This window comes from Cyprinus carpio, chromosome A9 (assembly GCF_018340385.1).
Source record: "Cyprinus carpio isolate SPL01 chromosome A9, ASM1834038v1, whole genome shotgun sequence".
Taxonomy (NCBI): Eukaryota; Metazoa; Chordata; class Actinopteri; order Cypriniformes; family Cyprinidae; genus Cyprinus; species Cyprinus carpio.
Genome location: NC_056580.1, coordinates 17,396,299 through 17,540,477, shown reverse-complemented (window position 1 = coordinate 17,540,477; position 144,179 = coordinate 17,396,299). Strand labels below are relative to the sequence as shown.

The window sequence follows — 144,179 nt, the reverse complement described above, 5'->3', positions numbered from 1 at the left end:
GTTCCAGCAAACAAAAGCTGCCCTGTCCACTTCATCCCCAGATGTTTTGTATTGATCTCCCTGTGGTTTTGGCAGGGTGGAACGTCTGGGATTGTTGCTCCCCTTTTCTCTTTTTTCTTTGCAGACAGAATTAGAAAACAAAGGAGAAGGAAAAGTCTGCGAGTGTTTTTGGCTCAACGGTGCATGTCTACTGGGCGTAGTGTCACATTTCAGGCAGAAGTGTGGCTGGCCCTGCTCACTTTATCTCACTCTCTCTCTTCCCCTTACCTGATCCCTCCCTACACTCCCTGATTAATAATGCAGAGTGTCTCTTTATCTAATGTTCGGCTGTAGGTGAGTGCTGCGGATGAACAGGTGAGGAGTGTGCCTTCGAGGCTCAGAGACCTGGCTGACGGCCTAATGCTGGGAGGCACGAGGAAGAAATGGACAGCAGAGAGGTCTGACAATCCATATACAGTACATAGACACTATCTACATCTCCAAAGCTGACCAAGGAAACTTTTATTGCACATCTATATATGCGATAATCCAAAATATGCATAAAAATAGGTGGATGGAAACATGTTGTGATCTCAACTCTAACTCTAAACAACTCTGGGTATTTTTGCAAAATAGGCTTACTGGAAAAATATGCCTCTACCTACCTTTGAAAAACTCCAGAAGCATAGGCTACTTATACATACATTCACTGTAGTTTCCAGCTAAAATGAACACTAGTGGCAGTAAAAAACCAACAACGTTTATTCCTTTTTGTACATATTATGATTACACTGGCAGATTATCAACGAATAAAGGCTTATTATGAGTGGTTCCTTGCACAATACTAATATATGTTATAACTTCAAAACAGTTTTACCATAGTACAGGTCCTTCTCAAAAAATTAGCATATTCTGAAAAAGTTCATTATTTTCCATAATGTAATGATAAAAATTAAACTTTCATATATTTTAGATTCATTGCACACCAACTGAAATATTTCAGGTCTTTTATTGTTTTAATACTTATGATTTTGGCATACAGCTCATGAAAACCCAAAATTCCTATCTCAAAAAATTAGCATATCATGAAAAGGTTCTCTAAACGAGCTATTAACCTAATCATCTGAATCAACTAATTAACTCTAAACACCTGCAAAAGATTCCTGAGGCTTTTAAAAACTCCCAGCCTGGTTCATTACTCAAAACCGCAATCATGGGTAAGACTGCCGACCTGACTGCTGTCCAGAAGGCCACCATTGACACCCTCAAGCGAGAGGGTAAGACACAGAAAGAAATTTCTGAACGAATAGGCTGTTCCCAGAGTGCTGTATCAAGGCACCTCAGTGGGAAGTCTGTGGGAAGGAAAAAGTGTGGCAAAAAACGCTGCACAACGAGAAGAGGTGACCGAACCCTGAGGAAGATTGTGGAGAAGGACCGATTCCAGACCTTGGGGGACCTGCGGAAGCAGTGGACTGAGTCTGGAGTAGAAACATCCAGAGCCACCGTGCACAGGCGTGTGCTTTTGAACCAGAAACAGCGGCAGAAGCGCCTGACCTGGGCTACAGAGAAGCAGCACTGGACTGTTGCTCAGTGGTCCAAAGTACTTTTTTCGGATGAAAGCAAATTTTGCATGTCATTCGGAAATCAAGGTGCCAGAGTCTGGAGGAAGACTGGGGAGAAGGAAATGCCAAAATGCCTGAAGTCCAGTGTCAAGTACCCACAGTCAGTGATGGTCTGGGGTGCCATGTCAGCTGCTGGTGTTGGTCCACTGTGTTTTTATCAAGGGCAGGGTCAATGCAGCTAGCTATCAGGAGATTTTGGAGCACTTCATGCTTCCATCTGCTGAAAAGCTTTATGGAGATGAAGATTTCGTTTTTCAGCACGACCTGGCACCTGCTCACAGTGCCAAAACCACTGGTAAATGGTTTACTGACCATGGTATTACTGTGCTCAATTGGCCTGCCAACTCTCCTGACCTGAACCCCATAGAGAATCTGTGGGATATTGTGAAGAGAAAGTTGAGAGACGCAAGACCCAACACTCTGGATGAGCTTAAGGCCGCTATCGAAGCATCCTGGGCCTCCATAACACCTCAGCAGTGCCACAGGCTGATTGCCTCCATGCCACGCCGCATTGAAGCAGTCATTTCTCCAAAAGGATTCCGACCAAGTATTGAGTGCATAACTGAACATAATTATTTGAAGGTTGACTTTTTTTATAAAAAAAACAAATTTTTTTTATTGGTCGGATGAAATATGCTAATTTTTTTGAGATAGGAATTTTGGGTTTTCATGAGCTGTATGCCAAAATCATCAGTATTAAAACAACAAAAGACCTGAAATATTTCAGTTGGTGTGCAATGAATCTAAAATATATGAAAGTTTATTTTTTATCATTACATTATGGAAAATAATTAACTTTTTCACAATATGCTAATTTTTTGAGAAGGACCTGTACATGATTTGTAAATTAATACATTTTGACAATTGCATCAAATAACAAGCTCCATATGTATGGCTTTTATGGCATAATAAACTTGCTTTTTGGCTCACATGATACAGCCATCCACATTGTACTCAGGTAAAATTTTGCCACATTAAAATTCATCTGTTTCAGATAAAACTGAATGATCTTATCGGCACTCACTGGACAATGCACTTTGAAAATGTCTTGAAACATGCAAGAAGCAACATTATATAATTTTGCAGAATTGTCACCATAGGCACATTTTGCCCATTTTCCCTAAGTTTTCTCAGAGAAAGAGAAGACTTAATTGAAAGTTGTTGTTGTTGTTGTTTAGGAGAAACAACTGAGAAAATTAAAACTTTGAAGTCTATTTATTTATTTTTTAAAAATAATTGCTCTTACTCCATTTTAATATGCAGGGACAACTCTAAGTAACTGATATGCTGATTAACCCAAAAATATAATAAAACTGACTCAACCAGTGGTGTGACAGTGTGGCTGTTTGTCTGACCAATGGAATGGCACTTTGGCACTGAATTGTTTAGGTGGACTGTGGCATTTAACCATGGAATGCACAGGGCGTTGGTGAAGTGTTATGAAGAGCACACCCATTGTCTCATTCCATATAAGTTAATAAGTCCCTTTCCATCCTCTGAAATGGCAGTGAAGCACTGAAAGAAACAGCTCAAGTGGAACAGCATGGACCCGAGGTAAATGCACCAGATTTACAGCTGTATATGTGTAGACTCACACCCTCACCCACATCATGTTTCAATAACCCTTCATGGCAGTGCTCTATAAATGGCTGTCAGCTTAACAAACAATCTGCTGCGACACAAAATAGCTATGAAAATGTACATGAGCTACACCAAAACAACACCAAATATCTCTGATAGATATGACTGGAACGATCACAACTGTTCATTCCATGCTCAGTGAATAGGGTTTTCAGACTCATTTAACCCAGCGCTAATATTCAGAGCTAAGTCACTAGGAGAAGCTCGTCATTTCTCTCTCTCTGCATCAATGTGATTTTCTTTATCTGTCAGAGTGCAGCTTGCACATGGAATCTGCCCTGAGTACACGGCTGCTCCAGTGTGGGTGGAGAGTGGGCGAAGGTGCGTGGCATCTGCCACAGTCCACCGCCTGAGGAGAAATAGCAACACTTCACATTCAAACTCACTTCCACTGCAGCCTTTACAATGTTAGGCACTGGATAGATTGAAAGTGAATACCGTGTTTCAATGAATCATTTTCTTTGGCCAGGCTTTACTCTCTACCTTCGACATTTCTTACAGCACACATTCAGAACAGTGAAGAGGAGGTGGAGAATGGATCATAAAAGCTTCCAGCACACTGTTTACACACAGAAAACAGTAGTTTGTTTAGATGAAGTATTATCTTCAGGCATTCAATGATAAATTATTATTTTCAGGTTTGTTTTTGAGCTTTCAAGTGAAATAGCTTTATATATTCTTTATTATATGAAAGCAACATATATAACGTTTTCCGAATCAATTCCAATTTTAATTTTATTTACTGGACCTTAGACATATAAAATACCCCAAAGTTTGCATGATTGAAATAATTGTCAGATAATATTTTTGATGCTCATTTGTGACACATCGAGTAGTGGAATATATACATATATACATACATTATACAATGAAATATGATCACTATAATTTTTTTATTATGAAACAGTATTCAGCTATTTTATTTTGAGTCTAAGAACTTTTTGAAGAAAAAAAAAATGATGAAATGGACACCACTGTTGAAAGTTGAATGGAATTAATTATATGCACTGTTTAGATTTACAAATATGAAACCCAAATCTGAAATCCAGTGACTCCACAGTGAAATTTTTGACTTGGGATACTCCCAAAAGTAACATAAATTGGTGTTTTATTCTCATTCTGGCCCAGGCTTTGGATTCCTCCTGCCAAACCTTTCTCATAAACACACTTCCATTTTGACGTCCAGCCAGTGTCCTATTTCATAATGTCCCCTTCTTCCCAAATGTGTTTCATCAACACCACTGTCACAAACTTACACAAACCACAAGATTCATGTCATCACTTCAGTTTGAAGTGTTGAAGTATCATGACATGGGAGACATTTTGTTATTGCTGTTCTATATTCTAATGTTTATAATAAACACACTAGATTAGAGCTAACTAGTTTTAATATGGTCTTAACAAATTTAATGTGGCAAGCCTTATTTGCTCTCTTTTCCGTAGGTGTAGTTGGTAGTTTTGCTTGCTACATTTTTGGAGTATTGTAGCTTGCTCAACACTGGTCTTGTTTACTTTTTTCATAATACTGAATGTTTTCAGTAAGACAGACTGCACAAATTCTTTATTCTCAGGGGCATTTCTGTTATTGTTAATCAGTCCACTATTCAAGAAGAAATTCATGAATTTGTTTTGATAGTGCTGTCCTGTTCACTGCTTTATGTAAATCATACTGATACCTCAGAGGTCTCATGTTTACATCTAGCAAATCATCAAGAAAAATAAATGCATTCACATTTTGTGGTTAGATTCATAGCTAATTCTAGTTTTCATAAGGTCACGTAAACTCCATAAGAGATGTGTCATTAAATACATTTCACTGAAAATTTATGTTAATTTGTAGTGGATATTCTGTAACAGTTTATGTCTGAATACTAGGTGGCTGGCTAAAACTTTTTCATGAAAATTGGACAGCTGTTACTCTGAAGCTGATTTTATTTCAAAGGCGAGAGTAGAGGAGACTAAACTATGGTCTTCTGACAAACCGTTGTGCTGTCTAGTGTGGATGCTGCTACATAACAGAAATTTATTTTTAAAAATTAAATAAATAAAATTTGGAGAACACTTATTTCCACCCCCCCCCCACCCCCACTGCTGCTGATCATGCACACAATTTCACTCAAAGTGTGCCACTGGATAAATTGACTCCACACTTGTCAAGGCATCAATTATTCAGCGGCTGAGCCTTTCAGCACCGCCATCATGTCCCTCTCATTTGATTTGGAGGACAGGAGAGGCGAACAGTGCTGAGGCGAGTCTGGCAGAGTGCGGCGGAAAGTGGCAGAGACTCCTGTCTGATTGGAGCGCGAGGACCGCCCAAGTATTCATTAAACCCCAAAAAGTACATGCAGGCAAAGAGGACGATAACAAGACCCTTGAGCCGCTCGTACCCAGCTCTCTCACACTTCTGGAAGCCAGTAAATATTCTCCTGCTTTCTCTCTTGCACAAACAGGCATGTCAAATGCAACTAACAAGTCAGCAAAATAGGCGATCCCTGTCCCTGTGGTGAGAACCGGCTACTTTGATTTGTTCTATAATTTGGAGCTCCTGCAAAGGATTAATAGGCCCAGAGTCGTTGTAAAGGGTTGAGACATGGCCTCTGCGTCCAAGACTGACATCATAGACACAAGTTATTGTTCCCATGCAGGCTGCAAAATGAACCTTTTTGCCACACCTAACGACAAGTAAATGGAGACTTTGGCATATGTTTTAAGCGACCATGAATCTGTATTTTGAATAATTTTGGTTCAATGACAATGGAATAATTAACTGTTTTGTTTTGCTTTTTTTCAGTAATGAGTCACTGAGTTGTTTCGCCACTGTGATCGAATGCATTTGGAAGAATGTGTTTCCTACAATACTTTTTCAAAGGGCCATACCACCGCTACTGAATCTACAGCGTGAAACAGTGTAGTCCAATATAGAATGAACGACTCTGTCAGTAGGTTAGTTGTGTTTAGGTTTATACTGTTTTACTTCATTGTTGTATGTTTGTATTTATGTAGCACCGTGGTCCTGTGAGGCACGACATTTCGTTCCACTGTATGTCCCCACATGTAGCAGAATGACAATGAAGCTCAACTTGTCTTGACTTGACTTATGATATGGTTCTTTTTAGTGAATCAAACACACATACAGCAAGACCAGTGTAGTCCAAATCCTGAATAAATTACTCATATGAGCCTATTTATTTTAATGGCAGTTAATTTTAGTATGCACATAGCTTTGTTTAATTGAACTGCACATGTTACAGTGATGGTGAGATTATGATTTGTACAACTGGACGTGAACCATGTAATCTGCTATATTTTAGTCAGCAGGTGTAGTATTATTGTATAGGCCGATATTGTCTTATAGTATTAGGTATTATATTTTATTTATAAGTTTTGGTCATTTTGTTGTGTGATTTTGTCATTTTTATTGGCTTGAGGGGGTAAATATTTATATTTAGAGATTTTATTTTAGTTAGTATTTCAGTTAGAATTTTAACTAAAACTTATTTTAGTGATATTTCAATCATTTGCCAATGTAACACTCAGTTTAACTAACTTTTTTTGTTTGTTTTGTTTAATTTCAGCTTTATTTCACTTGATGAAAATGATTGCTTTTTCGTTAAAGTTAACAGTAACGACACTGAACTGGTGAGTATATTTGTATATTGTTTTATATGTTATACATAGATTTGGTGCTTGGCAAGTGTTACTTGTTACAGGATCCTTGATTTTTCCTTTAGAGTGCCGTGCTGTAACAGATCTTGAAACCCACTATTCCCTGGATTAAAGTGGAGTGAGGTCAGCATGTTGCCTTAACTCAGGCAAGAAAACTCTATGGAGTGTAATATGAATAATGAAGTTGTCCCCTGAGCCACTAATATGACCTCAGGGCTATGGTCCAAACAGTTTTCTCAGTGTTTGGGTGTAGTCGACCCGGGGTATCCTTCAGACCCTGCAGCCACTGGAATGAAAGCTGCCTCACTGCGGTTAGTTAAATAGTTGGACAATGACAGCATGTGGTGGCCATGACTCAAGGCAGTCTGGGTGAGCGATGGAACTACTGAGCTCTGGAGGACAAAGGAGAGAGAATCAGCAAGAAAACACACACTGACCTGGTTTAAATTTGCATAGAAGGATAAGAAGAATTAGATGGTTTCCACTGTCAATGTATGTACGCATTTAAAGGGATAGTTAACCCAAAAATGAAAATTATGTCATTAATTACTTACCTTCATGTCATTCCAAACCTGTAAGATATTCGTTCATCTTCAGAACACAAATTAAAATATTTTTGATGAGATCTGAGAGCTTTGTGACCATCCATAGACAGCAAGGTAACTTCCACGTTGAAGACCAAGAAAGATAGTAAGAACATTGTTAAAATAGTCCATGTGACATCAGTGGTTCAACCATAATTTTACAAAGCTACGAGAATACTTTTTGTGCTCAAAGAAAGCAAAAATAACGACTTTATTCAGCAATTCTTCTCCTGCGAGTTAGCATCTACCGCCATTATCGAGAGTAACACAATGCATGGCCGTAGATTGTAACTCGGGAGAGAAGAATTGTTGAATAAAGTCGTTATTTTTGTTTTTTTGCACACAAAAATTATTATCATAGCTTCATAATATTACAGTTGAACCACTGATGTCACATGGACTATTTTAATGATGCCCCTACTACCTTTCTGGGACTTGACTGTGATAGTTACCTTGCTGTCTATGCAGGGTCAGAATGCTCGCAGATCTCATAAAAAAAAAAAAAAAAACCTGCATCTGTGTTCCGAAGATGAAGAAAGGTCTTATGGGTATGGAACGACATGAGGGTGAGTAATTAATGACAGAATTTTAATTTTGGGTGAACTACTGTATGCCTAGTGGTTTTGCTTGTTGTGTAACATCGTTAGTTATAAAAAATGTATGTCAACAGTAGAGCATTATCTGTGACCAAATATCACTGCATGTATCTCATTTTATCACCGCTGCTCAACTTATCATGTCATTAAATGGGATTATGTGTAACTTGTTATGACCTAATGGTTTATTGTATATAATAATAAGGGTTTGGTTGTATTTAGATAAGCAAATATAGCATGCAAGTGATATCTAACACATCTTCCATACTGTCATCTCTTTAGGTTTCAAAAGTTATGAGAACAGCTGGCAGTCTTAGTTATTTGACTGCCATAATACAGTCTGAAGTCTTTATTGGATTACATAACTCTTCTGGCAACATTTGGAAGCACAAGATTTGGAATAATATTATAAGCTCTCTGATTGGTGAGTAGATCTTAATCCCCGCCTACATTCCACAGTGACTGCTCGCTCTGAGAGCTTCATGTTTTTCTTGGCTAATTACACCACTAGCACATTCCAATATCAATATCACCATACGCTCCACATCAATAAAACACACAATTTCTTTCTTACCTGAATCTGCTCTGCAATTTCCTTTTGCTCCTAACTCTTTCAGTTTTCATGAGTCTCTGCTTTATTTTAGGGGAAGGAATTTCATGGTGGTAGTCGGCAAAACAGTCTGAAAGCAATCTTTTGTTTCAGAGTATCTTAATTTATCAGGAGCAAGAAGTTCGTCAGAGTTTGGAAGACAAAAATCTCTCATATTTTCGAAGTTCTGCCGACATGCAGTGAATGGGATGGGTTTCATAAATCTCAGAGCCAAGTTCCTTTAAGTCCATTGGGGGACCAGGCATCAGCCGTGACTCAGTCTTTCAAGTGTAACTCGAGCCAGGACATCTGCATCGCTGGAGAGGAGGGTACTGAGGCGCTGATTTGGAACACTCAGCGTCAGGAATTTTGGCATGCAGTGATGCCTATCAAGCCACTTTGATTCAGAGATTCTAATTTGTTATTTGTTGCCACAAGATGTTGTTTTTGTGTTACTGATTGTCAGTGGAGCCCCTGGTTTTAAGAGGAGACAAGCAAAAAGCTTTCTGTCATTGTTTTCCTCAGGTGCTTCCATAGCTATGCTAATATTCACATCCAGAGGGAAGCTGTGTGTCTGCTGTCGGAGTTCAGCAACAGATATCATTATTGCAACACCTTGGTAAAAGTTGAGAATTATTACACCACTATGCAATTTATTATTCATTTGTTTTTCTGTCCTGGGCTTTTAAATGACAGTTCATTGGAGAGGTTTTGTGGTCATTTAGACTCTAACCGCAGTTTGTTTACACTCTTAAAATTAAAGGTTCTTTATTGGCATCTGTGGTTCCACATATAACATCCAGGGAACTTTTCATTGCACTAATGATTCTTTGAGGTGGAATAGGTTCAATAATATGCTTTACACTAAGAAAAATTGTTCTTTTATAAACTATTCACTGAAAGACTATTTGGAACCTTTATTTTTAACTGACTTGGAAAACATAATCTCTCTTCAGTTAACTTCACATTTAGCACTGTAGCGAAAATAAAATCTAGGGTGTTGCCAAGGTGTTCTGTGTAGTTGCTATGTAGCTGTTTAGTGGTGCATGTCAAAAGTTTTTTCCCCAGCAGGGTGACCAGTGCATGCATTTCCCCAGCAAAAATGACTATTTCCAGTCTGGTAGTAATGACTACACATTCAACTGATGTGCATTGCATTCCTGTGTACAGTATGTCACTTTGGCGGCTTTCCTTTTACATGAAGGAAAAAAGCTGAATAAAAAGTTTCTTACGACAATTTTTTTTACATAATTTTTACACAGATTTTTGCCCTGATTTACAGTTTGGAGGAGTCTGATTTCACACAAAAAAACACATGGTCAGACTGATAGCTTCAGACTTTAATTACCTCCAGTTGGATGATATCAAATATGTTTGATATTTTGAACCGATATTACAATACTATTTTAGGCACAGTCTGTCATCCATCTAGCAATGAGGCACATGTTTCTGCACACATTTGTTGTGTTTGGAACAAGTTTAAAGCTGTGACAATGTGATCCTCAGTTGTTACGTGTACACTGCAGAGTTTTTTGTAAGCCGGTGAGAGTATGATGGCTAAAATCTGTTCAGATTTTAAAAGTCGTTTAGTGTATTCTCAAGCCTTAACTTGCACCACATGATTTTCTTCAAACTGTTGCTACACCATAGTAGTAGCATCAAAAATGTAATTTTCATGCTAATTCTCTGAAGAAATTTTATACCAATTCTTACTATAACACCCCTTGCAGCATCTTGCTTAGCTAGAAATGCTTGCATTGATTTATTTGCATAAAACAGGCCTAATACTTAAGGTTAGGAGTTTGTTGTTCAACTTCAAACTCTTAAGTATTAGAAATTATAATGCATACTCATTATTTGATACTCTATGTCAAATGTAACAAGAAAACAATGAAGAAATGTATCACGAATAGTTGTCATTTATTTTCTTGAAGGATTTCATTACATGTTATAATAGATCATTCTCTTATAGACTTTCCAACGGAGGCACATGTAGACAGGAAGTGGCAAGCATAATCGCTCACATTTTATTGTGCCTCTCCTTTTTCTGCTAACAGTGCCCGTGTGTGTCTTTGTGTGAAATCTTGTCAGTGTGTGACCTCCCATGTCCTAGAGTCCTGCCATCACACCCCCCAGCTCTCAGCATGTCTATTCCACCCTAGACATGAGCCAGGTTGCCAGAGCTACGCTACTCCCACCCATTAGCTGCAGGAATCCAACATAACCATGGTAACAAGTCTCTCACCCCAGGGGAGATGAGCAACAGAACTGAAAGACTCCATTCAATTTCCACATCCCCAGTCCACTAGGGCTGACAGCCTCTCATCGTTTGTGTTGCAGTGGGCAGGGGTATGTTCTCATTAAAAAAGCCAACACACACTCGCTCTCTCTCTATACACAAGTCCGTGGACACACACTGCCGTACATGCGCTTTGCATTATCTTCACTTTAGACCGCATCCTTTCTTACCATTTGAATGCTTGAATTGCATCTGCCCACTTAGCTTGACAGAAGAAAAGCTGTGTTTTAGGGCTGTGTTTCCACCCTCAGTATTAATTGAGTGTCAGTCTGTACACCTAAAGATGCTGGATCAATACTCTTACTCATTTTTTGCCACCCCTTCCTAATAATTCAGATCTGTGTACATACAAAGAGACCTGTTATGTGGTTTCTGACTCACATTTGTTGTATTATTTCAGTAATCAAACAGAGAGAAATGGAGAAACGGAGAAACGAAAAATGGCTCAGTACCCACACCTGAGGCACACCGGCCTCCTTTGGAAGTATATGCCTGTCTAATCTGTGGTTATTAATCCGTAGTTTATCTTTTTGCAGTTAGTCACCACAATATCTATACATCTACTCCCTCATGTGATGATTGCATTGGAGCACATGCTTCAAATGTACCTCGATGAATCTGCGCTGATGAGATCTAGGAAAGGTTAATGAAGCACAATGGGATATCAGCCCTCCTCCACTAGTGCTGTGAAGAGGCTAAAGGAGTTCTCTATAGGTAGAGTGGGATAGAGCAGTTTCAGGTTCTCTCCAGTGAGCGATGAAGCTGCAGTGCCCACACTGCCTGATTCAAAGCCCAGCCCAGCCCCAGTGCGCAGGGAAACCATGCAGGCTTTCAATTATTAGTCAGGCTGGGGACTGGGGACTGGAGACTAGAAGCAAGAGGTAAGAAACTCTGCTGGCAAAACTCCATATATCAGTTATTCTACTTTTTTAAGGCAAAATAGATGTTAGGGATAGAAAATGTTAAGGCTGGAGAAACATGGACTAGTTCATTTTTTTTTTTTTTTTTTTTTTTTTTTTTTGAGGAGAAACTGTAATGGGCAATGCTTAGATTCTCAATGCTCAGGTTGGTGATTGCTACTCAGATTTGTGTTTCGATTGCACACTGTCAGGTTTGTAAATGTGATTGATGTAGTCTAATAACCAAACAAATGACTCTTTTGAGCTGTTCCTTATAATAAATCATTGAAAGAATCATAAAATCATGAACCATTATTGTTTGAATCAGTCTGACAAATCCCTCTTTGATTTGACAATCTGTCAAGTTATGTAACAAATTCAGAGCGCTCTTAGTCTCATTAATTTTCATATAGAATTTTTTTAAAAATTACAGCAACAGCTAAAAGAGAATGTATTTCAAATATGAGCAAGCATAATGCACACTGCAACTCAAATATAACCAAACAAATTGGGATTCAAACCAATAGCTTGTGAATCGAAATTCAATCAAGAAATGTATAACGACACTCAGCCCAACTTGGAAGGCATTTACACTTGTTCATTTCATGATGCCTAGAGTAGCACCACTTAAAGGGATAGTTCAAGTTTATCCAAAAATGAAAATTAACCCAAAATTTACTCACCCTCAAGGCATCCTAGGTTTATATGACTTTCTTCTTTCAGACAAATCCAATATGAGTTAAATTTAAAAACACCCAGGCTCCTACAAGCTTTATAATGGAAGTGAATGTCCAAATCCAAAAGTGCTCCACACAGATCCAGGGGTGAATAGAGGCCTCCTGAACAATGTTCCCTCTAATTATTTTTTCTTGCTGAGCAAAACTTTTCTCTATTGGGTGGACATTTCAGCAAAAAAATTTGTAACTTTTAACTTTCATTTGCTCTTTGTATTTAACTTGACCCGTGATTAAATGTTCTACATTTTAGGTTACCTGAGAACTTTTTTTTTTTTTTTTTTTTTTTTTTTTTACACAGTATAATACACTTTCATTCAAATGTTTGGGATCAATAATGTTTATTAAAGAAGTTTCTTATGCTCATCAAGGCTGTATCTATTTGATAAATATATGAATATTATTTCACAAAATAATATTGTGAAATATTATTGCAATTTAAAATAAAAGTTTTCTATTTTAATATACTTTAAAATTTAATTTATTCCTATGAAGCAAAGCAATTTTCAGCATTCAGTCTTCAGTTTCACATGATCCTTCACAAATCATTCTAATATGCTGATTTATTTATTAATCAATGTTGGAAATAATTGTGCTGCTTAATATTTTTTTGGGATCTGTAATATTTTTTAAGGATTTTTTGATAAATAAAAAGTTAAAAAGATCAGTGTTTATTCAAAATAGAAATTTTGTGTTACAATATGCACTACAATTCAAAAGTTTATGGTCAGTAATTTTTTTATTATATCCATAAGTATATGCAAAATATTGGGGGGTGGGTACTTTCTGTGATACAAAAGAGACAATTGTACATAAATTTTGTGAATGTGATTGTGTTATTTTATTTGGGGGATGAGTTATATACCTATCTTTCAGATTTTTTTTTTTTTAAATCTCAGAATATGTATTATTTGTGATATTATTTTCTTTTATTATAACTCTAACTCCCGTATTCAATATGCTGTTAATCTTTTTATTATACTTGGCATATTTTTTATTCACAAATGTAAATTTTTGGGTAAGAACCCAATACCGTAAATTTTTCTGTTTTTTTTTTTCTGGATTATAATTCTTAAAATTTGTCTTTGATGGGCATAAAAAACAAACAACAAAAAAAAATCATTCAAAAGTCAAAAATTGCTTTCAGTGTTTGACATTGTATAATATTCCCCCTCTGGCTCATGTAATTTATTTATTTGTTTATTTATTTTACTTTCTTCCTTGTATTATTTTTTAGATATTTTGTCCTTTAGTGTTCTTGATATTGTATAGTTATGTACTTGTTATAAAGAATTTTGGCATTAATAATAAAAAAAAAAAAAAAAGTGACGAATGTGGAAGCACAGAGGAGAGAACAAAACAAAACACCGGTGACGAATTAGAAGTACAATATTAGGATTTCTAAAGAAAAAAAATGATTTCCATTTATGATCATGTGATCTTCGGTTAGTAGATCTTGCGATGATTTTTAAATCAAAGATGGGGTTGATTTCAACTTCCCATACAAATATAAGTAGAGTATGCTAATTAAATTTGTCTTCATTTGAATGCACTACAAAATATTTTTCGTCAGTGATAGAAATATGATTTTTGAGATGGTAGTGTAAGCAAGTTTAGTTTGAAAAAGTTTAATAGTAAATAAGACACAATTAGACAATATTAGACAATAGAAATATCTATGTGCAGCAACTGAAGGAGTGCTGAATGCTGGATGCATGCACAAAGTTGTCAAGGTAACATTTGGTCAGTCATTTCCTTAGCCAAGGGAGTAGGGCATAGAGATGCACATTTCCGTTTGGAATTCACCCCAAAATTCTCACCAGACCTTACGTTACACCTACAGTGGCATGCAAAGGTTGTTCATGAGTCCTTTGTTTGTTCTGAACAGTTAAACTGAGCTCTGTTCTTCAGAAAAAATCCTCCAGGTCCTGCAGATTCTTCAGTTTTCCAGCATCTTTTGCATATTTGAATCCTTTCCAGCAGCGGCTGTATGATTTTGAGATCCATCTTTTCACACTGATGACAATTGAGAGACTCAAACACAATTATTAAAAAAAGGTTCAAACATTCACTGATGCTCCAGAAGGCAACAAGATGCATTAAGGCCCGGGGGGTGCAAACTTTTTGAATTTGAAGATCAGAGTAAATTGTACTTAATTTGTTTTCCGGGAAACATGCAAGTATCTTTTGTTGCTTCAGAAGGGCAGTATAAAATGGAAAATTTTCAACAATATTTCAACAAAATAAGAAACAATTTGACGACATCATCCTGCTCAAAAGTTTTCACCCCTACACATTTCACCCCAATGTGTTTTTCATACAAAAACAAATTGATTCACTTCAGGAGCCTATATTCACCCCCGGAGCCGTGTGGAGCACTTTTTATAATGGATGGATGTGCTTTATAGGACATCTTTTAGACTATTAAAAATAACACCAATTCACTGCCATTATAAAGCTTAGAAGCTTTGACTGGATTCATCTGAAAGAAAGAAGTCATATACACCTAGGATCCCATTTTTGGTGAACTATCCCTTAAATGCCCTACAAATCACCTCTCTCATCCCTCTTATAAATAGTGCTTGATGGCACTGGTTCCTCCTTCAGAAACAGGAAGTAACTGGTCTGGGGTGGAGGCAGTGAGAGAGTGAAATAAAGATAAACAGAGAGAGAGCGAAAGATAGAGCAAGCACATGGGCTCTTAGCCAGATATGCGAAACCTAAGTGAGCCTGACCATTACGCCTTAGTGCTTTCTCTAGAAACCTCATCTGGAAAGTTCAGACCCTAAAGACCCTAAAATTGTGAGAAATTAAGTGTTTGTGTGAGCATGATGAGAGCTGGTGAGTTGTGGTGTAAGGGTGGAGGTGGTTTGTTATTAGTTAGAAGGGTGTGGTGTCAGCGCTACGAGATGTAGGTGGGTTGTGAAATTAACTGAGGGTGCGTCCATGGTTGCACTGCTTCATAATGTTATTTGCTCAGCAGAGCTTGTGCAAGTTTGTCAGCATGATAGTTGCACGTTGTTTTCAAACAGCTGGCCCACTCAAAGGACTTCAAAACATGCTTTTAACACTGCTCCTCCCAAGGCAAAGTTCAACCCAGACATGCGACGTGGGAGACGAGCAACAGTCTATCAGCAGTGGCTGGACCCATGTAGAAGGGAACAGGGCAGAACAACAAATATTTGGCAGCCGTTCACCCATCCAAAGGCACACAAGAGCAGCCCCCAGTCGAATGTTTGCTTTGCTGGTGGAGAGTGTCTCACACTATTTTCACTGAGGTCATCACAGACGTCAGAAGAGTGTGGTTTTGGCTAGTTCTTTTTCTCTCTTTCTTTTTCTGCCCACCACTGAGGATGTATCTATGATGTCAGTGTAGCTTCACTCCCATAACGCCCCTCACTGATAGTCCCCAGAGCTGACCTCTCCCTCAAAAGGTTGTCAGCAGGATTTTTTTTTTTTTTTTTTTTTTTTGCAAAGAATACATGCTGCTTTATAGTTTTTGTCTATGTAAACAATGGGTCTTGATCTGGATTGGTGACAGCATATTTTGATTAAAAAGGGAGTAGAAAGAATATTCCATGTCTGTCTTTTGGGATCAGGTCACATTTGTCATGAAAACTTACTTTAGCCAGAAAATTGATTTTCATTAGGATGAAGTCATGAAAGTTATTGTTGATGTCAGTGTAAATATATATATTTTTATCAAGCCAACATGAATCTCATTTTCTTTTGCTAAAAACATTGAGATTTATGACTGAAAGAATACCTATATTTTTCCCTCCTTATAATCACACCCAGACAGACTCTGCGGAATCACATTTTCTGTGCTGATTTTGGGGGGAAATCTGAGGAATGGATTTAAATATGCTAGTTAAGAGTTAAGAGTAGTAACCATTACTCCAGTCTTCTGTCTCACATGATACTTTAGAAATCATTTTAATATGCTGATTTGGTGCTTGCAAAACATTTCTTCTTTTTTTTCTTTTTTTTTTTTGTGGAAACTATGATACATTTTCATGATTTTTTGATGAATAAAATGTTCAAAACAACAGCATTTTTGTAGGTGTAAATGTCTTTACGGTCACTTTTACGTGAAATTAATCCTTGCTAAATCAAATGAATAATTTCTTTCACTAAAAAAATAAATAAAAATGTGTTGAATGGAGCTGCCTCGCTGTCTCCATCACAAACCTAATTTTCCTAGCATGGAAATTTTTGGAAAAGGGCTTCCCGAAACGTGAAGATCTTGCATTGATTCATTATGTTCACCAGTGCAATTCTCTGGCCTTTTTTTTTTTTTTTTTTAGCAGATAAATGACTGCTATTCATATCATCCCTCTCCTCAAGTCTCTGCACAGGCATCAGTAAAATTATATAAAATATCTCTGGGTTATAGCAGCTCTGTACTGTGAAGGTGAGCTGATCCCGCGACAATAGAGTTGTGATAGAAAAAGAAATGAAGGATTCAGGTGATTATTATTTTGATACAGTTCTCATCAGTTTATTACACTGACATAACAATTTATGTTATTTTCCACAGTAACCTAAAATTGCTCATCCTGTGGCCATTAAAGAGTGAGATTCCGCTACAAAAATAATAAAGAGATGAGAAAAATAGCTAAAAGCAGCATTTTTTGGAGATGTCAAGTCACCTTTCTTTTTATAGCGCTTTAAACAAAACAGATTGTGTCAAAGCAACTGAACAACATTAATTAGGAGAACAGTGTGTCAATAATGCAAAATAACAGTTAAAGGCAGTTCATCATTGAATTCAGTGATGCCATCATGCAGCTCAGCTCAGTTTAAATAGTATCTGTGCAATCATTTGCAATCAAGTCAACGATATTGTTGTAAATGAAGTGTCCCCAACTAAGCAAGCCAGAGGCGACAACGGCAAGGAACCAAAACTCCATCGGTGACAGAATGGAGAAAAAACCTTGGGAGAAACCAGGCTCAGTCGGGGGGCCAGTTCTCCTCTGACCAGACGAAACCAGCAGTTCAATTCCAGGCTGCAGCAAAGTCAGATTGTGCAGAGGACTCAACTGGCTCCTGTGGTCTTGTCCCGGTGGTCGTCTGAGACAAGGTCTTTACAGGGAATCTGTATCTGGGGCTCATCTAGTTGTCCAGGTCTCCGCTGACATTCAGGGCTGTAGAGGTCCTTCTAGGTGCTGATCCACCATCTGGGCTGGATACATACTGGATCCGAGTGACTGCAGTGACCATCTGACCTGGATACAGACTGGATCTTGTGGCTGCGGTGACCTCGGAATAAGAGAGAAACAGACTAATATTAGCGTAGATGCCATTCTTCTAACAATGTAGCAAGTACATCGGATGTTATGGGAAGTCTTCCCGGTTCCGGTTTACCTAATTAATGCAGCCTAAAAATCCTTTAACGGATTTGCATATTAGAAGCATATTAGTGTGCTATGTGTAAGCCAGGTTAAAGAGATGGGTCTTTAATCTAGATTTAAACTGCAAGAGTGTGACTGCCTCCCGAACAATGTTAGGTAGGTTATTCCAGAGTTTAGGCGCTAAATAGGAGAAGGATCTGCTGCCCGCAGTTGACTTTGATATTCAAGGTATTATCAAATTGCCAGAGTTTTGAGAACACAGCAGACATGGAGGACTATAATGTGACAAGAGCTTGTTCAAATACTGAGGTGCTAAACTATTCAGGGCTTTATAAGTAATAAGCAAGATTTTAAAATCTATACGATGTTTGATAGGGAGCCAGTGCAGTGTTGACAGAACCAGGCTAATATGGTCATACTTCCTGGTTCTAGTACGAACTCTTGCTGCTGCATTTTGGACTAGCTGGAGTTTGTTTATTAAGCGTGCAGAACAACCACCTAATAAAGCATTACAATAATATAACCTTGAGGTCATAAACGCATTGATTAACATTTCTGCATTTGACATTGAGAGCATAGGTTGTAATTAAGATATATTTTTGAGATGGAAAAATGCAGTTTTACAAATGCTAGAAACGTGGCTTTCCAAGGAAAGGTTGCTATCAAATAGCACACCTAGGTTCCTAACTGATGACGAAGAATTGACAGAGCAGTCATCAAGTCTTAGACAGTGTTCTAGGTTATTACATGCAGAGTTTTTAGGTCCTATAATTAACACCTCTGTTTTTACAGAATTTAGCTGTAAGAAATTACTCATCATCCACTTTTTTATATCGACTATGCATTCCGTTGTTTTTTTAAATTGGTATATTTCACCGGAACGCAAAAAAATATAGAGCTTAGTATCATCAGCATAACAGTAAAAGCTAACACAGTGTTTCCTGATGATATCTCCCAAGGGTAACAATGTGAAGCATGAAGAGTAACGGCCCTAGTACTGAGCCTTGAGGTACTCCATGCTGCACTTGTGATCGATATGATATCACTTCATTCACTGCTACAGATTGATGGTGGCAATATAAGTATGATTTAAACCATACTAATGCACTTCAATTAATGCCAACAAAGTTTTCTAGTCTATGCAAAAGAATGTTGTGGTCACTAGTGTCGAACGCAGTACTAAGATCCAATAGCACTAATAGAGAGATACAATCACGATCAGATGATGAGAGCAGGTCATTTGTAACTCTAAGGAGAGCAGTCTCAGAACTATGATACGATCTAAATCCTGACTGGAAATCCTCACAGATACCATTTTTCTCTAAGAAGGAATATAATTGTGAGGATACTACCTTTTCTAGTATCTTGGACAGAAAAGGGAGATTTCCCTTCCCCACAAGATGTGATACTTGTGATACCAGCTGGGAGGGGGTATAAGCATTGTGCTATGCTGAGGATGTGCATAGAACCTCCCTCCTCGCTCTCACCGTCCCTCCTGGACCAAACTGTGCTTTGTTCCCCTCCCAAAGGAGAAGGAGATTAATTCAGTGCTGGATCAGGTAAGCCCAGTGATTTTCCCGGGGATGTTGCAGCTGGTCTTTTGGGATTAGCTGCACGCTCTCCCGGCAGCTGGGGGATGAAAGTGGAAGTGTGGCTTGCAAATGGCCTCCAGGCAGGAAAGGAGCCTTGACAGGTACACTAGGATAAACACTGATTGCATTCAAAAAACACATTGTCTGCTGTGATACATATCAAGGAGGGATTCTCTTTGTGTTTGAGCATCTGTCTTCTGCTTTTAAAATGTGCTGTGACTGTAAAATGCCCACACTGATAATCTAATGAGCTGCTACAGATTCTTGACAGATATATAAAATATATACCTAAATAAATGGACAGATGCATATCTATGTGACTATCTGTATGAAGTTTCAATAGCATGTAGTGTCTGTGTGTAGAAGATAGAGTATATGGCAATATTAGAGTCGGTGTAGACTGAATGAGGAAGTGGGGACGAGCCCCTCAGGGATATGGGCAGACTTTACCTCACTCTCAAGGCCAGACTCGGTACACCTGCATCTCGGTAGCGCCGGCCCCCTGCAGCTGTCTGCACACCTCTGTCACTTGGCCTCTGTGTACAATTTCCAAACACAGCACGACCCCCAATCCAAAGCCACCACTCTTATTAGTGTGCATGTTTGAATGTGCAATGTAGACACAAAAACAAAGAGCCTTGATAAATGTGTTTTTTTAAACAAAAATGAAACAAAAGCTGCAGATCTTTTTTTTTTCTTCATATTCTGACACATCCAAGTGTAACACACGTCATGTCAAGCAGGGGACTTTGTTCTACCTTTACGAAAAAATAGCCATGGTTTTTATTAGAGTAAAAGTGTAGTAATGTTTTTGGGTTTTGGTAATGTTTTGATTACCATTTGTATAACCACAGTTTCACTACAAATACCATGGTTAAACTATTGTTAATGTAGCAAAACCATGGTTTGTTTATGGCTATGGTTTAACTACAACAACCATGTTTTTTTTTTGTTTTTTTGTTTTTTATTGTAGTAAAACCATGGTTAATTTTTGTAAGGGTATCCACCATTGTTGGTTGGATTTTGTGTTGTATTCAAAAATGAATGTGAGCTTGCAGTCGATTTTTTAGAGGTGGAGTTTAGGCAGACTAAATGACTGGGGAAGTCTGATATTTTCACTGAATATTGAGTTATGATTGTTTACAATAAGACTAATAACATACATTTACAAAATAGGGTTAATTATCATTTCATACCAAATTTAAGAAGCGCATCATTTTGATTGCTTGGTTAATGTTTATGCATGACTTTTAATATATTTATTTTAATTATTATTTTAACAGACACAAAAGGTCTTTTCACACTGCGCTTAACCATGAGTTATCATCATTGTAAACCCCCGTTGTGACCTAATGGTTAGAGAGTCAGACTTGTAACCCGAAAGTTTGAGGGTTCGAGTCTCAGTACTGGCAGGAAATGTTTGTGGGGGAGTGAATAAACAGTGCTTTCTTCCACCTACAATACCCACAACTGATGTGCCCTGGTCGCCACAGCAAAAATGGCTGCCCACTGTTCCCTGTTCCACTGTTGCTCTGTGTGCACTCAGATGGAATGAATGCAGAGCACTGATTCCAAGTATGGGTTACCATACTTGGCCACATGACACGTCACTTAACTTAAGGGGAAATTGTCAAAAGGTGATGGAAAACACATCAGCTAGTGTTAAGAATGGGTTATTTAATTCTTACCCTTGTAGTCCAAAAAGTCTATATAATATGAGGATGTGCAATGCTAGATATAAAAAGGTCAAGGGCTGCATTAATTCATCCAATCAGTGACACTGTCAATGCACATATGCAAATAAGAACGATAACCCCGCGTTTAGGAGTGTACAATGTGTGAAAGGTCACTCTATGAATACCAGGATTAAATGTTAACCCTGGGTAAATTATGAGCAGTATGAAATGTGAAACAGGATTCCATTTACCTGGGTTTAGAAAGACCCAGGATTAACTATTTCAAGTGTGAGAAGCCATAAAAAGATTAATCTATAGATAGAATTGAAACTGCTATGTTCACATACTCATTAAACAATTATGAGACAATGTTTAAGTCTTCAAATGGATAATGCATCTATTATTAAATGTATCTCATATTTGAAAAATTACTGTGAATGCTGAAATCATTATTCCTGTACATCTACAAATAAGGCAAGCTAATAAATAACCACAATAAAGTAATATACAGGCTCAGAATTTGAAAAGAAAATCTATTTACATAATTTTATAATGCAGGATATTGCCTGGATAATGCAGGATATTTTTAGATATTATTATATTTTAAAGAAGAAAATCAGTAGTGCTTGCCTGCTCAAAAGTCACTGAGGGGTTGTGGGTGTTTGCTATGCCGTTGCTACCTGGTCGCTAGGTTGTTCACAGTGGTTTTTACTATATTGCTGTGTACTTGCTAAATACGTGGCTCAGTCTAACCAGTCTAAAAGATAGATGACAAACTTGTAAGAAGAATTTTATGCAACTGGCCAATAAGTGATTTTTAGTATGTTGCTATTCGGTTGCTAGGCGGTTCTCAGTGGTATTTAGTATATTGCTGTGCAATTGCTAGGAGGTTCTGGATGTGTTTTAGTATGTTGCTATGCAGTTGCTATAGGGTGTTCCGGGTAGTTTTTATCTTGTTGCTGTGTAGTTGCTAAGGTTTTAAGGATAAAGTTTAACACGTTTCTAAGTAGTTGCTTATTGGTCCGAGTCAGTAAAGCCACCAAAAACTCTAGTAGATGGGTTTTTACAAGTATTTTGTAAAATAATTCTTAATACTTCAAGCAACAACACACTTACAGTATTCTTGCATTATCTGCATGATCTGAGGTGTCTGTAGCACAAACCCTTAATACCATATGAGCAATAATGATAGCCTGCCTTTGCTATCTCAACTGAAGTTACCTTCTAAACCAAACTGATCAAAATTCTCATTTGGGTTGGAATTAAGTGTTGTTGTTAATATTAGTGTATAGTAGTATACAATGTGTGTGGAAGCTTACAAGAATGTCCCAGCATTTTAATTTCTCAAGAAACTGAAAAGACCATGCAAAATAGTTGCTTTTCAAAGTGTATATATATATATATATATATATATATATATATATATATATATATATATATATATATATATATATATATATATATATTTCTACAGTTTTTGACTTTTGCCTCAAACCCTTCATCACAAACCATGCAATAAGATTCACCTTATATGGCTGGAGGACACTGATGACTCTTATGAAGTCTAACCTCCGAACACTGCTTGTCAGCTCCAGCTTTTCCTCCCATACTGCTCTGATAACTGACTGCAGAAACACACTTCACTTAAGCTAGAGGGCAGACACTAAGGGATACACAGATATTTTATTATGGAATTTAAAAGTTAGGGAACAGTAATATTGTGAAATATTAATGCAATTAAGAAAAAAAAACAGTTTTCTATTTTAATATACTTAAAAATATAATTTATTCCTGTCATGCAAAGCTGAATTTTCAGCAGCCATTACTCCAGTCTTCAGTGTCACATGATCCTTCAGAAATCATTCTAATATGCTGATTTGATCCTCAGTTATTATCAGTGTTGGAAACTGTTGTTGCCGATGAATAAAAAGTTTAAAAGAACAGCATTTATTCAAAATAGAAATCTTTTCTAACAATAAGTCTTTACTATCACTTTTTATCAATTTAACACATCCTTGCTGAATAAGTGTTAATTTCTTTCAAAAACTTACCCTTATGCATTCTAGATTTGCATGACTAGAATTGTTCTCCCAAGAGGAGTGAAAACATGCCTCAAACAAAGTAGTTTGATAGCTTGTATTTTTTATCACTCTGTCACTCTTTGACATAAGGCCCTTTATTGTGCATCTCTATGAGTGGGAGGATGGATGTGGTATTAAACAAAAAGCTCTGATAAGGTTGTGCAGAGGAAGTGCTCTGTGCGCCAATCCCCTACTGACTTCCATGATCCGTCCAGGCATTTCCCCTCCACAGGAAACGCCCTCACCAGGGAACATATACGGAATGCTGCCTTTTGTTCACAGAGAGAGATAAGCGCTGTGACAATGCTCCAAGTGTGGTATTTTTGCATCCTCTCGCCATCGAAAGGAGGTTTATCGAAACGAAGGGTGGGTAATGCACCGTCTCCATCTCTCAGCTGGTCCTACATCTGGTCCAATGACTCATTGTCTACTCCCTGCAGGAAAATTGGGCTTAACTTCCCGTCTATCTTGTAAGACTACATATCACCACTTTCTGTGCCAAAAATTGCAATTCTTCTGAGTACTGTGGTTGTGAAAGGACTGACGCTCTTTTGCATAAGCATAGACATTTATCAGGCTGAACACAATCAACCCAGACTTTCATTACACTTTAACAGGTCAGCCTAACACTTTTTATGCAAAACCTTTGAAATTTTGAAAACTGAAATCTTTAGGCTTGACATACAAGCAGTCCTTTCTCATTTAAATGTATAATATGTCTTAAAAAACTAATTGGGTAGATTTTATATTCATTTATATATATAAGTTTTTCTTTGATTAATAAAAAGGATTATACACACACACATATATATATATATATATATATATATATATACACACAATACACACACACATATATATATATATATATATATATATATATACACACACACACATAGGTGCCTGAGATACTATATGGTTTTGCACTGTCCCTGTATAAATACTTGTAAAACTTGTAATGATGAAGTATTATTTTAATAAATAGCCCTGTTTGTTCAACATATCAGATGCAATTAAACTAGAAACACACAAAAGGCAGATTTTATACTTTTATACTATATATTAGTAACAGTGGTACTTTGTGATAAATGTAACAGTAAATGAAAAAGTTCTATTATATAAATACATTTTATGTGTGCATAATAATGTTAGTCAATACACAACAAATATATCTTTAGATTATGACTATATGTATGCACAGCAAGACTAGTTAATAAGAAAAACACAATTTACACTCTCCAAAGATGATCCATTTCGAAGAATATCACTGCCGTTGTTAATATTGTTGAAATATATATATATAATGTAAATAAAACGGTTCATTCTTTTAGTGGGAAATTGAGGGCTGAATTGTTGTGCATAAACAGGTACCTGATACAGGGACTAATAATACTTATTACATTATTGTGCGTTATAATTATTCTTGCTCTCCCATACTCTACGAACAGGCAAAACTTCCTTATTTCTCCTCTGAATATGTATTAATAGCAACAGGGCACATGATGGCAACCTTTTAATTCACCACTGACTTTCAAACATCACCTCAGAGAGCAATCAATGTGCAGTCCAGTTGACTTTACTGAACCAAAAAAATCTGCAGGCTGTCTTGTTGTATTACATGTTTGCAATGGCAACATTATAAAAGCATGAAATTTACATCACAAAATTGTTGTGCTGTTACAAATCAATACTGGCCTTGAGATAAAGGAGAAGCAGCCAGCTCTCCATGACTGGAGTCTCAGACCTGCTGTTTAACAGCCGCCGGTAAAGGGAACATCCATAGGGCTCAATTTCAAATTCAAGCATAGTTTGCAGGAGGATCTGTTTACTGGACAGTAAAGAAAATAATGCAAAATGGCTAAAGTATGTCATCATTTTTAAGTCTTACAGGGATTCTGGTGCTCTTGCCATTGTGCGTATTATTTGAGCCTCAAACATTAATGCAAAATGCAGAACACATCTGGGAATAAATATCTAATGTAAACCTGGAAATTAAAACAGAAAACAACATTTGAATCTTTATCATTTTTCTCAGTTGTTAGATGGTGTAAACTGTGGATGATGGTCTATGACTGACATTTTGCAGTGTTACTGGAAGATGTCCATGCATCCCGTAATATTGCAAATAAACCTTCACATAATACACTTGAAATAACTATAGAAGTATTTGATCACCATACATGATTATTCAAGTTTATATTGAGTTTAGTTACATATAAAACTACAAAAATGTGTATTGTGATTGCCATTGTGTTGCTATGATTGCACATTGCAATGTGGCTGCTAAGTGTTCTGGGTGGTTGCTAGGCGTTTGCTCTTGGCTTGTGTCCTTCCTTCAGTGTAGGTTTACAGAATGCTCACCTTGGCAAGAACAACAACTAATAATAATAATAATAATAAACAGAAATTGAGGTACAAAAAGTTGATTTTAATAGATTATAGAGGACTGACAACTCAGCCAAAATCAAAAGAAACAATCAAGACATTGTCAGCACACTGCACACACACTTTCAATGGTGACACTTTTGTTGATTTCAAACAAAAGTGCATCTGAAATAAATGTAGTCCAATAAAACTCAACATCTTCGTGTTGGAGTTATTGAGAAGTAACAGCGGCACGTGACAATGAAAATGTGAGAGTAATGATCAACAAGTTTTGGCACACTGGACAAAGTATGATAAAGAATGACTGATATATCAAACGCACCATCAGATCAAATACAGAAAAGTTGGACAATGTGACCTTGTTCTTGCTCAGTGAATCCTTTCTCCTCTGTCCTTCACACTGCATCACTTGCGTGCAGGATTATTGCTAGAATATACCTCCTCTGAACAGGTGATGTATTTGCAGCCCTTGATTAAACGTGCATACGTTTTCACTCTCTCCAAAGATATGCAATTTTTTTTTTTTTTTGATTTGATTTGCAATGTCACAGAAATGTATTTTTGAAAAAAAGATAAAGAAAATTATCCCAAAAACAAATTTGATCAGACAAATTATTCACGGCACTGGTATCCCCCACAATGTCACCTTTTGCCATATTATGTTCACACAAACATAGAACAGCTCTTGATTACATTTACCAACACTTCCATTAGAGTGAGGCAATGAGGCAAATTCTGATCGGTTTAGTCAAGACAAACATAGACAATTTAAAAACAGACAAACAAAAATTAGTGTTCAAGTAGATATTCCTGCTTTAAATTTACATTCATGTAGTTAGATGAGTGACCAATACAGCGTCATTTCTCTTATGACATATGTACAATCATATTTGGCCACCATCAAGCTGAACAGCTGGTTTAAACCAATGTCTCATCTGTCGGTTTTGTTGCATTAGGCTCTTATGCCTAGGCCAAAATTAACTAAGGTCAAATAAAACCTGTAATCCAAATTTCTGACAAAAAAATAAAAAATAAAAAATAATAGATAAAATATAATGCTTTAGCATTTGATATCTACTGTATACAAATTCTGACAGATTCTCCTCGTAGCAGACTCTTTTGTAAGCCGCTCTCAACGACACAGAGGAATATTTTGAACAAGTCAAGACCCCTGCACTCTCAACACTACAAAAATATTTGCACAGATGTACAAATACAGTTGGTGCAACACAAAACAACAAAAGATAATTTGTAAAGTAAAATCCCCAAAGGATTGAGTGTTTTTTTTATGCGACCATTATACACTGCATTTTAAAGAATGCACACACACATTTTTATAGCATAGTATGCAACACAAGGTTTTTTAGGCACACTTCTTCAATGCACACACAGAATACTGTGCAATATCAGAGAGGGTATTTTGAGGACAAGAGACTCTTCATGTCTTCAGAAAGAGATTCGCTTGAAGTCCATAAGCTCAAACTGGGAAGTCTGGACAGCAGGAGTGTTTGCAAATTGCAGGTGAAATCATCCAGCAGCAGATGGTTTCACTTCCTGCCTGCACTTTAGGTGAAGCACTTTAAGCGAAAGGTCGACATGGTAAACATTTGGTTTCCTCCAAACATCTGATTTGGAGTGCCAGGCAAAAAAAACTTTCACAGTGAGCATAAAGTCACATGTGGACATTAATACAACACGCCTCATGCGTGAAGTAGCTGTGCTGCTCTTTGGAAAGACACTTTTGTATTTTTTTTTAAGTTTTGTCTGTGAGGCTGCATGTCTCTCAATTATGCCATCAAAGGTGAAGCATGATGGGAACACAAAAGAGGAGAAACAGACTAACTCTCTACTGACGTACCTATAATGAAGCATCAGTCAGTAGGATGGTGGCTTTTTGCAGGCAGTTTCTTTGGCTTTCCCGTTGGTGCTGGACTTGAGTTGGGTCATCTCCACTTCAGCCATGGCATCCGATGGTAAACTGCTACGCATGCGCTCAATAGTCTTTTGGTAGGAAGCTTTCTCCTGTTCCAGAGAACGAATCAGGTGCTTCATCTTGCTCTCGCGTGACAGGAGGCTCTCCACGCTGCCCTCCAATGTCTGAATCTTCAAACGAGCCGCCTGTTAATAAAGCCAAACATAAGAATTGATGAAGGAATCTTGTGAAGAAAGTATGCCCAAATTTTTGTCATGTGACTATATACACTACTGTTGAGGTAGTTTGGGGTTAATAACATATTTGAATGTTTTTGAAAAACAGAAAAACAGTAATATTTAGAAATACTATTACAATTTAAAATAACGGTTTTCTATTTGAATATATTTTAAAATGTTATTTATTCCTGTGATGCAAAAGCTGAATTTTCAGCATCATTTCTCCAGTCTTCAGTGTCACATGATCCTTCAGAAAACATTCTAATATGCTCATTTGATGCTCAAGAAACATTTCTTATTATTATCAATGTTGAGCTGCTTAATATTTTGAGGAAACCATAATATTTTCTTTGAGGAATATAAATAAAAAACACATTACACATTATGTAATGTATACAAAATAGATTTTTAATACAAAAACAAAAATATATATATATATATATATATATATATATATATTTGCCAATGGCTCAACTAATAGTATTAGTATTTAGTAATTGTAAGTTTTGCATCCAAATACTATTATGTTAATCTGGAAAATTTGCTAAGGGAGCCAAATATCTTTTCACTCTCCTTTGTATCATGTTTCTAGGAACAGCTTGTTTTTAGCAACAAGTTAGAAATGAGCATGTTGTGACGTTACATATTTAGACTAATGGAGTTTCAAGGATAATTCACTCTCCCACATCCATAAACACTAGCGGGTGATAAATCAAAAAGCTACTATCAATTGAATTTCCATTACTTTCATTTGAAATGTAAGAGACTGAACCAAAAAAACATTTTAATATTCCTCAGTAGTAAACCGAGTAGTGTATCTGTAAAGATCTTAGGTTTCAGGCTGTTTGTCTTTTGTGCTGTGCAGCCCCACACTGCCAATGAAGGCACAAAACACTTTGCTGCTTTTCAAACCACTACTTGTGCTCTTTTGATTGTTATATATCTACCTGCAGTTTCTCTAGTAAGTCCATGTTCTGTTTCTTGAGCTGGACATTGGCTTTCTCCAGTTTATCAAGCCTATCAGAGTCCTCTGATGGTGGAGGAGCGTCTGACAGCTCATCCTGCAGGACGTGGTACTCCACTTCATACGCATGCAGCTGCTTGGAGATATCCATCTCAGTTGCCTGCAAACAATATTTCATATTGATAGTTATTATTGGAGAATATGGTGCTACTGGAGATTCACACACATACCATAGCAAAGTATATCCAAACATAAAAAAATAAAAATAAAAATAAAATTCTAATCGATGAATTTTCGGTTACAAACACTTTACATTTGGAAACACTATTCAATATCAGCATTCACTTTGCAAGCATATTTGCTGTTTATTAGTACTTATAAAGCACATATGAATGCCTTATTCTGCATGAGCATATTCTAGATCCCTTAACCCTCCCCAATACCTAAACGACTACCTTACATGCCATCAATAAGCAGCAAATTAGGAGTTTATTTAGGGAAAAATTAAATGTGTTCCCTAATTTAAAGTGTTGCCGAATTATCTTTTTGTCATCTTGTTCTAGTTCATAGACAAAACAGTATTTTTATTTTTGAAAAGCAAGCTGCACCACCTAGTGGTTAAATAGAGTGCACTCTCGTGTACTACATTCTTCACATGCAACACTGTGTTCTGCCTACTATTAAAAATTGTCTGTGAAACAGTATTCAGTATGCAACAAAAAAAAAGGGTTCAAACAGTAGTATGCTACACTGTTGTCACACAATCTCTTTTTACCATATGCTTACTTTACAGAATAGCATCCAGTCTACATCTCAAAATGAAAAATTTATATTTTTAGTTTAAGTCTAGGAAGAGATATTAAAAACCATAGCTGTCAGTGTTGCTATAGTAACTGTAACTGAAATAAAATAACTGAAATAAAGCTGAAAAATACAATATAAATATTAGATGAACAACCGAAACTGTAAATTAATGTAAATGGAAATTTTAAATGTTCATATGTAATGTAAATAAGCTGAAGTACTTCAACTGAAAAGTAAAACAGTACAAAAAAAAAAATGCTGCAATATTCAGAAATATTATAATAGTATATAAAAAATACTAAATAACACTATGGCTGATATTACTTATAAACTTACTGTATATTAACTGATAGATTGTATGGAATATTTGAATATCTAAAAAAAAATAGTTTGGTCAAACAGACCAAATATTTAAAACTAGCGAGGCCAAAAAAAAAAAAAGGGTGAAAAACAAAGGGTGACAGGATCAGAAACGTACACTTTTCCTTTTACATTCACGTACATTTTATATTAAAATAATATCCTGATAATGAAAATAATTAAATAAATCTTTAAGCAACCCCCCCACCGCCCACCAAGACATGCAACAGAAAAGTTTATTTCATTTTAAATGTACCTTGGTGATTATCTCTTCCATCTGGCTGTGAGTGAGGGTGGGGATGGTGGATTTAAGGTAGTCTACAATACTTTCAAAGCCGTCACACTCCAGTATCTCTCCCTCGTGGCTGCTCAGCAAACACAGGGCCACCTTAAAAATCACCTCTGTGCCTTGGACAAACAGGAGGTCTGGCACACAGCACACATACATGCATAAGAGTCAAAGGCTATGCATTGGCTACTATACTTGATTTATGTGTGAAAAGCATACATTTGAACACACAAGATCATTTCACCACTATCCTCAGGTTCACCCGAGCCCCATCACATACATTCTTTCAGGTCTGCATAAGTTAGTTAGAAAGGAAGTGAAATATACCAAATATACGGGCAACAAAGCCAAGCTGGAACTGAGAGGCGAAGAGAGTGAGAAACCAGGGCGCGGCGTACAGGCTGGGACAGATCTCGTGCTCCTCCAGGTGAGTGTACAGGTTACGGTGATAGTCGTGCAATAGTCGGGACAGCTGGTACATCTGGATCTACAGACAGAGAAAGAAGTAAAAGTCCTCACACTTAGAGGAGTGAACTTTAAACTGGCTCAAATGCGACTGGCTGAGACAGGCTTTCTCTCATGGGATTAAACATTGGCACATCTGATGATGAATAACCACTAACAGCTGAGCAGGAAATAGTGTACAAAGGTGGCGACGGCTGTTCGAATACCACTTGAGCAAATGTTTAAGTCAAGTGTATTAAAAATACTCGCTGTTCTTGTCCTTACAACAAAATTGTTATGTGGAATTTTCTTTCACTAAAAGTACAGCACAAAAACAAACAAACAAAAAAAAATCTTACATTTTCATTTGTTTCGCCAGGCAATAAAAAAGTTGCTTTGAAAGTTAGACTGACACCTAGTGGTGTGGATGTAGCATTGAGCAAAAACATTTTAGTTGACAAGGACACTGTAACAATACCCTATTAACGACCATATTTATTATTAATTTTATAAATTAAAGTGTTCAAAAAAAGAAGCATTACGAGTAGTACTTGGCTGGTCATGTGATCAAAACATGGCGATCCAAGCTTTTTTTAGCCACTATTATGACTAAAATGTACAGAATGTGACTAGAATGTGTTCCTGTGGCTCAGTGGTAGAGCATTGCATTAGCAGCACAAAAAGGTTGTGGGTTCGATTCCCAGGGAACACATGTTAGGTAAAAAATGTTAGCCTGAATGCACTGTAAGTCGCTTTGGATAAAAGCGTCTGCTAAATGCATAAATGTAAATGTTATAAATGAAAGTGTCTGATAAAAGAGGTGTTACCAAGAAAAACGGAGTAGAATTTAGCTGGCCAAATATGCCAATCCAAGCTTTTTAAGTCACTTTGTTTACTGCAATGTACATAATATTAAACTAATGTGCCAAAAGTGCCATTCATTTCATTTGTTCCATCTCGTTAATAATCTAGTTTTTAATGCAAGAAGAAAGTAATTATCTAACATTCAGTCAAACAAATTAAGATACACACTCATTCCATTAATTGTTACAAAAACCAGTCCTGCTACATTTGACAATAGGCATAATTTAGATAATCAAACTTACCAGTTCTGAAAGAAAAACATGAACTTGTGAAAACTGATACTCTTACACACACAACGCACCTGCAGAGAGATCATGTCGGGACGGTACTGCCGGCGAATGCCTAGGTCGTACATGAGGAACTTGAGAGTGTCGAAAGCCTGTTCCTCGCTCATATGCAACAACAGCAAACCGGCCACAAAACTGATCCCCTGGCAGTAGCCCACCTCCGTGTCCAGCAGGGAGTAGGCCTTTAGAAGATTGTACAGAGACAGCTGTCCAGCTCCCAGCTGAGTGCTGAAATACTGGTGTGTTGGGAATGTCCGGCCTAGAAAGGATAGGGACATCACTTCAGTAATGTACTGGGTCAAAAATGTAATCATATACTGATGTTCATGTGAATTAGCAGAATAAACTATAAGTGCTTTGGTTAGATACAGACCGAGGTCGACCAGGATGGCATGTTGCTGTGTCGTGAGCTGTTTGAGGAGATCCTGATAAGACGTTTCAGGGGGCTGCTGCCTCTGCGGCAGACGGTGACGCAAACGATACTGCTGGGAGAGCAGGAGCCACACTTCACCTCGCCGACTTTTGGGGACACCTACAGAGCACACACATACAAACAAACAAAAGCATAAGGAAACTCTAAGGGTTGTTAAGAATACAGAATAGCAAAATTCACATGAAAAAGTATGTATTTCTATATATGTACACACTATTCAAAAGTTTGGGGTCAGAAAGATTCTTTTAAAGATATTAAAGGGATACTCCACCCCAAAATGAAAATTTTGTCATTAATCCCTTAACCCCATCGCTCCAAACCCGTAAAAGCTTTGTTCGTCTTCGGAACACAATTTAAGATATTTTGGATGAAAACCGGGAGGCCTGTGACTGTCCCATAGACTGCCAAGTAAATAACAGTATCAAGGTCCAAAAAAAGGTATGAAATTCATCGTCATAATACTCCATCTGCCATCAGAAGTGCAATCTGGGTTATATGAAGCAACGGGAACACTAATTTGTAAGCGAAGAAAAATAAATAACGACTTTATTCAACAATACCTTGGTCAACAGTCTCCTCTGTGTCTCTCCATATCACCGCATGCTCTTCTGTATCATCAAGATACAAGGATGCGCTGTTTTCTTTCAAATCAAAGCTAAATACACGTAGAAACAGCGCATTCTTGTGGCACTGATAATACAGAAGAGCAGGACGACGACTTTCATACCTTTTATGGAACTTGTTATTTACTTGCCAGTCTATGGGAAAGTCACAGGCCTCCCGGTTTTCATCCAAAATATCTTAAATTGTGTTCCGAAGACGAACAAAGCTTTTACGGGTTTAGAACGACATGGGGGTAAGTGATTCATGACAAAATTTTCATTTTGGGGTGGAGTATCCCTTTAATATGTTTAAATAGCACATTAGGACAATAAATTGATCAAAATTGATTTTAACATTACAAAAAGTTAGTATTACAAATGAATGCCGTCCTTTTGAACTATCTATTCATCAAAGTATCTTGAAAAAAAAAAAATCTTTCCACAAAAACAACTGTTTTCAATGGTTTTTTGAGCACCAGATCAGCATATTCTGAAGCATCATGTGCCATTGAGGAGTGGAGTAATGACTGATGAAAATTCAGCTGCCAAAACAAGAATAAAATAGAAAACAGCTATTTTGAATTGTAATAGTAATTCACATTACTACTGTTTGCTTTGGGGAGCATAAGAGACTTCTTTCAAATTCTTACTGACCCCAAATTTATGAAAAGTAGTGTACATATAGTATATAGACCAAAATCTTAGGGTTTTTTTGATGGAAGTAAAAAGATTAAACAGCTTATACCTTGACAGACCGCACTATGGATCTCTTCTTTCTCCCACTGTACTTTAGTGCGGCAGGGACTGCTCAACTTCCTGTCCCACAGGGCCTGCACCTCTTTTGAGCACTGACACACTTCCTGGTAGTCCAGCTTCATTTTCCGAATGTGCAATTCATCACGGCTGGCTGCAAGGTGAGAAAACCGATAGTCAGGTTTAGCACTCATTTATTCTGAACAACTGACATATTAACGTGTTGTTATTATGTATTACTTTGGATCTAAAAGCATTGAGTGTCAAAATGAAAGGGCATCATGATGTGACCCAAAATGTAAACAGAAAGGAAAAACAATGCTAAATGCTATTTAAATTGTAATTATGTATTCATATCTTTTAATTAAAATTCATTAAAAAGATTCATAATAAAATGTCATTCATCACATTATTTTGAGAATGTTTTATTTATTTTCAGATTTGGTATTGTGTAAAATCTGGGTCCAAAAGCAAAATCTGTTGAGAACCATTAATCAGTATTCAATGTCATGCATGCAATAATTTTGTCAGTTTCTGTTTGTAAAAACAAATAAAAAGTGTCTTTACAGCAATGCATGTACATTGGAAGCTTAACAGGCAAGCATGCATCACTGCAAATAAATGGTTGCATGCTTCTGATAGAGGATCATTCTGGGTTATATGCACCATAAGTCTCCATAGCAACTTTAGACAAGGTTCAGAGGGGATTGAGATATGGCACGGCCTTTTAAAGTAACCTTAACAAAGCATCACAACACATTTTTCACTCTCCAAGTTAAAAGCATACATGAGCATCTTTGCACAGAAGAGAAGAGAAAGACACTCTCTTAGACTCCAGAATTGATGCAACTCTGCAACTAATGGACTCAAAAGGAGAAAATTATATCCTACAAGACAACTGTTATTGATAATCTGAACTTGAGAACATTTAGCTATCTGCCTCATGCTGGTTTGTATACTACATTGTAGCCAAACAATGATATCATGCCCGACAACTGCTTGAAGTGCAGCCCATTCAGGCGAGACGTCAGTGCCGGTGCCGTATATTCTTACCTTCTACTCAGACATGTTTATTCAGTTCGGCCCATCCAAGAGTACACAAAAACAGACAGAAAACACCAAAACGGAAAAAAGGTAGAAAAAGTGACTTGAGTCTCATGTGTGATGCAGTTTGGCCAACAGAGGGCAATATTTCACAAAGCTTTGCTCCTCCAAAACAAAGTTCAAGTAAAACACAATAACACATACCTCTGGTTTTACAGACAAGGCTTCAGCCTAGTCACAGACTATGTAAATCAGAGCTGTGTCAAATGAAAGAAACTTGCACTGACTGATCTTAAAATATATCAGTGCCTTTGTTTTGGCTCAAGATGCACACCAGTAATGTGTTTTCTAAGGCACGTTTATGAAAAATTATTTAAATGTCCTAACTGAACTATGGCTTAATCCTGGCTTAGTCTAAACCCTGATTGTGAAACCAGGCCATAATGTGTTAAAGAGACTGAATCACTGATATTTTTTGAAAGACTAACTATTTTTGAAAGACTAATGCTGATTATGTAGCCTAGAGGTAACAGAACTGAAAGTGCACTCTTAAAGAACGTGAACATCATCCAGACATTCCAAACTATAATTAACTTTGCCCCAGAATGTAAAATAGAGGCAATGACACTTGCCCCTCTAAAAATAAGGCCAGGGCAAAAACAACAGTTTAATCAGAGTGACGGGAGGATACACTCCCTCTTCTGTGACTCCATAATGTCCCACAAATGCTGAATTGCTGCTGCAGGTTTTTACGCAATTGACAGACACATTTATACAGTGAATTCGATTGATTCAAGATTCATTTTTTATATCTTTTTATAACTTAATATATGCATGATCAAACCCATGACACTGCCGTTAGTGCCATGTTTGAGTTACAGGAACTATTTAAAGGGATAGTTCACCTAAAAATGAAATTTTGGTCATTATTTACCCACCCAAACATGACTGACTTTCTTTTATGCAATAAAAAAGTAGATGCTTTGAAGAATCTCCAGTGTGATTTTAGTATTATTTACATACTCAAAATTGCCATGTCTAGATGTGTTTTGGCAGGTTTGATGTCCAAGACACCAAATGTCATTCTATTTCATGTGTTTTGTTATCGAAACCAACACAGCAAGATTATCAGTTAGTATCAACTTAAATTTTGATCCGTTTCTAACACAAACCTATTGCATGCCTTCAGAAAAATAGAATTGTCATCCCAAATGAAGTGCAAATCCAAAATAAAAAAGGAAGGTTAAATTATAAAAGAGGAGAATACAAGTAGAAACACTAACCCTCCAGGCGCTGATTCTCTTTCTCCATGCGGATGAGCAAAATCTGTTGGTGGATGGCTTTCTTCCACAGGGCCCTGTAATCAGCTGGGCTGCGTCGGCCCTTCTCTCCACCAAAGCGCTGTTCTGATGACAAGGGGCTGACCTGAGGGTTTTGATCCCGGTTCAAAGCCCGAGGAGAAAGTGGCAGCAGCTCCCAGCCATCCATGTGGTCTGAAAAACAGCAGATGCAGACCAAAATGTATAAGACTCGTGCTCAAATGGCATGTAAAGAAAATAAAGTGATTTCCCTGACATAAATCTATTGTGATGGTACTATGATATCAATGGCAATAGCACTGTACAGAGTGTCATATTAAATTACCATATTCATATATAAAGATACATACACTGTTTAATAAAGTAATTCAATGTAACATAAAATATACCCCCCCAAAAAAAGATATAATAAGAATAGTTATTATTATTGATTATTATTATAAAATAGAGCTGTCAAATCAATTAATCGTGATTAATCGCATCCAAAATAAAAGTTATTTTTATTATTATTTATACCATGCATTTACTTCTTTATATTATACACCATTGTTACAGATTCAGTTTAAAGGGAGAATTATCTTGAAGTTCTGAAGCTTGCAGAACAATGATTTATCCTGCAATCTTGACTATAAATAGACTGCTGGGAGAACAGGGTGTAATGTTGCACCTGTCTGCTTGTCTGTTTGTGCGCTAGAGCATGTATACCCACCGACGTTTTGCAGAGACGCAGAGGGTTTGTTCATGGGTGACGCCACCCTTAGGAAAATCTTCTGGCGCCAAGAAACTCTGCGTGGAGGCACCAAGGTCAAAGAATCAGTGCTACAGCCTGACAGAGACCTCTTCCTGCCCTCTCCATTACCACTGTAAAAAAACAAAAAACAAGATATGCTTATTAAAATGAGTAGAAATGCAACATTTTTAGGCCATGTACTCTCAAAACAGGTGGCCAAACCTGTTATAAGCTAATAAACAACAGATGTGTGTAACATGTAAATTCAGCAATACATTTAAGCAAAAGCTCATAAGCAATAACAAGCAGTGCATTTACAAGGTCATAATAGATGTTAATTGGTTTCATGCAGAAAGTACATAAAACACAGATAACCTGTTTTAAGGAAAGAGAAATTAGGAAGTGGACAGAATGAGGAATACCTACATAATGCACACAGGAACTTTACACACAAATCATTCTTTAGATCTTTTCACTAACAATCAATACAAAACATTCAGTCAAATTATGCATGAACAAACAAATAAAAATACAAATTTTTCAATGTAATTTATTCGATGTTGAAAACAGTTGTGCTATTTAATATTTTTGAGGAAACCACAACACATGTGTGTGTGTGTATATGTGTGTGTATATATATATATATATATATATATATATATGTGTGTGTGTTTGTGTTTTTTATATTCTTTGTTTCCATTAGACATTAGATTTTTTTAAGGAGTTCCAAGTCCAAGAAGCTAAAATACATGGTCAATATCCAAGTCAGGAATAAGATGTGCCTATAAATCAAATCTGTTTTATCCTGCTACTCTCTATGTTCCTTGTATCTGTCTCTTTGCTTAGTTACCACAACAATACACAAGCAACAGCAAGGACACTTCAGACAGTTAATGAAAGTGTGAAATGGGTTTAAATGTTATGCATAAAACGCTGGCGAGAGAAATGGACCAACCCTGACCACCACACCGACAGGTGTGCTGCACATTCAATAAAAAGAGACAGCTGGTGACATTCAACACACAGAGAGAAGGACCTTCTCTCCAATTTGCAATAAACAGAGCAGGGCCAAGGATGTGACATTTTATCTCCTTTCAAAGCACGCAAAGCATTGGAGCCCACTATGTCAAACAAATGAAGGGCGAATACACAACGAGGAACATCATTTGTCAGTGAGTCCAAGGTGGCTGTTGTTCAGATGAAAGAGCACTCGTCGTTCAAGCCACTAGCACAAAAGCCTGGTCAAACAGTATTGTCCTGTTAAGAGACCCTTGGGAAAGTTTCTATGATCCACGCATGGTTTCACTGTATGTTTTCTATTCTAATACACTCGCCCTTGACAACCACTGATATGAATTCCATTCACTGGAGGAGCTTTAAGTGTCAGATAGAGGTTGCAAATGTAAATCCAAGTTTTTAGCACAAAAAATGGCTAACCATGAAAAAAAGTGAAATATGTTATATGACCCCATTAACTGGCTTTAGAACATAAAATGTATTTAAAAGAGCAGTTTACCCAAAGAATTCGGTCATGAGGGTGAGTAAATGGTTCATCACACGATTCACTTTTGGGTGAACTATCCCTTTAATGACAACAACATCAAACCTGTGTTGTTGAAACGTTCAGTATATGTGGGTATGTGTTAATGTCGCTTATTGATGTCAGACATCCAAATATTTCTGAATGAACCATTGTTGCAGTTTAGCTTTAATTAAATTTCTTGTTGAAAACACCATCATAAAACTGGTTTGAAGGTTTTAGCTGGTTTAAGATGGTCTCCTATTGCTTAGTGCACCTTTAACTGAAAATCTGACATATCTATTCTGAACTATTTGAAAACTATTTACAAAAAAGAAGAAAAAAAATCAGATGAGTCAGATTAACTAAAGACCTCTATTCAAACCAACCTGGAAACACTATTTAAAAATGAATTCTGAATTGTCAATAAACACAATAGAGTATAGATTAGTAGAAATTTCTGCGACAGTTGTTTATTGAGATATACAGGTGCATCTCAATAAATTAGAATATCTATTACAGATTATTTCAGTAATTCACCTCAAATTGTGAAACTCATGTATTAAATAAATTCAATGCACACAGACTGAAGAAGTTTAAGTCTTTGGTTCTTTTAACTGTGATGATTTTGGCTCACATTTAACAAACCTGCAAAGGTTTCCTGAGCCTTCAAAATTATCTCTCAGTTTGGTTCAATTTGCTACACAATCATGGGGAAGACTACTGATCTGACAGTTGTCCAGAAGACAATCATCACAAGGTAAGCCACAAACATTCATTGACAAAGAAGCTGCTGTTCACAGAGTGCTGTATCCAAGCATGTTAACAGAAAGTTGAGTGGAAGGAAAAAGTATGGAAGAAAAAGATGCACAACCAACCAAGAGAACCGCAGTCTTATGAGGAATGTCAAGCAAAATCGATTCAAGAATGGACTGAGGTTGGGGTCAAGGCATCAAGAGCCACCACACACAGATGTGTCAAGGAATTTGGCTACAGTTGTCGTATTCCTCTTGTTAAGACACTCCTCAACCACAGACAACGTCAGAGACATCTTTCCTGGGCTAAGGAGAAGAAGAACTGGACTGTTGCCCAGTGGTCCAAAGTCCTCTTTTCAGATGAGAGCAAGTTTTGCATTTCATTTGAAAACCAAGGTCCTATTCTGAAGGAAGGGTGGAGAAGCTCATAGCCCAAGTTGCTTGAAGTCAAGTGTTAAGTTTCCACCGTCTGTGATGATCTGGGGTGCAATGTCATCTGCTGGTGTTGGTCCATTGTGTTTTTTGTAAACCACAGTCACTGCACACGTTTACCAAGAAATTTTGGAGGACTTCATGCTTCCTTCTGCTGACCAGCTTTTTTGAAGATGCTGATTTCATTTTCCAGCAGGATTTGGCACCTGCCCACACTACCAAAAGCACCAAAAGTTGGTTAAATGACCATGGTGTTGGTGTGCTTGACTGGCCAGCAAACTCAACAGACCTGAACCCCACAGAGAATCTACCAAGTATTGAGTACATGTACAGTAAATGAACTTACTTTCCAGAAGGCAAACAATTCACTAAAAATGTTTTTTTTTTTTTTGTATTGGTCTTATGAAGTATTCTAATTTGTTGAGATAGTGAATTGGTTTTTTTTGTTAAATGTGAGCCAAAAACATTACAATTAAAAGAACCAAAGACTTAAACTACTTCAGTCTGTGTGCATTGAATTTATTTAATACACAAGTTTCACAATTTGAGTTGAATTACTGAAATAAATGAACTTTTCCATGACATTCTAATTTACTGAGATGCACCTGTAGATGGTAAATGCTTTTGTTTACCATTAGTTAGTAAAGACACCAACATGCAAATGAGGTTTAGCATCCCTCTTGTCCAGTGGACAATGACAAATTCCAACAATTTCGACAGGAAGAGAGTAAGTTAAAGAAGTGGTTCTTCCTGACTGATGACGAAGTGACTGAAGGCTGAAGGGTTAAGAAACAGACAGGTGCAGAGAAGACGGCCACCATCAGCTCGAACCTCAGGCACCCCCGGGGGGAAACGAACACCGAACGGTCCGAAACTGATGCTCCCTCTCACCTCTTAAGACTCTCGCTGTCCGACAGGGAGGCCAGTGAGCCAAGGGAGCCCTGGTAAAAGGTTTTCAGGAAAGTGGGGGTGTGGAAGGAGGATGAGAGACTGAAGTAGGACTCGCTCTCAGAGACACTGCGTACTCTCGAGAAACCAACGGTGCTGAGGGAGCCGAAACATAAAAGGCCCACAACAAATACATTACTTTACAGAGGTCTAAACACTGCCATGAAACCACAATCTAGAACACATGAGTGCTTCTGAGCAGATGAAACATTCCTTCAAGTGAGCATAACAAATTCAAGCTTTGCCTGGGAACTGGAGATTCTTTTAAGGTTACTTTTTTAGTTAAAAAAAAAAAAAAAAAAAAAAAAAAAGGTCACAATTCTGACATAACTATTAAACAATCTTTAGCAGACCGCAAAATTATTATCCAATTTAATTTAAAAATTTTATAGTTTTTTTAAATTAAAAAAATAAGAATATATATATTTTTATATCAGCCATGTATTGGTTATTGGCATTTAAATAAAGATTATAATCAGTTTATCAGTATCGACCTGGTTTAAAATTATTTCAGTATTGACCTGCATCAGTGAATATTTCTTTTAATATTACTTTAATTTTTTAAAGAGATGAAAAAAAAAATTCTAACTCATTTTCTTTAATTTTAATAAAAAAAGAAATAGTATACAAAACACAAACTATAAAATTAGGGGCTCTCATTATTATTTTATCAATATAGCACTTTTTTTTATTATTATTAAATTAATACATCCAAACAAAATAAAAACAAATTACCAATTCAGGCCCCCTGACCTACATGTAAATTCCTTAATAATATTCCAACACAATAATAAAATGTCTTCAGTTGGGGGAATTTCTCAGTAAATGCTGACACTGGTTGAATTAACTGCCATGTAATATAATTAAGTTGAATAAAATATTTTAAACATTTGACAGACTTTATTATCCCATTAAAAATGCTGATTTACAAAAAAAATAAAAAATACATATCACAAAAATGTTAAACAATAAGACATTTAGGCATCAAATCTTCTAGTTTAAGTGATTTTCTAAATGATCTGAATTAGTGCTAAATCCAATAATACACACCAAAATGTCACATGCTCTCTCCATGTAAGAATTCATGCTAAAATCAGTCACTTGCATCAGTTTATATGTATTGTTGACCCATATCTATCATTTTTGCAATTATACAAGCTGTTATCAGCATGTCAGTACATTTCTGCAACATTCTGTACATCGTATGACTGCTGAAAAACAGATGGAAAGATATACGACTATCACATGAGAACAAACAGGAAGTGATGCGTTACCTGCTCTGCAGCAGCTCTGTGACCAAAGACTGCTGTCGGTGCAGCGGAGCCTTACAGGCCTGGGAGGAAACCTCAGTGAAGGAGATCTTTTTTTTGATGGGCGGGTGGCTGAAGGTGTGCGCCCGGCGACGGAACTGTGGCGCATCTGGGTCCTCCTCAAGGTAACTTGGTGGAGTTCCAGGTGGGGAATCACCAGGGGAGTCGCCCTGCTGGGTGAACAGAGGATGAACCAGATCAGTGTTGAGATGGACCCCACACCCTGACGTACAACGATACTGTATTCAAAATATATGCTGGACAAACTTTGAAATCCTCAAATTTTGAAATCCACTTTGGAAGCTCAGCTTATCCAAGAGTCAAACCTCAAATTCAACTACTTGCCAGACAGAAACAAGCAATCTACTGAGATATGCATGTATAACCTTCAAGTTTCAGACTAAGCAAAACAAGTGACTTGACGTCAGCTTTATCAAACTACTGATTCTCGACTCACCCAGCATTTTCCCTCTCCCCGTCCAACCTGAGTCTCGGTTTGCTTCCCCAGGCAGAAGTGGCTGTGTTGGTGGTAGCGTGACTGCACACACTATTGTATGTTAATAGTCTGTGTCACAGAGCCACATCAGACACACATGAGCTGTTGGAGGTGGACCGCAGCACTATAGGAAGGGTCTCTCTTCCTCACTCTGTTTCCTTTCCCAGCGTTATGGCGGTTCCTGAACCCATGCTCTCCTGTGAGTCAGTACACAGCACGGACAGGAAACCAGCAACGGCTGCACAATGCTCTCTCTCCTTCCACTTGCACATATCACTAACCCTGTCCACTTCCTTCAGCTGCCTACAGCTAAATTTGGGAAAAACAAATGATCCAAACAACATACTAGTTCTCTTGGCAGGGTAATACAAAGGTTGAAAAAATATGTTATATAAATTTGGAACCAGCTGGTTAAAAGTAATTGTACATATGGCTCAGAAAAAAAAGTTAGTACTGAGGAAAAAGTAATAATCTATTTTTTTATGATTGATCATTGTTTTTGAGTACCAGCATTTTTCAACTGGGGTTTGCACACAATTTGACGAATGAATTTTTAATAATTAAAATAGACATTACTATTGTTTGGGATTAAGTTTCAAGCAATATTTAGCCAATTAAATATTTTAGAGCAGAGCACAACGAGATGAATGAATATTCACTACATAAATTTAATAATCTTCATACATAAACTTCCCTGATATTTCCAGGTTTTCCATTACCTTAGAAACCCTATATTTATTCTATTTATGTTGATTATTATTTAATTATGATTACTTTCCCCAATCACTTCCTTTAGTTTATTTTTTATTTTTTGTAATCTTATTAATACTGGTATTTTTCAATTATTATTTTATTTCATTTTACAAAAATGGTTTAAAGGGATAGTTTACCCAAAAATGAAAATTGTCATAATTCACCTTCATGTTGTTTCAAAACTGTATGACTTTTTTCTGTTAAAAACAAACTAAGAAATTATTAACAATACATATAAAAAAAAAAATATACTGACCATTGACTTCCATTGTACGGAGAAAAAAAATACATTTACTCAAAATATCTTTTTTTTAGGAGAAAGTAAGTCATTTGGACAAAATGGGAATGAGAAAATGATGACAGAGGTTTCATTTTTAAGTGAACTATCCTTTTAAATCAATAATTTATTATTGCTTTAGATTCACTATATGATTATAATTCTCAGAACTGATTCACAGTACATATAGAAGGTAGAAGAGAGCCATGGACAAGGAGTTGCTGGATTGTAACATGTTATTAAGAGCTGAAGTTGAAGCATGAGAGAAGGCAGTGCAGTGCAATTTGGCAGTGCCTCTGAGGCCATGTGAGGACCCTGTGGGAAGGAAGAGCTGACTGATTTATTTTCCATGGAGACGTGTCCAGAGACTCGAGCTTACCATCACACACAGCTCACATTTCACACCCCACCGAGACAGCGAGGTGGACAGGGTCAAAACAAGTCACCCCCAATAAGCAAGATCTCCTATCCAGATTCAATTCTATTACTCAAGCTGATGCTGAAAAGTGTATCATAATGCAGTGTATCATAACACAGCATTGGTATTATTTTCGGCATGCGGTGGTAATTGACACCACAGAGACATGCTTGCTGGCAGGGGAAGAACAGAGACGTGATTCTTGGCAGGGAGATAACAAGAGCTGGGGTTAAAATGACAGATCCTGGGTTTCACGTGTTGTGTAATACTCACGCGGTCAAAACTTCCCATGCTGCCAAGACGCATTCGCATACGGTTGGCCCCCTAGAAAAAAAAAATTATAAAAAAAAAAAAAAAAAAAGTTAACAGCAAAATTAAAATCTAAAAACATCAGCAACCTGCTTGAATGTCAGGACTGACATTTACATATGAATAAAATAAAGATTCTTTCATCATTTAATCAACATGTCATCCATCATTCATATGTATTATATCTTTCATGGAACACAAAAGAAGATATTTTAAAAAATTAAACGCTACTCTTTTCCATGTAGCAACATCAAATAGTGACCATCGAAAAAAAAAAAAACACGGGACGTGATGTTAAACTGTCCATTGTGCCAATGGATGGTATGCACATGAGGTTTGCCTTGATGTTAAGAGTGGCGTGGGAGCTGTACCTCAGATATGGGAAAGATGTAAATTTGGGACACATCATCAGTAGTATGCCTTTGAATCATGGGGTGTTTCGGCCTTTCAATACTAAACACCCTCATCAAAGGTGGCCAGCAACAGGGTGATCAAACCTGAGCTTGTGTCCCATGCCCAATCATGAAAATTGCCTAGTTGTTTAAATGGCGCAGCCCACGGGACTATGCAAGGCAGGAGGCGTCCTCTTCCCTGAGTCAAGCCTAGAGCTGACCGCATACCTTGTTCACCCTCTTCATGGAGGGTTGTGACCTGGGTTCTAAAGTGGGTTTATAGAGTGGGGGGGATTAGTGAGTGGGTCATGTTGATGCTCTTTGAGCCCAACAAGGGTCCTTCCTTTTAATCCATATCCACTGGCTGCTTCTTTCGGCCGCTTCAGAGACTGATTTAATTGTCTGTCGCAGAGCCTGTCCATGGATGCCAAGGTCTTTCAGCAGTCTGATGGTAGAAGAAGCCACAAAACCTCTGCATCCCACTTCAACCGGATAGACTTTCGCTTTCCACCCTCGTTGTTGAGCGTCTGCTGCCAGTTCTATATAGCGCAGTTTCTTGCGCTCATAGGCCTCATTCGTTGAATTCTCCCATGGGACTGTAAGCTCTATGATATAAACAGTCTTCAATGAAGGGGACCAGAGAACCAAGTCTGGTCTGAGGGTGTTGGTGACTGCAATCTCAGTTGGAAAGATTAGTTGCTGGCCAATATCAACTAGCATCTTCCAGTCCCGGGCCATGGCCAGCTGTCCAGCTTCTGTTTTGGTAGGGGGATGTTTGGGCTTTTTTCTGCCCCTCTCGGATGAAGGTTGGGGCCGTGATGGAATCGATCGCTCTCAGGGGCAGGGAGTTAGTGGTATTCCTCTTGCTCTCAAGAGCTGCTGCCAGACTCTTGAGGACCTGGTTGTGTCTCCAGGTGTAACGACCTTGTGTGAGGCAGGTCTTACAACCGGCCAAGATGTGCTTAAGAGTCGCTGGAGTTGGGCAGAGGGCACAAGTAGGGTCCTCGCCATACCACTGGTTGAGGTTTTTTGGAGATGGGAGCACATCATAGGTGGCTCTGATGATGAAGCTGATGTTGCTTGCCTCCATTTCCCAGAGCTCCCTCCAGCTAAGCTTTCTCCTCTCCAGACCTTCCCACCTCATCCATTGTCCCTGTCTAACAAGAGAGACAGCCTTTGCGCTTCTTTCCGTCTCCTCCTGACGACGAACCTCCTCGACCACCATTTTCCTCCTTTCTGATGTTGAGGCCTTACGCCAAGTTGGCTTACTTGCCGTAAGGCCAAAGCCCTCCTCTTCCCAACTGGACATGCCCTACAATGTCACTGTGCTTCAGGGCTGAGGTAGCTTGCTGCACCGCGTCAGATGGTGTCCATTTTCCGTCCGGTTACCAGGGGTGGAACGGCATTGCTGATGGTCTGGTCTCTGGAGTCCTTCAAAGTCATCTGGAGTCTCACTTTAGAACACTTGTACTCTTCGGTGAGGCTTGTGATAGGCAGTTCAAGGACCCCTTTGCCATAGAGGCTGATGTTAGTCAGACAGCGTGGGACGCCGAGCCATTTCTTGATGTATGAAGTCATGGTTCGCTCCATCTTCTCCACCGTTGTTATTGGGAGCTCATAAACAGTGAGTGGCCACATTACCCGAGGGAGAAGTCCAAATTGCAGGCACCAGAGCTTGAGCTTCCCTGGCAGTAGGGTACTGTTGATGTCTTCCAGACTATTGGTAATGTCCTGCCTTACTTGCTGCACTTGGTCTTTGTCTCCGAGGCTTGCGTTGTACAGAAATCCATACAGGTTTGGAGCAACGTGAATTTAATTTTTAGATAAACTGTTCCTTTAACTGAACACACACACACACACACACACACACACACACACCCCTAATGGAAAATTCAGGCTTAGCTGATCTTTATCCTTACACATAGATATTGTTTTGTGAGTAAATGCAGCAGATGGTTGATTCCTTGTAATACTGTACACAAACAAATGTATTATTCAGTAGAGGGCTGGGGTAAACGGGTCAATTCACATACATACACCACGAAGACATAGATGGACAACACACACATACCCGTGAGAAGATGTTCTCCAGGGAGCTTGTCAGAGAACTCCGGGCTTTGTTCTTCAACGCGTCCAGTTTATTGCGGCCTGCACTGGAGTTATCAGAGGTCATGCCGCTGCCAGAAGCATTCTGCTGTCACACAAAGGAAAAAAGGGAGTGAGTAAGAGTGCATGAATGTGCCATACAACTAGACAGTTTTCTGAGAGATCTGTGAAAACCGTGTTCTGCACTTGGTGACATTTCACTCAATAGATTATAAAATAATGGAAGAAAGAACCCCAGGCATCAGGGATAAATCACCTCCTGTCTAAAACAATACTCTACCACAGAAACACAGCAGAGATTAAAGCACAGATTAAGTGCATTGATATATTTTTTTAAAGTTTAATACTTTCATACATACATGTATTATTTACTTGAAACAGTAAAAACAATAATGCTTAAAATAACTGTTTTCTATTTCAATATATAATAAAATGTAATTTGTTCCAGCGATGGCAAAGCTGAATTTTCAGCAGCCATAACTCCAGTCTTCAGTGTCACATGATCCTTCAGAAATCATTCTAATATGCAGATTTGGTGCTCAAGAAACATTTCTTATTATTATCAAAGTTGAAAACAGCTGTGTTATTTATTTTTTTATTTGGAAACTGTGATACATTTCTTTCGCAATTTGTTGATGAACAGAGAGTTCAAAAGAAAAAAAAAAAAATTTGAAATAAAAATCTTTTGCAACATTATAAATGTGTTTACTATCACACTTGATCAATATACACACATTATTTCACATTAATATGCATGCTAATATTATTCAATACACAAACAATAGCCACAAGCTAAGTGGTATTAAAGGAAAAGAAAAGTTATAATGTGCACTGATAAATCATTCACAATAAGACCTAGAATTTGATTTCATTTCTTTAAAAGCAGTTAGACAGTTGATTTTTTTGCAGAGGCAAAGTACTCTTGAGAGTGTACCATATCACACACTCAGAAGGGCAGCTGCATTCATGCAGGAGCTGTGTTCTAATCTATAGCTGTTCAGATGACACTTACAATCTGTCTTATCCAATTAGAGGGAGGTCACAGTTTCATGACTCTGCAAGGCAGCGTGGGTGGGCAAAGCAAGTGGTGCATTTGTGTTGTTTGTGTAGTTATGCTACCTGTGGGACCTCTCCAATATGAACATGAGACTTCTGCTTAGTCTCGCACAGCTGTCGGAGGTGAAGAATCACAAGCTCGTTTTCTTCATGATCGGATGCAGGCTTAATTTTCTAAAGCATGAGAAAATACATTCTAAATATGCAATAAAAGAAATGAAATTGATGTATAGTAACTTTGTCTGCAAAATTTCTCTGTGTGCCTACCTGCACCCGCTCGAATATGTTGACCTGCTCGTTGTCACTCAGTTCGGACAGGTACTTCTGAATGGCTAGTTTTGCCCTGGGAGGATACAAGCCTGGGGGATTGAGAGAGAAACATGTACTAAATAATGTACTAAAAATGGGACGAGGACTTTGACTGAGTTGATGGAAGCTGGTGGCTGTACCTTCTATTCTCTCACAGAGCTTGTGCAAGTCATGCATTGGACAAGCTTCACACAGTTTGATTTGGTTCTTGGAGCTCTGCAGAGCTGCTGCTGTGGTAAAAGCTTGTTTCAGGGTGAGCATTACTTCATCCACCTGTGTGCAGACAAAAGAAAAAAAAGTGAAATACATTGTCAGTAAAAAATATCTTAATTCAACAAGTCAAAATGTATACAGTGATATAGACTTGAAACATAGACAATGAAAATCTAATCGCCAATCATACGAGATTAATTATTCAATAACAAAACATGTTATTTGATTTTGTGAAGTTCTCAATTGTCATTTTGAAATAAGACAATCTTTCTGTACATGTGTGCAAAAACATAGGTCTAATTCTATTCAACTTCTGGATAGAATTCAGTTAGCAGAGAAATCAGCATACTAAAGGCAATGTCCACAAGACAGGCAACAGAGAGTCACTGTTTCCATTGTAGGATAAATAATTGATCAGTGTGGTGACAACAGGTTCTGCAAGCAAGTCAGGACTCACCAGAGACTCACTAGCACACTGGAACACGTAACACACATACTGGGCTGGGCCAGACTCCACCACATCCCGACAAATAAAGCCAAAGTGATCTGTCTGTTTAACACCCTGCGGACACAAAAAACAACATCAATAAAAGATAAATATATAGAGCTGCAAGTCACAATGCAACACAACAACATAGAGCAGCATAATTATTCACTTAATAAAACAAATGCTTCTGACTCTGAAATCTGATTGGATGAAACATGTCCGAAATTGTGACTGCACATCAGTTAAATTTTATATTAATGTACCAAGTTGCTACACTGCTTGGCAAACGTAAACAGCTTAGATTTAGTCTAATAAACTACACTACTTGGTGCAAGAATTGTTTAATGTGATTAGTATTGATAATACACAAAAATGTTATTTACTGAACTTTGGCGTTGTACAACAATGACCCCAATAAGCATTTAAAGATGTGTTTTACAGTAATTTTACCAAGTAAAAATGCCTTTAAACATCTCTTAACTATGGCAGATTAACATAAGACAAGTATAAGTAAATTTGTGAAAACAAATCTTGTACAAAACCTCATTTCAGTAGCTTGGTACTTGTTATGAATAGCATTGTGTGATAACATATGGTGACATTAAATATGAGAGGGAGAAAGAGATTATCTCTAAAACCAAACAAACCTAATCCTTACACACACACAGACCTGTGAACAGGACGAGATGTCCTTAAAATTCTTCTCCAGAACCACAGATTTAGTGTCAGGGCTGATGAGATTCACTTCAAACCTCCCAACCTGCACAAAAGAGCCATTTGAGAGCATACTTTGCTTATTGAGAAAGAAGCAGCAGAAAAAAAAAGAAAATAAATATCAAGCTAAATGTCTGATAACTGATAACCCAGCACATTTTTTGAGAGCAGTATTTGCATTGTTTAAAAACCTGTGACTGTTTGACTGTAATGCATGCTAATTAGCAAGATTTAGCATTTTGCCTCTCAATGAGCAGACATTTGCATGCACAGGGCTGATTTAAAGGTTAAAGGGACAGTTCACCCAAAGCAAAAATAAAATAAAAGTCAGTGGGGTCCAAAGATCTACATCAACCCTGAACTGACACACTGCTAATAGAATCACCACTGACAAAATTTTTGGTTTACCATTTTTATTTTTTGTCTATTTAAATTTAAAATGGCTCTTCCCGTGCCCTGAAATAAGCATTTGCATTCTTTCCTGTCAAACGCTAAGTCAGAGTATTCTAGTACCTAGTGTGAATCCGAACTGAAGCATTCATAGGACACAACACACAGTAAAAATAGTTTATTCTTAGCCTCAATGGTGAGTGAAATTGTCATTGGCTAATGGTAGACATTATTTAGTAACCTAGAAAGATATTTAGTTGCACATGTGAGTGATTTACTCGCAATGTAGAGGATTGTCTATTAACTTTTAACTGCATGGACAAAAACAGTTGAATATTGATTGGTTGGCATTTTAAAGCCATGCCAGCTTCCTTGACTATTTTCATGTCAAGTACCAAACTGAAATACTGTAAAATAGCAATTTAAAAACCTATATAAGTTTTTTAAAGTTTTCTTTGGGTAAAAATTGCCTCTGTTAAAAAATTCTTTGAAAAACAGTTGAAAGGGTTATTAATATCTTTTGCATTCCAACATGATTAAATGATGAAAGAATTTTTTTTTCATTTTTGAGGCACCTGTCAAAGATCATTAAATCACATGCTAAAAGTAAGCGTGTATCTGTGTGTAGTACCTGGAACAGCATTGTGCGATTCTTGTCAGCATCAGAAGGCTGCACATTATTGGGCTCGCTAGCGTGTCTTCTACGAGTCGACCCCTTGCCTGCCTCTCTGGGCCTTTTCTGCAAGCCACCTGCCAAACTATTACAGCGCGTACGAATCTCCTGCTGCTCCCCAAAATCTGAGTCCTCCAAGATACATTCAGGAAAGACGCCTAGTAGGCTGCCTGTACTGGAGGAGCTAGTCAGGTCCAGATTCCCATTGCCCTTCTCAGGCAGCTCTTCCTCAATCAAGTTGGGCTCGAGCTTGTCGACTTTGCAGAGGGAGGAGCTTAGAGGGTCGTCACCCATAATGAACTCCACGTGGGCCTCGGTGGAGCTGCGCTGGCCATTGAGAAGCCGCAGACGCTTACGCTCAATCTCGTGCTGGCGGAATTTGTCAATGCAGTCATCGATCAGAGTGGAAGGGGCTTTCTTGTGGTTGACTGTCACTTTTCCACAATAAAGCACTTCAAATTTTTGGGAGTTGTAAAAAGACTCATCACTGTCTTGCCTGGGCTTGCTTTCCTCCTTAAGAGCAGCATTGGACACCTGTCTAATGCTGCTAATAACCTCAGGCACCTGGGGAACAGTGTAAGACATTAGATCAACAATAAAAATACGAAATCAACACACTGAAAGGCAAACAAAGGACAAAACATCCATAAAAAGGCTCAGTTGTAATGTTAAACTTTTGCAGGGAGACATGCAGGTTGCATAACTAACTAAGTTCAGCCCCTGAGGAACAATTTAGGAGTCAGTTATACATAGACCAAGGCAGACTGACAATATCAGAAAAAAAAAAAAAAAAATTAAGAACCTGGGTGTGCATTAAAGAAGCCAAATGGATATAAATCTATCAGACAGACCTCCTTTCTGGTATTTGATACCCCTGTCGATCATTTAGAATGAAACCTGAAGCTAGGAGAAGCAGATCTCTGTTTTTGAACATCAGTATGAATCTTTTGAAACTAGGTGCAAGGGCATAGGTTTGGTTTAAACAGTGTTTGAGACTTTTTCAAACCATAAAGAGAGTGCAAAAAAACAGGACGGACCTGAAGTTATAAACAGAACCAGAATTTCAAAGACTTGAGGCTGGAAAAAGTAACCATCCAGAAAACCCTATAAACTATATATATATATATATATATATATATATATATATATATATATATATATATATATATATATATATATATATATATATATATATATATATATATATATATATATATATATATATATATATATATATATAAAAAACACCATTTTTGGAAAACTTAAGATTCTAATTTGCTGTTCTGATGTGGCTCCTCAATGAAAGGCACAGAACATTAAAGAAATTGTGATTTACAGCAGTTTGGGTTCAGAACTCAAGCTGCTTTTAGATAATTCCCATAAAACAACCCCTGCACAGTCACAAGCTAGACAGAATCCTTTGAAACACTTAACTGAACTTAATACAGGAAATAAAATACTTAATTTTACTATTTTAAACATGATATTAATTAAATCAATCATATTCATTAACCCACAAACTTTATCAATAGAACCATTTCCATACATTACACACTAAACTCTAAACTCATAGCCATGTCCCTATTGTCCAAACTCAAATCCACATTAATGCATTTGGATAAAAACTGGTCTTTTAAATCTTTTTTACCTTCAGATATACCACAAAAAATACTACATTCACTAACAAATATTCCTTTGCTTGCTTCTGAAAAGTTCTGCCATGTCTCTTCGGCTCAAGTTTGTACAAGCTTATGGCAATGTTAAATAAAACTGATTTATCAGCAAGACATGTCTTGATGAGAGAATATAAAAATGAGTCTGGAGACAGAATTGGGCCTAGTGCCAGCAAGACTCAGGGGTGAAAGGAAATGAAGTTTCCCAGACTTCAAACAGACACTAGGCCCACTCAGACTAGACTGGAAGAGCATGCTTGGCTGGCCTGATCTACATGATTACATAAGCCTGGTTTAAGATTCAACATAATATAGACTCTACATAAACTGAAAACAAGTAGAGATTTATGATGCTTTAAAAAAAATCTGCTAAAGCAAAAAAAAAAAAAGTATCAGTCCAACGAAGGTGACATTTCCTTCTAAGTAAGACACGCCAAGCTCTGAGACAAATTAGCATGTTGCAAAGTGCACACAGAGCACAAAGCAGTAGGCGCCATACCAAGGTCACATGGATTACTTGTTCAAGGCAGTAATAGAGAGTAAGCCAAACATAAATGCACGCTGTTCAAACTGGTCTATCTTTACAAAGATAAACACAGGTATGTTTGACTTAAATTTGCTGAAACCTCTGAAAACTTTCACATTAGAGGCAAACATCTGCATCAGACTTTTGACTTTTTGCTTTCCTCACTGGCATAAAACTACCCTATAAATCATCTTTTCTATGGGATTTCAGGTACAACAAACACCTAACCCACCATTTTACATTTCAGCACATAACCCTTTATTTAAGATGTGGCTTGTTGAGAAGAGGTCTGCTGTTACTTTTCAAAGCAATCAGACTTACAACTTTCACCTATAGCTGACCATAAAGAGAGTGCAAAAAAACAGGAGGGTCCTGAAGTTATAAACAGAACCAGAATTTCAAGAGACTTGAGGCTGGATAAAGTAACCGTCCAGAAAACCCTAAACCACATTACAGTCAACTCAGAATGCCTTAGCAACTTTATAGAAACACACTGGCAACCACCCAGAACAGAGAAGTGTCTCGCTGCAGACCACAAGATCCAGGGGGCATGGTTGAATCTAGATCCAACCACTCCAACCTTACATTTACCTAAACCTACCATTCTCCGCCCCTAGATGTGGATCCAACCACGCCCCCTGGATCATTTGGTCTTCAGTGAACCCTACTTGCCAGAACAGGCCAGCATTGTAGCAGCAAGTTCTGCATGGGCAGGCAGCACTTTTCTTTACGTTGCAATTGGTTTTATGAAATTATTGCAGGATCTTCGCAAGCAAGTGTGGAGTAAAAATAAAGACACCCCAGAAACTTGCTGTCCACTGCATGTCTCTCAGTAAATATGGCTCATTTTAATGCAAACATTTAATTAAAACTCCCAAGGCTAACTTGTGGAAAATCACAGTGCAGCTGGGAGAAACGGCTCCTTGAGATCATGAGGAAAAGCTAACAATCATTCAAGCAATTATCTTTTGCAAATGGCCTGCCTGTGTAAGCAGCTCAAAGGGTGTGGCTGCTTGTTTTCAACTGACAAATGATTTATTTCCCAGCAACACTCAAAAAGTTCTACCTAGTTTAACCAGCCTGAATAATCTGCAAAATGGAGATTTTTTTTGTATCTGATAGCAAAAAGGCAATGCATTCTAGTGCTGTTTTTAGGGCACAAGCCCAGTGTACAAGTAAAAAAGAAAAGTAAAAAATAGAGAATAAAGCATTTGTCACATTTGCAGGAAACTTCAGTGACCTCACCAGAAATCAACGACAGTGTTATAAACCCCTAAATGGTCTGAATTATTTAATTGCAAGATGATGCTAGAACCCCATTTAGTCTAATTAATTATTTGCACTGAAACAAATATGCAAGGATGAAAGTAACAGAGTGTGAATTACAAAACCAATAGAAAAATCCAATAGAAAACCAATAGAAAAATCTGTGTCATTGTATTACATGACAGAAAATCAAACGCAAGACATATTTAGAAAAACTTGGTTCACTTTTCTTAGCAGTATTTCACTTTTTAACCAACTGGTGTCAAGGGCTTTTAGTGATTAGATTATTGATTATTGTTTAATCAACACTGTCATTAAATAGCACTGTGTATTTGTCCCATATGTATGATTATTGCTTAATTTGTGTTATATGCAACTGCACTATCTTTGGCTGGATTTGGCAAATATCCAATGTCCACTTAATTGTTACTTTGTAATGAGTATTTGTTGTATTTGGTGTACCTTGTAAAGTGTCCTTGAGCCTGGGAAATTCGCTATATATAAATGAAACATTATTTTTATTATTCATATCTACCATAGAATTTAAAACAAGCTGCTGTTGTGAAGCATTCTGATGTTTACAGATAAATGCCACTAGGGTTTATATGATGTAACCAAATGCAATGACATTCATATATTTTTAAGTGCAGATAATTGTTCAAACACGTGTATGACACAGACACTTGAAACCAGCTGAGGAACGTTAAACCTTTGATTTATGCATCAAAGCTGCAAGATGATTATTAATAGTTTAAACTGATTAGTTTACATGTTCTCTTTTAACACCAAGAACTGTGATGAGAATTTCCTGCGTTTTATTAAAAACAGATGAAATTCAAATACACTGATTAGTGCAACTGACCTCATATTTCACGAGGTTATTACCATTTTTGCTTTTGTGATTTAAAGAATGTGGAAAATTTCACAAATGTGCTGCTGTGACCTTACTCCTCCTCAGACAGGTTTGGTTATGAAATACTTCAGGGCCCATGGCCAATACACCCCCCCCCCCCCCCCCCCCCCCCCCCCCCCCCCCCCCCCCCCACCATAAAAAAAAACAAAAAAACAAAAATAGTACAAAAAAACAATTCAAACTGGGATGGGACATTCAAAAACTCAAATCAATGGTTACGTCCTGTACTGGACAAAGACTGGCATGACATCAGTCATTCTAATTATTTTTACCAGGAAGACCAACTACAAGGTATTCAGGCCAGTTGGATAAAGTGGGACACTGTACTATATTCTGAAACTCTGACTTGTAGGAATAAGTGGGTTATATCCTGTGCAACAATGATTTTAATTCATACTTTGATAATCGCTCCAAACTGCAAAGTAAACAGCCCCATCTTAAAATGCATAAACAATGAACTAACTGCATCTGAGGGACCCCAGGCATTTTTTCTTGCCCACAGAATAAACAATGCTTAATCACAGATAATGTTTTCCTTTCAGTTCTATCAGTAAAATGAGGCCAGTCATCTGTGTACATATCATTATGAAACATACCCTTACTTTGTTGCCCTTACACTGGGTGGGATATTCCATGCTGAAAGTGGAGTTATAAATAAGGGACCAGTGGGTTCCCCCACAGCATTAAAAGTTTAACTATATTACTCCACAGGCATCTGGAAAGGATTGATCAGGCTACATTAGGAGCAAGAGATATTTATATAGTGAAGTGCCAGCCAAGTCAGTCTCTGAACACTGGACAGACTAGTGGACGGTAACACTTCAAAATGAGCCAGCAGCCATCTTAAGACGTGAGCTAAGACACATTCCTCATGGACCATCTAGCACGTGTTGCTATCCAGCCAGTTTTTCTTGCAAAGCACACAACGGTGATGTATTTTGCCTCTGGAGCTCAACATGCACTCACGGGACGCCGAAACTTTCCCTTCTTTACATTCACTTCTAAGCACTTTTACCTCTGAGAACGTAAAACAATAGTACAAATAGCATAAATAATGTGGCAAGTGCAAAGAAAGGGATTACTTTTCAACTAAAATTCACAGAGCAACAAAAATATATGCTTGTAAATGTGCTAGAAAAAAAATGCATAGCAAATCATTACACATATGTGTTTAAATCCATGTTTCACTCAGAGCAACAAAGTGTATTGAACAGGCGTCTCAAATATAGCTCAGCAGCAGACTCACATTAGGTTTACATTACAAGTAATCTCTAATCAATACCATGGAATAGAGAACTCAAATGTAAGTGTAGTGCATCATGGTTATTATTGTTGTTTCAAGGCTGTATGAGAACAAGCAGAGGAATGGGGGATTTCAATATTCTAAGTGTGTATTGTCTAGCTGATCTGATTAATCCTTCCTCTGCATTTGCCAGGAGAGATCTGACCCATCTTTACATGCTCTGTAAATCTAATTCCTCTGGTGCAACAGTGCCCTAAATACTGGCATTTATCCAACTGACAAAGACCTGTCAATCATACAGCAGAGTCAGACTAAAGCTCAGGGTGGCATTGTGAAAGTTTGGTGCATGGTGCATAAAGCATGGTGCATTAGAATAGCAGGTGGTGGTTTAAAGGAATGAAGACAGCTTTTTTCCCCTAATCTGTGTGTGTGTGTGTGTGTGACCCTGGACCACAAAACCAGTCTTAAGTCACTGGGGTATATTTGTAGCAATAGTTAAAAATACATTGTATGGGTCAAAGTTCTTGATTTTTCTTTCCATGAAGATATTTTGTAAATTTCTTACTGTATATATATTAAAACTTAATTTCTGATTAGAAATATGCATTGCTAAGAACTTCATTTGGACAACATTAAAGGCGATTTTCTCAATATTTTGATTTTTGCACCCGCAGATTCCAGATAATGAAATAATTGTATCTCGGCCAAATATTGTCTAATCCTTACAAACCATACATCAATGGAAAGCTTATTTTAATTTCGAAAAATTTACCCTATGGTTTTGTGGTCCAGGGTCACACACACACATACATATACACACACACATATACATATATATATATATATATATATATATATATATGTATATATGTATGTATGTATGTATGTATGTATATATATATATATATATGTATGTATATGTATATATATATATGTATGTATGTATATGTATGTATATATATATATATATATATACACATACACACACATATATATATACATACACACACACACATATACATATATATACACACACACACACCATGTGTCATACTGCTATTTTGTCTATGTACACGTGACCCTCTAAAAATTAAATACTTGAACAAAACAATGAATGTAATTTGCTGCTTAACTTGGTCATGGTGCAGGGTACGTACGTACAGACAGACAGACAGACAGACAGACAGATAGATAATTTACTATTAAGTCCAAAGGTGTACATATCGTTAACAAATTACATTTTTAAAATGCGGTCATTAAACAATAAACAAAATATTTAAGAATATATAAACATTTAAGCTTCATAAGTGTTAATATCGGTGAAAAAAAGTAACGTCAATGTCCCACCTATTTATAGACCGGATACCGATAACCAGTTCACCTCTAATCCAACTCCAGAAAAGTTTATAACTGTGTTTTTGATTGAACAGTTGAATGAGTGGCCGTAGGCTACATACCTGGTTTGGATCACATGCTTTGAACACATGGCATGCCATCTCAGACTCTGGGTTATCGGGCTGACTTCTGATAAGGTAGGCAAAATAAGACAGGTCATGGCTATTGTGGATAAACCTGGATATAAACTGTGCTTTGTGCTCGAATATGAACACGGACGGGTTGCTGCTGTTCGCGGGCACGCAGCGGATCATAGTGGGCGAGAGATACAGCTGAACTTCTCTGGCCTGTCCGGGACCGGACTCGTTCTTCTCACTTTTCCTCCGGATCTCCGCCACCAGCCAGGGCAGCATGGGCAGCGTGGTCCGTCTGTCCAGAGACGACCAGCCCATGTACCAAAGAGCAAACCTCTTGTCTGCCTTTTGATTACTGTTATTATTCCCTTTGCCATCCTGTCCCTCCATCTCTCCAAGAGCCCCGGGACAAAGACTTTAGTTGCTTTATGCAACAACTCAGTGCCTTTATATCACTAAATGCCTAAATAAATACATGCACGGGTCAGTTATGTGTGAAAGCAGCTGGAAACATCTCCTGGCGCGTTAACGGTACATGGATCACTCAAAAGGCTTTTTTAGTCAGAAGTGCCCAAGGATCGTGTGTCCTGGAGAGCTTAAGTACAATAATAATGGCTTTTAAGATGTAGCGAGGATTTTAGCTTTTATTCCAAGGTCAGCTCACTGTTTAAAGATAAAACAATCCATTCAAAGGGTCTGAGGGCTCGAATAATCCATATATGAAGTTGGAGGATTCGCGTGAGTGTATCAATACCCAACTGCTTGAAGGAAGCACGTTTTATTCCTGCAGATTTCTCGAGTCCCAGCGCTTCGGATTGTGGACGCCGCAGCGGACAGACGCCTCCTGTGTGAAGTTGCAGATCAGCTGGGGTCTTTTAAAGTCGTTGCACATCACTTCTCAGTCGTTATTGAGTCATTTTACGACGTTAGAGAACAGAGAGTGCTGTTGTTCCAGGAGGAGTGGCCGCAGCAGCCATAGAAGAGGCGTTCATTTGAGTGTGTGCGCGTGTGTGGATCTCTGGCTCCCCTGTCTTCAGGAAACACACGTCACTGGCCTGACTGAGGAAAGCAAGTCAACTCTATTTATGCTTAGGGTATGTTAATTTTTTAACGCTTTAGAGTTAGTTTTTACACTTTTTACTCCAGTGAATATAATAATTTTGAAAGTCAACTTCTTTATATGCTACAAAAAGCTATTATACACCGTTTATTGCCCATGGGCTGACTTTTTCAGCAACAGCAAACATGTAAACAGTAACACACATCAAACAATTATTTTGGCCAAGAAATATTGTTATTAATATATAAAAGTTATGCGTTTGACGATTAACAAAAAAAAAAAGATAATACTCAATGGCGCCCTCTGCTGTCTCTCAAAGCTGTAATGGATTTTGATGGAAAACGACATTTCGAATCAAATACTGTCTAACATACTGCATAGTATGTATTGTACAATGTAAACTGTAAACCCTTAATTTCAAAGACATGCAAAAAAAAAAAAAAAAAAAAAAGATCGTGCGCACAATTTACTAATTCGTTCTCTCGATTTATAAATCGTGTACACGATTTAGCAAGTCGAGGGAACGAATTAGTAAATCGTGAGGACAATTTAGCAAATAGTAAATCGTGGGCACGATTTAGCCTACTTTTTTCCTGCATGCCACGCGGGGTTCCGTAAGAAGTACACAACCTGGATGCGGCTATCACGAGCTCTCATTTAAAGAGACATTTTTTTTTTTTCAAGCGGTAAATGTCATGTGATCAATTACTGTTACAGAAAACCTGACAGCAAACAAAGAAAAACATTTAACACATTATTTAACGCACCTAGGAGCTATTTTAAATAATGATTTTATTGTAGTTTTTATTTAACCTGAAAATAAAACTACTTGTAATGACCACTAGTGGACCACTTTCTTTTACTCATATAAAGATCTACCAGCAGAAGCAGCCAGCCACAGTGACTTCTGGATTTAAATCTAGTTTATTAGTCAAACTGGATGACAAGCAAGTTGCTTTGTGGGATACAGCATACTGCACACATTATACATACTATATTGTATACTGCAGAAACATCTTCCGTCATTTGAATCTCTATAACCATTATTTTATTAAATATGTTAATTCAAGTTAATACCTTTTATTAAATATAACAACTGACAAATGTGATTTTCTTTTTAATTATGAGATATCCAATTCAGAAATTCAGGCCAACTGAGTACCTGCATAATAATTTGCATAATTGTTATGTATGTTTTAATGAAAGGATAAGCTGTTGAATTAAATTAAAATGAAATGCCTTTTTTAATGAGTTCTCTCATGTTACTATTGTTGTTTTTGTGTGTTTAGCAAGTCCCCAGCTTAAAACAAGATGCTTAATAAGAAGCTCCACTCCCAGAAATAGATGAACATGAGATACATGTAAATGTAACCCGTCAGAGACCTCCTGCAGCCCATCATCACATACAGCCTGTAGAGTTTCTTTCTAGGCACAGGTTTCAGGCATTCAGTATTCAGCACCCTTGGATTATTTCTTTCTTTCGCTGCTGTGTTACAAAGTCAAATTCAAATATATGTAAATGGGATCTTTCAGCCAAAACAAAAAAAACAGCAGATCAGCCCTGCAGTGAAGAAGTCAACAAAGCTGCTAAAATTAGATTTTTTAAAAATCAAAAAGGCAGAAGTCAGACACTTCAAAAATCAGGTCGTCTTACCGAATTTTGGACAAAACCAAATCCAACATCAACCCTACTGTTAAGCATTGTGATCAAGTGCCTCACATTCATATTTTTATTAAAGAAACTGGGTTTTCCACTCATGTTCTTGAGCATCTCATACGTGTTATTTGTTCTTTGATAGTGGAAAAGTGAAAAAACAGTTAGAGGTGTAACAGGGGCAAGATTCATGGTTCCTAAAGGCACTGATGACAAAAATGAAAATCGGTAATAATGACATTTTCTTACAATACCAGTATTTATTATGATAAAATTAAGAATTTTAACCTTGAAGATACTGTAACATTAGAACAAAAATAAAAGGTTGGTGCAAAATTCAACAAATTTACGTTGTCAAACTGTTGAATACTGTATTTAAATGTAAATAATTGGTCATAAAAGTCTAAATGGTTCACAATCAATGCTATAAAAATCACATGAAGAAAAATATTAAACAGTCTCTAAAACAGAGGCCATTTCCTTGAACTGCCTGTAGAAGTTCTGAAGGACAAAATAACAGAAAGAGAATGATTAATTGAAACGTTCAGACACTTCAGACAGTTGAATTAAATTAGGAAAATGCATACTTCCATACCTGAAACTGCTGAACTGTCATCTCAAAGGATTTATATGACATCTCCCCTGATGTGTCTGCGATTTTCATCAGAACAGAGATGAACGGGGAGTTGAGGGATCGGCAAGTATCTGAGCTCACTGCCATACCAAGCTTCCACTGGATATCTACAAGCTAAGAGTGAAGAAGCTTTGATATCAACAACCTGACAGAGAACAGTGGTTGAGCTACGTTTATACTGTAAACAAGAATCATGTGACACACACCTGTCCAATAGTAGCCATTGTCAGGACCTCCTGATGTACATGCAGAAGAGCAGCATGCTCAGTCCAAAGCTGGTGCACCAACTGTAGGGTTGGTTTGGACCAATTACTGCTGCATTCAGTCAGTTTACTGACCAATACATCTGCACTGAGATTGCTCTTTGCAGCTAACCTGTTTAAATAAACATTTATCATAAATTGAAACACAACAAACACATATCAAACAAGACAAATCGACACTTTCCACAGATGTGTATGCAATGGGTGTTTTAAATAAGCCTTTTTAATTCACAAACATTTGCATCAATGACATTTTATCCTCAAAAAGATAACACTGTACCTAAAATAGTATGACATCAGTCTTATAATATCTTGAACAGTTTTCTGATCAAGGTTTATCCCAGCTCTTTGAAATTTCTGTGTTAGGAAAATGTAAGCATTTAAAAGACATAAAAAGCAGGTACATGCATGTTTACGTCACAGTATATTTACAGGGATTTCATTTTGTTAACGTACATCACAGGATTCAATCAAATCTACTGCTCCATTCTGATCCTGAAGATGAACCAGGATTGACTGAAGCTGGAAAATGAAAAGACGAGTATCAGAAAAGTCATGGACCTTGACACTGTTATTTACTTGGCAGTCTATGGGACAGTCTCAAGCCTCCAGGTTTTCATCCAAAATATCTTAAATTGTGCGCCGAAGACGAACTGAGCTTTTATGGGTGTGGAACGACATGGGGGTAAGTGATTAATGACAAAATTTTCACTTTGGGGTGGAGTATCCCTTTATTAAAAATAGGACATTCAGTAAATAACTACTATGATAATATGTCAAAATGATATGTGACGTGTTGCATTTTTCTCAGTACAAACTCGTAATGTTTTTCTTCACATTGCACATGACCACACCATGTAATGAAACATCTTACCGTTTCTGCAAACAAGTCTATGGGGAGCTTTTCGATTTTTTCGACCACACCTGCAATAAATATTGTATCATACAATAAGAACTGTATAATTTATTAATGCTAGGTCATATCCATGTATTATGTTCTGTGCAGAAAAGCACCCAGTATACTGCATATGATTTATATGAAATATATAATAACATCTGCATATAAGGTTAATTTCGACTTGCACAGAACAGAACTTAACACACATTGCTGCTTTGCTCTTTATATTTGCGCGAAAATAGTAACAGATCCTACTCACCAGTTGACAGATCCAATCCTAACATCTTCGACAACTATAGCAATATTTACTATAAGCCTACTGCATTCAGCCACCATATGTTAAAAGCGAGTCTGCTTTAAAGCATCGATCAATTACCTTAGTCCAGTACTGTTTATAATATCTACTTCTGTAAAAGCAGTTCCAGACCGGAAGTGATAGATCTCATTGAGATTTCCTTTAAAAATAATAGTACGACAGTCTATGGTTGATACTAGTAGCTACCATCTGTCGGTGTTATGAAGAAATAATTAAGAAAAAAAATTAAAAGGAATAACTGAACAAAATAATTGTACAAAAAATGTTATCCAAGGTGCATCGTGCATATCCAAAGTGCATTCTCAATAAATCAATTTATAAGTTTTAATGTGACAATCAGAAATCCAGCTAATGCAGTCTCATAAAATGCCAAAAACTCTAAAATGCTTTCTTTGTTTGGCATCTTCAATACTCATGAGTTAAACTTAATCGTTGTCATCAAAACTTAATCATTGTCATCAATTAAAAAAAAAAAATCCTATATTGATTAGTCATAAATATAAAGTTACTCCATTTTTACCTGATATGTGCTTTTTCATTAAAAAAAAAGACAAAATGTCCTTTAAAAAATAACTGAAAGACTAGTATATCATTAAACAAACAATACATTACATAAATGCAAATATAATTATTATGTTATAATCACACTGTTGATATTATGTCAAATTATTAATAACCATTCAATATATGTAATGTTTGAGCTCTTATTTTGAAAGATCCTCTTCGCCAGTCCTCCCGGGAGTCGGAGTCACGCCTCTGAAGGTTTGGTTCGTCGCGGGTTTGTTCATATCAACGATGGCTGTGCAAACGGAGAGAGGAATCCCGCTCAGTGCGGTATGAATGTTTAATATATTTCTTTTGCTGACATGTGTAATTAACGCGTGCTAGTAGACACCATGCTAATAAACCATGCTAATGATAATAGATATATTGAAAGGTTCTTTTCATAACAGCTTCTCGCACTGTTAGCGTGTCATTGACAGGCTGACGAAATATGTCATCTTAAATAAAGTATGTGTTCGCTTTAAACAATGAACAACATATGCAAAGAACAACATATATTTTCACAATGTGTGGAAAACAGTATGCGATCGTTTAATTTCGTGATCATGCGTCTGTTTAGCTGTGACGTATGTGTTCGTCGTCCTATCAGAAAGGCTAAAAACTCGGATATTACTTTTAGTTTCGTTTCTGCTTGAGGAGCTTGAATCCAGTTATGTTTTCGTTCCACTTTAAAGATGCGACGCGCGCTTGTTTTTAAACGTTGTGCGCTAATAGTCCATCGCACCTTTGTAACTCTTACATAATGTAAATATTATACTTTTAAATAGATAAAATAATAAGCTATTCTTCAAATTTTCTGTTGAAGTAGTCCAGTGTTCTGGGTAAATTATTCTTACGTTCTGTATATATTCTTCTTTATGTTGTGAAAAAAAAATAATAATTACACACCCTTGAAAATAAACATTAAAACACAGACCTTGTTAAGAGCATGGGCGTCGCTAGGCCTTTTTTAGGGGTGCTATAACTCAGCCCCCCTAAAATTTTGCGATAAGCTCCATAAACTGTACACGAATCCACTCTAAATTTCATATTGAAACGGCGGCGGACTTTGATTGTTATAATAATCTGCATCTGTGCAGTTCTTTGTCATAAATTCAGTTTACAAAATATCCTGGGGGAGCAATAATCGGTTCCCCATCTACTGTAGCCTAAGTTTTCACTGGTTCACCCCCATCACACCACAACTGTTTCCTCCACCGAAAATGAAGCACATATGAACGCACACTTTATAAAACGATCATGTTGCCATTTTCATTTGAAAATGTAACTTTCAATATAATACATTCCAGTGACTGTGGCAAAGAGGTTTGCATACTTGAGCTAAGGAAAGAGGGTTGTACTAGAAATGCAAACAGTAAAATGTTGTGTCTGTACAGTAAACAGGTTGTGTGTGAGAGATCATGAAGACTTGAATTTAACTTATTCAGTACTCAAATGTTATACCTATCTATGCAATACAGTGGAATACTGCTAAGTTAAGTATACGACCCCTATTAAGCGAACATTTCTCATTTATACACACACACACACACACACACACACACACACACACACACACACACACACACACACACATATATATATATATATATATATATATATATGTGTGTGTGTGTGACCCTGGACCACAAAAACATTCTTAAGTGTCAATTATTAGAAATTATATAAATTCGCTAATTAATAAGCTTTCCATCGATGTATGGTTTATTAGGATCGGACAATATTTGGCCGAGATACAACTATTTTAAAATCTGCAATATGAGGGTGCAAAAAAATCAAAATACTGAGAAAATTGCCTTTGAAGTTGTCCAAATGAATTTTTAACCATGCATATCACTTATTAAAAATTAGGTTTTGATATATTTACGATAGGAAATTTACAAAATATCTTCATGGAACACGATCTTTACTTAATATCCTAATGATTTTTGGCATAAAAGAAAAATCTATAATTTTGACCCCTACAATGTTTTTTTGGCTATTGCTAAAAATAAACCCCAGCGACTTAAGACTGGTTTTGTGGTTTTTTAAATATATATATTTTCTTATTATTGTTATTATAATTATTATTAGGCTATTATTATTATACCCTCACTAGGGGCTGATCCCCCCTAAAATGAAAATCCTAGAATCGCCCCTGGTTAAGAGCCTGGTCCACTTTAGAAATGTGGCCTCTCATAAAAGGTGTATGCATCATCAGAAAAAATGTTCTCTATAGAAAAAATAAAAAGTAAAAGTTTTTGCTTCTCTAGTGCTACTGTCTATTATGTTGCTTTAAAAAAAATGCTTTGAACAAGTCTCTTCAAAATGTTATATGATTTTTTTTTTATGAAGTGTTTTAATTAAGGAAATATCCTGATTAAATAAATACCCTCATAAAATGTATAATAACTAATGAAATAAAACTTAGGCTCTTTTAAAACTTAAAACTAAATAATTTTAAATTAAGCCAAAATGTGGAACAAACAAATAATGCCTGTTACATTCAAACCTGCAAACTGATAATATGAAGAAAAAATTATATGTAAGTGAGATGACCAGATCCACAGCTTTATAAAACAATGCATCGTTTAAAAATATATATATATTTTTGGGGTTTTACTTATACATTTTCCTGTGTCTTTGATCCTTTTATAGCTTAATCCAAAGTTCCTTCACACCAACTCCACCAGCCACACCTGGCCCTTCGGTGCTATTGCAGAGCTGATAGGTGAGCGAACACTTCTGATATCACTTAATGTGATAATATGTGTTTAGCTGTTTGGGACAATGGATGTTTGCCCTCAAGTGTTAGATTACTATGGGCTTGTAACCTAGTTTCCCCACGTAAAACATATCCCTGTCTATATTTCCAGTGCCTGATGACATTTAGTACTGTGTGTAATAAATTATGTGAATAATTTTATTGCATCCCATGTATTGCTCAAAGACAGCTAGCCAGGGACAAGTAAGCAAATAAAAGATTAATTATGTTGCATTAGTGTTTAGGGCTATCTCAGTAGAGATCCACTTAAACTCCGATAAATATGTGTAATCTGATAATATTTTAAATGTATATTTTTTGCCTTAGACAATGCTTACGACCCAGATGTGAGTGCCAAACAGTTTTGGATTGATAAGACAACAATCAAAAGTCAAGACTGTCTAACTTTCATGGATAATGGAGCAGGAATGGATTACGATAAGATGTACAAAATGCTCAGGTGGATAAGAACAATAAGTTGACAAACATACATTTGGGTTACATGATCCCCTAATAAATCATTCTAATATGCTGATTTGGTACTCAAGAAACCTTTCTTATTTTAATTGTTGCTTGTTAATTAAGTGTGGATTCGTTGATGAACAGAAAGTTTGAAGAACAAAATTTATATAAAAAAAGAATGCTTTTAAAACATTATAAATGTGTTTTGTGAATATATATACAAACTGTTGTTCAGTAACATAAGTCTCTTTACTTTACTTTTAAGTCTCTTGCTGCATTTATTTGATAAAAAATACAGTAAAACCCATAATATTGGAAAATAATATTATAATTCCTTCAGAAATCATTCTCATTATCAGTTTTGCTGCATATTATTTTTGTGGGAGGGAATACATTTTTCAGGATTCTTTGATAAAAAGAAAGTTAAAAAAGAACTGCATTTATTTGAAATAGAATTTATAGACTTTATTTTATTTTTTGGTCATAGTAAAGTCTTTACTGTCACTTTTGATCAATTTAGGGCATCCTTTCTGAATAAAAGTATTAATTTATTTTGAAAACATTTTAATATATAATAGATTGTGTTCCTCTCCCTCTCAGTTTTGGCTTCAGTGATAAGAAGACTATAAAAGGCCATGTCCCTGTGGGCCTCTACGGCAATGGATTTAAGTCTGGTTCCATGCGCTTAGGAAAAGACACTATTGTGTTTTCCAAGAATGGAGAGTCCATGTGTGTGGGCCTTCTGTCCCAGACCTATCTTCAGGAGATACATGCAGAGAATGTCATTGTACCTATTGTCTCATTTAAACGCGTCGGACAGTCATATATCCTTACCTTCCAAATAAGCAAAGACAAGAGACCTAAATGGATGGACTACTAATATTTGGCATGATATAAAGAGATGAAGAGGGTATTAGAGAGATGATATTACATATATTAGGAGGTCAGTGACCGATGTCTCTTATAGTCGTGTGTGTTTCGGGAATAAGTTGTATTAGTTGTTTTTAGGTAAACCTTTCACCTTATATTTATGTTCTCAAATTGATGTCATTATCCTTGACCTTTCCTCTCACTCCGACCCGAGTCACAACACGCAACAAGTCTTCAAGATATCCTGCAGTACTCTCTGTTCCAGACCGAGGAAGAGCTGCTCTGTGAGCTCAATGCCATCAATGCCATCAATGCATACTCTGACACTGAGTCCACCGGAACACGAATCATCATCTGGAACCTCCGCAAGTGAGTGTGAAAAGATCATGATAATGTAGTTTAGAGCAGTGTTTGGTACTGCTAGTGCCATACTCTTGAGCTTCCAGGCCCAGGAATGTTTTTATTTATTGTTTTTCTGCTACAGAACATCCACAGATAAATCTGAGTTTGTCTTTGAAACGGGCTGCAACGACATCCAGATTCCATCTGAAGTATATGAGAGTGAAAAAAAGAAATACAAGCAGCCGTCTCATGTATTTCTGTCAAGCCCAGAGAGCGACTTCTCTCTGCGGGTGAGTAATTCATCCTCCTATGATGAGAAGGTCTAACACAATACAGTCTACAGAATGTATTTTCAGATAACACTTCATTATGCATTACAGTTTAAAGAACATAACAGTAATATGAGTCTATGCATGTTACCTTTTTGTAGGCGTACTGTAGCATCCTATACTTGAAGCCCAGAATGCAGATTATCATTTGTGGACAGAAAGTGAAAACCCAGCTGATCTCTAAAAGCCTGGAGCACATTGTCAAGAATAAATACAAACCCACCTTTCTAAATGTATCCACACAATCACAAAGGAGCAAGCTGTTATTTCCTGTTTCCCAAAGAAAACCTTATACATTGTGATAACTATTGGAAATGTTGTTATTGGAAATTTACGTTTAAAAAAGGTGTTAAGTTATAAAGAAAGACAGAAGAATTCGTTTTTTGAACATGAAAGAATTTGACATAAACCCAAGGTGTTAGTTATATGAATTTATGGTTCAAAATTCTATAATTAAAAAAACACCCAATGACACAATCAGATAATTAAACTAATTTTCCAGCAGAATACAGGCCTAAATTGGCTAACCAACTCAATGAATACATACATAGTGAGATTTCCTTGAGTCTTTTCTTCTCAGAGAAAAAGCATTCCTATCACATTTGGCTACAACACCAAGAGCAAAGAACATTACGGAGTCATGATGTACCATAAAAACAGGCTCATCAAAGCCTATGAACGTGTTGGATGTCAAAACAAGGTTATTATTTCAATTTGTAAACTTTCTTTAATGTAAGAAATGTTTTCTAGTTTATTACTTTTACTATTTAGAGTATCTGAATGCAATTTCAATCTTGATTTTGCATTAGGGAAATGAAAAAGGAGTGGGAGTCATTGCAGTGATAGAGTGCAACTTCCTCAAGCCAACACACAACAAGCAGGACTTTGACTACACAGAAGACTACAGGTGAGTGTGATACTGTACGGGTGGATTGTAACGTAAGTGTAGAATATTGTAAGTTTAAGTTTAGAATGATTGTTTTCTGTTAGTACAGGGGTGCCGAACTCAGCTCCTGGAGGGCCACTGCCATGCAGAGTATAGTTCAAACCCTAATTAAACACACCTGATCCAGCTAATTTTGTGTTGTGTTCGAATGTGCCCCCTATGCCTACTGGACACCACTACAGATGACTGTCCCTTCAAATAGCGCCGTATTTAAATGTATAGGGGTTGATTTCAAACACAGCCTAAGTCTTTAGGAGTGCTAGAAACCAAGGCAGGTGTGTTGGAGTTGGTTGGTGCTACAGTCTGCAGTGGCCCTCCAGAAGCTGAGTTTGACTCGTTTGTTAGTGTATGTATATACTGTCCAGACCATATACATACACGTTAACTGTATAACAAGTACATTACATGTTAAATGCTAACTGTATTACAATAATTTGCATTTAAATAGTTTTGTCTTATTATGAATATTTTATTTTGTGAGAACATTTGCTATTCATCAGCGTTGATTTTTAATGAGGCAGGCAGGGTTACAAACAATTCAGGTAATTACAAGAATTGCCCGAACCCTTGTTAAGTTCTGTTCTCATACTGGACTAACTAAATGAACAAGCTTTTCTGTTTGATTTAGTAATAACTCATTTTACAAGTTTTCAGGAGCAAAATTTGTTTTCTAACACAGGAAATCAATAATATACCAGTCTAAGCTGTTCCTTTTTGTTCACGCAGGAGAACTATGAACGCTTTGGGGGAGAAACTGGAGGAGTATTGGAATGCGATCCGCCTTAAGAAAGGATCAAACACTACATTACCTATCCCGTTAGTATACACTTACATACACCTTCAAAACATTCCATTGCCAGTTTATTCATCACATTTCCATATATAACCCTTGTTCCTTGCTTAACGTAAAGGAAGTGTCCTGATCAGAACTGGGTTCAGTGTGATGAAATGAAATGTCAAAAATGGAGGAAACTTCCAGATGGCATCGACGTGAATAAGCTCCCTGAAAAATGGTTCTGTCGGTATAATCCAGACCCCATGTTCAGGTTTGTTTAATCAGACTTTTCATTGTATAGCTTTTAAAATGTTTAACTTCTAGCAGGATTCTCTGCTTATCGAATTGAAATAATATTGGAAATATTAAAATAATAATAGTACAAAGAAATTCGGTGCACTTGAGCAACAATTCATCAGAAGACATAAATATTACATTAAATAACAGTGATACAAATAAGTCACCTTTTGATGAAATTTGCCGTTCTGAATCTTAAATGTATCACGTTACATGATTTACATCACGTTACATTTTATTGTGAGGTAGTCTGTCCAGTTTTACTATACTATCCTTACATTTCCCTTATAAGTCAAAGTCAAAGTCTGCTAAAGTCAAAGTCTGCTTTATTCAATTCCAATGTACAGCACATACATACAGGGAATTGAAATAGCGTTACTCTCAGACCCTTGGTGCATACAGATAACACTAACAGTAGAACATAAAATACAGATAGATACAGATTAAATATAAAATAAAACTATACAAATAAGGTCATGTAAAAAAAAAAAAGATAAGTAAGCAGCACAAGGCACATGGCAGATAGAGTGCAAACCAGTGAAGTAAGCAAACAGTGCAGATATAATGATTGTAGTGCAAAAGAGCTTATTCAGTCTGATTAAAGTGGCAAAAAGCTCAGAGAGCAGTTCTTTATTTAAAGAAGAGGTAGTTGAATGAGGTCAGTTCAGTGTTGAATGAGGTAGAGAGCAGACCAATACTTCACAAAGTGACTGGTGCAGGACACAGTGTGTTAGTGGGAGGGGGGAAAAGAGGGGAGGGGTGCAGAGTCTGGGTTATTAGAGGATCAGACTTCAGTGGTGCATGGGGCAAAAGAGGGGAGGGGTGCAGAGTCGGGGCAAGGTCAGGAGGGAGTTAAGCTTCCTGACAGCCTGATGAATGAAGCTGTCCTTCAGTCTGCTGGTCCTGGCCTGGAGACTCCACAGTCTCCTCCCTGATGGCAGCAGACTAAAGATGATGTGAGTCGGGTGGGTGGGATCACCTGCAATGCAGAAGGCTTTGCGCGTGAGATGGGTTCCATAAATGTCCTTGAGGGAGGGGAGAGAGACACCAACGATCTTCTCAGCTGCTCTCACTATACGTTAAAGTGACTTGCGGCAGGACCAAGCGGCAACCTCCCGCTCTCTCTCGTGAAGCCAACAAAGAAGTGACTAAAACTGCAATTCATTGACTGTCCGCTTGAGGCTGGCTGCAAAAGGGAGTCAGTCCCATAGACTCCCCATGTTAAAATGCCCAACTTTACAGCAGAAAAAAACATGTTTACAGCCTGGTTCAAAAAATTATTTTGGTCTATATAGCTAATGTTGCCCTTCATGACAACTGCAAAATTAATGAATTTTTTTTATTACTCATCTGTTTAAATTATATTAAGCCTTAAAGTTCTGCATAATTAAGGGCGTGGCCACTTGAGTGACAGCTGGATTGCCGCTGCTGACACTGCCGTCTAGCTAGGTGGGCGTGGCTTCAGCAACCAGCTCCCCCCTTTTTGCCCATTTTCGATTATCCGGGAGAGTTGCACGGTGACGCGCTGCCAAGATGGCGACGGCCCACTCTGCACACTTTGAGCTTCAGAAACGCTCTTCAGGAGTCTACAGGTGACGTCACGGACACCACGTCCATGTTTTTATACAGTCTATGGGCAGGACGCGTTGCAGGTGCCATACCACACAGTGATGCAACTAGTCAGGATGCTCTCGATGTTTCCTCTGTAGAAGGTGCACAAGATGGGGGCCGGGGCTCTGGCTCTTGCGGAGGAAGTAGAGACGCTGCTGTGCTTTCTTGGCCAGTGCTGCGGTGTTGTCATTCCAGGAGAGGTCCTCTGTGATGTGCACACCTAGGAACTTGGTGCTGCTTACTCTCTCCACAGTTGCACCATTGACGGTCAGAGGAACATGTTGAGTGTGCACTCTCCTTCGTCTTCTCCACATTCAAAGAGAAATTGTTGTCACTGCACCACCCGGCCAGGCGGCTCACCTCGCTCCTGTAGTTTGTCTCATCTCTGTTGCTAATGAGACCCACCATAGTTGTGTCATCCGCAAACTTAATGAAGAGGTTGGAGTTGTATAAGCAGTTATATCGAAGACTTTTGAAAGGTTATGAAAATAACTTCTATCTAATAACATGCTTTACAATTTAAAAGTTTGTAATAAATTGCAAGAAATTAATTGAACTTTTTTAATTGTGGTGGATGCATTAAATTAATCTCTCACAGAGTCCCCGCAGTCCTTACAAAGTTTATAAAGATTTGGTGAAGATTCATGCTATGCTTTCTATCACACTTTCCATTGGTGTTGCATTCTAAGGAACTACTCAAAGCAAATTGACACCTAATCCATCCATATTACTGTTTTCTAACCATTTACCTGATTAGTCTTTAAATTATGTAATAGTGTTTGATTAGTAGATTAACTAGTATTAACTACTAAAATAATGTATTACCGTTTTATGTAAAATTGACTTAATATACAGTCGTGGCCAAAAGTTTTAAGAATTACATAAATATTATTTTTCAAAAAGTTTGCTGCTAAACTGCTTTTAGATCTTTGTTTCAGTTGTTTCTGTGATGTACTGAAATATAATTACAAGCACTTCATACGTTTCAAAGGCTTTTATCGACAATTACATGACATTTATGCAAAGAGTCAGTATTTGCAGTGTTGGCCCTTCTTTTTCAGGACCTCAGCAATTCGACTGGGCATGCTCTCAATCAACTTCTGGGCCAAATCCTGACTGATAGCAACCCATTCTTTCATAATAACTTCTTGGAGTTTGTCAGAATTAGTGCGTTTTTGTTTGTCCACCCGCCTCTTGAGGATTGACCACAAGTTCTCAATGGGATTAAGATCTGGGGAGTTTCCAGGCCATGGACCCAAAATTTCAACATTCTGGTCCCCGAGCCACTTAGTTATCACTTTTGCCTTATGGCACGGTGCTACATCGTGCTGGAAAATGCATTGTTCTTCACCAAACTGTTGTTGGATTGTTGGAAGAAGTTGCTGTTGGAGGGTGTTTTGGTACCATTCTTTATTCATGGCTGTGTTTTTGGGCAGAATTGTGAGTGAGCCCACTCCCTTGGATGAGAAGCAACCCCACACATGAATGGTGTTAGGATGCTTTACTGTTGGCATGACACAGGACTGATGGTAGCACTCACCTTTTCTTCTCCGGACAAGCCTTTTTCCAGATGCCCCAAACAATCGGAAAGGGGCTTCATCGGAGAATATGACTTTGCCCCAGTCCTCAGCAGTCCATTCACTATACTTTCTGCAGAAGATTCAATTCAATTCAATTCAATTCAAGCTTATTTGTATAGCGCTTTTTATGATACAAATGATTGCAAAGCAACTTTACAGAAAATTAAGTTTCTACAATATTTAGTAGTAGCTTATCAGTGGTGACTGTCAGTTTATGTGTATACGGCAAAAATGTACAGAAAAATCAATAAAAGACGTAAACAAACAGACGATTAACACTATTAACAGCAATTATGCAATCAAACTTATGGACTGCAGAAATTTATGGGAGGAGAGTGTAAAAATGAATCACGCAATGTAATTTACTAACGTTTGCACTCGTCAAATTACTGGTATTTGCGCCATTAACGCTCCAAAAAAGCATGTCTTAAAGCAGACACTAATTTGAGCTGCTCTCGGTGGATTGTGGTGGTCATTATGGAAATGATCTGGCTGCGTCTGAGTTCTTTAATTTGCGCATTGTCAGTAAATCACCCGCAGAAATTTCCGCTCTCATTAGCGTTTTTTTGGAATTGCGCTCTCATGCTAATTTGCCCTGTTTAGTAGATCATAATGTAGGCCCATAATGTGTGTGAAAACACAGAAATGAATTTCAATGCATTTGAGCAATGTATCATTTGTCTAAACATGCAGTGAAGATTAGATATCAGTGATATTTATCAACAAATGTAATTTGTGTGTGCACATGTAAATCTCTAAACATGTCCTAGCTCAAACAGCTGTTCTTTCTACATCCAGGCGATGTGAACAAGAAGAAGAAGCTGAAGATTCTGAAGATGAATCTACAGACTGCCTGAAAAATTACAAACAGCAGTGAGTGAAAAAATGTGTTACAACTATTTATTTATTTTGTTATCTGACTATGAATGAATAGACTAATTCTATAACCTAAGATATTAATAAGATAAGCCAGTGATTTGTTAAAAAATGGATCTGATATACCAGGTGTCCAAAGGTGATATAGTCTGACACTGATGTGCTTTATGTTGCCACAGTAAGAGAAACCTCAAAAAACAGCAGGAACAGAGAAGAACTCAGGTAATACTGGATTTCTCTATCCTGTGGTGGTGTTTGTTGCTTTCTTATCTTTCCCGTTTTTATTATTATTATTATTATTATTAATTTAATTGGGGATTCATTGTAATTTAATTGGGGATTAGATTGAAGAAATCAGGCTTACAGGCATGAACAGCAGAGAAATGCACCACTTCTTCAAAGTTGTGCGTCAATTCTATCAAAAAGTATGTTTTTTTGTTTGTTTTTTTTTTTTTTTTTTAGTTAAGTAATTACTAATTCACTGAATATATTTAAGTCTTGGCCTTCCTTTTTGTTTCCATAGGCCCCTTCCTCACCCAGATCACCTACATCGATGAGCCCTTTTAATTCAATGCCCCATTCACAGTCTGGTGAGGCTAAATTTTGTGTGCATTTGTTTTTGATACAGAACCTAGATTATTCTATAAACATTTTGTGTTTCAACAGCTTCTAGCCCCTCGGACAGCATGCCAGTGATTTCAAATATCATGTCCCTCTCCACTCCTAAAAGGTATATCATTCTCATTCTTTCTTTCTCTCTTTTTACGCATGTACTTTATTTCTATTCATACTCTCTTTATTCTGGTTTTGCAACATCATTTTGAAACCAAGCTAAACTTTATTGTTTTACAGAACAAAAAGAAGTCTAGGATTATCCCAGAGCCAAAATGTAAAAAGAGCAAGAACATTACATGACTACTGTAGCAACACTCCAGATAGTCCATCAACATCCACAGCTACATCAGATGCCATAAACTCACCTTTGGGGACTGTGAACTATAATGGAAATAAAGTTGATGAAAACAGTGTAGAGAGCAGTGACAATGATGACATTGTTATTGATGAAACCCACAGCACGCCAAGACCCAAAGCCTTTGACCTTTCTAATGTGAAGACAGAAGAAAAGACCAGTGATGATGCACCAGGATTACATATGGAGAGCAGTGATCACGCTTCCATGGAAAATGAAACTGAAGACACCGGAAAGGAAACAATGGAAGCATCAACTTCCAGTGGCCAAACAAACATAACAACCCAAACAGAACGTCTGACTGTAAAGGCAGAGGAAGACCACCAGATAAGAAATGAAGAAGGTGAGATCAAGAAAGAAGAGATTGAGAATGATGCAAGAAGGATGGAACAGAGCACTAATGAGGTAGAAAGCAGGATAAGTAACAATACAGAAATAATCAAAGGCCCCATGGAGGTTGAGAAATGTAGTAGCGTAGAAGCCTTTAGACCAAATCTCATGAAACTAGAGGAGATACCTAAGGAGAATAAGATCAGTTTTGAACAACATGCAAAGTCAGATGTAGAACACCAGGAAGGTATGACACCAACAACTTCCAAGACCTCACTTTTTTCTAACATAGACATAGACCTTATGCCAAGCCATGAAGCACAGAAGCAACAGGATAACCTGCTAGATCTCCTGGAGGCCACAGCCCGGGAGAGAGATGAATTGAGAGAGCTAGTTCAGGAGAAAGAAATCAAACTCTTGAAACTCACCATGGAAAAGCACTGCAGCCATCAGAGCATCCAAACAGATCCATCAGAGGAACAAAACTATAAGACTCTTTACTTACAGGCCACCCAGTGCATCGAAGAGCTTAGGCAAGAAAGGGATGAGCTAAAAAGGAAACAGGAGGTGTTGCAAATCAAAGCTGAAAAAGAGGCACAGGATGAGGTGTGTCGTGACCGGTTGAAAGCTAAGGATGGGGAACACTCATCAACAACGAGCATTTGTGAAAATATAGAAGATGAAATGGCTCTTCAGGTGGACCTTCTCCTAAGAGAGATGGACAAGCGCAATACCGAATGCAATGAACTGAGAAGTAAGGTGAGAACCTGATATTTTTCGACTCTCTAAATTCTTGTAACTAGTAAGAAATGACAGGAGTCCCTGCTGAAAAGACCAGCATGAATTTCCAGCCAGCTTTAGTACAGGTTTGATGCTGTCCAAGGTGAGTTGGAAAAAAAAAAATTATTTCATTTACTCACCCTCATGATGTTCCATATCTGTATGATTTCTACAGTACCAGTAGTACCAACTCAAATCTGTACCCGCTCGAAGTCACCCGTTTTCAAATGCTCCTGTGTTTCTGTGTGCGCGCTCTGGTTTCAAATTACAGAACCAAAAGTTTCTATGTACAATGTGTTTTTGCAGCGTTGAGAATTGTAGCCAATCACAGGCATCTCTGTGAAAAGCAATGGCCAATCAGAGGTGTTGTTTACTGTAGGTTAGTCAAAATCCACTCTGAACTTATTTTTGTTTTTACAAGTTTACGGCGTTCTACACACTCACAGATCTTCCTATTATGAGAAAACAAAAGTATACACACTGTAAAATTTTAACCTATTAAATCAGTCATATGTACAGACTCAATGGCAGCCTTACAAAGTTTAAAAAGCGTTTTTTTAAGTTAGAGAAGATCTAATCATAGAAATTAGACATACGCTATTAAACATTAGAAACCTTTGAATTGAAGTTCAGTTTTTTTGGGTTCCAGCACATATTGGCATCAAAGGTAAGCAAAAAGAAGCACTGGAAAAAGAACAGGTAGAAATTAATATTTCAATGGAGAAAGGAAAGGCTAAAGCTAAGATTAAATGTGAAATAATGCAAATATGGCAAAAAGAATGGGAGTCTGAGTCTAAAGCTAAATTCTATCACACAAACCAAGTTAATGTAGGAGGAAAAAGGATAACAATGGCAAACAAGAAGAAGTGGTATATTCAAGATTGAGTGGACTAAATACTGGACTAAATGACACATTGCAGATAGTAGGGAAGAGTAATGGATTATGCACAAGATGTCAAACTAAGGAAGATGTATTAAATATGCATTAAATACCTTGAATACAGACAGAAATGGCAGGAAATGAGGGATGGAAAGAAATAGACTCAAAGATTCCTTTATATTCCTTAAAAATTCTGATTTTTATTTTGTTTTGTTTTTTCTGATTAAGTAAAGTTTCTACCAAGTTCCTCTACATACATTCCTGTACAGTAGATGGCGGTATGCAATAATTTCAGTTGCAAATGCCAGATAAAAAGAAGAACATGAGGAGCTTTTGCGTGAGTGAGTTCGGTCAGTTGCGCTACAAGGGAAGCGCCCTTTGCTCGGTTTCTCTACCTCAGTGGTCTCCAAACTCGGTCCTGGAGGGCCGGTGTCCTGCAGAGTTTAGCTCCAACCCTAATCAAACACACCTGAACCAGCTAATCAAGGTCTTATCAGGCATACTAGAAACTTCCCGGCATGTGTGTTGAGGCAAGTTGGAGCTAAACTCAGCAGCACACCAGCCCTCCAGGACCAAGTCTGGTGACCCCTGCTCTAACTAATCCATTCACAATTTAAAGGAAATTTTTTGTTTGACCAAATGTCCAAATATGCTGTTTCATGAATGACAAATGTGAGTGTAAAAAATTTGATTTACGCGAGTAAATTCGCTAAATTGATCTGCGAGTCATTGCTATGATTGACAGATGAATGGCAACTGATAAAAAGAAAAACCCCACACACATTATATTCACATCAAAAAACTTTGTTTTCCACCACCAATAATTCCACAACATTTTTCATGTCATCTTCATGAATTAAAAGCTAATTCATAAGTGAATTTTACTGCACAACTGTAGAGATGTAAAGGAGGGGACGTCTTTGTCACCTTTTTCACCCAAGATCAGTTTGCATCCTTGTTCGAAATACATCAAGATATTTTTAATGAAATCTGATAGATTTCTTCGTTCATTGAAAGTCACTTCCACCAAAACTTTGACACTTCAAAATGTTAATGCAAGAACAAACCTGATTGGTTCTTGCACATTAAGTGTGTGTTAAGCAAATATATGTTTACCATATTTGATTTTCTCTATGAATGTGCATTGATAAATGTTTTTATGTGCATATAAGCCTAAAGTGAATCTGTTCATCATATAAAGTGATTGTGTCTCATCAAAAGACATTGATTCAACTGCTCAATTCTACAATCTCTTAATGAACATTTGGAAACATCAAAATTTTAATTGCATGGAGGGACAGAAATCTCTTAGATTTCATTTAAAAAAGAAAAATGTTTTGTACTTTGAATATGAACAAATGTCTAAAGATTTTGAAATTACATGAGGGTGAGTAAATAATGACAGATATTTCATTTTTGGATGAACTAACCGTTATACTAGTGAAGCTGACTGACCATGAAAGCCTTGCTGGTTAAGATGTAACAGTCTCCTGGTCCACAAAAGCTGGATTTTTCTGCCATTATTTGATCGGGCAGGATTGAATTGTTTTTCTTTTTTCCTTTCTTTCATTCTTTACCCCCCACAAACTGTATACTCAAAGTTGGACAGCTTGGAGCAAGAGAAATCTCAATTTAAACAGTTGCAGAAGGAAGTAGAAGAGCTAAGGAAACAGAAAGTGGAGTGGAGCAATGCAAGAGAGCAAGAGACTCTGAAGGACAGTAACACCAGTTCAGAACCAACATGCAGCGCAAACCTTGTGAATGGGATCAAAATAGAAGGAGAGAGCAATGAAAGACCTGTGGAGGGAGAGAATGCAGTGACACCGGCCAAGTAAGAGCCTTGTTGACTTGTTTCAGAGGTTTTCAGTGTTATGTGGCATTTCTGTACATGCTCACTAGGAGTCACATTTTGATGCACATATATAAACCTGCTCTCTCTCACTTCTGTCATCAGGTTAAGGGGGCTGAGGTACAACATTGCCCGTTTATTGGTCACTTATGTTCCTGCCCTGGACCTGGACCAAGTGAATTATGACTGTGAGGTCATAGATGAGATTTTAAATCAGGTCATACAGGATATGTACCCCACTGAGACCACAATTACTTAAAGCCAGTTGCCAAAGTGTTCAGCCTAGGTTAATGTTTTGTGCATGGAGACAAATTGTTCAAATGTTATTTCACTCTGAAAATATTAATCATACTATTAAATTGTTAAGTTTTATTTACATGTTTTTCCTGATTAACAGTCGAAGTTGTTTGGGCAAGTTTTACAATCTTTTATACATTCTTGTTTTTGTTTTGTTTGTTTTCGTTATTGGAATAGAAATAAGTTGTTTCAAGAATAAAGTTTGATCTTTCTGTCACAAAGACTTAAGCCTATAAAGCTTACAAATGTTGTGCCATTTCATGCTAGGTTTCTGTAATTTTTCTGATATGCAATTGTGTGTATTTCTGATACACAATATTTGGTATACACAGTTATGAGTGGATAACAGCAGTAGGAGGTGCTACTCAAATTGTGTACCGCCACTTCTGTGTATAATATTGTACATAGCACTGTTTTGGAAAAATAGTAATTAATAATTTTATATTTGTTTGATTAAACATTGTTCTTTCTGTCTTTCTTGTTCACATGAGATATTTATCACCAACATGGGGAAATTGTTACAACATTTAAAAAAAAAATCATCTTCTACTTAACTCTGTTCCAAACACACACACACACACACACACACACACACATATACAGTACAGACCAAAAGTTTGGAAACATTACTATTTTTAATGTTTTTGAAAGAAGTTTCTTCTGCTCATTAAGCCTGCATTTATTTGATCAAAAATACAGACAGAAAAAAAAATAATATTGTGATATATTATTACAATTTAGAATAATTGTTTTTAAATGTATTATACTTTAAATTATCATTTATCTCTGTGATGCAAAGCTGAATTTTTAGGATCATTATCACATGATCCTTTAGAAATCATTCTAATATGATGATTCATTATCAAAGTTGGAAACAGTTCTGCTGCTTAATATTTTTTCAGAACATGTGATACTTTTTTAGGATACTTTGATGAATAAAAAGTAAAAAAAAAAAAAAAGCTATGTTTTTAAAATATAATTATTTTCTAATAACAATATACACTACTGGTCAGTAATTTGGAGTCAGTAATTTTTTTTTCTTTATTTTTTTTAATAAAATCAATACTTTTATTCAGCAAGGATGTGTTAAATTGATAAAAAATTAAAGAAAATAAAATATAATAATATAAAAAATATTATTATAATTTTTTATTTTATTTTGAATAAATGCAGTTCTTTTTAACCTTTTATTCATCAAATATATTAGACAGCAGAACTGTTTCCAACACTCATAATAAATCAGAATATTAGAATGATTTCTAAATGATCATGTGATAGACTGGATGTTACATGTGACACTGAAGGCTGGAGTAATGATGCTGAAAATTCAGCTTTGCATCACAGGAATAAAAATTTTTTTTTTAAGTATATTCAAATAGAAAACTACTGTTTTAAGTTGTAATAATATTTCACAATATTACTGTTTTTTCTGTATTTTTGATCAAATAAATGCAGGCTTGATGAGCAGAAGAAACTTCTTTCAAAAACATTAAAAATAGTAATGTTTCCAAACTTTTGGTCTGTACTGTATATATATATATATATATATTAGGGCTGTCAAATGATTAATCACGATTAATCACATCCAAAATAAAAGTTTTGTTTACATAATATATGTGTGTATACTGTGTATATTTATTATGTATATATAAATACACACACATGCATGTATATATTTAAGAAGAATATGCTTATGTTTATATATTAAATATATTTATATATAATATAAAATATAAGAATATAAATATATAAATGTATATACATGTAATATATTTTCTAAATATATAATTTATGTGTGTGTATTTATATATACATAATAAATATACCCTGTACACATACATATATTATGTAAACAAAACTTTTATTTTGGATGTGATTAATCTTGATTAATCATTTGACAGCCCTAATATATATATATATATATATATATATATATATATATAATATGTATATATATATAATGTATAAGTTGCCAAATACCTTTAAAAATATGTAACATAAGGGTGTTTATTTTATTGTTATTTTACAAATAACACAATAATAATAGACAAAATTAAAATGTCACAGTCCAACGTCGGATTTTTGGTGTAGGATCTGGCAACCCTCGACACCGGAAGTGCTCATTCTCCGAAAGCTGCGCGGGAAAGGCTTGTGTTTGGGTGAAAGCGGGAGAGATACACGGAGCAACTGTGTTAAACAATTGTTACGACTTTTGCAACTTTAGTTGTCGAGGTAACTGGTGAGTTTTGAATTATTTGCACTGTCACTTCTTCATCTGTTATTGGTAAACATTACGTGCTGTTATGTTCATTTTCATCAAGAACTGTTGTGTTAGGTGAGTTGGTCCGTGTTACGCTGTAATATTCGTTTATTATCCAAGGTGATAGTTCTTTGTTCTGCATTAATGCTACTGTTTCACGGTTTACAAGAACGTTTATTAGTAGTTTTTAATAGTTTGTCTTTATGTCCATGAATTATGTAATTTTAAGCTAAAAATGTGTGGGGTTCGTGGCGTTTACTAGCATTGCTTTCAACTCCACCGTTTGTTAATACATCAGTGTTTTACTTTTGTGAAGTTTTTAAAGGATTTCCTCTTTTGACAGTTTTAGTTTGTCTTTTTCTCATGTTTTTTTTTCTCTTATATTCCTCTTGCCTTTATTTTTATGCATGATCAGAATATCTGTATCTCTTTATATCCTTGTCCATCAGGTGTCAGGATGAAGGTGGTAACTTGTGAGATTGCCTGGCATAATAAGGAGCCGGTGTACAGTATGGACTTCCAGCAGAGTGGTGATGGAAAGACACAGCGCCTCGCTACAGCTGGGGTGGACACCACAGTACGGGTAAGAGAGAGCCTCTGCCTTCACTTTATACAATATAGGTGTCTCTTAAGTTAACACTACCACAGATTGTAAGATGAGAGCTGTTTGTCTTTCAGATGTGGCGTGTGGATAAAGGGCCTGATGGGAAGGCGGTTGTTGAGTTTTTGTCTAACTTGGCACGACACACTAAAGCAGTGAACGTAGTGCGGTTCTCACCCACCGCTGAGGTTTTGGCTTCTGGAGGGGATGGTGAGTTTAAAGTCTGATCATTACCTGGGTCAGTAGGTTGAAATTGCTTCTAGCGCCTTTAAATGGTTTAATTAAATGTCCGTTTCTCAGATGCTGCAATCTTGCTTTGGAAACTGAATGACAATAAGGAGCCTGAACAAACCCCGATTTTTCAGGAGAATGAAGATGATCAGCTCAATAAAGAGAGCTGGAGTGTGGTCAAAACACTGAGGTCTGATTTTAGCTTCTTTCTTTTTTTTTTCCCCTTTTTTCTTAAAATGTCTTTTACTTTAAAAATGCATGAAATCAAAAATCATATTATCTGTTTTATAAATGAATGTTATTATTCTTGTGCACAATGCATCCATTCTAAGTTTTTTTTTTTTTTTTTTGGAGATTTGTAATTTTCAGTCAAGATGTTATAAATCAGTCTTCTGTCTGTTGATATATGCTGGATTTTTTTCAGTTATTTAAACCCAACCATTTTCTTACAATCAAATGCAAGCTCACATTCAAATGATCTCCCTTCATCCAATCAGCAACCAGTGCATAAAACCAAGTCCCCATCCTTTTTTTTTTTTTTTTTTTTTAATAAACCATTTCAATTGGACGTATATAAGAATATGTGTGTGTGTGTGTGTATATGTATGTGTATATATATATATATATATATATATATATATATATATATATATATATATATATATATATATATATATATATATATATGCTACTTCCATTTAATTGCAACTTTAAATTATTTATTTTTGAAACATATCTTGGAAACTCATATTGTTGTCTGTGTTTGTTAGGGGACATATTGAGGATGTATATGATATCTCATGGACCAGCGATGGGAACTTCATGGTTTCGGGCTCTGTGGACAACACTGCCATCATGTGGGATGTAAACAAGGGTATGAAACCTGAAGCAAGACTATGGAATTGCATGCATATTTTAGCTTTTGTGAAAGTGATATGTGTTCTAAATCATGACGGTGAATAGTTTTTTAGTAAGCAGAACTTTATGAAATGTTTTGTGGTTATTGAATTCAGTGTCTGGTTTGTTTGCAGGTCAAAAGATGTGCATTTTTAATGATCATAAGAGTTACGTGCAAGGAGTAGCATGGGACCCACTTGGACAGTACATCAGCACATTAAGCTGTGACAGGTTAGTATGTTGATTTTAATGGCTTAAATTCATGCCATTACAGATTATCATAGACAAGAGTCGTATAATGAGAATTTTAGTGTAAACTTTGTTTACATGGTTTTGTATACTGACAGCATGTAAAATCTGTGTGTCTTAGGGTTATGCGTGTGTACAATGCTCACAACAGGAAAAAAGCTCACAGTGTGAGTAAGATGACCTCAGCTGCCGCTGCAGATGGAGAGGTGAGTGTCACTGGTATCTTCAGCTGACCTTTATTTTACAATAAAGCTGATATTTATTAAAGGAGTCCTATTATGCTTTTTCACGTTTTGAATTTTAGTCAGTGTGGAGTGTGTATGTTTGGGCATAAAGATCTACAAAGTTACAAATCTCAAAGTCCTCTCCAAAGGGAGAAAAATCCCTTTTCAAGAACTACAACAAATGGCTCGTTTAGACTAGAGCGCTGTTTTCCAGGTTTTGTGATGTCACAAAGTGGCCAATTAGAATATCATTAAAATAATTTCCGCCTGCGGAAATTTGAGTGGTTGAGAGGTGGGGAGGGGCGAGGTCGTGGTAATAACACTTGGTTGAGTGCATCAGACAGACGAAGAAGTGCTGCTGTAGCGTCAAGTTTACGCAAGTTATTACACATACACCTGAATAATTATTTATGTAAATATGTATGTTACAGTTATGAAAACGTTTTTATAATAAACTGCTGACAGTACAATACTGGACAATGATGTAATCTATAGAATTTACACTTCAATTATGAGACTACAGTGTTTCCCATACATTGAGTGCGGGTGTTTTTATATCACTGTATTTCTGAAGGAAACCGACTGTCTTCAGAAAATTGGATGTCATTTTCATTTCATCTTGCATGTAATGTCTGATAAAGCGGCATTTGTGAGCAGAGCGCTGCGTTATCAGGGAAACCTCGATCTCTGCCATTTGCATGTATATTCCACCACAAAATTAAATCTGTGGGAAACACTGGACTATGGTATAAATAAATTCAACTGTATAACTGTTTCACTGCAATTCATGTTATAATGTTAGAATTAAAGAACAATAAACATAATACACGTGCACTTATCTGTACATAATAAATGCAGTTATTTTTAAGCGGGTGTTGACATCCTATCTAAAACGTGATTTAGCCAAAAAAAAAACAATAACGTTTCCACTCTAATATGTCTTGCAATATCCGTGCGTGCAAAGGTTCTGCGCAATCCTCTTGTTCAATATTCTTGGGGTCTGAATCCTGCTCAAATTGATATGGCAATATTGACGCCATCCTTAACTAAACTGGAGCAGCCGGAACTTGCTGCTTTGACAAGGGGCGGGGTAGTACTGAAACACCGTCTAAGCTGTTCACCATTCACAACGCACTGGGATGGCTAACCAATCACAACAGATTTTGTTTTATGGAAGGCGGTCCTTCATCAAACCTGGAACTAATCGAGCTGTTTTGGCCAGGCTGGGGAGAAAAGTATTGCAATAATGTAAATTATGTGAAAAATGTGTTTTTTAAACCACCAAGCATGAGAGCATGTTCAAGTACACCTCAAAACAAAATCAAGACTTTGTAAAAGAGCATAATAGGACCACGTTAAGAGATTGTCCACATCAGACAATAACAGGTTTTATTTTTTTTTTATTGTTGTGATTTACTCACTTTTGTGCAGGTGAAGAACTACAGAATGTTCCATGATGACAGCATGAGATCTTTCTTCAGACGTCTTACATTCACGCCTGATGGGTCATTCCTCCTTGCACCAGGTGCAATTGTTTTTTGTTTTGTTTTTTTTTAACTTTTACATGTGTCTGTGTGTATACTCAATATGTTTATGTAATGTATGGGTGAGTAGTTATAACACTTTTAAATATGCTTTGTTAGCACTATTCAACATATTTATGGTGTGTATTTTTGGCCTGGTGTCCATGTACATTCCTTCTGTAGTAAATATGGAATCTATTTATTTACTCACTCATTTCTTTTATTTTCAGCCGGTTGTGTCGAGGCTGGAGAGAATGTCACAAACACAACATACGTATTCTCCAGAAAAAGCTTTAAGAGGTTTGTGTTTTATTGGGTGGCTTTTATTTCCCTCTAAAACTTGATCTTTGTTTGTCTGTTCACTTGTAAAGCTATGCATTAATCACATATACACCCTTCAAATGACAAATGATTGGAGTCAATATGTTAAATATTTTTTACTTGAGGGGGAAGCATATTTTAACTCAGCAAGTAAGCTCTAAATTTATTAAAAGTGGCAGTAAAGACCTTTACCTTAGAAAAGATTTCAAGTTCAAATAAATGCTTGTGTTTTGAACATTATTATTCATTAGTGAGTCCTGAAAACATGTACCATGTTCAAATAGAAAATAGTTATTTAAAATTGAAATAATATCTCACAATATTGTGTTTTATTTAAATAGATGCATCCTTGCTGAACATAAGATTTCAAAAACATTTACAAAATCTTACAGAACCATAAAATGTTGTCTCGTGTATTTTTGGTAAATGAAAATGGTTTTCAATACCCAGCCCGACTGGGGACACCATCATGTCTTGACACAGTCTTGATTTGTGTTACCACGGTTAGTGTTTGACGTGTGTTTGTGTGTCAGGCCCATTGCTCATCTGCCGTGTCCATCTAAAGCGACACTGGCTGTGCGCTGCAGCCCAGTGTACTATGAGCTGAGGACAAAAACAGCTGAAGGTACGCACAATACCCTTCCCAAACTGTTGTTCTACTTATGTCAAATGCATGCAGTGGAAAGACAGTACTGTCCTTTTATGTTTCACAGGTGGTTCACTGAAGCCAGTGTCAAACACGTTTAATTTGCCATATCGGCTGGTGTTCGCGGTTGCATCTGAAGACTCAATCTTCTTTTATGACACACAACAGGCGCTGCCATTTGGATACGTGTCCAACATCCACTACCACACACTGAGTGATCTCAGCTGGTAAGTTGCACAGACTTGTTGGTGTTTTGGGCCTTTGTTGTTTTTACATGACTTAAGTTGTGCTTGTTCTAAATGGTGATAGCAGGAGGAAGATGCTTCAATCCACAAAATGTGTCCCAATCTAGGTGCATGTGGTAGCCTGAAATGACCAGGTATATTTGGAGTTACAAAAATGTGAAAATAATCAGATTCTTTAGAAATGCTTTGTTCATAATCCTGTAAGTAATAAAAAGTGTAATTTTATAAAATGTTATATTTTTATACGTCAATTTTATTTTGAAATCTCGTTATGAAAAAAACTGCTGTTCACATACACATTGGCCACAATTAATGGCACACTTTTATTCAATACTTTTCAACTTCATTTCGCCAAGATAACAACTCTGAGTCTTCTCCTATAATGTCTGATGAGTTTGGAGAATAACTGACGAGATCAGAGACCACTCCTCCATATAGAATCGCTGAAATGGCCTTTTCATGGTCATAGTGTACCTTTTTACAAAGTCTTGATTTGTTTTTGGGGGTGTACTAGAATAGGTTTTCATGCTTGATTGTTCCAAAAACGCGTCTTTCTGTCTTATAAAGGCCTAACAAAGGGGTTTTGGAACTGGGGTGGAAAAAAAACAATGGTTTCATCACGTTATTAAAGCAGCTCTTTTTTTTTTCTACTTTATCCTCTCTTGTGCAGCTCAACCAGGCCTTGTCTTTTTTTGTGTGTGTTCTGTGGGGAGAAATTATTTAAATGAGTGACATTTTGGCTTCACAATATCTGGAAGAAGCACACTGTAGTCTAAACGACCCTTTTTGTTGTTGTTCTTAAAGTCTTTTGTTAAAGAGAATATCTCCCTTTAGAGTGGGAGTTGAGTAACATTTCAGATATTTTTTTATTAAACAGCAACAATACACATTTCTGAAGGTGAAAAGATGAGAAAGCATAACAGGACCCCTTTAATTTTTCCCCCTTTTTGTTTTTGATGTTTGTTTTGAATCATTGTCCTCATGGAAAATCCAAACAAGGCTCATTATAAGATTTCTAGCAGTCAGTCACGTTTTTTTTTTTTTTTTTTTTTTTTTTTTAATCTGTTTGATAAAATCCATGATGCCATGCATCTGAACAAGATGTCCAGGACATCCAGCAGAAAAATAGTTTACAGCATTGAAGATACAGCAGTATATTTAATTGTACACATGGGCTTCTTTTTATCTCTGTGTGCATCTAACCCATTTTGAGTGTTTGCTGGCAAAACCCAAATTTTTTTAGTTTCATCTGACCATAAAACCCAGCCCAGTTAGAAGTTCCATTAGTGTCTGGCAACTAAATATTCTGGAGTTTGTTTTTGGATAAGAGCAGAGGATTTTTTTTTAAACCCTCCCAAATAACTTGTGGTGATGTAGGTGGTGTTTGATTTATTTATTTACTGTAGGCTTTTTGACCCCTAGACTCAACTGCACATCAGCCTGATTTGTTTTACTTCCTGGCCATTGTTTTTCTTTATTGGGAAACTCATAATTTATATGTAGCCAATGCAACCAAACCCTGCCATTTCTTGTGAGTCACAGATGAGTACAGAATAGGGCTGTGCGATATGGACAAAAAAAAACATATCGCGATTTCTTTGATCAATTTTGCGATTTCGATCTTAAACATGATTTTGATACACACAGACATGCTTTACAGTCATAAATGCATTCAGTATGAATTTGAAACATATCTCCAAAAGAAAACCAATTAGAGCTTTATCAAAACGTTGTAACATGTCTCTAGAACAGACATAATCAAAATAATCACTAAGTAAAGATGTGACAAAATGTAAATAAATAAATCCCGTGTCCAGGGATTTTATTTTTTTTTTTATTTTTTTTTCATGCATTGGTCATAGAGCTCATTGTAGCGGTGCCTCAGGTGTTGAAATATATTTGCTGCGCCAGGTTCACACGTACTCCGTCTGCAGTGTGTAGGCTACACAGTATGTGTTTACGGTGCAGAAGCAGCAACGAGAGCGCGTTATTGTAACGCGAAAGCATGTTAATATAATGCATGAGCGCGAATCTCTCCGCTCGCACGCGAATTTCCTTTACTCTGGCACAAAACCAGACGTACGTGCTCAGATACACGCTGCTCTCACCCGGAAAGAGTGCGCGCACTTAAAACCTGTCTCTCCTCTCGTTCAAACTGTGTTAAGTCCACTCACAAATCTCTCTATGCTCATGTGCTAGATATTAATTATTTTCACACCTTCTCTGTTCACATCTTTTACCACGTGCAGTGTGAACGCTCTGATCCATTAACATGGGCTTGGAAAAAAAACAGAGTGTGTGAACCTGGCGTTACGTAGGCATATGCCCAGTCTGTTCTGTTCTCGCACTCCATTTAGGCACGCTGCATTCTGACTGGTTCAGATAGCATACTGCAGGAGGTCATGCTATAAAGTGATTTAGAAATCGTGGATGCTCAAATCGTGATTTTATGATGATTTCAATTAATCGCACAGCCCTAGTACAGAATATGTTCTTTTATCTTTTGAGATGGTCTTTTATCTGTGATGAAATACATGGCAGTTGACCAGCCAGTGTTATTATTCAAGTTATAGAAAATGCAGACATCAAGAGTCTAGAGTAATTTTGAGATTAACTATTATTGACTAACACATTTGCTGTTATGGATGTTGTTCCACAGGTCTCGTGATGGCTCCTTCTTAGCAGTGTCATCTACTGACGGCTACTGTTCCTTCGTGTCGTTTGAGGAAGGGGAGCTGGGCACTCCATTGAAAGAGCGACCTCCACTGGAGATGGTGACTCCATCCTCTACTAATGAGAAGAAAGGCAAGAGACCCTCAGCTAACGGCAGGACTGCTTCCCCAGTCCCTCGCCAGGCCAACACACCTTCTGCACAGGAAAAGGAGAAAGAGGGATCTGCTGGCCCCGCATCCTCCAAGACCCCCAGTGTATCTGGTCCAGAAGAGAAACGCACACCTCAAGCACTGAAAACCAAACCTCAGCCTAGAAGGATCACACTCAATACCCTGGAGGGCTGGGGCAAACCCAGCACCCCCAAATCACCGGCAGCTGCCCCCAGTACAGCCCCCAACACACCCAAATCGGCTCCATCCACCCCTGGAACCAGCAGAGGACCCCTTACACCTCTTACAGCCCCTAGCACTCCCCTGGGACCCCTCAACTCCAAAAATACCACAACTCCAAAAGGACCAACTCCTCGGTAGGGTAGCACATCTGTGGTATGATGTGATGTAACATTGTTTTTTTTAACCATATGCTCACATTCACTTTGAAGGTTATTAAGATTTTTTTGTTGTTGTTTAAAGGATGCATTAAATGGATTAAAAGTGACATTGAAGACATTTATAATGTTTCAAAATATTTCTGTTTCAAATTTTCTTTTGAATTTTCTGTTTAAAGAATCATGAAAGAATGTTTCAGTTTCCACAAAAATAATAAGCAGTAAAAGTGTTCAAAATTGATAAGACAAAATGTGTCTTGATCACCAAATCAGCATATTAGAATGATTTCTGAAGGATCATGTGACACACGGAAGACTGGAGTAATGGCTGCTGAAAATTCAGCTATGCCAACACAGGAATAAATTACATTTTCAAATACATTAAAATAGAAAAGAGATCATATTTCACAATATTACTGTTTTTACTGCATTATTTACTGAAAAAAAAAAATTCAATCTTGGTGAGCATAAGACTTTTTTTCAGACTTAACTTTTTCGGACCCAAACTTTTGAACAGTAGTGTTTCTGACAACGAATTTGTGTCAGTAATTTTACAATTTCAACAGAATTTCTCAGTTTCTTGATCTGACTGTCGTGGCAACCCATGTATGTATCCCTGAAATTATATAGATTTAGTGTCACAGCCTAATCCATGACCTGAGCAGTAAAGATGATGTGCACAATAGATCAAGTATGTACTTGTTTTCTTTCAGACGAATTTCACTGACTCCGGTTGTCTCCAAATCCCCCACTTTTGTCACACCATCTTCCACAGAGAAAGCCAAACATGGTTAGTAGACCCATGCTTTTGCTTTTTATGTAAGTTTGGAATTTTTTTTTTTTTTTTTAAGCTGCTGTTTTTCAGTGTTTGCTTAAATATTCATTATTTTTTCTTTCTTTCAAAAAAGCATTAGTTTTTCCATCTCATTTTGAGTTGCCTAAAATACTATTTTGTATTTAACCTTATTTGTTCATATTTTGCCGTCATTACTTTGGTAGCTTTTTGTGTAAGAAGCATGTAAATTAATTGTTGTTGTTTGTATATTTGTGTGCACGGTCTTGACGGTCATTTACAAATATTTGTTCATCACAGAGAGACCATCTCCCCCCAGCGACCCAGCATGCAAACCTCCTGAATCCAAAAGGTCCAAGACTGATGTTACCAGTGGTTCTGCCCAGACCAGTGAGCACAAAGTGGACACCGAACCCAGCGTCAAACCCCAGGAACCATAAACACTGAATGTGGTTCTTTGTCCCTCTTTATTAGTGCACTCATAAACCAATAACTGAAATATGATCCCATGGACATATGGAGTTACATACTACGTTTCTGAAACTCATCTTCGCTTTCATTTTCAATGTTTGTTAATTTTCTATTTGAAGAGAAGAAAATACATGTAATTATTCTTCATAACCATCTACTTCCTCGTGACTGAAATTCCTTTTTTGTTCTTATGGACAGAAATATTTTACTATTGTATCATCTGTTTGAATTTTCTTCATAAAGATTCTTAAGAATGGGGAGGTTATTTGAAGTCAAAAGAAAAAACTGTATACAATGGATTGCAATGTGTTGTAAAGATTTGCTTGAACATTTTGCAAGATTCTTTTAAAAAAAAGCGCTAAAAGACTTGGTTTTTGTTGCATTGAGATTGATTGAGATGGAGTTGTATAGCATATTGTCAGTCAAGATTTATATTATGTTGTAGGAAGTTGTGTTATTGTACAACTTGTATTTTATTGTCTTTTACAGTAACAAGCTCTGTGTTAAGTGAATTATGTGAACTTGAATTCACCATCACAAATGCAAACAAACTAATCCTAAATCCTAAATTAGCAGAACTCAAAAAAAGAGAAAGAGATTAAGTATTTAGTAGGACTTTAAATTTTGATTTAAATTTGATTTAGTATGGAGCCCCCAAAAGTTCAAATTTATTAATGTTTTTTTTTTTGGCCACCAGCTGCTATACATACTATAGTGCATCTTTTCCACATGGACTGCACCAGTTTTCCACCAAGGCAATTGCAAGTTTTTGAACATGGGAGGGCACAAGATTATATGTGGTTTGACATTGCAAGGATGATCAGCTGTTTTAGGCATCTTGTTATGGACATTGCAGTTTTTTTGCTCTGTCCACACCTGCAGTCGTCATGTTCTCCTTACAGCAGAAGTATGGCATGTTCAGCTGGTGCAAGTGCAATAATTGTTTGTGGTCCATTGAACAAGCATGTAAAACCTTGTTTAAACCGTTTCCAATAATGTTCTGTAAAGCTTTAGATTTTACAAAATTATTTTAAAAATACAGAATCCTTTATATACACACTGATCACCCAACAACAATAAAACCACCTGCCTAATCAGGTCTGATGCATCGAGGCATGGGCTGCGTTCAGCCCCGACAAAACGTTGCAAAACGTTTTTTAAACGGAAACGGTGGCGTGTTGAACACCCTGTTGTGATGACGCAAGCGTTGCAACTATGGCAGCTGAGAAGGCCATTCTCTGTGTTCTTTTTGAAGAATTTTCGGAGCCTGATGATATTGATATAAATATTTGTTTAATACTGCAAAGTACCCTCGATGTTACAGTCACTGCCCTTGCCGTCCAGAATGAAAGAGAACATCCCAATCGAGTGAAGGGATTTGTGGAAACTGTGGTCCCTAATTATTGTGATCCAACATTTGCCTCGCATTTCAGGATGAAAAGACAAACATTTCAGGTGAAGGATAATCCACTTCTTACCTCCGAGACTGTGTTATGATCTATATGACCTTATTATTTTTATTGTGAGTAGGCTATCATTATTGACGATCACTGTTGTACTATACTTTTGTGATATTTACCATTATATAATCAGATGAGTATAAAAAAAAGTTTATGAAAGTGTCACTCCACAATACATTATCAAAAATATATAAAAATGTATAGTATGTTTGTTACATTAATCAGTGTCTAGCACACCTTCCTAAGGAACGAAAATAGACCAGAAGACATTGCAATTACAAATAAATATTTAGACAGACTTAAAGAAGTTCTAGATCTATACTTGTGCTCTTATTATTTAAGTTATTTTGCCTTTAATGTAAATAAACATGTGCAAACAATATACTTGCTCTTGTGAATTTATTTTGTTGTTAATTACATTTATTTACAAATTCCTATATAGCAGTAGGTGCATCAGTGTGTATACAACAGACATAGCAAGATTTGTGTCAGCTTATTTACAGCATCATAGCGATGTAGAAATCTCTACTATAAATATTGCACATACTTTTCTACAGGCTCTCTGTGAGAAAGTTGGTCCTCTCCTGATAAATGTAACCTTGGACACCCCCAAAAAATTGCTGTGCTCCATTTGGTTGTTGGCAAACCAAGAGAGCTTCAGGGGTGTTGCAGACCAGTTTGACATGTCAAAAGGAACCCTTCATTATATCTTTTCTGACATTTGCAAGGTCCTTTGTACACTAAGAAATGAATACATTCGATGGCCCAGAGAGGAGGAGTCTGCAAGCCTGGCAAATGGCTTTCAGGATAAAACTGGCTTCCCTGGAGTCATTGGAGCAATCGATGGCACACACATTCCCATCCCAGCACCCACACTCCACAGAAACAGTTACATTAACAGAAAGGGACATGCAAGTATTCAACTCCAAGCAGTGTGTACATCACAGATGATGTTCCTGGATGTGTACACTGGTTGGCCAGGGTCTGTGCATGATGCTAGGGTATTTCGGAACCGCCCATTATATGGCCATCTCCAGGATCCAATGAGAAGTGACTACCACCTGCTTGGAGACTCTGCATACCCGCTCAGCACATCTCTCATTACACCATACAGAGATAATGGGCACTTATCAAGAAGGCAAAATTTTTTTTAACACACTCCACAGCTCAACCAGAGTTGTGATTGAAAGGGCATTTGGCCTTCTAAAGGGGAAATGGAGACGTCTGAAGTACTTGCCCATGGAAGACCTTGAAAAAGTACCAGTAGTTATCACAGCTGCATGTGTTCTGCACAATTTCCTCTTGAGGGAGGAAGGCCACCAAATGGAGGATTGTGAAGAGGTGGATGGAAACGATGACAATGACTGTCAAGAAGGACACCCTAAAAATACTTAAGGTCAAAGAAAAAAGGGATGATATTGCTTCATTTTTGGTGGAGGGTGATTAAAGTTTCTGTTTAATGTTTTTGTGTTCACCTAAGTTTTCAGAGGTTTTTGTTTCATAAAAGAATGGAAATAAAATATTGAATAATAAAAAAATAAAAAAATAAAAAATCATTAAGGTGAGGTGATTGTTTAATGGCATGATGTACAGTATACTGAAGGAAACAAAATAGAACCTAAATATCAGCAGAATATGGCAAAAGGAGAAAACACAAGTTTCTATTTCTCCTTCAAAGCAGAAACAAATTCTTTTAAGATGTTGTTACGTTCACTTGCCACTTCCACTGCTTGCTTTTGCAGGGCCATGAGCTCTGACATCTGCCTCCTCTGCTCAGTGACATACTGCTCAAACCACTCAGGTGCTTCAGACTTGTGCTTTCTCTTTTTGCCATGTTCTGCTGATGGCTTAGGTCCTGAAGTTGATGGTCCCGAAGTTGATGGTCCTGAAGAAGATCGTCCTGAAGTTGATGAAGATCCTGAGTGGAAAGAAATATTAAACTTGGTGGCCTAAAAATGGCAATGATCAAGGCAGCAAACATCACTTTCCTCCAAATACATTTTGCAGTTCTACTGTAAGTTAGAATCATGTGCCAACAAAGCTACATTAAACATCCAGTTAACCCATCTTCTAATTAACCGAGTCACATAATCGACATCTGTCAAATAAAGCTGTTAGTAACACTAATAAGTTATACAGTAAAAGTAGATGACAACATTGGAGCTACTTTGTATCCAACGTGAATGCAATTGTGAGTCCATTATATGACATCACTGGGTGATTGAATTAAAACTTACAAATAAGATCCAATAATGTATACGATTTTTATAAAAGCATGAATATAACATGCACTCAACTCATCTGATGTGCTAATTCATGTTGATGAAAAAAAAAAAAAAAAAACTGACAGAAAAGATTATCACCAGCAAAAGATGACACGATCAAGACTGGTTCCACACTAGGATCATCAGCCAGGAGGTCCTCCATTGATGAGGAAAAAGACCCAGCTGCTGGCACCACTCCCAGTCTTCTTCTTACTGTCCACTATTGTTTTGTATCTAATAATAGAAACCCAGAAATAGCAAATGTCTTCAAGTGGCCCTACTCCCAAAATTATGCAAATGCCAGTATCAAAACAAACCTGTGTTTTAACTGCCTGAACTTATTGTCACATGCCTCTGCTCCAAAGTCATATCCTTTTGCCAGCATTTGTGCAGCTACCTTTTTCCACACTTCTACTTTCTTTAATACAGGAGATTGAAAGTCTTCAGCCATTTGCTTTGTCAGAGAAATTAGAAGCAATGTTGCATTGTGCGTCCATGGCTTAGTATCTATAGCACACATTTAAATAGATAAGTCACAGAAAATATATAAACGGAAAAATTGTGCTAGGAATGAACAATGTACCTTTATGCATTAGTTGGGGGTTTGACACTGGTACCCACTTTGGAACACAGACAGGTGATGGTCCAGCAACCGACAAATTAAGTGGTGCAGTAGTCTGAGACAAATTAAGTGGTGCAGTAGTCGGAGACAAATTAAGTGGTGCAGTAGTCTGAGACAAATTAAGTGGTGCAGTAGTCGGAGACAAATTAAGTGGTGCAGGAGCCAACATCTGTGGTGCAGGAGCCAACTTCTGTGGTGCAGGAGCCAACTTCTGTGGTGCAGGAGCTGGGGGCAAATGCAGTGGTGCAGCGGGAATGTGTAGGCCTAGTGGAAGTTGACTAGGTCCATTTGATGCACTAGCCTGTTCCAAAGGGATTGCTGAAACAAATGAAAGCACATATCTTACCAAATTCTGACTGAAAACACATCTATTTTATCTCCTGGTAGCTAATCAATTCTAATTTAAATTATTTTATTTCTAGTTCTTAATTTTTAAATACCTTGTATTAATTATCATTCTCATTTTTTGTAAAGCACTTCATTACCACTGTGTATGAAATTTGGTATATAAATAAACTTGCCTTGCAATGAAGTGAAAAATATAAACAACTACATCATCATGGTGATATGCTATATTTTACTATAAAACTCTTACGGCAAACATGTCTTCTAATGTCTTCAATTGTTGCATATACCGAGCTGCAGCGGACACATTTGTAAACTACTTTACTAGGACCCATTGTGCGAGGTGTCTCTTTAATACCGCGTGGTTTATATACATGCTGCCGCTGATTGGGCCGACATTTCTGACACACCCACCAAACAAGAGAAAACGCATCTCAAACCCGTTGCACACCGTTGCACACCGTTTCCAGGAAACGTGTCGTTCAACCCGGATAACGTAGCAAAACGTTGCGCACCGGTGTGAGCTTGAACGTGCCCATGGACTCCACAAGACCTCTGAACATGTCCTGGGGTGTCTGGCACTAAGACATTAGCAGCAGATCCTTTAAGTCCTACAAGTTGCGAGGTGGTGCCTGCATGGATAGAATTTGTTGGTCCAGCACACCCTATAGAGCAGATGTGGCCAGCGTCAGTCCTGGAGAGCAACAGTCCTGCAGAGTTTTGTTCAAAACTTGATAAAAACTCACCTTCCTGCTAGTAACCCTTAGACCTTGATTAGCTTGTTCAGGTGTGTTTGATTAGGGTTGGAGCTGAGGTCTGCAGGACTGTGGCTCTCCAGGACCGACGTTGGCCACCCCTGCTAAAGATGCTAAATCGGATTGAGATCTAAGGTTTTTGGAAGCCAAGCCTTGAAAACTTTGATATGTTCCTCAAACCATTCCTGAACAATTTATGCAGTGTGATGTGCATTTTCCTAATGAAAGATGCCACTGCCATCATGGAGCACCATTGCTATGAAGGGGAGTACGTGGTCTACAACGATGTTTAGGTAGGTATTATTTGTCAAAGTTACATCCACATGAATGCCAGGAATCAAGGTTTCTGAGCAGAAAATTGCCCAGAGCATAACACTTCCTCCGCCAGCCTGCTGTCTTCTCATAGTGCATTTTGCTGCCATCTCCTCCCGAGGTAAACGATACACATGCACCCAGCCATCCATCTGATCTAAAAGAAAACATCATTCATCAGACTAGACGATCTTCTTTCTTTGCTCCATGGTCCAGTTCTGACACTCACATGCACACTGCAGGCACTTTCAGTGGTGGTAGCGGTGACATCTTTTATCATGGCCAGCATAAAGTTGTTCAGCAATTTGAACTACAGTATACCTCATCTGTATGTTTGGACAAGACGGGCTAGTCTTCGCTCCCCACATGCATCAAAGAGCCCATGACCCTGACGCCTTTTCACCTGCTGGTAGGTTCTAACTACTACATACCAGAAACAACCCACAATAGTTGGCGTTTTGGACCCAGTCATGGACTCTCAGTTTGGACTCTCTCTTTTTAAAGATATTTCACCATAGTAAATGGATTTATTTTAATTTTCTTTGTTACATACTACATAAGAAATCAAAATCAAATACAGTAACCACAGTTAACACCATCTCCCAAGATGTAATATGCACTTGCAAATATTTAAGGGAAAAAGGAAGTTTCAGCATATCATGCAGGTTGAATAATGCAAGAGTTTTGTGTAAGGGAACATTTACATTTAGTCATTTTGCAGACGCTTTTATCCAAAGGGACTTACAATTGGGGGATACATAAAGCAATTCTTCTTAAAGAGGCAAACAGACAGGAAGTGCTTGTAATACCAAGTTTTAGGCATTGTTCAAATAAGTACAAGCTACAAAAGAGAAGGAATACAAAAAGAGAAAGACCTTTTTTTATTTTCTTTAATGATGAAGTCAAGTAGCTTCGAAAGAGATGAGTTTTCAGCTGTTGCTTGAAAATTGTCAGGGATTGATCATTCTGGATAGGGGTGGGTAGATCATTCCACCAGCCAGGAATGGTGAACGAGAATGTTCTGGAAAGTGATTTTGAGCCTCTCTGTGATGGTACCACGAGGCGTCGCTCACTAGTGGATCTCAGACTTCTGGAGGGGATGTAGATTCGTAGTAGTGAGTGGAAGTAGGGTGCTGAGCCTGTGGCTGTTCTATATGTAAGCACCAATGTCTTGAACTTGATGCAAGACGCAGCCGGTAGCCAGTGCAAAGAGATTAAGAGATGTGTAACATGGGCTCTTTTGGGCTCGTTGAAGATCATTTGTGCCAATGCATTCAGAATCATTTGAAGAGGGTTGTTTGTGCTTGATGGAAGTCCAGCCAGAAGAGCATTGCAGTAGTCCAGCCAAGAAATGACAAGGGCCTGGACAAGAAGTTGTGCATTATGCTCCATTAGAAAGGGCCTGATCTTTCTGATGTTGTGCAATGTAAACCTGCAAGATCGAGCAGTCTTTGCAATGTGGTCTTTAAAGGTCAGCTGGTCATCAAAGGTTACACCAAGATTTCTGACCGAAGTTGATGGGGTAATTGTAGAAGAACCTAGCTGGATGGTGAAATCATGCTGTAGAGTTGGAGTGGCAGGGAAGACAAGAAGCATAGTCTTTGCCAGGTTGAGCTGTAGGTGATATTCTTTCATCCATGCCGAGATGTCCCCCAGGCAGCCTGAGATCCATGCAGCTACCGTTGGATCATCTGGTTGAAATGAAAGATAGAGCTGTGTGTCATCAGCATAGCAATGGTAAGGAGAAGCCATGTGCCTGTATGATGGGACCTAGAGATGTCGTGTATATGGAGAAGAGAAGAACTGATCCCTGAGGAACCCCAGTGACCAGTTGATTTGCTTTGGATACCTCCCCTCCCCAAGCCACCCTGAAAGACCTACCAGTGAGATAGGATTCAAACCATAGAAGTGGAATCCTTGTGATGCGAGGGCAGACAGGATGATCTGATGATTGACAGTGTCAAAAGCAGCAGATAGTTTCAGAAGAATAAGAACTGATGATTTGGAATCAGCTATTGCAATCTGCAGGGCTTATACGACTGACAGTAGTGCAGTCTCAGTGGAATGGCCACTCCTGAAACCTGACTGATTAGCGTCCAGCTTGTTGTTCTGTGAAAGAAACAATGATACCTGGTTGAAAACAACTCTTTTGAGGGTTTTCGCTACAAATGGAAGGAGAGAGACAGGTCTGTAGCTATCTGTAAGTGAAATGTTTAATGTAGGTTTTTTGAGCAGTGGGGTTACTCGAGCCTGCTTGAATGCAGTGAGGAAGGTGCCTGTGAGGAGAGATGTGTTGATGTGTGTGAGTGCTGGTAAAAGTGTAGGAGAGATTGCTTGGAGAAGGTGTGAAGGGATTGGGTCTCGTGAGCATGATGTAGGATGGCTGGAGAGGAGAAGTAGTGATACTTCTGCCTCAGTGAGGGGACAAAAGGAGAAGATGGAGGTTTTAGCAGTGGGTGTGGTTGACTTGAAGTACTGTGTTTGGGGGGCTGAGAATTGACTACTGATTGTTCTAGTTTTGTCTGTGAAAAATGTGGCAAAATCATCAGCTGTTATAGAAGTGGTGGGAGGTGGTGGAGGGGGACAGAGAAGAGAATTGAAGGGAAAGGATCCGTGACTTCATGGAAATAATTTGTCATCTCATTTGACAGTTCTGTTGCAGTAAAGTAAATATGGACTTGTTTCTTTGTTTACCAGTGTCAATTACATATATGCACCACTGAAGATGTCATTAAAATAACCGTATAACCATCAGACAAACAAACACAGGCAATATACAATAACAGTCTAGTGTCTAGTGTGCTGTTTCACATGCCTAATAAAGAAACATGAATGAAAATTAGGGGTGGATTCAGTCAACAAAACCACATTGGTTTCCTCTCAAATAATTCCAGATTGTGTTGTTTTTTTAATAAAAGGTACACAGTTCAGCACTGCGTTAAAAAAATACAAGTTTATTTGAGCATTTTCCTCTTCATTAATTTGGCGAAATATACGAAAATGACAATAGATTTGAACAACCATGCATACATTGCACAATGCATTAATAAATAATAACCTTAACTGTGACAATCTATCGACACATTAATCGTGCAGACAAACACGAGAATGTGAAGCTTCATATGTCTTATGAGGGGACAAAATGAAAACGAGTCGAAGCGAAACAATATTTTCGCACTGTTGTCCTTTTTCATATTGATAAACTTGACACTAAGTAAGGTAACGCTGACGTCAACAACCTATCTTCATGTAGGGAAAAAGTAGGGAAAACAGCAAGGTGAGTGACAGCTTCAAGGGCCAATGGCGTTGTCCGCAGTAGCTGTTCTTTAATCATTCGACCAATAGGTATCGAGGAAGGGAGGGGCTGAGGCAATTGGGCGACGAGGCGAAGTTAGGTTGACGAATGGAAACCAACAGAGGACTACGAGTTAAAAATTGGATTATTTGATCATCTGACTGGCTTTAACGTTACATGAATGGACTTGGAGCACGTTAAAGGGAACCCACGGATGATACTGTTGATTTTGGAGCCCGCCATTTCGTTTCGATGTGCTTCGGGGAGACCCCCGCGTATTGCACACATAGGTGGCGCGACAGATTAGCTGCGGCGTGCTGAGACCGAGTTCAAGAATCACAAGTTGCACGCGCGAGAGGAAGATTCTTCCGCGCGACTCTTACTGCTGGCCGCCGAGAAATTTGGATGCTCGGATCTCCTATTATGACGTTGTTGACTCAAGCGCAGTTACATCTGATGAAAGAGGCCCTAAAGTACCTGGCGAAATAATAATTTCATATTAATGGATGGCAGCCACTGCATGTTTGACAAGAGTGAGAGGATTCAAGACATTTGTCACTCGATTGATTTCTGTGTGATTGTGTGTAACGTTAGTTCAGTTCTCAGGACAACCAGGCTATTGAAAAACTTAGCGTCTATGCTTCCGGTTTTTTTTATTTTTTTGGTCATAATTTGAATTATTAACAGTGGTCGGGATTGACATGGCATTTGATGGTGGAAGTTGCACCACTGTCTTGAACTCAGTATCTCATAGAGTTGCTGTCCTTCACGTTTGAGAGGATGTGATGAAAATATCCGGCACACCTTGAGCACCAAAGATGATGGACTTTGTTGTAAAATACTTAAGCTAGTAGTCGAGATCATCTTCAAATGGATGTTTGAGACCTGTCTTATTTATTCATAATATTATTAATTACGTTTACTACTTGCATAACCGTATTGAGGATTTGCTGTGCATGTCCTTTGAATGTTCAACCGATGCTAAAACTTCTCTCAGAGCATCTCTGATTTCAGAAACGTCTCAATGTCGGCGGATGAAGCAAAGTTAAAAAGTTCTGCTTTTAACACATAGGAGGAACTATTATAAGCAATCTGCACTGAAAGTAGAAGTGTCTTAAGAAAGAAATCTGTTTAAAAAAAAAAAAATGACAAGTGAATGCACCTACAGTGCTCAGTATGACACTGATGACACCTTTCGCACTTCTAAACTCTCTGCGGACGAGCAGCGTGAACGCGCGGGGTACGTGAACGGCGGCTGCGCGCCCGTCGCGTCTTCTAACTTCTTCGAGGTCATCGGCGGCTCTCTTTACCGCAGAAAGTTGGAGAAGGGTTTCGTCCAGTACCGGGAGGTGCTGGCAGAAGATAAGCGACTCCAGTCCGTAGCCACCTTCCACGAGAAAGGACCCGGCAAGTCGCACCACACCCTGGAGGACACATACAGACTGGTGGCCGAGCACTATTGGTGGGAAGGTTCGTCATTTTGTCTTATAATATTATTGTTTGTTATTTATTTTTTACAACCGATAAATTGTTTAAATGTCTGTTTTGATTTAGTTTTAGATATGAACTTAGTTCACAGAATGAATATTTACGATAATATGAGTTATAATGTTACCAGTAATTATTTATAACATTTATATTTGAGCTTAATATAAGCATTTATGTATTTCTGAGATGGACGTGACTATTTGCGATGCAACAAAGTTTATGCAAACGAGCAGTGCGTCAACAGTGAGAGTGCAGACAGTGGTCTACCACCTGACAGTTAAAATCCGGCGCCAGAGACCTTTAGCTTCTTAAATGTTGTCAGTATGTGAACGGGGCATTACGCTTCAAATGGTATGTGATTCTAAACTGACAGTGAATGAACAGGTAGGGGACTCTTCATTACTAAAACTGTGGTAAACTTGGAAGTTGATCGTGTTCTATTTATATGTTTGTCCTGCTGACTGATGCTAATATGTCAGTCACAAAGGCGTGTCATTTTCTGTTTATCCAATGTTATAAAGTGGCACAGAGATGACATACAATTTCACACGTGACTTACAAGCACAAGAAACAATGTATCAAGCACTCAAAAGGTCACATTGTTGAGAAAATGTTGCAGCTCACAGAAAACAAGACATGCCCTAATTGTCAGTGTCTCTGATGTAGCTTTTTCCCCTCACAGAACCTCTGATCTGAGAGGTTGAGGTGCATTAGAGTTGCCTTGTCTAGAGATGACTATTATGCAGCAGCATCTTTATGGAGTATTTTAAGGTGGCACAAATCTCCCTCAGGGAGATCTCCAGACTTCTTATGATGTTTATAATACTTAAACTGCTTTTGCAATGTCAGATATTCATTTAGTTATGCTTTGTATTAGATGATAGCTTTGTGATTGAGCGTCTGGGCTGTTAACTGAAAGGTTGTTGGTTTGATTTGAAGATGAAGCGATTGATCACTTAAGACACTTAACCTTGGGTTATTCCAGGAGCACTGAACCTGTTATTTGTGTACTAAAAGCTTTGGCTAAATGCCTACTTGCTGAATTACTGAGAGGACGTCATTGATCGAGAGGTAAAATACACTGGCCAAAATAATCCTCAGAACTGCCTAATGGTTCAGATTATTGTTTGAGCTCCAGATTTATAGCTATATGCTAACTAAACTTGTAGATTCCTGACAGTAATGATTCCTGACCGTTGAGTATTCAGCTCAGTGTACAATGTGTTTATTTAAAGGACTGTCCCTCTGGAATAATGATCTGTCACCTGACCAGTCATAAAAGTTCATGGATTATACCTTCTGGGGTTCAAACCCACAAACTTTCATTTAGATTTTTAACCTCTAATGGCGCTTTTCCACTGCGTGGTACGTCTCGGCTCAGTACGGCTCAGTACGGCTGCAGGGGCTGGCGCTCTCCCTCGTGGTCTTTCTCACCATCTCCGCTGTTTTCTTGGTAAAAACTACATGGTGTGAAAAAAGAAATTCAAAGCAGTTTAACATAAGGCTGCAACATAGCAACGTGAAAAAAATGAAGGGGTATGACTGCTTTTTAGAGGCATTGTATGTATGTGTGTGTATATATATATATATATATATTAGTCATGAGACGATTTTAATTGAGACACTTAAGTTTTCATTTTTTTAAATGTATTTTTATCATTGATTGTTTTTTTGTTGTTGTTGTTTTTTTTCCTGAAGGATGACTCATTCTTCCTCAAATCTGACGAAGATTTTGTACTTTGCTTTATCAACCACTTCTGTGCAGAACACCTCATAATCTTTTTTTTTTTTTTTTCAAATACAAAAGTGAACATTTCTGCTGGAGAACTATCTGCCCACGCAGCTTTGTGTAGGGATTTAATTTGGTGCTCATCTGCTTGTTGGTATGTAGTATGCATCATCAATTTTTTATAAAAAAGAAGAAAAAAAAATCCATTTCAATTTCTGTTACCACACCATTCAGTGGCAGTCCTGGTGTCTCTCAAAAAATGTTTTCATGCTGTGAAAGAAGAAAGTATGGTCAAAATATTTGGTGTGTAATGTTACAATTATTGCCTCAAACTTGAAGAGCATTTACAGTACATGACATACATGATCTTTTCTAACATTGAATGCTTTCTATAAATATTATAAATATATTACTAAGTTTTTTCATTATAAAATAACAGTAAAAAATTGTTTGCAACAAAAATTACACATGGTTTTGCAACAAATAAAAAAGGTTATTACAGTTAAAATATTTTGCTACACTCACCATAGTTTAAGCATGCTGTTTGTAGTAAAAACCGTAGTTATACAAATTGTAATAATAAAAAAAAAAAAACATTTCATTTCTCGGTGATCCGACATTTGTCAATTTTAATTTAAATATTATACTTAATTTAACTGCCCAATTTCAATTCATCACTTTATTCATTTGCATGCATGAAATGAATGTAAAATAACCTGCCAAAATTTACATAACCTCAAAGCCGCAAGCATCATAATTTAAGATGAATAAATTTATGTTGTTTATTTGTTGTATGGCTTCTGCCATTAGTCGTTGCTTGCCATCATTCAAGGCAAGGGAGGCAGAGTCTCTTTAAAGAAAAAAACTGGATGAGAAAGTTATAGATATTACAAAAATAAACAAAATGTGACATTAAAAAGTGTACAAGTATTTAGTTTTTATAAAGTAACTGTCCAACAGCGACACCCTCTGGTAAAGGTAAAATAACAGCTGAACATCAGTTGACAAATAAAATATATTGTTTGCATTGTTACTGCCTTTTGTTATTATTTTGGAAGAAATGTAAAAATACTAATTTGATGAGATTTATTTGTTTTGATAAACAGAATGTTACATAGTGTAAAAATACAAAATATAATTGTTTTTAGCCTTTTTTTATGTAATGTTTATTTAACCAGGGAAATGTGACAAAAGTAAGGTTATAAGGATATACACAGTGTCGTTTTTACAGAGCAACAGCAGAAACGAGCGAGAATGACCGTGGCAGCTGGCAGAAACAACTAGTTTGCAACCTGCCACTGCCAGGATTTGCGCTTGCTCTCTCTCCAGTACGGTACGGCACGGCATGTTTTGTGTTTCCACTGCAGTTTAGGATCGCTTTAGAGTGGGTGGGATTACTCACATGTTGTTATAGTTGCACCGCCTCTACTGCCACGACTCCTAAAAAAACTTTTTCATTCCGCGTCGCCCCGTCAAGCTCGCGCTGGATCCGCTCCTCTGCTATCAACAAAAGGAACATCTGTACTTCTGCAAAAGACAAGGGTGCGCTCATTCAAAACAGTTGTGTTGGCTGTGCTAATTTAAATCAAGCGGTTCTTTTGTGTTTGTGTTGCAAGTTCAGTGACACAGATAGTGAAGATTCTCTCCGGCCAATCAGTGATCAGCAGAGTTTACACGTCACGTCAACCAAAGTGAACCATACCGAGCCGTACCGTGGAAAATTGCCATAAGCTACACCGCTCCACAGTCCTCTGAGAACGGTTAGCAGGATGACATATCTGTTGCTTCATTCTCTCATTGGTAAACCAGGACTTGTTGTGATGGGTGTAATAAAAGTAATATGAGCTTTTGGTGTGCCGTCATGTTTTCCCTGAATTGCATCATGAGAGAATTTTCAATACATCTTATTGAGGTGTTTTGTCTGTGCCACAAAAGAGTTTACTAAATGAACTTGTTAGAAACTAGAAGAACAAGTACTTATAATATGGATAATATGCCACAGTCTAATTCAAGATTGTTGTAGATAAAATTAGGGGATCAGAATTGCTGATGACTCATTGATTTTGTTAGGTCATTTATCAATGTATTTGTCAATGTCAAGTTTATTTTTAGAGCACTTTAATAAAACAACTCAGCGTTGACTCATATGATATGAGGATCATGTTTGTTAATCAGTTTTCAATCCATTCATTCTGATTTGTTTATTTGAAAATATTTGTTTATTTTATTTTATTCTGTTTCACTTGGAAATAGAATGCTGCTTAAAGCATGTTGCATTTTGAGTCATTTTAGAGTCAGTCATGTATTGTGTGAATTTTTTTTTGTTTTTTTTTATAAAATAATCCCAAATTTGCTATATAAAATTACAGGTGCATCTCAGTAAATTAGAATGTTGTGGAAAAGTTTATTTATTTCAGTAATTCAACTCAAACTGAGAAAGTTGTGTATTAAATAAATTCAATGCACAGACTGAAGTAGTTTAAGTCTTTGGTTCTTTTAATTGTGATGATTTTGGCTCACATTTAACAAAAAACACCAATTCACAATCTCAACAAATTAGAATATGGTGACATGTCAATCAGCTAATCAACTCAAAACACCTGCAAAGGTTTCCTGAGCCTTCAAAATGGTCTCTCAGTTTGGTTCACTAGGCTACACAATCATGGGGAAGACTGCTGATCTGACAGTTGTCCAGAAGACAATCATTGACACCCTTCACAAGGAGGGTTAGCTACAAACATTCATTGCCAAAGAAGCTGGCTGTTCACAGAGTGCTGTATCCAAGCATGTTAACAGAAAGTTGAGTGGAAGGAAAAAGTGTGGAAGAAAAAGATGCACAACCAACCGAGAGAAACGCAGCCTTATGAGGATTGTCGGGCAAAATCGATTCAAGAATTTGAGTGAACTTCACAAGGAATGGACTGAGGCTGGGGTCAAGGCATCAAGAACCACCACACACAGACGTGTCAAGGAATTTGGCTACAGTTGTCCTATTCCTCTTGTTAAGCCACTCCTGAACCACAGACAACGTCAGAGGCCTCTTGTCTGGGCTAAGGAGAAGAAGAACTGGACTGTTGCCCAGTGGTCCAAAGTCCTCTTTTCAGATGAGAGCAAGCTTTGTATTTCATTTGGAAACCAAGGTCCTAGAGTCTGGAGGAAGAGTGGAGAAGCTCATAGCCCAAGTTGCTTGAAGTCAAGTGTTAAGTTTCCACCGTCTGTGATGATTTGGGGTGCAATGTCATCTGCTGGTGCTGGTCCATTGTGTTTTTTTGAAAACCAAAGTCACTGCACCCGTTTAACAAGAAATTTTGGAGCACTTCATGCTTCCTTCTGCTGACCAGCTTTTTGAAGATGCTGATTTCATTTTCCAGCAGGATTTGGGACCTGCCCACACTGCCAAAAGCACCAAAAGTTAAATGACCATGGTGTTGGTGTGCTTGACTGGCCAGCAAACTCACCAGACCTGAACCCCATAGAGAATGTGTGGGGTATTGTCAAGAGGAAAATGAGAAACAAGAGACCAAAATATGCAGCTGAGCTGAAGGCCACTGTCAAAGAAACCTGGGCTGTCAAAGAAAACTGATCACCTCCATGCCACGCCGAATTAAAGCAGTAATTAAAGCAAAAGAAGCCCTTACCAAGTATTGAGTACATGTACAGTAAATGTACATACTTTCCAGAAGGCCAACAATTCACTAAAAATGTTTTTCTTTTTATTGGTCTTATGAAGTATTCTAATTTGTTGAGAGAGTGAATTGGTGGATTTTTGTTAAATATGAGTCAAAATCATCACAATTAAAAGAACCAAAGACTTAAACTACTTCAGTCTGTGTGCATTGAATTTATTTAATACAAGAGTTTCACAATTTGAGTTGAATTACTGAAATAAATGAACTTTTCCATGACATTCTAATTTGAGATGCACCTGTAAGCAAAAATAATTGGCAAGTTTCTCACTCAACTGGAGTATTGAATAGTGTCGTACTAAGAGATGAGCACGATCAAGCTCTCTGTTTAAAACTGTACCGTTATTTCCATTTCCAAACAAAAAATTCCCTTGCTGCAAAACAAGATTCTTGTGTTGGCTGTCATCTGCATAGTTTGCTGACTTAATTGATGTAGTCCGTAATGTGAAAGTGAAAGAGAATGGGGATGCCCACACAGAAGTTACACACAGAACTGATCTACTTGTGGAATTAGGAGTGGTCTGAGAGCACTGACACTCTTTTTTGCATAGACAAATCATTTTCTGTATTAATTTTGTTCTGTTCTTCCTTTTAGGAATGTATTTTCAGGTCAGAGACTATGTCTTTGGCTGTGAGGAATGTCAACGGAGTCAGTCTGAGAGATCAGCAGTAAGATTGGCTTTGCAAACATATTTATCCACATCTCAGTCAGGATTGCTTGTTTGTTTTGAATTTATCTCTTACTTTCACTTTGTCTCTGTCTCCAGTGTTCTGATGTCGGGCTTATCTCCAGGATTGTGGAATCGCATAGTCAACAAGTCTTAAGTAAGCTCAATAGCCAACGGGAAGCAGGGCTCTTCTGTGATATCACATTGAAAACTGGTGGTGGCCAGTCTTTCGTCGCCCACAAAGCAGTCCTTGCAGCGGTGAGCGAGTACTTCCAGGAGTTATTTACTGAAATGGACTCAGCCACTGATCCCCAGTCACATGTTGATCTCACAGGTATGGAGCATTTCTATATTCAAGATAAACCAGTTTCAAAATCAGTGTTTGTTCACACTTGTAAATTTAAAAAGGCCGTTATTGAAATTGTTGAGTATATTTTAATCATTAAGGTAATCTTCTCTAATGTTGCTTTTAAAATTTTTTTTTTTTTTTTTTTTTTTTTAAGTTTAATTGTTAAAGGATTTCCACTGTCATGGGCAACCTAGAATATTAAGAAATATTAAAATGTATATTACAGTTGTGATTTTTCATGACTGGAGTCATAAAAAAATACATTATAAGACTAAACCTGCCACATTTGTGTTCCAGCAGATCCTCAACCTTTAGACTCTGACACAGCACATTTATATCTTGTATTTTATCCTTCAGGCCAGGGCATTAATCCGTTATTGTTTATGGTTTCTCACATAGGTTTCAGTGAGCAGAGCTTGCTTGCTTTACTAGAGTTCTCTTACACTTCTACCCTCAATCTGAATTTGGACATCTTGACAGAGGTTTGTGCCATGGCTCGCCATCTACGCATGTGGCCTGCCCTTGAGGCTTGCTCTGCTATTAAAAGGGAGCGAGAGACTTGTCAGTTACGTTCCAGAATGCACAGTTCTCCTGGAGAACCAAAGAATTCAATGCATGGACCTTTCAGGAAAGACCACTCCTCAACTTCAGGAGGGAAAGTGGGACTCAGGAGGAGGAGAGAGGATGAGGAAGGAGAAGGTTCTGGGTCTTCCTGGAACATTCAAGCACAGCACAGAGAGCACATTGTTGATAAAGTCGCAGAGGAATCTGAAACAGAAACCTCAAATCCTCATTTGCAATGCCAAGTTCAGTCCAGTTCTCAGGTGGAGGAAACCGGCTTTCCGTGCAGCCCAAATCGCAGAATGAAGCTCATGGACTTCAAATCTCCATCCTGCAAGAAAAAATCATCCTCCCGCCCCACATCTTCAATCATCTCAACATCTCCTTGCACCTCTACTCGTTCTTCCTCTCCATCACACCGTCTGCTTCGTTCCTCACCTGGCGCTGCACTTGCTTTGCGCAGACTCCTGCCCAAAATCAACCTTTCTACCAAGAGAAAGAGGAAGTCCTCTTCCTACCGGTCATATAAGCCCCAGTGTGAATTCTCAGTGACTCCGTCCAAATCTCAGGCAACTTCTTTAACCCATGGTACCTCAGTAAAGGTAAAGGAGGAGGATGTAGAGGAGGAGGTATGTAAAACAGTCCCTCAGGATGAGGTGCACAGCCCTCGTGCTCAGGAGAAATACCGTCTTCTTAGCTTCCTTGGCTTGCAGAGGAAATCCCTAGTGCCCGGTCCAGAGCAACTGTCTGGCTGGGGGCAGAAAAAACGACTTAGGAAGTTAAAAGTCAGCGATTATTCACTCACAGCACGACGTAAACCTCGTGCACAAGACATCCCATTGAGTTTCGGAACCAGCTTAGGAGTGCTTGCCACTGTTAATCCTACTCTATCCCTCTGTGACATGAGCAGAATGGACTTGCTGAACAGACCGGTGAAAGTAGAACCTTGGAACCAAGAAAGGTCCAAAAGGAAAAGACATGATCCTGCAGTGCAAACTGTGCAGCCAATTGCAAGAGCTACACGTAGCAGGTCATTGCTGCAGACAGACTCCAGTGCAGCCAATCGACCGCTCAGACGCCACCACAGAAATCAAGATAAAGCACCTTCCCAACCTGCACGAAGAGGTAGAGTACCTGCACATAATGCCTCTTCCCCTTCAAAAAGCCCTATGCTCCGGATAAAGCAGGAATCTTCGGACAGTGCCATCCTGCAACCTATTCACCGTCGCAATACTGGCTACAACCCCCAGGGAACTTCTCCTAAAGCACCAGGACGTAGGGGTCGCCCACCAGCAGATCGCACAGTAAGGGTAGCCACAACAAAGTTGCAGCACACGAAGCGGCACAAACCTGGGCGCCCCCCATTAGACAAACCTAAGAGCTCAAAACAAATAAAAAGCACAACAAAATGCAACCATGCTACAGGGATGCCACGAGCAAAGCACAGCAGAACTGAAAGAGGAACACAGGTGAAGGAGAACAGAAAGATTAAGGAACATGGGAATAGAAAAGACAGTCCTGAAGTTCATTATGCCATCGTGAACTGGGATACTTCCAACCATCAGCAGCTTCACAGCCATCCCCTTTACAAAACGATAAAGGAAGAACCAGCTGAGCCCTTGCCCCTAACCCAGCCATTCCCAACCAGTGACTCCTTGGACCTGGGCAAGCGTCAGAGCAAACCACCCGTCAAACTGTTGGATCAAGGCTTCCTTTTTGGCTTCTGTCGGCCACCAAGTGGCATTAAACGGGAGGAGGAAAGTGTGGACATCTACCTGACTCGGTCAGTCTCTCATGGAAGTAGTTCCAATTGCGATTCATCACCTGGCATGGTGAGAAGAGATCGGGTTAGGGCCAGGATTCTGCCAGACCGGACGGGTCTAAATGGGCCTCACTGGGCCGGACTTGGCAACAGGCACTCACCTTTTTCCCAAAGGAAATCTATTCAAATAAAGACTGAAAGGGATGAAACAAGAGTGTCCCAAGGGTCACAGGTTAGCAGAGTCCCTAGACACCCCCAGGGCAGCAAGAGGAGCTGTAAAATCAAGAAGGAACCTACAAAGACAAAGGTGAAACTTTTTTTTTGATGTTTATTCTTATGACAAAAGCATGTTACATAACTGTTTTGTAAACTATTATGCAGTCTGGTTTAGGGAAGTAGGACTCGAATGTCAATCGTTGAAAAGAATGATATTAAATTTAAACTAGTAATAAACACAAAATGTCACTTAAAAAAAAATAATATATATATATATATATATATATATATATATATATATATATATCTCTTTTTTTTTTTTTTTTTTTGTCTTTGCAGAATGTAAATAAGCTGCTTCCTCTGAGAAGTACCCGTTCCGTCCTACTGGAAACCATCCGACAGGCACGTCTGAAACAGCAGAAGGGTCCTCACGGTCAGGCCTCCAGTGGAGCACATGCTTGCCTGCAGTGCAGAGCCTCCTACAGGGACTGTGATGCCCTCATTATGCACCGGATCAGGCACACTGAAGGCAAACACTGGCCCTGCCCGGTATGCATCATATCTCCTGAGGTCCTGGAGGTGCTCCCCTTCCCAACAATGTGCCTGTCTGCTGAACAAAGCTTATTGTCAGGGGGCACATAAGTGGTACGCGGGTGTGCATGCACGACTTAAATAAAAAAAATTCAACGTGTAAATATGTTCAGACCATTCATTTGCGTACTGACATTGTCGACATCTGTTAATGCACAATCATGGTTTTAAATCGACTAACTGTAATACTGTATAAGATTTCCACTCAAACCAAAAGCATAAATCTAGGCTATGCGCTGTAAAATAACTATATACTGTAAAATAAATATTTTTATTTTATACTCAATTTATTTTAGTAGTATTACACTGATAATTTTGTTTATTTTATTTATTAAAATACAAAATAAATGAGTGCAATAATACTATTATCACTATTAATAATTATATATATATATATATATATATATATATATATATATATACATACATACATACATACAAGTTATTTGAGTCACTATGTAGCAATACCAATCAAATCTCCTGGTGCTCTCATGAGAACCAGACCAAAAAACTTATGTGCACCCCTGCTTATCATCCTTACTGCAAAAAAAAAGCTGCGACCTAGTGGTTTGCGCATGTCAAGCATATTGATAGAGCAGAGTGGGTATGAATCCGCCTCGCAGAATTTCTCAAACCCATTTCTCCTTGCTCACTCCATCATTTCAGTCTACTCTCTGCTTGATAAAAGTGGCAAAAGACCAAGAAAAGCTCTGACTTCTATATCTGGCTTTCATATTTAATTCTCTCTCTTGCAGTTATGCAGCAAAACTTTCTTCAGACAGAGAAATGTGAGGAATCACATAAGGACACATAATCCCAAGATCTACAAATGCCGCCAGTGCATTGCTGCTCACTGAGGTCAGTCTGTGATCCAGAGATTGTCTCAGTATTTCTGTAGGTTTTTGAATTTCCATGAGAATTTAGATTTTTTTGTCTTTAATTTTAGGTAAAAAGCCACAGGCTTAAATGAAGAGGAGCAAAGCTTTGTTTCTTTAAATATTAAGCATGTAAATACCAAGAATCTGTGATGTATGACAATGAGGTTCAATATATGTAAATAATGTTATGATGGTTTAAATAGTCTTTTCCTCACAATAATTGTTGTTGTTATTTAAGTAACTAAGCTGAAGTTGCTTTGCAATTAATACAGATGTGTTGAACCAGAACTTGAACCCATGGTGTATTTCTCAGGGGGGGCGGAGCCTGATGGTCAAGGTGATATATGTATAATGAGAATTGTGTAGAATGTTTTAAATTTGTTACTACTAATGTAATTACTACAGTTGTTATTACTATTGTTATTACTTTTTATAAATGGCATAGTCTCGAGTGCACTTAATGTTTGCTTTGTTTTGAAACCTAAGAAAGATGCGATGGACTGGGATGTACTTGAATGATTGTTGGAGTGGAGCCAGTGGACTGCCCTAAATGTGTGGTTGTCTGGCAGTGTTTTAGAAAACATTACAGAAATTAGTCAGGAATTTTAAAATGAAAGTTTGTTAACTGGGTTAGATTATTCTAAAAATCACAAAATGGTTATTCTGGTATGTACCATTTTGTGAAAACATTTGTTTGACTACAGCTTTTCAAAATGAGACAGTGACTGTCTCTTTTAAATAAGGGAATCCCGAAATGTCTAATGTGATTCCCCCCCCCCCCCCCCCCCCCCTTGATAATTCCTTGTCTGACTTTTTATGCATATCCTTCTTTAACATACAATGCAATGGACTTATATGAAGAAGTTTTAAATGTTGAGGTGTTTTGTCTGAAAACACAAGTTTAAAATGTAGAATGACTAAATAGCCATATAAATAAATTTTGAATTTTAAAATTTACACTTTGCTTCACGTCTATCTGTGTACTTTGGTATTTTGGCTTGTTACACTATCAAACATTGTTAAAATGTTTCAGCAAAATCTGTAGCAGTTTTAGATGTCTGATACTCTGAAATGAAGGCACCTAATAAAGATATTCCACACTAACCCCCATTTGACTAGTTGTGCACATATTCACATGCATTCAAATGCAAAATTCAAATGCTTGCTTGCTTAATATTCTGAAAATCTGTAAAATAACTTGTTTACAGATGTAACAAATTGCAAAATGTTTATTTGCAGTGTACAATGAGTCATTAACAGTTAAAAACCATTAAAAAAAATCCTGAGCCTGAACTTTTTTCCAGGGCTTGAGGGTTGCGGGGGCGGGCACATACACAGGGTTATTTGGCAGACAAAAAAAGAATATGATTTTCCTCTAAACTAACTAGTAACGTATTTGCCATTGCCATTAGCCCTTGACAGGCTCAAACTACAGATTATGGTGAGATATTTGAAACGGCAATAACAAGAAAGGTTAATCACTACAATATGGTGCAAACACACGTAACATTTAGGATGCTTTTGATATCAAGTTTTGCTGGTTAGCTTTGTTCTTGAGGGTAAGAGATGACCTACAATCTAAAACATGAAATTTCTGAGATTGTTTTGTTCAAAAGAAATAATGGTAAATTAAATACTAGGAAATGAATATAAAATAGGAAATATACAAAGACAGTTTACTACAGAAAACTACAGTTCAGTTCAAACAACAACGAAAACATTAAAATGGTCCAAGAACTGGTAACTTAAACATGGTTCGTACAGAAAATGCTAAATAAAATTCCAGGACTTTCAAGGACTTACACAACTTTTTTGGTTTTCAATGACTAAAATCAGATCTCACTTATTAATCAATATTGTTATTATCTTTCAAATTCTAATAAATAAACTAGTAAAACAAAATGGTACAAATAAAGTGCAGCAAATGCAAAGAATGCAATGACTGTGGCAACTTTAACATTTGAAAGGATACTATGGCAAAGTTAAAGCTTTCCTTATTCAAACTGATTTTTTTTTTTCATGACAATATTATTGACCTGAAGAATGATAGTTATGTCATAGACTTGGAAAATTATGAGCTTTATCACGCTCATAGACACTAGGGGTGTGACAATACACTTAGCTCACAAGGCGAGACAAAATGCAGATACTTGGTTCACTAGAACGAAACAATGTTTTAAAACTTTAAGAAATTTTCAAATGACAAAATATTTGTCTTTTAATCACAAAAAGTAAAACAATGCAGTTATATTTTGAAACGTTTTAACTAATCTAGTGCTTAACTAATGATTATTTTGCTAATCAAGTAATCTGATTACTTTGAGAAATCTGATATTTTTTAGTAATACAAATAGAACTGGCTTTAATATGACTGTATTTATATATATATATATATATATATATATATATATATATATATATATATATATATATATATATAGAAAGTAACGATGAGGCAAAAATAATTGGCCACAAATAAAGTATCAAAACCAAGTACGTGGTTTTATTGAACAACACTGTTATATACACAATATAATATGCCTATATTTCACAATATTACATATTACTGCTTCTCTGTATTTCTGATCAATGCAGCCTTGGTTAGCCGAGAGAATTCTTCCAAAAAACATTAAAAAATCATACTGACCCCAAACATTTGAGCTACATATAGCATTTTAAGCATTTAACACCCTGATTCCTGTGTGTGTGTTACTTGGCCAATGTAGGACACTGCCATTTCATGTCAAAAACCCCCAAAACCATCAGACATTTCATCAGTGTGTTGTCATGCACAGAGTACAGGAACAACTTTCTATATCAACACAAACAGCAACTCTAAAAGACTTGTTTTCAGTTGGACTTTTACACACATCATCTCTGAGCCTGGCCACTGTGGGGCAGCACCTCTCAAGTTTTGCAAATGTAATTTACTGTCTGGAGAGCAGAGGTGAGAGGTGCACAGTGGTCTGACAAGTTATGTGGACACTTTAGTTTAATTTTTAAAAATGGATTGTACAAGCATATTTTAACCAAAACATTTGAAGAAGTCAGGTTTTAAATGACAAAACAATAGATATGTTGCTCAAAAAGAAGACACCTGTCTGGTTTAGAGGTTGTGCCTTGGATTTTATTCTCTATGTTGATAATCTGTGGAAATAGTCTGATAGTCTGTGGAAAAGCGGCCCCACGTATACCTGTAAATTCTGCCTGAGGTTAAACAAAAGTACAAATATCTTTACAGAGGCCTGAAACCATAATCAACTGTATAAATTCTCTTCTCAAGACTCTTTTGCAGGATTCACTGGCTCCTCATCTCTTACTGGGCTCATAAATGTGACATATCATATCTACTGCTCTCTGCTCCACGAAACTCCTCCAGTTCTCCTGAGCAGTAGGAAGCGGTAGGCCGTGAGTCTAGGATCAATATTATAACAACACTGTATTTGATAAACAAGGCCAACTCAGATATATCTGTAGAATGTATCGAGCACTTTACCTCTCTGGCCACCACGTCATCTCTAATGAGGATGTAGTCGAGAGTTTATGAGGATCAACCCCCAAGGCTCTCTGGATGCTCTGTAGATCTGCAGCAATGTCAGGAAGCGTGGGCGAATCTCCCCAACGATGGCTACATTTAATGGACAAAAATCAAACACATGGTGTTAAATCAAGTATAAGCCATTATTGGGCACTTGCACTACCATTCAAAAGTATGGGACTGGTCTAATGATTTCTGATATTAAAGTATATTATTAGAATATTGTTTAAGCAGGAAAGAATAATATGTCAAAACCTCAATTAAAAAAAAAGACAAAAAAATACAAAAAGAAAAATGATTAAATATTTAGGAACATTTACGAGTTGATAAATCTCCTTCTTAAATTTGAATATTTTTTTTAACTACTACTACTACTATTTTCCAACTAACTTTCCATTGTGAACTACATTTCTGTATGAATGGTTCTCTATAAAATGTTTGTTATCATCATTATTATCAAAGTAGCAAGTTTTTCATCAAAGCAGGTTTTACCCAATGAGCTGCTTGAGCAGCTTGCATCTGTTATAGTTGGGATAGAGGATTTCGTTCTCTGCCTTATCGGTGAGGATGGACACAACACCTTAGAGTGGGAGAAAATCAAACACAGAAAAGCAAACACAGACTGTGTTATGCTCATCTCATCCATTACTCAACAAAATCACACAAAGAAGTGTAGCTGAGCTGCCACCTTACCTGCTTGTTCCTGTTGGAACTGTCCTGCCACCAAACACTTAGCCGACTCAATGGTGTGGACAATGTTGGTAGAGCGAATGCTGTAAATCAATGGCAGAAATTCCACCTTACTAACTCAGATCAATTAAACAAAACAAAACAAAAAAAACATTCATGTAATACAACTGTTGATTGTTAGTTCATGTTAGCTCAGTTCCATTAAATAACATTAACAGATATAACCTTTGATTTTAATAACGTATTAGTAAATGTTGAAATGAACATTAACTAAGATTAATAAATGCTTTAGAAATATTTTTTGTTGTTAGTTCATATTAATGTAGTATTTAACTAATGGTAATAAATGGAAATTTATTGTAAAGATTTTTCTCCTCAGTAAGATAGTTTAGGGTGGCATTCTTGTTTGTAGCACACATGGTGTAGAACAACATATTTAAATAAAGAACCATCAACAGCACTCACTAAACTTCTTTAGGACTGAAAGAAGGTGTGAGGAAGGGCTCTTCCTGTATGTATTTCTTTCGTAACCTCACTCCAAGATCGTACAGCTATTGCATGCCCGGTGTGGTCAGCTGACCTGGATAAGTTCCACCCTATGGAAGCAGAAGACATTCTTTTTCTTAATATGGCAGCCTGGCACAATTTTCATTTAAACACAGTGTAGTATGTTTACGTCACGTCTGGTATGGAACTGCCATTTACCATGCCATGAAAAATGTCACTATATGGCCCAACCTATGTGGACACCTAAACAACATGCCATACAGTGTATGTCTGTTGAGCATTTTCAGAGAAAGATTTTCATTATTTGTTAGAATATGGTTGCAGGGATTTGCTACCATTCAGACCCAACAGCATCACTGAGTGATGGGATTTTAGCTGCAATCCCAAAGCTGTTCAGTTGTGTTCAAATCTGTGCTTTGTTGCAGGTCAATCAAGATCTTCTATACCAGACTTAATAAACCACCTTCGTTTTTTGACCTCGCTTTGTGCACAGGCACATTGCCAAACTGTTCCCATCAAATCTCTAGAATGTTAATGTTTGGAGTAACATTAAAGGAATAGTTCACCTAAAAATAAAAATTTACTCACCCTCAGGCCATCCAAGAAGTAAATGAGTTTGTTTCTTCACTTGAAAATTTGGAGAAATTTTGCATAACCATCAGAATTCAAACAGCTGATAAAAACATGACAATAATTCCCAAGTAATCCACATCCACATGATTGTTTGTAAGAAACAAATCCATCAAGATGTTTTAACCTCAAACTTTAGAAGAATTTCATAACTTAACTTTAGAAGTCATCTTGTCTGAATCAGGAGAGAAATATGCATAGTTCAAGCACTGTTTATAAGCAAAAGTATTCCAAAACAGTTCTAAACAACTATGACAGTGGATTTAGATTTTTTTATCAGCTGTTTGGACCCTCGTTCTGATGGCACCCATCAACTGCAGAGGATCCATTAGTGAGTAAAATTCGCTACTTCTCTCCAATTATGCTCTGATGAAGAAACAAACTCATCTACATATTGGACGGCCTGAGGGTGAGCTCATTTTCAGCAAATGTACATTTTTGGGTGAACTATTTCTTTACTATTTGTGTGGACAAGAATCACAAAACCTGCTAATTAAATTGGTTACGGTCCATTTTAAACCAAATTTGCCTTTCAGTAGGCAAAACACTAGCTGAGCCCTTTCTAACACTGTGTGTAAAAAACTCAAAAGTAACAATTTTTATATTATATTATTTTATTTTTTTCATAATTTAAACACTTATTATCAAACCATTATATTCATTTAGTAATATAAATATATCTTAGCGTAGGCTATATCTTTAGAGTTTTATAATTCATTATCTTCTTGTAGATCCACCAGTTTTAGGGTTTGGTCTAAAGAGCAGAAGGGCTTATTGAAAAATGCAAATTAATTTTTTGCCAGCAGGTGGCGGTTTTCGCCAGAATTCTCGTCACAGTCCTTGATGATTAAAATAGATAATGCCTGCCACCCACTACAATAAGTCCTGTTTCTTCTCTGAATTCAGGAGAAAGTGTAAGGAGACGACTTTGAGATTCAATAGGCTTTCCTTCCTTTAAACACTGGTACTCAGAGGGGAAACTTTGTTGCTGGGCTTGTCTTAAAAGAAGGGTTTGAACGACTGAAAGGTCACAAGAGTCAAGACTATGGTTTCACAATTACTCAGTTGCGGCAGACTTTAACTCTGACCATGACTGGAAACAGGAAGGGTCTTGGAGTACAAGACCTTCCAATTGTGTTAACCCACAAAAAAAGTGATTTTCGGAGCTCAGGATCAGGACTAGCAGATCTGGACACTAGATTTTGAGGCCACTGATGTGGAGGAAATATCTAAAACAATGGACCTTGTCTCCATCTAAGATTAGGTTTGGCCAGCTCAACAAGTGTTTTGCCTTTAGTAATGTCATCTGCTGGATTCTGTGCAGAAGGAATATATCTCCAAGAAGAGAGATCAGTGAATTCCAAGATTTCAAGTCAAGTCAAGTCAAGTCTGCTTTATTGTCAATTCTTCCACATGTACAGCACAGACATACAGAGAATTCAAATTGCGTTACTCTTAGACCCATGGTGCATACAGATAACACTAACAGTGGAGCCTAAAAATCCAGATAGATACAGATTAAATATAAAATATATTTGGTGAAACATAGATTTTATGTCACCACAAATGGCTACTGAATACTGGCGAAATCTGAGTAATGAGTAAGGAGGGACCTAATTGTGGTCCAGGAAGGAGCTGGTTGTTTAGTGATGTATCTTTAAATTGATAGGAACAGTTGAAGACTATTTGTGGTTTCCTGTTATGTTCAACAAAATGATGAGGGATATACCATGATTCCTTGGATGAGTCATGAAGTGGTTCCACTTTGGAAATATAACCAGACTTCTCCAACTTGGCAATTTCTTGGCCATAGACAGCAGCAGATTCAGGATTTCTTTGGAGGCAGTGCTCAAAACATCTTAGGGAGGACATAACTACATTTGGTGAGGCTCGTAACTGAACAGCAAAAGCAGCACACAATAAAGAAGTGGCATATCTTTACACACCATAAACATCGACTCTTTTCGTCTTGGAGGCTAACAAGTCCATAGCTTCATGGTCCTGCTTGGACCTAGTAATGACTTTCTCATTTCTGAAAGGAAGAATGTCCAATTGCCATAATTTCTCTACATCATGGCAAAGATCCTCAAGTGGATTAGTGATGGTGAAAAGACACTGCATCTCATCAGTGTTAGGAATTGGAATTGGGCCTTGAAGTATCCAACCCAACTTAGTATGGATTGCAGCTGGAGATTTAGGAGGTCCGAAATACACCTGATCAATTGGGTTTATCGGGTGTGGATAGTCTAGCCCAATAAGGAAAAGTGGTTGAATGTTAGAGAATGCTGGAAGTGGTAAATCTTGAAGATGTCTAAAACCTCTCTTTAGAGTCTCAATAGGATATGTTTGTTCGGCCAGTCCCGATCTGGCAGCAGAAAAGGCCTTGGAAATGGTATACTTCCTTTCTGGATTGGCAGTTGAGGATATTTCAAAAGTTAAAAGGGGAGCCTTCTAGGGCAATAGTATCCTGGCATATGGTTCTAACAATTAGGGACTCGACTTCCCCATTGAGACCCAGTGGGGAATGCTTGAGGTAGCAACATAGTACATTCTGATCCATCATCAAGAATGGCATACGTTTGCAGGGATCGACCTTCAAGTGAAAGTGAAAGTGACGTGACATTCAGCCAAGTATGGTGACCCATACTCAGAATTCGTGCTCTGCATTTAACCCATCCGAAGTGCACACACACAGAGCAGTGAACACACACACACACTGTGAACACACACCCGGAGCAGTGGGCAGCCATTTTTATGCTGCGGCGCCCGGGGAGCAGTTGGGGGTTCGATGCCTTGCTCAAGGGCACCTAAGTCATGGTATTGAAGGTGGAGAGAGAACTGTACATGCACTCCCCCCACCCACAATTCCTGCCGGCCCGAGACTCGAACTCACAACCCTTCGATTGGGAGTCCGACTCTCTAACCATTAGGCCACGACTTCCCTTCATGATGGAGAAGTACTTCAACAACTTTCGGGAGCACCTTACCGGAACCTCCAAGTTGACTAAGATAGAATGTACCATTATCCTGATCATGACAGTTAACCCAATGAACGATACCAAGATGTCGGCCTTTACACTGTGGACAGGGTTTTTTCAAGTCACAGTCAACACCTAGATGGTTGAGCCCACATCTCCAACATATTTTGTTCTTTCTAATCCACTCATCCTTTTTGTTGTCTTCTAAAGCTCTGAAAGAAGGACACAAGCCAATGAAGTGCTGTCTACTGGAATAATATTCACACGAATACTTGGAACTCTGCTCTTGATCTCTCAGATGATGGGGTTGCTTATTCATAGATCTTGATACAACAGAATTACCATTAGCTCTGTACAAGACTGTTCGAGTGTTAGAGTGGATCTTCGATTGAGGCTTACTCTGGAGTGGTTTTGGAGGGTTCAGTAACTTGATCAGCCATTGCTTGACATTTTAGCCTTTTCTTGGAGCCAGGCAGAAAAGTTACTCAGATCATAGCTTTGACAACGTAAGATAGCACGGGCATAACGGGCAAAGTTGGCCACATATTCTGTGGGCAACTTACTAAGCAGTTGTTGTACATGAGAAGCACAGGTTAGTTCAGATTTTGCTTGATCTTGGCCCAAAGATTGGAGCATGCCAACCAAAGCTCAAACTTTTAGTGCAAAACTACTAAATGCTCTGCTGTTACCTGGTCTCACCTTGGGAAGAACTAGAATGGCTTTGATTCCCCTCAAAACTAGCTGATGGGGTTGCCCATATGTCTGCTGTAGTGCAAAAAGAGCCATGCTTTATGGTCTAGGATCATTAGCATAAGCTAGAGCTAGATTGCGAGCTGGAGGGAATTTTAAATGATCCAACAAGATATGGTATTTGTAATGTTCTGACTCATGAGGTGACAACAAATTTGTCAGAGCTAACTGCAACGTTGCAAACTTGAGGATCATCATTCACCAAAAAAATGAAAAGAAGGTCCCTGAACATGAGAAATAGGATCGGAAATGGCATATTGTGAACTATAATATGGCTGGGAATATAAGTGAGAGTGAAGAAGTGGAATTGCAGCTGCTTGGGTAGTGGGAACAATTGGTTGATTGAATGGAGTAGGTTGTTGTAAAACAAGATTCGCTGAGTGACCTACAGAATGTGGCTGCATATGATAACCGACATTAGGTGAGGATACATGAGGAATCGGCTAAGTCTGAGAAGGTAACTGTGCTGATGTAATGTGTGAGGATGACTGAGTATGAACTACAAAGGAGGAGAAAGAGTTATTTAGCTAAAAATTAACCGGGCTGTAGTGAACCAACTGGTTGCACCAACACCTGTGATGCTTGTATTTGAGAGGAATGGGTATTAACGGAGTCAGAAACTGCTGTAACTACAGGAGATTGGGTCATAGTACCTGATTGTAGTTGTGATGTATCAGGTGTATGTGTATGTTGAGGTGGACTATGTAACAATGAAGAAGGTGGGGGAGGCAGAGAACTAGGCCTACTTGATGAAAGTGGTGATGGAACAGTTGATGAATTACCTTGCTTGCATGTAGATTTCTGTTCAGCTTTCTTACTACATGCACACAATTCTTGAACAATAGGTTGTTTAGCAACCGCATTATCATCATCATCAGAATGATCATGTTCACATTGAGCAGATGAGCAAGCAGCAGGTATTAAGGAACATGGATTTCCATTATCAGTTTGTTGATGATGACTTATGAATAATGTTGGTGAGGGAGGAGGAGCATGTTCTTGTACCAAATAGTTTGCAAAACTGGCAGGAGGCCTTCTCATTCTTACACTATGCCGGACTGGATGTCTTGCATAGTAATCCAATCCACCAAAGCTCCAGCTCGAAGGACCATATGCTGAATATGAGATATAAATTAAATATCCAAAGTTAATTAAATTGTAGAAACTTGGTGGCGTGTCTGATTAAAACACTGGAAAAACACCAGTCCTTTGAAGGATTGAAGAAGCATAAATCTTTAGCAATTCACATGACATGAAGTTCACAAATTCACATAGAGCAGGACTACTAGGTTGGACATGATGAACAGGATGCACAGGATAAACAGGACGCACAGGATAAACAGGATGTTTTTAAGTCATTAACGCATCCTCAGGGAAGGACTCAAAGGACATGGCTGGGTGTCCATTCAAACACCCACACCTCACCAATGCAAAAGGGACAAAGGAAGGACGTAAGGTCTATTTATAGACCTTAACCAGGGGAATATGGGTAATGTAGTGCACCATATATGGAAATGTAGTTTACTAGGAATTGCGGGAGATGTGATACAAAGAAAATATAAGAAAAATTAGAAAAAAGAAATTGAGTCAAATTTACAAATTATTATAATGAATTTATGACTGAACAATGGCTTGTTAGATACAGAGAGACCATAAGCTAATTGAATAGAATATCTTTGTCATTGTACAAGTAACGTTACAATAAGATTTATTTTGTAACTTCCAAATTGATAGTAAAGCTTAAGAATACATATGATTAAAAATGGCAATATAAAATTATCTTTTAAAAAAAAGTTTGCAGCAGTATTGAAATAGTGCAAATAGCTCAAATGTGCAATGCAGCATTAAAACCTTAACAGTACAAACAGAAAACATAATATAATAAAACGGTAGGGGTGAATTTATTATTCCATGAACCTTTGAGGTTAATGTATTTACTGGGCTACTTTTAGTTACAGCAGTTATCACTGTGTTGTTATGAAGTCAGTTGTGCAGACAATTTTGGAGGCAGAGACAGATTGTGGGGGGCACTAATAGGGAAAAACTTAAACTGCTGGAATAAAGAGTTTTAAAGTGTTAGTGATGGAAAACTTGCAGGTCAATGGGCATCAGTGTTTAAGGTTGGTAAACACTTGTACACGGACGCATATAATACTACCCGGCTGACGTTGGCATGTCTTATTCAGGTGTCAGAGTTGTGGAGAATTGAAGGAAGAAACCTCAAAGACAGTGCCAGAAGGATGCTGGACAGGTAAAGTCTACAAAACGTGTAACATTAATCAAACATTGTGATGTCAATAATACTCAATAAGTTACAACACAAATAAGAAATGTAAAAAATAATTCCTTTACAGGTCATTTTGAAATGTCAAACTTTGTCCACAATTGTTAACCACCTCAATCTGTATTATTATTATTTTAGGGTTTTAAAAAAATTCCCTCATGTCCAAATTCAACATGAAGGGGGGTGGTCCGCTGCAGAAAGAGGCATTTGAAAAGACTGCACTGTTCTCAGTCATTAGAGGTATGTGTATAAAGTCCAAGATACACTGCACGATTTTCGGCTGTCCCAGACAAAAGATTAGCATCCTGAAACAATCGTGGCAATTTCTGTGATCGTGGCTCCTAATCGGTGGTCCTATGTCATACAGTGAGGGAGGTTCAAAGATGGCCGTTGTCACAGGCTTGCAACCAAAGATAAGCCTACGATAATTTTCTGGCAGTGTTAGAAATTCAGCATGTTCATCGCACAGTGTATTTGCAGTCACGACCCACGTTTACTGACCAACCAGTAAAAATGCAACATGAAATCAGCACGACATGGCGCTAAAACATAAAACTGCTTGCCTCAAGCTCTTATTTCTTCCACTTTCGCCGCTCCCACTTTTTTTCAGCACACATAAAAACTACAACTGTCAAAGTGTGATTCATCATGCTCTTTTTGTTTACCACTAGCGCATGCTAATGATGTTTTATTCTTCTATATAAACGTGCGTCGAAGCCTACAGGTCAATAGGTGTCATCATCATACAGTCTACATGCATGTCGTACCCAAGTTTAGTAGATTCATGTCACACAGTGTGACCAGCAATGATCTTATAGGATTGCTAAAATCATGCAGTGTGTAGAAGGCTTAAAACACACAACATTTACCAGAGAGCTTCTCTCTTTTTTAACACACTTGGTGATACACTATATATCTCATTTTTGTTTTTAGTAGGCATCCAAGCAAAAGAGAATGACTCCCTGTCACAATTAGTGTAATTAAAGTACAAAATTATGTCAAAAAAGCTTTTCTTGTGCTTTTTTTTTGTCTTTTTCTTCTTATTTGGCAGATGCGGTGATAACCAACTTCCCTGCAGCAACATAGTTGGACTTGAATAACGCAGTTGGGAAGCATTTTAAACAAGAAATAAAACCAATAATTAATAATTTCCTTTAAGTTCACTTTTGGTTGTTTTATTTGTTAAAATAAGTTAACCAACAAAAGAGTTAATCTTTTTTTTTAATGTTGTCATTCATCTGTAATGTTTTAATATTAAGTGTGATAGCATGCTCTTGATTTTTTTTAATATCTTAAGTTATCTTCATTTTTTTTTATTTTCATAATTTTATTATCTTAAGTTGTTAAAAATTCCTGATTTTTTATATTAATATTTGTATTTAAGTGTATTTTATTTATACAATTTAATTTTGTAATTAATTCTCTTGCAATCTGGGTTATATGAAGTGATGGGAACACTTTTTGTAAGCGAAGAAAACAAAAATAATGACTTTATTCAACAATTCATTAATAAAACATCAGTTCAAAAGCTGGCACTGAGGTATTGGCCAAATACAACTGTTACTGTTATTTATTTTTAATGATATGTGCACTAGGATAAAAGTGACAGTTGTTAAAACTCCAGCTTTATTTTTTCACTCCTTGTAGATATATTGCAACTTCCATGCACTATTAGAGAATCAGCGAACAAGTGAGCGATTTCTGGCACTCATTTCTACCACTCATTAAAGCTCCACTATATTATACATTGTAATGTAGCCTATGAATGTGTAATAATACTGGCTTGTAATTTTATAACGTGCAGAAAAAAGAAAAAGAAAAATGTTTTATTACTGCTGGGATATTTTTATTGTGTGCTGTAAACAGATCAGAGGAAACGAGACACCATGCGACTGCAGACAAATGTGAGAAATGAAGTGAAATATAGATCAGATGTCATTAACTGTGAAAGAAAGATTACCTAGACCAACTCTAATCTCATCATATTGTTTTTAATTGTAAAAACTACATACACTAATGCAAGATTAAATATTACATTTAAAGAAACAGAGATGACCACATCAAAAGACTAAACAACGTTTTGAAAGGTAACACAGTGACAGTAAATCATTTTCCTGAATACTGGTACACTCTGACAGATAATTTAATTGAAATTTTATGACATTAGCTGACAATTGAATAATTCACATGACAAACATATAGCAGACATCAGTGAAAATGCTTTGATAAATACAAACCCTGCTTTCCATTAATAAAACTTATTGTTTTCAGACTATTAATGCAATCGTGCATGTTATATCAAAAGATCAATATTTTATTATAAGCTGTTTGCTCTTGCCATCTTTTCTTTTTGATCTACTCTTTCAAGGCACTTTCAATAGGCATACAAAAGGTTTTTTTTTTTTTTTCAATAGGCCTATTTATTTATTTGTTTATTTTTTGCCTTAATGCCAAAATGGCAAAAATGATTTGAGACTTCCTCTGTTTTTATATCTCATTTAAGTATAGCCTCACTTCTGTAGCCAGTAACTCTTGTGTCTTAATAATTCACACGTTTGCATTCCTGGTGAATTGATCATAATATTAGGAATATCTTAAGTCACCTCATAGAATTAAATGCTATTTATTTCACATAAACTTTTCTGTAGTCATTTATTGCTAATAAATTTCATAAATTTTAGTAAAATCATCACACATAAAGCATGGTGTGTTTTTTTCTTTCTTTTTTTATTTTTTATTTACAATGTTTTTTTTTCTTTTTCTTTCTTTTTTTTTGCAATGATCTTTATTAAGATATGTTTAAGTGCTTTATTGCTTTTTGACTCAAATAAAGTGTTTGATTGGAGTGTTTTGAATTACAGAACACAAAAACCTAAATCAAAACTATTTTTCTTAAAATATTAACTTTATCAGTGTGCAAAACTATCCAGTACTATCTTGTAAATGCCACAAAGTTATTTCAGTAGTCCTTTTATCTTCCATTCATCCATCCATTCATCTATATATTAACACCCTTTTATTCAGGATTAACTGATCCAGCCTATTAAAATTTACATTCACTTACAACAACAGTTTCAATGAAACCAGATTGATACAGATTCTCTGTCTTACACACTCCCATTATCCTCTGATTCATGGTATTATTTAAGCCTTTCTTATCCCAAAGAAATGAAATATCCCATCTCATAGTACCAACACACAAGTATTTTCATACACTCACAAGCATCCACACCCCTCGCATCCATATCTCACATCTTAAGGCTAGTTCACACTCCCAGCTTCTCTTTTTCCGGGTGGTCCTTTAATCCAACCTACACGGCCAGATCACTTGGTCTGTCTCGGTTACTACTAGTACCACTGGTCTTGCTTAGCCGGCGCTTGTCTCTGAAGTAGCCTGGTTGGGGGGATGGCGTGGAGGGGGCGCTGTGTGTCATATCACCCAGGACTCGAGTCTCAGGACTCTCGTAGCTCATCTGCAGGAAGTCTACGGCCGGCTCCAGATCATCGTGGCTGTGGTGATGCCGCTCAGTGGCCATGTTGACAGAGTTCTGCTGGTGTGCCAGGCGGTTGGTGAAGGGCTGGCAGGTTTGGTGGATGTGATGAAGGTGATGGTGATGCAGATGTGGGGCTGATGTTGGACCTTGGCTTGACGCTAGGCACTGGTTGAAATCTGGGGGTGGGGTGCATGTTTGGGAGGGATGTGGATGTGCCGTTTCATGCAGTTCCATTGGAATACTCGTCTTGCCGGTTTGGGCTACAGAAACAGCTTTAACGGTTTTGCTTTTGACATCAGTGGCATGTTTGTTGGCGTATTTTCGAAGGCATTGCTTGCACTGTTTCCATCCAAGGTGGTACAGTTCTAGCACACTGAGGAACAGTGAAACAGCTGCCACTGCCAGCATAAAAACAATGAAAACATTTTTCTCAGTTGGACGGGACATGTAACAATTCACACGGTTGGGACAAGGTGACATGTTACAAGGATACAGAGCATTCAGGAAGATTCCATACATCATGTACTGGATAACAATGAAGGTCACTTCCATGACCAAGCGGATCACAATACTCAGGACGTACGTCTGCAGCAGTGCCCCCTTAAGGCGGATATTTGTCTTTGGAACTTTTAATTTCTCTTTCTGTTCCAAATACTCCTTCTCTCCTTTGCCCTCCTCACCCTTCTCCTCTTGCTCCTTCCGTTTCCGTTTCTCCTCCATGCGGACAGTGTGCATGGCATGGCCCATGTAGATGAGGGATGGTGTTGATACGAAGACGATCTGCAGCACCCAGTAGCGGATATGGGCAATGGGGAAAGCTCGGTCATAACAGACGTTGGTGCAACCGGGCTGTAGTGTGTCACACATGAAGTCAGACTGCTCATCGCCCCATGATGACTCTGCAGCCGTGCCCAGCACCAGGATACGGAAGATGAACAGCACGGTCAACCAAACCTTCCCCACTATTGTGGAGTGCTCCTGCACCTCCTCCAGAAAATTACCCAAGAGACTCCAGTCCCCCATCACTCGACGCCAACACTATCAATGCAGAGAGAGCAAAAAAGAAAAAAAGGAGATTGGCATTGAGATCATTTTTCAATACCAATGAAATAGCAATGCAAATACCAATGAAAAAGTTTTATGAAAAACTGTTTATTCCCTCTAGGAAATGTATTTATTTATTTGTCTTTGTTAAAAAAAGGTTTATACATGGTTATATTGTTCATATATTTGTTATTCAATAAATAATAATAAAAAAGTATCTCTCTACATAACCAATCACCGTGAGAGGTAACCATCCAAGCCAATCCGTTTTTAGAATAATTGTAGCAGTTGCAATAATTTAGTCTGTAGATGGCGCTGCTCTGTTGGTGTATGCCATTGATAAGTCTTGTGTAGTTGACTGGAGAGATTACAATACGGCAGGGGTGTCCTGTCCTCTTCAGATGCCTTCTCCAAATACCCACACTTGCGGTCTTGGCCACTTGAGAGCGCGTGCGCGCGACAGGAAGTAAGTGCGTAAGACTGTCCCAGATCTTAAAAATGCCAAAGCGCAGTGCCCTTAACGGAGCGGTATTCAAGGCTTAGTGTGTCCCATCATGCATCATGTTGTGGAAATAAATCGTGAGACTTTTTGCAGAGATCTTGTGAGAGGTCACGGAAACCTTTCCAATGTATGTGAAATATTAATAATAATTAGATATTACATATAATTTGGTAGAAAAACTGTGTTTTTACGTTTTATTGGTGCAAAGATGAGTAGTGGATATATTTATTTTGTACAACATTTGCAACTGATTTTTATCACTTAATAAGAAGCACCACAAATTAAAATTATGTCATGTTATAGGAACATAAATTTAGAAGTTGATTTTAAAATTCAAAGTATTTAAAATTAAAATGAAAAATAAAGCTATGTAAACACTTGCATTTTTACAAAAAGTTTGACATGCTCACTTCATGCTCACTTGAACACTTAGGCCAAATACAGGAAATACGTCATATAAGTAGTGTGGGTATTTGGACAAGGGGACAGTTTAGCTCCAACCCTAATGAAACACACCTGAACCAGCTAATCAAGGTCTTATTAGGCATACAAAAACTTCCAGGCAGGTGTGTTGAGGCAACTCTGGCGGCCACGGCCCTCCAGGACTGAGTTTGGACACCCCTGCAATATGGCAGTCAAGATTTTTTTTAATATATCAAAGGGATTTTATTTGTGTACTTGTGCATCAGTAAGTAGATCAAAATAATGCAATGCAAAGGTGATTTTTAGTGGATGTAAGTGAAATCATTTCACCGTGTGCTTACATAGGTGTCCTACAGCAAAGTTACCCGCTCTGGGTTGTCACATTAACTGTGAACATGGTCCACTAAAGTTTGACAAAAAAGTGTCCAAATGCGTTTTTGTCTTTCTTTTGAATGATATTGTTATCTATTGTTTTATCATTCAAAACAAATTGAAAAACTTATTTTTGTGAAAAATGTGCTTGTGCTGTCAAATACAAAGACACTGCATCTGAAAAGACTGACAGTTTTCTTGTGATCCACTTCACTTTTTCAGAGGATTCACATGCTGTGAGTCATGATACTGTATATTGTATATTTACAGTAGGGCCTGAGAGGGTAGCACTACTATTTTTAGTCTGGCATGCCCCATTTTTTGGGGTAGGATAGGAACAGTGGTCTTGGCAGGGTAGATCAGGGCAATGTGATGCCATGGGCCCTGAGAACCGCCGCTCTGAATGACCCTGTCCAGGACTAGATAGGGTGATCATTTTACCACATTACAGCTGTCTCCCAACTGCATCACATGTACCAGCCTTTGTGCTTCTGTTTTTGTCCCTGCATGAGTGATGAAGCTATTAGGATGCTGCACTGATTAACTTAACTTCTCAAGATAGGGCCAAATCAAACTAAATGGCTGGGTCAGTGCTCCAAGTTCAGACAAATATGGTAGGCTGAGAAATCAGACAAGACCCTTTTTTTTTTTTTTTTTTTTTTTTTTTTTTTAAATGTAAAGTTTCTTTTAAATATTTAAAATCTGTAAAAACGTTTCTTTATTTTCTGTAACAGGGATAACAATAAATATTTGGGATAAAATCTAAAAATGGGTGAAAGTTTGTTGAAATCAAAACAACTTCTTTTAATTAATTTTAATTTCTTAAGCTACGTCACACCATCAATTTTAATAAAAATAGTATTTTTTTTTTTTTTTAGATATTTTGAGCAAAAAAAAAAAAACTTTCCTAAAGAGATTATTTTTATAGTACTGTATATTCTATATTATTTAAATGAAGTAATTACTAAGAATAAACTCCTTCAAAAGTTTCCTTTCTGTTTCTCTACAATGTGTCAAACGTGAGTTCAGGTGTATTAATCTTAGACACTAACATTAACACTGTCCAGTGTTGCTCTGCTTCCCAAAATAACATCAGTGAGCACTGTCTCATTTCCATAAATGCCAGTCCGCCACTTCAGTCTCCCCTTAAATAAATCACTCTAAATTCCAGTCATTTTATAAAGCATCTTATCTCTAAAATAAGTTGTTAATTCTAAATGAAATTGATACAATTTATCTAACAGCTTTAAAGTTGTAAAATCACTGAGAAAGTGTGCTATGTGTCTTTGCTCTGACACGCACATTAATCTTTTCTTAGTGTCTCCACATGCCTGTTTTAGTTATTTTCTTCAGCACCAGTTAAGGGTACATGGAAAGGGCTTTCGATTTAATGCTATTTACAGGAGGTTGTCACTCGAATACCCATTAAATCTCAAAGGTTTTATGAAGCACTAACTGCGGCCACACTAGAGAGTTACCTTGAAAATGTATGTGTGTGTGGGTCTGTGCTTGCCTGTCCTCTCACACCCATCTTGTACCAAACACTGTTTTGCACGACAAATATGCCAAATATGGACAGACAGTTTGCAAACTTTGCATAGAGGCCCTCCTACTTTTTGAGCAGATGTAAAATAATCAAAATATCTGATCTACAGTTTTAGTGAGTTAATCCAGAGACGACAAAAAAGTGGGAACTAATGAAATAACTGGACTTTATCTATTAGCATATAAAGAAGCCTATTTTATTGTATTCACTTTAATGCATTTTGTACTTTTTTACTACCTTGAAATTTTTTTTTTTTCTGTATGCAAAATCTAATTTTTATTTTTCTGATTTTGGGAAATATGAACCTGGAAGTTTATATTTATGTAATTTTTATGTTAAACTGCAGAATAAAAATGAGTTTGTGTGTGTATATACTGTATGTATAAATGCATCTAGTATTTTATATATATATATATATATATATATATATATATATATATATATATATATTATATATATATATATACTAGAACAGTGGTTCTCAACCACGTTCCTGGAGGACCGCCAACACTGCACATTTTGCATGTCTCCTTAGTCTGACACACCCATTTCAAGTCTGTGAGTTTCTACTAATAAGCAGGTGACCTGAATCAGGTGTGTTTGATTAAGGAGACATGCAAAATGTGCAGTGTTGACGGTCCTCCAGGAACGTGGTTGAGAACCACTGTACTAGAACATGCACTTTAACAAATGTGCAGTCTGATTCATAAAGAAATGTTGTTGTTGTTTTTAACATTCCAGCTGCATGTATTTATTTGATTTAATACCTTAAAAGTTTATTATGTGGAATAGTCTGACATATCCCATCAAGCAATAGCCGTCATTTCAACATCTCTGTTAAGTGTAGATCCGATATAGTCTGGGTATGTGTAACCCACTTCTAGCCCAAAAAAACTTAAATTTGGTTTCATGTCGTTTTTTGGCAAAATAACTGAGATGTATGATATTCCATCATGCAAGCAAAGTCAACAGCTTTTACAAGGTGTTTGGTTTCATTTCTTTGACACGTTCAATACGTAGCCTGTGTGTAGCCACGATTTAGCTCGTAGTCAGAGCAGCTATCTGTAGCCCACTATATTCAAGCCTGATTCACTTTAGTTTTTGACCAGGCTGCGCATGAGATGGTTGATATCCCATCATGTTTACAGTGTCAATAATATCTACAAAGATATAAGTGTCATTTCGTGACATGGTCTATATGTAGCCATGATTAAGCTCTAAATTGGACGGGCTACATGTAGTCAGCTTTTAGCCCACCTGGCGAAATCTAGGCAACCTGTGGTCTATATAGCCCTATACCAGTAACCAGACCAGTGATGTGCATGACCAAAATAGCCTTAAAATTGTTTACATGCAATTTTCACCTGTCTTCTTATCAAATGCAAGTAAACTTTAGAAACATTTAAATTATAATTATTTTATTTTATTATTTTACAGCATTGTTAAATATAGCATTATTTATTATGCCAAAAAGAATGCTAATTAAAATGTTTCAAAAGTTTACTTGCATTTGATAATATGATGTCATGCATCCCACAAGCTGTTAAATGTTACATTCATACATATTATATGATATTATTGATATTAGTCTTTTATTTTATAAATAAAAATGCAATTTCAATTCCCAATCACTTGTAGCCCTACTGAGATATGACTACTGGCAATGCGAGACATGAGAGTTTGTAGAGATCAGTGTTGTGTTTTGAATTTTGTTTGTACACGAGAGAGCACTAAGTTTAGCTGTCGGAGAGCAGTGGGCAAACAACAAACGATAAAGGACATTCCTACTTGGTCTTGTAAGTAGCCTATCTTTGTTTTTGTTTTTATGTGTTCATTATTTATCTATATCATTTGTTATCATGTTTAGGAACCGTGACATTTTAGTGAAGGGAGCAGATTGTAGTTGATAGTGATCCGTGACTAACTTAGGCCCACGGTTCAGCATGCATGTGTTCAGAGGATTAATTGCAAAATTTAGTAAAAGTTTTATTATTTGTACTGTTTACAAACTCAAGCTATTCTAAAACAGTGCAAGAAGAGGCGAAAGAGCAAACAGCAGAACAAACACAGCTTTGACAAAGATTAATCCATATTAATTTATACAGTGGACACAGAAGAATTGGAGAAACTGAGCAGGAGTTTCAAATTCTGGAAACTGAGAAGATGGTGAATAAGGCAGCAATGGTAATAAAAAAAAAGAAACTCTCAAAAAAACAACATTTCCTCACTAAAGCTCTCATCTTTGACAAAGTTCATCATTTATTTCAATTTTCATATAGAATATGTGACTGAACAATGTGAGCTAATTGAATAGAATATCTTCATTGTGCAAATACAATAATATTTATTTTGAGACTTCTAAATTGATAGTAAAGCTTAAGAATACAAATTATTTAAAATGGCAATATAAAATGATCAATTATAAAAAGTTTGCAGCAGTAGTGCAAATAGCTCAGATGTGTGCAATGCAGCATCAAAACCTAAACCGAAAACATAATGTAATAAAACGGTAGGCAATAATTTATTAATACACAAACCTTTGAGGTCAATAAAATTACTGGGCTACTTTTTAGTTTCAGCAGCTATCACTGTGTTGTTATGAAGTCAGTTGTGCAGACAATTTTGGAGGCAGAGACAGATTGTGGGGGGCACTAATAGGGAAAAACTTAAACTGCTGGAATAAAGAGTTTTAAAGTGTTAGTGATGGAAAACTTGCAGGTCAATTGGCATCAATGCTTAAGGTTGGTAAACACTTGTACACGGACGCATATAATACTACCCACCTGACACTGGCATGTGTTATTCAGGTGTCAAAGTTGTGCAGAATTGAAGGAAGAAACTTCAAAGACAGTGCCAGAAGGATGCTGGACAGGTAAAGTCTACAAAACTTGTAACATTAATCAAACATTGTGATGTCAATAATACTCAATAAGTTACAACCCAAATAAGAAATTTTAAAGAATTCCTTTACAGGTCATTTTGAAATGTCAAACTTTGTCCGCAATTGTTAACCACCTCAATCTGTATTATATTTTAGGGTTTTAAAAAAATTCCCTCATGTCCAAATTCAACATGTGGGGGGGTGGGGGGGGGGGTCCGCTGCAGAAAGAGGCATTTGAAAACACTGCACTGTTTTCGGTCATTAGATGCATGTGTATAAAACACACAACATTTACCAGAGAGCTTCTCTCTTTTTTCAACACACTGAATGGCGATACACTATATATATATATATATATATATATATATATATATATATATATATATATATATATATATATATATATATATATGTATCCACGTTTATGTTTTTGGTAGGCATCCAAGCAAAAGAGAACAACTCACTATCACAATTAATGTAATTAAAGTAAACATTTTTTTTTCCCTTATTTGGCAGATGCTGTGATGACCAACTTCCCGGCAGCAGAGTTGGACTTAAGGAATGCAGCTGGGAAGCATTTTAAACAAGAAATAAAACCAATAACTAATAATTTCCTTTAAGTTCACTGTTGGCTGTTTTATTTGTTAAAATAAGTAAACCATGTTTTAAGTTTCATTCATTTATCCATAATGTTAAGTGTGATAACATGCTCTTGATTTGTATTAGATTTTTTTTTTCTTTTAAATATCTTATTTAAAATGTATTTATTTTTTATTTTTTGATATTTTTATTATCTTAAGTTGTTAAAAATTCCTTTTTTTAAATCATATTTATATTTAACTGTAGGCGTATTGTATTTATAAAATATTATTTTGTCATTAATTATTTTGTATTTTTATCTTTTTGTATTGTCTTAAGTTGTCCAAGTTGTTTAAAATTTTATTTTTCTTAATAAAAGCTGTATATTTAATTTGTTTGGATGGATTGCCATTTTGTTGTTTAATAGGTGTCTATATGTAGGCATTCATTAGCTATCTATTTGATGAGTAGTCTATTTTTGGGCTATGGTTAGACGTGTATTAAATTTTCACTGACAGCCCAAATTTAGCCTTGTTTTAGCCTAGACGTCTGGGCTGTGTTTAGATGGCTAATAAACGTCTTTTAAACAAAAAAATGCTTGCTGATATCAGATGCTTTAGAAATGACTGTAATTCAGTGATGGGAACTCAGTAAACTCGTGTGCATATGTTGTGTTGGCAAAGGCTTTTCGGAATGGCATTGGTGGGAACGGAATCTTAGATGTTCATTAAAAAAACAAACAAAAAAAAAACAGAAGGAGGACGGAAATATCCATCTGATTCACACTGACTGGGCAATCTCTGTCGCCAATGTGCTCTCTCTCTTTCTCATTCTGTCTCTCCCTTTTCCTTTTTTCCATCTTCCTTTTCTTCTTCTCTTAGGAAGCAATTTCAAACAATATGATTTCCTCCAGACTTGCTACTTTAAAGGAAATGAGTCTCTTAGGGTATACAAGTGCAAGGGTGTTTTCTTTCCCAAAGAGAGCAAAAGAACAACACGAGATAAGAGTTTGTTTGTGCTGATTATTTTGCATCTGGTTAATGCACAAAATCATAAAACCCAAAAACGCTTATCATGAGGTATTATGAGAGGTCAAAGAATTATGTATTTCATGAAGACAGCAAACAATGGGACTTCAGTGTGCATACACGGGTTGGTGAGATGAATGACTGAATGAAGAACTTTCACCTGTTCTCATATGATTTTCTGTTTGTAAAAGGAAAGAGTTGACATTGGCTACTGACCTTAAAGGGCTTTTAATGTATATACTCACACACTATTGTTTTAGTGGGTTAAATTAAGATCCTTTCCCCCCTCAATACACACAACCAATGAATCTTTAATTTGATATTAATATTAATATTTATTAATTTATTTATTATTAATATTTAATATTAAGTTAATTTGTTTTTTGCTTCTGCTATTTACTTAAATATATATTAATACTTTAATAATTAATAACTTATATATATATATATATATATCTATATATATATATATATATATATATATATATATATATATATATATATATATATATATAATGTGTAAATGATGGATGGATGGATGGATGGATTTATAATATTTTAAATATTTTAAATAATTTAAACGGCCCTTTAATAACTTGATTTAGTTCCAGTGGAAAGGTGCTTATGGATCCGAATCTAAAACAAACTTTTCAAAACTCTTCCTGAACTTCTTTTAAATTGTTTGTTAAGAATCATCAGAGCTTCCCTTAGCCCTCAAGGATTCTTTGTCTGTTCTTTATGACTCTAAGCCACTGTCAAACATTCAATAACAAAAATAAACTTAGAATAACATGCAGCCTCACATTCCCATTTGCATCAGTTTAACAAGCTGGGAATATTGCCACAACACCTTTGAAACATTCTAGCAGCACTTCACAAAGGTGCCAGGCACTGTTGGCAAGCGATGGCATGCTGGTTTTTCTCACAGTGATCATGTCACTGTTGGCACACTGATATTCACACCATAAGAGGCACTGCAATGCCCACGCATGAGACTGACCCCTTAACTCTGAATAAATATTTATTTAAGCCCCTTCCCCTCAACCTGATGTCAGGGACTACCAGAATCAGTGTGACAACACAGACTGTAGTCACATCTTTGTAACAATATAACCAGAAGTGTAAACTAGGCAAGACACAAAGAAAAACACTGTGGTTTATATAGTTCTGCTTATAAGTTTATCCCTGGCAGAATCTGCATGATGTTTATCATTTTGTTTCAAGTAAGAAATTGTATAAATGAATGAATGAATGATGAAGCTATTGCCACAGAAATGTACAGTTTAAAAGTTTCATTTACAGTTTAAAAGTTTAGGGTCAACAACATTTTTGTTGTTATTTTTTTAAAAATGAATACTTTTTTGAGATTTCTATTTCAAAGAAATGCTGTTCTTTGAAACTTTTTATTCATCAAAGAAGCCTGAAAAGCAACACAACTGTTTTCAGCATTAATAATAAGAAATATTTATTGAGCACAAAATCAGTATAATGGATTAAGAATTTGAAATAATGATTTCTGAATCACGTGTCACTGAATACTGGAGTAATGGCTGCTGAAAACTCAGCTTTCCATCACTGAAATAAATTACATTTTAAAATATATTAAAACAGAAAACTGTTATTTTAAATTGTAATAATATTTCACAATATTACTGTTTTACTGTATTTTTGATTAATTAAATGCAAAAACATAAATTAAAAAAAACTTACTAACTCCCAAATTTTAAATAGTTTAACATATTCCACAAGACAAAGTAATAAGTAAATTTACACAGAGTAGCATGTATATATTTACCCCTGCCTCTTAATATACTGTGCTACTTCTTTAAGCATTAATGACTGTAGTCTTTTGTCTTATAGGATAGTATGTAAATTAAATTAACAAAATATTTTGTAAATTATGTAAACATCTGTTATGCAGGTTTTTAGCAAGGTGCATATATATATATATATATATATATAATATATATATATATATATATATATATATATATATATATATATATATATATAACCTGCTTTTGTGTTTTCCTCATTAAATATTCATGTACACTGTGAAGTCATAATTGCTGTACAAAGCAAACTATCATCATTTCTAGTGGAAGTCTAAACCTGTGTATGAACTTGTGTTACTGGACTTGAACTTGCAATGCTAAAGGCATGCTTTAAAAAACAAAGGACAGAGCAACTTTTAAAGCCAGGCATTCCAGGACTGACACAGGCCAATTTAATGGATGGAGGTCAAGGATGAGAAGCTGAGTTTTTGCCATATGGAGTGAGAATAATCCTCACCTGACTCAACCCAGTGCAGAACCCTATTATACAAAAACAGCAGCATATATTAACACTTGCCATCCAGTGGGATCCCTCATATGGGCCATGAAGGCAATTGTTTCTCTCTTCACTGTCAAAGCAGCTGCACTGATCAGCCAATGTCTTGTTAATCAACAAGACTTGTCATCACATACAGGGCTACTGCACTTTGCGAGTGGGATATGAAAAATATAGAATATATTGAACATACAGTGACTCTTAAAATGTATTTGGAAACTTAAGCCACACTTAAAATGTATGAATGCCATTGCATTAAATAACAAAACAGCAAACCAATAAGACCAATAATAGAATTTTCACTTTTACAGCAAAATATTTCACAAAATATGAAAAATGGTCAGGTTTTAAATAAAAACATGGCTTAGAAAAATGGAATTATGTCTGAAAAATAAATCTACCATCATTTGTTTGCAGTTGAAACTTGGTTTGACATTTAATTTAATGACATTAATACATTTGTAGGTGTAGGTTAAGTGGGGCCACTGTACATAGTTATACAAGTTAAACTGACTAGGTTACACACCAATCACAGCACAGATGATCTAATTCACGTTCCTACTTTTAAATAGTCTAGACAGTCAGTCAGTCACTGAAATAATCTTTGGCCAAAGTACCATAAAATCATAATCCTTTATAATGACAAAAGTGATGTCATAATGTTCAAATGTTATAATATTGGATTCAAAATTATTATTTATGACACTGTAAAAAAAAATACTATACCCTCAAAATTATGGAAATAAATTAAAGAAATTAAAAAAAAATCTAATTTGACCTACAGATCTCTTGATCTATTAAAGTGATGCATAAAGTTCATTACCTGTCTGACTTCTGACTTATGAGACTGTCTTGGGTTGAGTCTTCTGTGGTCTTGTCCTCTTCAGATGAATGAGTGGGCTGTTATACCGTGGCCCAGGGGTCCTGTAGATGTAGCCCAGCTCTGGTGTCTGTATGACAGTGGGGATATACTGAGCAATTGAGAAAAATGGCAGTGTATCTCTATGTAAAACTGGAGTATGCAAATACTGGAGTTCATATACAACGCAGGCCCCCTCGTGCCCGTCCCACTGTGGGAATAGAGCACTCTGTGGGACACTCTGAGAAATGCCATCTCAGGGAGTGTTTCAACCCCCCCTCTACTCTTCCTTTTCCTCCTCCCCCTCTCTTTCTCTTTTTCCCTCCCTCCTTCTCTCTCTCTAGTTGCCCCCCCCCATCCCTATCTACAACACCCCCCCCCCCCCATCAGAATGCCATGGTGGCACTCTATTTTGGTGAGAAGAATACCACCGTGTAAAGAGAGGAAGTGATATTGTAATAGAACACAATGGCTGTTCTTCTCAGGCTGTTTGTTGGTGATGTGATGCGTTGTGCTCGTATCACTATATGTGTTTGTTGAAGTTTGATGTTTTACCCCCTGCTCTGATCAATAAACCTCACAAACATATCTTCACCATACATACACTTCCACACGTAAACTATGACCTCCATTTTAACAAGTAATTATCTCTCTCTTTTTCTGTGTATATATGTATAATTGTATGATGAAACAGCCTTGTTGTGCAGTTTTTTGTTTAGAATGCTGATGTAATTCAACTAAAATGATTTGCTAAGAAATAAGGAAAAAATTTACAACCAGATGCCCAGTGATCACTGGTTAAAATAAGCTTTGATATTTTGAAAATCTAAAATTTCATATTGAAGAGAGAAAAAATTTTGGTGGTGATTGGACATTATATTTACACTAATTTACAAATAACCACGTGAATGGGTGATTAAGGTAACAGGGTTGTAAGTACCAATACTTTTCAAAATCAAAATAATTGTGCAAGTTGTCAACCAAGCTGATTGGAAAAATGTACCAGGAGTGACATTACAGTAACATTTTGTTGTGTAATTTCTTTCATGCTTCACAACACTTTCAAAATGAAATCCAGTGAGTGGCACTAAAAGTGTGTTCAGTTTTATCCGAAACAGATGACTGAGTCTGGAGATGTTTTATTCTATTGGTTGTTGTACTTATTGTGGCAGTTCAGGCATTAAACATTCAGTGAGTGGCACAAAAAAGGTTAATGTTTTCAAAAAAAAAAAAAAAGGTTAGAACACAACGTACCAGTACCACCTACACCAAACCCTCTCCTAAATCAACCAGTGGTGTTAACAAAAGCAAACATAAATTAAAAATTGCACTAGCTGAAGTAGCCATGCCATTTTAGCTTGCTTCAACAAGTTTTTGTGCTCTTTTATCATGTTATGTTTCGTGGGACTCCACTGAGCTACTGAGCAAGTTTACTGGAAAAGTTGTACAGTACATACAGAGTTTTGTATGTGATGTAAATGTCAAACATATTGATTTACCACAGTGTGTGATTTGTAAAAGTGTTTTGAGGTCATAGCATTGTGCAAGAAACCTTTATTAAGTCTTTATTAATTGATAATCTGCCCCATAATCATAATATGTGTGAATAAATTACAGGTTTTGGGGGGTTTTCGTGCCACTAGTCAACATATCAGCTGGAAAAATGCAGTTAATGGTACATAGTTTTTGGAGTTTGCAAAAATGTAGGTGGAGGCATGTTTTTTTCAATGAGAAAAGGTTGGCAAATAATTATGAATGTTAGAGCTGAAGTTACTTCTTGGCATCTAACTCACAAAATGGGCACTGAGTTACATAGCAACACCCTGGCAACCACCCACAACATCCAAACATCATGCTTGTGAGTTCAGCACAGTCAAAACCCACTCACATTTTCCCAAGAAAAAGTAAAGTGTAGTAGTTTTTGTAGCTTTTATCTTTTTTTCATCAGCTGAACAATATGATTTATCAGAATTAGAGCAGCAATGGTTGTATCAGTATTAATACGATATTACAATCTTGCACCTGAATACATGATCCCTTTCTCTTCTTCATCCAGGTGTCCTTCTCTCTCTCCTTCACACAGTCTTGTTAGGCTACCGTATCCCAGTGAGGAGGCAACTGAATGGAATTCATGCAACTTCACAGAGATTTATTTGAACAGAAGCCTGAGCTATAATCCCTCTCTCTCTCTCTCTTCACTGCCTTTCATTGCTTATGTTGCTCATCGGCTGAGAGCCGGAAGATGTATGTCAGCTTTATATAATGACAGTCTTTTAGGTTTCATTCCTCCTTGCTCAAGGGTCTGTTTGTGTTTGTGTGTGTGCACGTGTCTGTATGTGTCTGTATGTGTGTGTGGTGGGAATCCTTTATATATGAGTACTCCTTGCTGCTGGGTCCATATGAGTTTGTGTATGTCTATATATATATATATATATATATATATATATATATATATATATATATATATATATATATACCATAATTTGCACAATGATGCTAATATGGTGTAAGGGACACTAGAGGGCTGTTGATGATCAGAGCCATAGAGAAACGGAAACACTCATTCAGAGCCATAGAGAAACGGAAAGTCAGGAAAAACAAGTAAATGGAAAACTTTCTAAACCTCTAAACTTTGACCCATATTTTAAGAACCGCTTACTTTATTTAATACCATTGTATTCAGTTTCCATTAAAATGGAAATTGGATGAAAAGAAAGTTGTGTAAGTTGTTTATTTATTTATTTATTTATTAGTTTCCCTATCTCCTCACACATATACAACCAGGTTTCTTTTTTCTAGTTTGGGCAAAATGTTAAAAGTCAAGAGATGACAGGTGGCTCTGGATTTAAACAGGGCACTGAAGGCATCCTTGGCACTCTCTTTTCTTCATAATTCTGTCTGTGCATGCATGTGTAATGTTTGTTTAAGATTGTAAGGCAGCCATTTTTTTATTTTTAAATAAAATAGTTATTTTAGTATAAAAAAGCATTCCAATACTGAAGTATAAACTGGAAATCAGAGAAAAATATAGCCTAGTAAACTATCTGTAATCATTAAATGAGCTTTTTTACTTCTAATTTACACTGTTCGAAAATTTTGGGTCAGTAAAATTTGTATAAAAGATTTTATTAAAAAAAATGTAATTTTATATTTCAAACAAAACAATTACTTAATAAATTAAAATTCATCAAAAAATATCATGACACCAAAAAAACTATTAAAAAAAATTTAATGAATTACATATAAAAATAAAAAAAAAACCAAATCACCATATTAGAATGATTTCTGAAGGATCATGTGACACTGGAGACTGGAGTAATAGCTTCTGAAAAGTCATCTTTGCCATCACAGAATAAATTACAATTTAAAATACATGAAAATAGTTATTTAAGGTGCAATAATATATATTTTTTTAAATAATAAAAAAATTAAGTTTACTGTATTTTTAATCAGACTTCTTTCAAAAACACAAACTAATGTTATATTGAGTCCAAATAAAGATTTTGGACTTGATTTGAAATTTGACTGGAGTGCATCACTAAGCAAATCCTCATTGTCATGACTAGGCTGATGATAACTGTTGCTCGTCGTACTAATGTCTGGAGAGTTTCTGTAAGCATTATTAAAATGAATCACATGATAATATGACATAGTGCTTTGTTCCACTCGCCAACACCCACCAATCATTTTTCTGCAAACAGGGTGACTGAGACAAAGGTCATGAGGGCATTATGTCTATGCATAACAGGTATAAATTTGTTATACTTACAAATGTGATGATTTTTTTTTCTTTTTCTTTTTTTTTTCTGAAGAATACAATATGTACATTTAGTCTGTTTTATGTGTCAGTCCCTTTTACCCTCTTATATTAATGTCCTTTGTTAATTCTCCCTCTTCCCTTTTGGGGTTGTCTGCAGTAGTTTTTGGGATAGTGTAAATGTTAAATTCTGTCATCATGTATTAACCGTTATGTTGTTCCAAATCTGTATAATTTATCTTGTTCTATGAAGAAGATATTTTGAGAAATGTTTCATTTTTTTTGCCCATACAGTGGAAGTCAATGGAATCCACCGTTGTTTGGTTCCTAACATTCTGGGAACAACAAAGAAGGAGGTAGTTTTGGAACAAGTTTTCATTTTTGGTAATATAAATATAATAATATAAAGCATAATATAATATTAAACACAATGTTAAACGTAAGATGTAATTATTTTATGTGTATTCTATTTGTTTCAAATAACTGAAAATTGTACAATTGCTATAGAATTACATATACAAATATGATTTCCTAATCAAATCAAGCCATGGATCAAATAATTAGAGAACAATTTCCACAGCATATCTCAGATCTCATACACCTATTCTTTCTGAAACCACAACAATCTCTTTTTGTCAGTTTTTATCACCCTGTACTATTCTGAATATGTCTATTATATGATATGCTGACACAGCTAAGGCAAAGCAAGCAGAGATGTGCAAAGCATCTTTAAAATCACACTCCACCCCTCCAGAAACACAACAATCAACACCGTCAAAACTGGCCCAGGAAAGAAGGAGACTGACAGACGTTATTCTAAGAGAAAGGAGGAAGCTGGATGTGTAGATGTTCTGTTTTTCTGCACTGAAGCTAAAACATGGATTTCAGTGGACAGACACAGCCATTCAGACAAACACAGGAAAGGAGCCACCCCGAGACAGCGACCCCAGACATGTCTAAAAATGTGTGTCCATGTAGGCTTTGGCTAATTTCAATGTCAGTTCAGCTAATTTCATCGGAGGGTACTCAACAACTATTAAAGAATGGCACAAGCAATGCCAAGGTCATGGGTTCGATGCCTAAGGAACAAACAAACAGACACAAAATATACTCTGGATGCACTGTAAATCTCTTTGGATAAAAGCATCTGCCAAATGCATAAATGTAAATGTCAAATGAACAGGCCCTGCAGTTTATTTTATCCTAATAGCAAATTTTTATTTATAGTCCAATAAAGGTTTTACTTGATAGAACGCAGTGGCATGGTAAATTCATTACTGAAATGAAATTATGAATTTAATTTACAAATTATTTTATTTTATTAATTTGTTTTTAAAATAATTTTATCCGTTTTTTATGGAAAAGGATTCGGGCCAAGCAATAAAAATATAAATAAATAAAACCATCTCGAGATTAAAGTCATTATAATGTGAGATTAAACTTTCAAAATTTAAATAAAAGTGTCTAAATAAAATTTTGAAAATTAAATCATTAAATTTCGAGAATAAAGTCGTGTTTTTAGAGAAAAAACTTGCTAAATTTAGAGAAGAAAAAAGTTGCAATAAAATGTTGAGAATAAACATTCAATTACGCGAATAAAGTTGAAATAATGCTGCGAATATTATTATTACTGCATCCTGTTAATGTACAAGAATACTGAGGTGCAAATAGTATCTGCCACTATTTATATTACACAAAATTTAAAGGGGTCATATGATGTTATTTTAAAGATCATTATTTTGTGTATCTGGTGTAACAGAATATGTTGACATGCTTTAATGTTCAAAAAACACATTATTTTTCAAATACTGTACATTATTATAGGTCCTCTATGCCCTGCCTCTCTCAAATGTGTCATTTTCCACAAAGCCCCTCCTTCAGAGTCACGTGACAGACACAGTGATGATGCAGTACACAAGCCGCGGTTAAGACTATGATTTCTGACAGGCTGTTCACTGCTGTGATGTGACCCTGTTCCCCTCACACACACACACACACACACACGATGTGTTACTCCACACTGCACAAAACTCTGCATTTGAACAGTCAATAGCAAACACTTAAACTATTAAAAAACATACTTACAGTCGCTGATTCAGAAGTGCCAGATTGTCGTAGCAAAGTCGGAATTTACCCATTTTTTTTTTTTTAGAAATAGCCTTTGCACAGCCAGCCTTGTACTCTCCTAGGTTCACAAAACTGTCGTCCATAAAATGCATTGCACAAATTTGAATTCATTCATTCAAATTAATTTGGGCGGCATTACGCAAATATTTCCACATCGTGATGTAGACATGTGGGGGCACCCAGAGGAAAAGAAAATCTGAAAAGAGATCTCCAAAATGTTTCATTTATTTCTCCTAGACAACTTTGAGATCCATATGACACCAAACTGAGACAAAGGTTTATTTCTCCTGTGTCTCAGGCTTTTCTCTGGAGCAATAAGATGCACTAAATCTCAATTTAGTCTCCTTTTAAGTTTCAGAAGAGATCTCAACAAGCTCTAATATAATGCTCAGAGTTTCTCAACTTCTGTGCCTCTTTGTGATCTCAGACAGAGAAATCAGAGAGTTCTCTCCATGAGCTCAATATACTCTCATCCCAGCTTCA

The 144,179-nt window shown here is 37.0% G+C and overlaps 6 protein-coding genes and 2 long non-coding RNA genes across 21 annotated transcripts; 4 read left to right on the top strand and 4 right to left on the bottom strand.

The window, feature by feature from the left end:
- Window positions 1–25,719: 25,719 nt before the first annotated feature.
- On the bottom strand, window positions 25,720–58,434 carry LOC109065842 (TBC1 domain family member 4-like). Of its 7 annotated transcripts, XM_042763850.1 has the most exons (21): window positions 57,377–58,434; window positions 50,257–50,862; window positions 49,192–49,281; window positions 48,492–48,596; window positions 47,962–48,094; window positions 47,780–47,871; window positions 47,576–47,686; window positions 46,422–46,541; window positions 43,923–43,973; window positions 41,670–41,878; window positions 40,339–40,491; window positions 36,721–36,872; window positions 35,976–36,185; window positions 34,702–34,704; window positions 33,641–33,802; window positions 32,234–32,392; window positions 31,875–32,119; window positions 30,593–30,752; window positions 30,233–30,402; window positions 28,796–28,972; window positions 25,720–27,815 (listed from the first exon to the last, which is right to left on the bottom strand). In XM_042763850.1, the coding sequence occupies exons 1-21, from the start codon at window positions 57,776–57,778 to the stop codon at window positions 27,573–27,575; spliced, it is 3,753 nt and encodes a 1,250-aa protein (XP_042619784.1). In that variant the 5' UTR covers window positions 57,779–58,434; the 3' UTR covers window positions 25,720–27,572. The 7 variants fall into 7 exon arrangements, with proteins under 7 accessions (XP_042619784.1, XP_042619785.1, XP_042619778.1 ...); XM_042763851.1 differs by lacking the exon at window positions 34,702–34,704 and having other exon boundaries at window positions 46,422–46,544; XM_042763844.1 differs by lacking the exons at window positions 50,257–50,862; window positions 57,377–58,434 and having other exon boundaries at window positions 46,422–46,544; window positions 49,192–49,335.
- A 1,708-nt stretch (window positions 58,435–60,142) lies between these two features.
- Window positions 60,143–62,405, bottom strand: LOC109065851 (COMM domain-containing protein 6-like). 4 transcript variants are annotated; one of them, XM_019082855.2, is made up of 7 exons: window positions 62,157–62,405; window positions 61,874–61,923; window positions 61,456–61,521; window positions 61,280–61,356; window positions 60,943–61,111; window positions 60,698–60,850; window positions 60,143–60,603 (listed from the first exon to the last, which is right to left on the bottom strand). In XM_019082855.2, exons 1-7 carry the CDS (start codon window positions 62,179–62,181, stop codon window positions 60,553–60,555), a joined length of 591 nt encoding a protein of 196 aa, XP_018938400.1. In that variant the 5' UTR covers window positions 62,182–62,405; the 3' UTR covers window positions 60,143–60,552. The 4 variants fall into 4 exon arrangements, with proteins under 4 accessions (XP_018938400.1, XP_018938401.1, XP_018938402.1 ...); XM_019082856.2 differs by having other exon boundaries at window positions 62,274–62,367; XM_019082857.2 differs by lacking the exon at window positions 61,280–61,356 and having other exon boundaries at window positions 62,274–62,384.
- A 448-nt stretch (window positions 62,406–62,853) lies between these two features.
- On the top strand, window positions 62,854–79,188 carry LOC109065844 (MORC family CW-type zinc finger protein 3-like). Its single transcript, XM_042763843.1, has 18 exons — window positions 62,854–63,047; window positions 65,415–65,487; window positions 65,848–65,980; window positions 66,583–66,806; window positions 67,056–67,221; window positions 67,337–67,484; window positions 67,625–67,756; window positions 68,104–68,223; window positions 68,333–68,430; window positions 69,196–69,285; window positions 69,381–69,515; window positions 73,531–73,605; window positions 73,788–73,830; window positions 74,132–74,198; window positions 74,275–74,338; window positions 74,461–75,667; window positions 78,170–78,399; window positions 78,523–79,188. Exons 1-18 carry the CDS (start codon window positions 63,009–63,011, stop codon window positions 78,674–78,676), a joined length of 3,198 nt encoding a protein of 1,065 aa, XP_042619777.1. The 5' UTR covers window positions 62,854–63,008; the 3' UTR covers window positions 78,677–79,188.
- A 1,601-nt stretch (window positions 79,189–80,789) lies between these two features.
- LOC109065853 (chromatin assembly factor 1 subunit B-like) lies at window positions 80,790–90,545 on the top strand. Of its 3 annotated transcripts, none has more exons than XM_042763841.1 (14): window positions 80,790–80,946; window positions 81,424–81,557; window positions 81,653–81,785; window positions 81,876–81,996; window positions 82,577–82,680; window positions 82,838–82,934; window positions 83,074–83,158; window positions 84,608–84,701; window positions 84,930–84,999; window positions 85,554–85,645; window positions 85,734–85,893; window positions 88,571–89,110; window positions 89,845–89,921; window positions 90,225–90,545. In XM_042763841.1, exons 2-14 carry the CDS (start codon window positions 81,432–81,434, stop codon window positions 90,362–90,364), a joined length of 1,839 nt encoding a protein of 612 aa, XP_042619775.1. In that variant the 5' UTR covers window positions 80,790–80,946; window positions 81,424–81,431; the 3' UTR covers window positions 90,365–90,545. The 3 variants fall into 3 exon arrangements, with proteins under 3 accessions (XP_042619775.1, XP_042619774.1, XP_042619776.1); XM_042763840.1 differs by having other exon boundaries at window positions 80,799–80,953; XM_042763842.1 differs by having other exon boundaries at window positions 80,824–81,049.
- Window positions 90,546–95,900: 5,355 nt separating this feature from the next.
- Window positions 95,901–112,333, top strand: LOC109053496. Of its 3 annotated transcripts, none has more exons than XM_042763839.1 (7): window positions 95,901–96,134; window positions 106,947–107,020; window positions 107,119–107,353; window positions 107,768–109,998; window positions 110,247–110,456; window positions 111,254–111,356; window positions 111,445–112,333. In XM_042763839.1, exons 2-6 carry the CDS (start codon window positions 106,949–106,951, stop codon window positions 111,353–111,355), a joined length of 2,850 nt encoding a protein of 949 aa, XP_042619773.1. In that variant the 5' UTR covers window positions 95,901–96,134; window positions 106,947–106,948; the 3' UTR covers window position 111,356; window positions 111,445–112,333. The 3 variants fall into 3 exon arrangements, with proteins under 3 accessions (XP_042619773.1, XP_042619772.1, XP_042619771.1); XM_042763838.1 differs by lacking the exon at window positions 95,901–96,134 and adding an exon at window positions 99,501–100,918 and having other exon boundaries at window positions 111,649–112,333; XM_042763837.1 differs by lacking the exon at window positions 95,901–96,134 and adding an exon at window positions 99,501–100,918.
- A 2,834-nt stretch (window positions 112,334–115,167) lies between these two features.
- LOC109053510 lies at window positions 115,168–116,197 on the bottom strand. Its single transcript, XR_006160901.1, has 3 exons — window positions 116,070–116,197; window positions 115,608–115,687; window positions 115,168–115,494 (listed from the first exon to the last, which is right to left on the bottom strand). It is a non-coding gene; the product is annotated as an uncharacterized LOC109053510 (long non-coding RNA).
- Window positions 116,198–125,111: 8,914 nt separating this feature from the next.
- On the bottom strand, window positions 125,112–138,129 carry LOC109095727 (gap junction alpha-5 protein-like). Its single transcript, XM_019109405.2, has 2 exons — window positions 137,777–138,129; window positions 125,112–127,285 (listed from the first exon to the last, which is right to left on the bottom strand). The coding sequence occupies exon 2, from the start codon at window positions 127,268–127,270 to the stop codon at window positions 126,065–126,067; it is 1,206 nt and encodes a 401-aa protein (XP_018964950.2). The 5' UTR covers window positions 127,271–127,285; window positions 137,777–138,129; the 3' UTR covers window positions 125,112–126,064.
- On the top strand, window positions 131,669–133,850 carry LOC122146135. Its single transcript, XR_006160837.1, has 3 exons — window positions 131,669–132,318; window positions 132,942–133,006; window positions 133,532–133,850. It is a non-coding gene; the product is annotated as an uncharacterized LOC122146135 (long non-coding RNA).
- Window positions 138,130–144,179: the final 6,050 nt, after the last annotated feature.

Bases quoted from the DNA above. Each gene is read 5' to 3' on its own strand.
- LOC109065851 (XM_019082855.2), bottom strand. From the start codon at position 62,181: ATGTTAGGATTGGATCTGTCAACTG. The intron at 61,357-61,455 runs GTACGTTAACAA...TTCCTAACACAG, and splicing joins ATTTGATTGAATCCTGTGAT to AAATTTCAAAGAGCTGGGAT. The intron at 61,112-61,279 runs GTACAGTGTTAT...TTATTTAAACAG, and splicing joins CTGATGTCATACTATTTTAG to GTTAGCTGCAAAGAGCAATC.
- LOC109053496 (XM_042763838.1), top strand. From the start codon at position 100,594: ATGACAAGTGAATGCACCTACAGTGCTCAGTATGACACTGATGACACC. The intron at 107,021-107,118 runs GTAAGATTGGCT...CTCTGTCTCCAG, and splicing joins GTCAGTCTGAGAGATCAGCA to TGTTCTGATGTCGGGCTTAT. The intron at 110,457-111,253 runs GTATGCATCATA...TCTCTCTTGCAG, and splicing joins GCAAACACTGGCCCTGCCCG to TTATGCAGCAAAACTTTCTT.
- LOC109095727 (XM_019109405.2), bottom strand. From the start codon at position 127,270: ATGGGGGACTGGAGTCTCTTGGGTAATTTTCTGGAGGAGGTGCAGGAG.
- LOC109065853 (XM_042763841.1), top strand. From the start codon at position 81,432: ATGAAGGTGGTAACTTGTGAGATTGCCTGGCATAATAAGGAGCCGGTG. The intron at 82,681-82,837 runs GTATGAAACCTG...GTTTGTTTGCAG, and splicing joins CATGTGGGATGTAAACAAGG to GTCAAAAGATGTGCATTTTT. The intron at 84,702-84,929 runs GTGCAATTGTTT...TTTTATTTTCAG, and splicing joins GTCATTCCTCCTTGCACCAG to CCGGTTGTGTCGAGGCTGGA.
- LOC109065844 (XM_042763843.1), top strand. From the start codon at position 63,009: ATGGCTGTGCAAACGGAGAGAGGAATCCCGCTCAGTGCG. The intron at 67,222-67,336 runs GTGAGTGTGAAA...TTTCTGCTACAG, and splicing joins ATCATCTGGAACCTCCGCAA to AACATCCACAGATAAATCTG. The intron at 69,286-69,380 runs GTTAGTATACAC...CTTAACGTAAAG, and splicing joins AACACTACATTACCTATCCC to GAAGTGTCCTGATCAGAACT.
- LOC109065842 (XM_042763851.1), bottom strand. From the start codon at position 57,778: ATGGAGGGACAGGATGGCAAAGGGAATAATAACAGTAATCAAAAGGCA. The intron at 47,687-47,779 runs GTAGGCACACAG...CTCATGCTTTAG, and splicing joins ACATATTCGAGCGGGTGCAG to AAAATTAAGCCTGCATCCGA. The intron at 30,403-30,592 runs GTATATTTCACT...GCTGTGTGCCAG, and splicing joins CTTTGTTGCCCGTATATTTG to ACCTCCTGTTTGTCCAAGGC.